The sequence below is a fragment of the Carassius auratus genome, unplaced genomic scaffold (assembly GCF_003368295.1).
Source record: "Carassius auratus strain Wakin unplaced genomic scaffold, ASM336829v1 scaf_tig00214103, whole genome shotgun sequence".
NCBI lineage: Eukaryota > Metazoa > Chordata > Actinopteri > Cypriniformes > Cyprinidae > Carassius > Carassius auratus.
In genome coordinates this window covers 11,985-156,163 of record NW_020527519.1, presented here as the reverse complement: position 1 = coordinate 156,163, position 144,179 = coordinate 11,985, and the positions used below count along the sequence as shown (strand labels likewise).

The window sequence follows — 144,179 nt, the reverse complement described above, 5'->3', positions numbered from 1 at the left end:
GACTTTGTCAAAGGTTTAACAGACTCGGGGAATCGTTGTCCTTTTAGAAATGAGATTGAGGAGGGTGGTCCTGAATCGAGATCGCGATCTTTTAACGATTAATCGTGCCAGCTCTACTCTGAAGTGTTTTATTGTTAATATACTGTTTTCCATTTTTGGCAGTTTAAGTCCTGCAATTTTCAGTTTCTAGCTTGTTCAGTGGCCTCAGTTGTTTTCAGTTGTTTTCAATAAATGTGCTATTTACTATGGAAAGTCACATCACTGATGTAGGCCATATCTTGCTAAGTCAGTGGTTGGGGCCAAATGTCCAGAGAAGCCCCTTAAAAAATCTTACAGTAATGTAAAAATTTAAATGAAAATTAATTATTTAAATGTATTACATAACTATACAGTCAAACAAATTAAATTATTACATAATTTATACATTATTTAATTAAACAAAAATAATTTTTAAAAATACATTTTATAAAGAGATTTATGTTACACTGGTGAGATAGTTTGTGATCCTCAGGTTAAGTTACTGTTTGGCACAGTAAAATGCTCTATATAATTAAATATATGAATGAATGAACGAGAACGGAATTTCATTATCAGTTCCGGGGGTTCTTTTCATCCAATACAGTATTTTGAAGGTTCTTCTTTCTAAGCTAATATGTACATCCAGTACTTCTGCTGTAACAAAAAACAAATAAACTCAATATGATGATGTCAGGTAAAGTTGTATCTTTATTTTCAGTGCTCTCTAAAAAGGACTCTCATAGTATCATGCTGCTGTGTAAAATACTGCCTATACTGATTGCTTTATAAGGCAAAATAAATCAAGCAGTTCGGGTCACGAGTTAAAACACCCTGATCGTGCGTCATTAGCACTCATTTGTAATTTATTACGGTTTTCAGATGTCTGCTCTGTCTCTTTCTGTCTTTTGCTCTCTCTGTCACTCTCCCTCTTGTCTGTTTCTCCCTGCATGTTTGACAATTAGTTAAGTGTTTGCTCTTTACTCATGATGAATAATTGATCTACTGGTGACTTAATGATTCATATGCCATCTGTCACAATGTAACGGTTGCATGTGTGAGTCAGGGGCTGATCAAAGAGCTATGTTTCTGCAGCGGACAGAAAGGGATCATTAACGGCAGGGTCTGGCTAAATGACAGAAGGCAGGAAATACCACAATATATACATAGTAAGGGATGCAGACTGCTAAAATGCATATGATATCATCTGAGAAATCTTGAGAGGATTTACACATATTGACATTTGATTTTGCAAATTGAATTAGCTGTTTTTTTTAAATGGCACAGAGCTCTTACATGGTTATTTAGGTTGGGGTCTGCAATATATTATGTTGAGCATATTTATTTTCTGTTGCTCTAACTAAGGGATTTGAACATTTAACACAGTATTTGCTATGGACATTAAATGGAGATCACTGTAATTTAGGAACAGAGTCATGTTAGTTAGGGTTAGGGTTAGGGTTGCTGTGCGGTATTAAAGCTTCAATCGGGGATAAACCATATATTAACAGCGTATTTAAATTATTAGTCAAAAACAAAAAAAAGCACCATTAATATCCATGCCTTGCACAGGTTTTGCACGATCCTCTTCAGTAATATTCTCTGCATCTCAGTCCGTCTCAAATTAATAAGCAATACTAACAACGTCTTTGTTTACAACCCAACCAGAGCATCGTTTTCTACAAAGTCCATCCTTTGAACAAGTGCAGTCTGCTCTGATTGGCCAGCTGTCCCAGTGCATTGTGGTTGGCCGAACATTGTAAGCACTCATTGGAAATGTTATGCCCTTCCCATAATCCCAAGTTTCATCTTTCAAAATAAATGTAAAGAGAGTTAATAATGTCTTTAGTTTTACCATCAGTTCAAGGACAAAAGGGAAACAGCTTAAAGTTTGAAGGTTTTCAGTTTTTAACTAATTTAAAGTAGTTTTAAAGTTTTGAAGGCAATGCAACCTATCAGAAAAAATAAATAGAGAAATAGATAGATAGATAGATAGATAGATAGATAGATAGATAGATAGATAGATAGATAGATAGATAAGAAATTGTATAATAGCATGTTGATAGCATGATTAGCAAGTGACTAGTATGTCGCTAACATGATTAGCAAGTTACTATCATATCGTTAACGTGTTTCAAGCATTATTAGCATGTCTCTAGCATGTTGGTACCATGACTAGCATGTCATTAGCATGTTTTATGTCAAAGTAGCCTGTCCTGTGTTTTTCTGTGCTTTTTCAGAGAGTTTTCTCATGCAAATGTGTTATTTTGTGTTTGTTTTCATGCACGCATGACAGACTTTACTTTCACTATGCGTTCATTCATATTTCCAAAGAAATATGTTAAATAGTTGTTCAAACATCCAAAAAACTATGTTTATTGGTTGAATATGGAACAGTTTGAACCAATCTGGGCACGGGGGTGGGACCAAGCATCAACAATCATTCCTGCTTGGCTCAGAGAAACAAACTGCATTGGTTTCTTTTGATGGATCAATGTTGTCAAAATGTGATGAAGTAATCATGTGCACTGCAGAGCGTCTGAATATCCAAATGAGAGAAATACAAAACACTGAGAATCTCTGCTTAACGGCACTTTTTAAAGCATTCAGATAGGATTAGTGGTTCAAAAGTTATTAAACATTAAAGAACAACAGACAATTTCTTTATTTGTGAAAAATACTACATTGTCATTTATATATATTTCCAGAGCTTAATCTTTCATGTTAATCATTTGTATGAACTTTGGCTATACATCAGGCTTACATATATCACAGGAAGCCCGTTCTGTGCTATATTTATGGTCTATTGGTCTTTTGTTAGTGCGTAACATGTCATGCTGTTCATTCATTGCCAGGAAATTGTCTTCACACCAGCTTTGTGTTCCTGACCCGCCTACACACAATATTGTTTTCAGTGAAAACTGTCAAGATTTCTCTCTATCCTCTCAACCTTCTCTCAAAGTGAGGAAGGAGCTTTCCTCACATGAAACAGTTTTTTCCTGTTTATATACTAGGGCTGGGCAAGTTAACTTGTTATTATCGCGTTTACACCATAGACTATATAAAAACGTGAATGTAGCATCTATGACGTCACCCATAGGTTTCTGAAGAGTATTTTTGAAGCCAAAAGTAGTCAGAGCCGACCGTCGCCATCTTGGCATGTCACTCCTTGATAATCGAAATATTTTTCTGCTGTAAAGTTGTTTTAGCATTTTAAAATGGGCAGTCTATGGGATTGACTCCCTTTTGACTGTTGATTTTATGTAAGGGTGCTCCGATCATTAATGCGCATCATTAAGAGCCGTTGTTAACTGAGAAGATGTGCCAAAAAACGCTGAAAATGAAGTGGATTTGCGCATCTTCTCTATTAACAACAGTGCTGGTGTAGTAACAGCTGCTCTATGTGAAATCACGCACCTGATGGAATTAACCACTGATTAGAGAACCGGCTTTACTGACGAGATGCGCATTAATGATCGGCCGATCGTGATCGGAGCACCCCTAATTTTATGAAATACAGTTTAAGTCACCTTCTTGTTGGCTTCAAGAGAGAGAGAGCGGGAGTTGCCACTTGGTTAATGCAATTAATTGTTTAGGACACAGTGTTATATACTGATTAACACCGATATTTATTTTATTGTATGTTAACGCAGTTTTTTTGTTATTATGAAAGTCCATTGCTCAATGGCTCTATATAAGTGGCGTGACATACATACAGCCAAGTATGGTGACTAGGGGTGTAACGAGACGCGTATTCGTATTGAACCGTTCGGTACGAGGCTTTCGGTTCGGTACGCGGTACGCATTATGTACCGAACGGTTCGTTGGACTAATTAATTAAATTTGGAAAATAAAAAAGGTGTGTGAAATATAATGTTATGCGTTCAACAAGGTAGCCCAATAACCCCAAACGACGTAACAGGCAACGCCCCTGACACCCCCGAAGAAAAAAAAAAACACACTTATATGTTTATGTTAGGCTACTCAGTCAGGCGCTCGCTCACTCAGTACGCGCTGAAGGCTCGGTACCCCACGGGAGCCCCGCACGTCACCTGTAGGAGAGAAAAAAAATCAATCCGTGGGCGACGGTTTTGCAATCCGTCCCCTCAGTTTATAAACCATCCTCATGAATTAATAAACTGTTCACTCGGTTTAACAAATCGTACCCACGGATTAACAAACCGTGCCCACGAATCCCAATGCGTGCGCTCAGATTGTGTAAACCGTACCCTCGGTTTTTGAATCCGTACCCACGAATTCATAATCCGTGCGCACGCTTTCGCAATCCGTTCCCTCGGATTTGAAAACTGACACGCATTTTACACTTAACAGTGAAACATGCATCTAACTCCGGCAGGGTGGGGTGAGGTGGGTGGAGCTTAGTATAATAAAATCACAAAAATAAGTCTTCATGTTAAGAAAGAATTGTACACAAGCATTTCCAAAACTGTCAAAGGTTATTTAAAAATAAAGCAATTCACAAATTATTTTATGACAAACATTTTTACTGTCTTGTACTCATTTATTTAGCCTACAAATTAAATTATAAAAAATAACTTTATTTTTATTTGTATCATTATTATATATTATTAAACAGTTATGCATAAGAATCTTTTATCCAAAATAACTTACAAAAGAGGAAAAAATTACTCCAGAGTCAGTCACAATGCCAGGTTTATTGCACAATAATATCAAGTGCTATTATAGATTATCAGCAATTGAACAAGATTTTAATGCGCATCTTTCTTATTAAATCTTTGTATTCCACCTCGTACTACACTTGATAGAGAATCACTTAAGGCACTTTGCTGTAAACCTATTCCACATAATAATATTCAATAAAACTGTATGTTAACACGTAGGAGTTTGCTGCATGAATCCGTGAGTACGGTTTACAAATCCGAGGGAACGGATTGCGAAAGCGTGCGCACGGATTATGAATTCATGAGTACGGATTCAAAAACCGAGGGTACGGTTTACAAAATCTGAGTGCACGGATTGGAAATTCGTGGGCACGATTTGTTAAATCGAGTGAACAGTTTATGAATTCGTGAGTACGGTTTATAAACTGAGGGGACGGATTGCAAAACCGTCGCCACGGATTGATTTTTTTTCTCCTACAGGTGACGTCCTGGGCTCCGTATACGGACATCACCGCAGCGAATGGTGCATTTACGTTATAGCCGCGGATATGAGACCTTACTCTGTAGTGGAAAACGCAGGTTTTAAGAACATGCTTAATGTAATTGAGCCCCATTACAATATTCCTTCACGAGCCCATTTCAGCCAGACCGTAATTCCTGCTTTGTTCCCAAAAACATAAGCCCAAATAGAGAACCAACTGAGTAAAAACACACTCAATATAAAGAGTTAATAGAGTTCAATATAAAAAGAGTTACATCTTTGTATTTGTTCATAACTACACAACAATATTACATTTAATTTGTAAAAATTTTTATAAGGAGCTATTTTTGTTTTATACAGTATGCTGCTAAGAAAACACCATAGAAGATGGGTAAAGAATAGCTCCATCATTGTTCAATGTAAAAAAAAAAAAAAAACACATACTTTGTTAGTTTTAATAAATAAAACATTTAAATAAAAATCAAGGAAATTTATCTGCCAATTTTTTCTTTTTGCTGTATCTAAAACGTACCGAACCGTACCGAACCGAACCGTGACATCAGTGTATCGAACCGAACCGAACAGTGAATTTTGTGAACCGTTACACCCCTAATGGTGACCCATACTCAGAATTCGTGCTCTGCATATAACCCATCCAAAGTGCACACACACAGCAGTGGACACACACACACACACTGTGAACACACACCCGGAGCAGTGGGCAGCCATTTATGCTGCGGCACCCGGGGAGCAATTGTTGGTTTGGTGTCTTGCTTAAGGGCACCTTAGTCGTGGTATTGTCTGCCCGGGGGTTAAGATTGCCTAGTGTGAGCATACCCTAATTATTCTCCCTCATCCCGCACACACGAGTCTCTACCCGCTCATCAAGTGTTGTCCAATGCTGCATTGGGTCATGCAGTTCTCTAATAGGAAGATGGCTGTTATAATGTTATGATCGATGCTCTGGACTCTGAGCATAACTTGTTTTTCAAATCCAAACTATAAAATATTTTATATTTTCACTCTGGATCCCTCACATCCAAGTTACCCTATTTTTGAACTTTTGTCATCTGGCCGGCGCTTCAGAGCCGCAAATACCAGGATAGTCAGGCACAAGAACAGTTTCTTCCCCCAGACAGTCTACCTCATGAACAGTTAAATGTTCCCCACTTATACAATAAAAATGTGCAATATCCTTATATTTACTTGTTACCCCTCCATCCTAAGTACATCCCTGCATCTCTGTGTACTGGAAGCTTATGTCACTCAAACAAATTCCTTGTATGCACAAGCATACTTGGCAATAAAGCTCTTTCTGATTCTGATTCTGATTTATTTGTTTAAAGTGTTTGCAAACCTAATATTATTGCACTTTTGTTCATAAAGCAGTACTTTTAAATGAAAAAAATGCACAATACACTACTTTTGAATGCATTATTATATTTTTGCATAACAATGGAATTAAATTAATTGCAATTAAAAAAATGCATCGTTGCCAAACACTAGTATATACATATAAATGCATCTAGGTATTAGGCTTAGAGAGTGTTTTTCTGTAGTGAGTGATGGTTTGTAGATGTTAACGTTATAAACACAAGCTGTTATGAATTATGTAAGCATAATTGAATATGCTAATGTTACACAATTTGTACTGATGGATCCATCTCAATACTTGCAGGGGGCATGATTTTATAAACTTTTTCACAACAGAATTCATGGTGACAGGTAACAATTTTTCACTTAATAGATGCAACATATAATATTGTCGGATGTCTCAGAGTATCACTGTAATCATAATATTTTCCATTGAATTATTATCCATTTTAAGATTTTTTAAAATTGTTTTCTGATTGCACCATTTGTGGCCTTGCCATTTAAAGATTCCCAGAGCTGTAGGAGCAATTTTTCTCTCTTTCTTTCTTTAGCAGTCTTTTAGTCAAGTCTTTCATCTTATTCCTGTGCTGCTATTTTAATTCTTTCTCAGGTCCTAATTGGAATCGCTGACATCCTGCTACCTTGACGCCCCAGATGTGACTAATATGCAGGACAATCTGGGATTAATATTCCACTCTAATAAAGCCCTGCTGAAAATACATTTAAAATATTGAGTGGGAAATATTCTGTGGTTTGTGCTATGCACTTATTAATTTCACTATGGGTGAGCTACAGGAGTCGTTTAAGGCTGTATTGAAGTTTTATTTGATCTCTAATGCATAGCTTAATGCAGGTCTTCATTAATGCTCATGAGCATGGCTATTGGAAGTTGGCAGAAATAAGGGTTCTGCAGAATACTGTGTGTGTGTATATATATATTTGTCAAATAAGATTTTGCACAAAAGAACTGTAAAAATTGGCACCTTCTGTTTTGATCTGTTTTCTGTTTGTTTAAATCAGTATTTTAGATCATGTATTTTCATCCTATTACACACTGAACATGTCTTTAAAATCTGTTGAATTCAAAATGTTGAAACCATTGGAGATAAATTCTCAGTTGCTTCAGCTAAAGCCAAATTCTGTATATAAAGTTGCTCTCATCTGATTCTCTCACTCTGTGTATGTTCCTCTTTTTATGTGTCTTGTGTTCATACACCTTTCTTTGGCAGTCTTTTCATCTCAGTGGGGTGGAAGGGGATGAAGTTTAATTAGGCAACAACAGGAGTGCCAGGTGTATTGCGATATGAGAGAATCCAGAATTAAACTTTGGTTGAGATGTTGAAAAGGACGGTTCATCCCAGGTTACACACATTGCATCCAGTGAGTAGCTGTTAGGAACCGAATGCTGCCAACAAAAGCTTTTCTCTCACACTAATGCTACTCTCATTTCCCTCTGAGTGTTGCATGCAGCATCACAGATTACTTGTTGTTTCCTGTTAGGTGGCACAGCAAATAAGGGACAACATTTGCATTTTATAATGAGCCATGTCCTTGATGGGTTCGCTTTTAGAGAAGAGGGATTCTGTTCATTATAATCAGACCAGCAATAATCATATCATATTATTGCAGGGTCCTACTGGCCAGCTTCTTGGGAGGTTGCTAGTAGGGATGGGTATGATTATTTCAGTTCAAGTTCCTCATCAGCAATGATCAATCATGAAAATGCATTTATTGCATTCAAATATGTTGTTTTTAATATGGTGTCCACATTTACACAAATTGTTTTCCTCAGAGCATGACTTTTTTTTTAAAAGCTTATTATGATGACTACAGACTCATCCAAACCATACTCCTAAAATAGAATATACTGTATACCATACAGTATATGCAAAAATCATACATAGTATAGTAAGTATACATAGAGTTGACATCTCTTTTTTTTTTTTTTTTCCATTGTTATTTTTCATAGATGGCTAATTCTGTAGATAAATAAGTATAGCCACATCCGGTACAGATATGTAAAGACACTTTCATTTTTGGGTGAACTGTCCCTTTAAATCCATCACGAGTGTCACATCTGGTTCCTACTGGCATTTTATTATTGTCACACAAATATGAAAAATCAGGTTTCTCCATATAATAAAGTTGTGTGCTCCTGTCTGATTGTGGCTATTCATGAACAACTGTGTGAAATGAAAGACAGAGATTACTCATTGGTCATGCCTGAGGAATATCACCTGTGATATTCCTGTGAAGGAAGCTGTGAATCAGAAGTGACCCTTATTAGAAAGCGTGCTGGCTGTCATTCACTGAGAGGGATTACTTCATTGAGGACCACACACATTTAGCACCTACAGCATCACTATGCATCATCACTATCGCGTTGATTACCATGTCACTAATGATGGAGATTGCATAGTTTACAAAATATCATAATTAACATATTTGTGAAATATTCATATATCCTGCATAATTTCTGTTGATTTAATTTCTTTGCCTAACCTATGCTTGTATTTATTTTGTCAACAGGATTCTGGCCACAGCAGGAGCCCACATGAATATTTCATTAGACCTGCGCACACTCAGGGCTGTGAGGGTATTACGGCCCCTTAAACTGGTTTCTGGCATTCCTAGTATGTTTACGGTTCTTTGAAGTTCTTAATCAAACATTGTGTTGTTTCATTTCAAATTACAGTATGAGTATTTCACTGCATCCTAATCAGGTGTAAAGTGATAAAACTAGACATAAAATGCAAAAAGCTACATGCAAGGTATTTTCTTTGTTGTCAAGTGTCCAATTATTTTTGTAGCTGCACAAAGAAATCCCACTGGTCCAAAAACCCACTCCATGTATCTGATTTGTCACATCACACTTGTTTAGGACACAGTGTTATAGATTTTCTTTTACATGTGGATGCTGTAGTGTTAAAGTTTTTCCACATGTGAAGGAATTAATAGTACTGTTTAATATTTATGTTTTGATTATTTATGTGCAGTAAGGTTTACTGATATCTATGTATATTCATGTTTTTTTTTTTTAAGGTCTGCAAATAGTTCTTAAATCCATAATGAAGGCGATGGTGCCACTGCTACAGATTGGTCTGCTGCTGTTTTTTGCCATTCTCATGTTTGCGATTATTGGATTAGAGTTCTACAGTGGAAAACTCCACAGAAGATGTGTAGCTTTTTCAAACATTACAGGTAAGGATGATCACACTCTGACAGACACAGGAACAAGAACATGCACAGACCCACACATCCACATATGTACAGATATAGTGTACATCAACATGTTTATTTTGTGAGTGGACTATACACATATGCACGTTATTAAAGATTACATTTAAGATTACTATTGACAAAAACACCATCATTTACATTTGCAAGAGCAGAAAATAAAATTTGGCAATCCCTCATGGGTCCGTACAGACCTGCCAGTCACGGGCTTGGCTCCTCCCATACAAGAAGTAAACACTTCATCCTTTTACTAGCTGCATGATAACAAATAGCAAAACAAGCAAACAAATGACACAAATACACTTATACACTTATAAATTTAACACTTGTACAGTAAGTATGCAATTCATAAAAAAATAAAATCTTTCTTCATCTCATGCAGACTCTGAGAGAGCAGACTCATCTGAGCTTGACTTCCCGTGTGGGGCCAAGCTTTGTCCTGAAAATTATAACTGCACTGGCCCCTGGCAAGGACCCAATGATGGCATCACTCAGTTTGATAACATCTTATTTTCCATACTCACTGTCTTCCAGTGCATCACCATGGAAGGCTGGACAGCTGTACTCTATAATGTGAGTTACTCTCTCAGCTGAACGATATGTAGCAGTTCTGTTCCTGTGTTTGAAATTATGTCACTTCTGTATTGTAATCCTAATACATACAATTTTAATTTTATTGTAGTCCAGTGTTGAATTGTTACTTCATGTTAAAGTTTTCTCAGGAGATCTTGGTTGTAAAGTACACTGATTGAGTTTTTAGTTGGATGAGTATGTCTTTGCTTTTTGTTGATACCATGACTTTGGGAGACGTTGATCTGTTCTGTTCATGCAGGCATCTTACATTTACATTGTTCCCTAATCCTGTTCCTTCTGTTCCTGTTCCTTCTGCACTTATGGTTGGTCCATTTTAGCTGAAATAGTTGCAATTTATGTTGGAAGAACTTCCTCTTTCTGTGTTTTATCCAACTATGATCGTATTCATACACTGGTTTTACATACTCTACAGCATGGAACACTGTGTAGATTTCCCCTGACTTCTGATTTTCTTTCTAGCTGATTCAAGCACAGTAACATCTCCCTTTTCATAACAAGTAACATTTGAAAGGGTTTGTCAAAGTGGTTTTATCTCCAAACAGCTAGATTATTGGAGCTTTTGGTGAAATTAGCATGGATGGTTGACTGCTATCATACTAGTGCCATTTATAGGCTCTGTTCCTCACTGTCATCCAGTAGTGCAGATATCTGAGTTTGGAATTTAATTTTCTTAGTTTTAATATGTAATTTTTGTGGAGGAGGACTTACTCAGGCTTTCATGCATTTAGTTTGAGATAAAATATTTATATAACAAAAAGAATCCTAGAGACAATGTTTGAAGGAATTGGAAGGATTGGAGGTGTTACTGTTTCACCTCTGTTGTTTATTCATGATTGTTGACAGTGAGTCAATGACTACATTGATTGCTTTTACCAAGTGCCAAATAAATGTGCACTGAAAAGACCTGTCAGTCCACTTCTGGGTAGTTACACTGCAACATCCATTAAAACAAGAATTGTAATTTGTATTTATTAAGCTGACTTTAAAATGTTGGTTTCTGGTACTTTAAGGAAAATCTTGAAAAGCCATGGACATTTCTAGAGACTTTTATTTTGTAGTTAGACCCACCTTTAAAATATCTCATCTGGTGAAAATGATCCTTTTTGGGTCTGATTACTTTAAAATTATTTTTAAAAATCATGATCTCATAATTTTGAATGTCTGGAAGAATCCACAGTGTTTTAATCAGTCACATGGAGTCATGCGTTGACGTGAGTCATGCTGCCACAGTTAGAGGTGTTTTTCACACTCATAACTGAGCTGATGCAGCTGCGTCGGGATGCGGGGAACACCCTCTCAGCTCAGCTGGGCAACAATGCCACCTGCCCACACACTGATCACACCCTTTGCACTGCTGAGCAGAGCCCCACTGAATTGTCACCATTGCAAGGGCAGGGTTTATGGTTTTCTGACCATCTGAACCCAGGAATTTAGTAGATTTAGTAGCTCCTCCAAATTAAAATAATAATAAATCATTTTTGTTATTTTAATCAATTCCTGTTTTGTGTTTGCACAGACCAACGATGCCTTAGGCTCTACTTGGAATTGGCTCTACTTCATTCCTCTAATAATAATTGGCTCCTTCTTTGTGTTGAATCTGGTATTAGGAGTCCTGTCAGGGTAAGTATTGTTTTCCACAAATGACTCTTAAAACAAACTGACTCTACATCTAACCTGATGTCTGAGCTGACACAGGGGTAATGAGTTTTATCAGAGGTTAATGTGAAATGTATTAACTTCATCTCTGGAGACAAGAGGTAAGATTAAGTTACTACACATACAGTGGCTTTGTCTGTTTCTCTTTCTACACATCTCTAATTTTTCTGTATTCACAAACTAAAGTTTTTTTATATATATTTTTGAATAAAGTATTTTGTGTTCATCAAGGCTGCATCTATTTAATGAAAAAGACAGTTAAAACCATAATATTGTAAAATATTGTAATAAAAAGCAAGCTAAATGTGCATACTTCTCGTGTCATAAAACGTATACATTTAAATATGACGAAATACAGTACAATAGTAGAGAAATTTGATGACATACCTCTTTGTCATGTACTATAATGCGAGTATTTGTAAGTTAAATTCATTACCTTAACATTCATCAATATATTTTATGTCCAAAACTTTTTTCTTTATCTGTTTCTTCATGGGAATTTTTTTTTTTTTATAAAATGTTAAAGGGGTCATGTGATGATATTTTCAAAGATTATTATTTTATGTACAGGTGCATCTCAATAAATTACAATGTCATGGAAAAGTTAACTTATTTCAGTAATTCAGCTCATATTGTGAATCTTGTGTATTAAATAAATTCAATGCACACAGACTGAAGTAGTTCAAGTCTTTGGTTCTTTTAATTGTGATGATTTTGGCTCACATTTAACAAAAACCCACCAATTCACTATCTCAACAAATTAGAATACTTCCTCAGACCAATTAAAATTTTTTTTAGTGAATTGTTGGCCTTCTGGAAAGTATGTTAATTTACTGTACATGTACTCAATACTTGGTAGGGGCTCCTTTTGCTTTAATTACTTCCTCAATTCGGCGTGGCATGGAGGTGATCAGTTTGTGGCAATGCTGAAGTTGTACGGGATCCCAGGTTTCTTTGACAGTGGCCTTCAGCTGATCTGCATTTTTTGGTCTCTTGTTTCTCATTTTTCTCTTGACAATAGCCCATAGATTCTCTATGAGGTTCAGGTCAGATGAATTTGCTTGCCAGTCAAGTACACCAACACCATGGTCATTTAACCAACTTTTGGTGCTTTTGGCAGTGTGGGCAGGTGCCAAATCCTGCTGGAAAATGAAATCAGCATCTTCAAAAAACTGCTCAGCAGAAGGAAGCATGAAGTTCTCCAAAATGTATTGGTAACCAGGTGCAGTGACTTTGGTTTTCAAAACAATGGACCAACACCAGCAGATGACATTGCACCCCAAATCATCACAGACTGTGGAAACTTAACACTGGACTGGAAGCAAAATGGGTTATGAGCTTCTCCATCCTTCCTCCAGACTCTATGACCTTGGTTTCCAAATGAAACACAAAACTTGCTCTCATCTGAAAAGAGGACTTTGGACCACTGGGCAACAGTCCAGTTCTTCTTCTCCTTTAGCCCAGGTAAGACGCCTCTGATGTTGTCTGTGGTTCATCAAATTCCTTGACACTTCTGTGTGTGGTGGCTCTTGATGCCTTGACCCCAGCCTCAGTCCATTCCTTGTGAAGTTCACTCAAAATCTTGAATCTATTTTGCTTGACAATCCTTATAAGGCTGTGGTTCTCTCTGTTGTTTATAGATCTTTTTCTTCCTCACTTTTCCTTCCACTCAACTTTCTGTTAACATGCTTGGATACAGCACTATGTGAACAGCCAGCTTCTTTGGTAACAAATGTTTGTGGCTTACCCTCCTTGTGAAGAGTGTCAACGATTGTCTTCTGGACAACTGTCAGATCAGCCATGATTGTGTAGCCTAGTGAACCAAACTGAGAGACTATTTTGAAGGCTCAGGAAACCTTTGCAGGTGTTTTGAATTGATTAGCTGATTGGCATGTCATCATATTCTAATTTGTTGAGATTTAATTGATGTGTTTTTGTTAAATGTGAGCCACAATCATCACAATTAAAATAATCAAAGACGTAAACTACATCAGTCTGTGTGCATTGAACTTATTCAATACACAAGTTTCACAATTAGAGTTGAATTACTGAAATAAATTAAGTTTTCCATGACATTCTAATATATTGAGATGCACCTGTATTAGGTGTAGCAGTATACATTAGCATGCTTTATGTTCAAGAAACACATTATTTTCACATACTGTGTAGCTCTTGTAGTCTTTCTAAAGTGTGTTGATTTCTACAAATCCTTTTCCTCCAAAAAGCTCAGTGTGCTCTGATTGACCAGCTGACCCTAGTGCATTGTGACTGACACAACATCACAAGCATGTGTCAGAAATGTAACCATAATCACAAGCTTCAGCTTCCAAAGCAATTATAAAGAAAGTTAATAATGTTGTGAGTTTGTACGACTTGAGCAGAATGTATCAGAGGGGAGCGTGACTCTGCCAACACACAGCTACATAACACACTAAAGAAAAAGGAATACATAAAAAGCATCATATGACCCCTTTAGCAGTGATGATGTAATATGCAGATGCCACAAGTTGGTGTGATTTCAACTTTAAAAAATGATGCAAATTGGGATGCAGCCTCTCTCTCTGCCTTTCATTCCTTCACTCTGCAGGTGAAACATTTTGATAAATTAAGTGTGTCATCACTGTGGCTCTTCTCTGTGTGGGTAATTGTATGCTGTTGGCTCATGTAGGGAGTTTGCTAAAGAGCGAGAGCGGGTAGAGAACCGAAGAGCCTTCATGAAGCTCAGGAGGCAGCAACAGATTGAGAGGGAGCTGAACGGATATCGGGCCTGGATCGACCGTGCAGGTACTCTTACATACTGAGCTGGCAAATGCACCATGCAAAACAAATAAAGTAAATCAAATCTGTCAAAACACTCTGTGCCACAGCATCGCCCCATACTGCAGCAGATGCTCAGAGTCATTAAAAAGAGACACACTTGTTGAAGAAAATGCTTCTATTTTGCTATTTTTTTTTTCATGGCAAATTATATTTGCTATATATCAACAATCCGAATGAAACATAAACTAGAAATAGACATTTCAGAATGCTGTAAATGAAAGCAGTTAAATTCCCAAAACCTAATGATAATGTTCATCAGCATGATTTAAAAATTATCCAGAATGCACTTTGTGCTAGAAGCAGGAAAATCTGAAAATAAAAAGTGGTGCACATGATCAATGTCATTAACTTGCTTGTTTAATGATCTAGAAAAAGTGCAAATCTTAAATATTTATTATTCATTGGTTCTTTTTCCATTCATTTTCCAATATCCTATATAAATAAATTTGATTGCCAGTTTTTCAGCGAATTGTATGTGCACAACTTGCTAAAATTCAAATGTGTTTTTATTTTGCAGAGGAGGTGATGCTTGCAGAGGAGAACAAGAATTCAGGACCTTCTGCTTTGGATGGTGAGATGTTTGACCTGTTGGCTGTTTTTCTCTCATTTCCCACGTAGATTTGTGGGATGCAGTTTTTTAATTATGTGTCAGGGTTAGGGTCATATGATTATTTTGAACACAATAGTAAATACACAGTCTCCCTCTCCCAGATTTCATCATTTATTCAATAGCCTGTTATGGAGTATAAAGTCTGTTCTGTTCCCATAAAACAGCACAGGGTTTGTAAATTCAATAGACTGATGTCACAGTAAACAAAACGCCATGGTTCTCTTGGAGCACATCTGTGAAGTGAAGACCCACCACATGACATCCAAACCCTATACAAGATGACAGGTTTTCCCCAGAATCATTTTATTAAATGTTTATTGACAGCTTCCCAGAGGCTGTGTGAATGGAAAACAGGCCGTTACCATGGTGAACCGTTATTTCGATTTCCCTGCTGTGAACGTCCCATCATCCCATTTAACATGATTGTCTTAAAAAACTGGACCCTATATGGAAAACATTTTTTTAGGGGTTCAGGAGAGACTGAGACCTGTTTTGGTCCTTGTAAATGAGGCTTGACAGCAGTAAGTATCCAGGTTGCACTCTGAAGAAAGGATAGAACATAAAATGTAATTGCAGGCATTCGTATTTACTTTATTGTTGCCATGACAACAGCGAAATCTAACAAGCGGATTTATTTGCAGTTGAATGCATCCCTTAGTGCAAGTTATTAGGCTAGAAGCTTTGATTAAATTGGGGAACTTTCAGTTCTGCTGTCTAGCCTGTTATATTTTAATGATTGAGAAGTAAATTATTACAGCGGAGTGATGGCTGTACATTTGTCATATAATGTCCTAAACTGGCTGCAGTTTTCAGTGACACATAGTTTCTCTGTAGGCATTTAAAGCATAAATTCAGCAGGACTGAATCAAAGCCAGCCTAAAAATGTTCAGTGTTTATGAAAAGTTACCATCATTGATTAAAAAAAAAAAAAAAAAAGTAAATAATTTCCAGGTAATATTTTAATCATTTGCTTTAGGTTCAGTTTTTCTACCTACTCTGGGGCTACAGATGGAAATTAGTCACCCTGACACATTTAGATTTTTTTGTTTTTATTCATTGTTTAATTTAAGTGTTTAATTTAATTTAATGAATTAATAATAATTTAAGAATTATTTTTATTTATTTATAATTGGGAAAATGTAATAGAATAATTTCCCACACGACATGGGCAGGGCTATTCAGCGTGATGTGACCAAAATGCAAATCAAGGGTCTGTCAATGTTTTATAACACTTAAATACTTTCATATAATTTCAGTTATTTGTTTAGTTTGAAAAAAGAGAAAAATAATAAAATAAGATCAATTGATGTTATTTGGTATGTGTTCTCAGTGCTAAAAAGAGCCACCACAATAAAGAGAAGAGGGGTGGATGATGTTCGGAGAACTCCAGAGGAACAGTATGCTGACATATCGTCTGTAGGTGAGTGGTTTCCTCCCACAAGTCTCCTTCATATCCTGTCTAGATGATGCTAAATATTCACCCACATGTCATTATATGCACTTTTTCAGAATATCATTCATATACAACTGAAATAATCTCCTTACTCAATCAAGAACTATACAAAAGTGGATCAAGTTTATAAATATTTTTGTCCATCAGGGATGCCATTGAACAGAGCCAGCATACGCAGTGCTAAAAGAGGACCAACGTCCTATTTTCGTCGGAAAGAGCGCATGCTACGGATCTCCGTTCGCCGTATGGTGAAGACTCACACCTTCTACTGGATCGTTCTGAGTCTGGTGGCCCTCAACACTTTCTGTGTTGCTATCGTACACCACAAGCAGTCTCAGTGGTTGTCTAATCTCCTTTGTAAGACCACAAGCAAAATTTAACTTTTCTCTCTGAGGATATGCTGTCATACATGATCAAGTTTAAAGTGATTCCTTTCTATTGCAGACTATGCAGAGTTCCTGTTTCTGGGCCTGTTTCTTACAGAGATGTTTCTCAAGATGTATGGACTCGGACCAAGACTATATTTCCACTCCTCCTTCAACTGCTTTGATTTTGGTGTAAGTGTCATCCTTCCCATACTCTTCTTTGTAAAAAGATAGCACTACAGTGCAAGTGTCAACGAGGATGAAGGTGATGACTCCAAAAATGAGTTTTCATGAATTTTTTTTATCATGTAAGATAAAAGCAGTGCAAAGAAAAAAGAGCAGATGAAACCGTAAATCTAATTTGATCTTTCTTGAAGTTACGCTTCTCCACTCCGAGCACTATGGACATGTCTCTAATTTCTATGTAAATTTGAGAACCCAGCACTGAATATCAATATGTAGCTTTATTTATGTATAATGCAGTTGTAGTTCTGGACTGTGTCATTATATAATGATTAGTCTATTGGATGATATTTCATTTAATCAGAACATTTGCACCTTGCCCTATCATTTATACATATCCTGTTACATTTTTTTAAATGAGTAAATCTCATGTTTTCTGTTTGAAAACTATAAAACTAGTTCTAACATACAATTAATGATTGATTTAATTTTGTATTAAATATGTGCGTGTGTGTGTGTGTATATATATATATATATAGAGAGAGAGAGAGAGAGAGAGAGAGAGAGCATATGTCTACATATAGATAGATAGTCTCATTTACCATTGTGTGGTGAAGTTTCGTTGTTGAATTTCATTAGGTAAGTATCATTTGTTGTGCTCTATACATCACTAACCAAACAGACAGTGGACCTTTTCTCCTTGTGAAATTTTGCTAATGTGACCATACCTTTAGACAGATTTGTTTACATCATTGACATCATCATTTTGGCATATATCTAAAGAGGAGCAATTCCTGAATTCCATCCAGGTGATAGTGGGGAGCATTTTTGAGGTGCTGTGGGGGTTCTTCAGACCTGGCACATCCTTTGGGATCAGTGTTCTGCGTGCCTTGCGATTGTTGAGAATTTTCAAGATCACAAAGTAAGTGCAGGCTTTCCTGACATAACACCCTCTTGGGTTTGTTTGTTTCTTGCAGAGACAATAATCTATTTATTGACGTCTTTGCTCTGTTCTGGTTGTCCCTATTTTGAACTTAGAGATGCTGTATTTGTGTTTTGTTATTAAGGTACTGGGCATCCCTGAGGAACCTGGTTGTGTCTCTGATGAACTCCATGAAGTCTATTATCAGTTTGCTCTTCCTGCTTTTCCTCTTCATTGTGGTCTTTGCACTTCTGGGCATGCAGCTCTTTGGTGGAAGGTAATAACTTATCAGTCAAGCGCAGACAGCGCCTGTAGACAGTTTTAAATATGGATTTATCACTGAAAATGTTTGAATGCAACACCTGTAGTTATGAGCTGCTCTTTATGTCATTTGCAATAACAATGTTAAATCTTCAGCTTGCTTTAATCCTGACTCAGCAATATCCATATCGAACATGGCATTACATTTCATGCCAAAAATAGTGTTTAGAGTGGAACTATAACTCTATGTGACAGGTGTAGCTAGACAATAGAAAATAGATCAGGTCCAACCGGTTGGAGAAAAGCAAATAATCTATTATTCAGTAACCTGGTCAGATGAATAAAATGGCTTGCAAATATGTGTTTTTTCTTTATAGGTTCATCTTTGAAGACTACACACCCACTAATTTTGACACTTTTCCAGCAGCCATAATGACAGTGTTTCAAGTAAGATTTCACCCAGTTGTAATCTGAGTATAATGCAAGAGTCTGGATGTTTCTTAGTGAAAAATGGCTTAGAAGGAAGGCTAATTAATTAAACCAAGATTTAATTGCATGGATAGAGAGGAATCAAAGCACAGAACAAAAACATACTTTGTCACAAAACATAATCTATCTTCCCTTTATAATAATGAAAATAAAACAAAAAAGTTCCAGCACAGAAAAAAATCCTTTAAGGCCCAAACTAAATTTGTAGATTTTGTTTCTGTGGCAAATGTGTGCACAAAATCATTAAAATTCTTGGGAATGGAATTTGGTAAAATATTTTATTGGTATCTCTTTTAATGGTAGCAGAACATTTTTAATAAACAGACATCCAAGGGGAAGCATCTGTAAAATTATTCTGCTGAAATATGGGAAGCTTTCTGTAAAGGCCTGAAATAAGTTCACTTTGTTTCTAGATTCTCACTGGCGAGGACTGGAATGAAGTCATGTACAATGGAATTCGGTCTCAAGGTGGCGTGAAGTCGGGGATGTGGTCATCTGTCTACTTCATTGTTCTAACTCTGTTTGGAAATTGTATCCTATGTTGAATCTTTCTCTATCCATGACCAGCAATACATAGTGTGTGTGTGTGTGTGTGTGATATTCTTAAGGTCTTCAATCATTCTTAAGTCAACGTGGAATCAAAATTGACCTTATTTTCTTCCTAATACACATTCCTTTTCTTTCTGTGCATGATTTTTCACTACAGTTTTCTCTGTGGTCCTTCAACAAAATGCATCTTGCTTTTTTTATTTGCCTGTCATTGCTAAGCTTATAAGATGATTGCACGTTTACTTGAAACTCTAAGCTGATTGCATAATATTGTATGTTGGATTAAATCTGTCCCCCTTGGTTTTGGTGGTTATTGCTGTATAGCTCATTGTTTTAAACCAAAATCCTTGACAAATGGTCAGATACACTGCTCAACGTCTTCTTGGCTATCGCTGTTGACAATTTGGCCAATGCCCAGGAGCTCACAAAGGTATATCCAGCAAGGTTCTTTTAGCTTTGTATGTTGAAGGATTTGTAAGGCGATTGTATAACGAAAAATGCCTTGCTGTCCCAAAGGATGAAGAGGAGGAGGAAAAGGCGTTTAATCAGAAACATGCCCTGCAGAAAGCCAAGGAAGTTGGGCCCATGTCCTCTTTCATGTCCTCAGAGTAAGTGAACCAAGTACACCCTTGCCTGCTTGTTCGCCCTCTCACAAGAGATGCTAATATACCAACTAACACTACTAACACCAGTTTTATGTCTGAGATATTTTAGTCTGGCTTCAGAGACATCTAAAATGGCATGTCTGCCAAGTATACCTGTAGAACTTTGAAGCTTTAGAACCTGGCCATATTGACCTAGATGCACAAGCTAGTTTGAGTCTAAAGGGGTACTGCTGTATTGATGCCAAAGTATGTAAACAGTTAAAGTCTTGCATTTACAGATCTATCTTTCACTCTGTACCATTTAAATTAAATGCTACACAGTTACAGAAAAATTAAAGAAAAAGTTTTACAACTTTGAGGGTTTTGCTTTCCTAGATAGTTTGCGAAAGGCAGTTACTTGAGACCAGCAAAATTATTTACCCTTGTTGAAGGTTGTACACAATGTTCTTTCGGTTGTTTTTTGGGGGCTCTTTATTCTCAAAACACAATTATTTGCTTCAAAATCAACAGCAAGTTGTCATAGCAACCGGCAAGCCTCCCAGTCTTTGAAGGGATGAGTCTATGATGTTGTCATAGAGATGACTTTGTTCCCGTCAAAAAGAGAATTAAATAGTTAAAATAATGCCTTTACACTGTTCAGCCTGGATTTGTAGTCATATGTTATATCCTTTGCAAGAACATCCCGCTAGCCTAAATCTTAGCGAATCTAATGGCTAAAAAGGGAGGTTTAACCCACTGATAAAAGTTTCTATAACAGGAGTTTATACACACATGCATCTTTCTGTGATTTGGGGAATTTAACACTGCATGGATGTGTGATGTCAGACTCCTGGAGTTGAGCATGTGCAAGTTGGGATGACCAGTCATAGTGTGTCCTCAACATTACAATACAATCACCTTTACATCTCTTGATTGATCATAGACTCTTGAGAAGCAAAATATTCATTTTTTTATTTTCATTGATAGCACAGTACATTTAGTGACTTGAGTTAGTTTTTCTGACTTGAGAGTGGTTATACATCATGAAAGTCCCTGTAAGCATGGATTCACCTCTGCTAAAATGTAATTTAATACTGGAGGTGATATATAAGGTGCTTCCTGAACCCATTAGGTACTGTGACTAAAAGGAGAAAAAGTAGTGTGGAAAAGTGTGAAATTTTCAGTCAAGAAATGTAAAATCAGGGTCCAAAATAACTTTTTGCTACACTTTTTTGCCTCTAGCAAGTGATATGAGAAAGAATTATACATGATACATGTGTATATATATATATATATATATATATATATATATATATATATATATATATATATATATATATATATATCGCAATTAGGGATGTAACAAACTCACTTAACTTAAAATGCGATATGATTCACGATACAGACTTTGCAATACAATTTTCTCACAATATTTTTGAACAAAATTTCAAGCCAAATTATAAATGAAAAGATGTTCTTTCATTATTGCTGCACATTTCTTTGTGAAATGTAAATATTTCAAATCCAAAATCATATAAACAAATCATAAAAGCAAAAGTAATCACTTCATATAAACAAAATAAGGGTTTGCTTGTGCCCTTTACATTTAAAATTAGAGGCAACCACTGCATTTCAATCACAGTCCAAACAAAGATCCTGCATACATGCTGCATGAGCAGTTTTTTTCTAAATAAGATGTATGATTTAAAAATGTGAAATTTGACTTTGTGAAACTATAATGCATAAAAACATACCTTAACAAAACAAAAACAGCTGAAGGGCTGAAAAGAGCGCAAATTAACTTTCTGACAGCAGGTGGCAATTATGGAACAGCAGCATTCTAGCATTTCTTTGGTTACTGCTGTAAACAAAACAGTGTTACGCTTATAAACACTACCTTACTATGCATTATACAGAGGTAAGATGAAAAGAAAATGCCATTTAAACTTTTCTGAAGCTTTCTGAAACTTTTCACAATTCATTTAACATTTGACCAACTTAAAATGTCTCTTATTTTTATAGATTTTCCACCAGCTCATTCCGTGCGTTGTTACATCCCTAAGGGTGATTTATTTATTTAGCTGTTTACCTTGCCTATTAGTGACAGATAGCACAAACAGCATTATTTATAGGATCATGTACAAGATGAGTCAGTGTTCATCTTGTTGTGAATCTGCACCTGTCACGAATATGTTAAGCTACTTTGTGATTTTCTTTTTTATCATATTCATTTGGTGGCTTAATGAGAGAAATATTGTGTTGCCACATGGAGTTCTGGAGAAAGAAAATCATCTCAGCCTTCTAGATAAACTACTAATGGTATGCTTTCCACTGTGATTAAAGTTTTTAGAGGAGACATGAGTATTTTTACAAGATAGTTTATATCTTTCTAATCTTAAGACATTCTTTTACATGTCTTACATCATTCTTACAGTTTATGTTGAATTGCAACATTATACATTATTTATTATAGTTGCTAGACATCGGCAAATTGATTTTTCCTCAAATCCAGCTTTTATTCTCATTTGGTGCTTGGCAAGTGTTATATTTGGACCCTGTGAAAACATTTGTTGTAATATATTATATACTTATATACTTTTTAGGGGGCATGCTCGCAATTTGAAATAACTAATAACCAATGTTTGTGATGAGTGTCACTGTATAGAAAAGAGGCTTTACTGTCATTACTGAATGATGAGAGACTAATATTATACATGTTTGCTGGACAATTACTGAAAACAAAACCAAACAAACAAGATTCTGTATGAGGCAATGGAGGCCATGCCTTTGTCAGAATAAATTGATGTATGATGTGAAAACCACAGGGTCTCTTCTCTACTGCATTTTGGGAGATAATTTGAGAGCTGGTTGGTTGTCAGTGAACTCAGACTGGAAGTTGTGGCCTGTGGCATTTGGATCTTGCATGTTTACTTCATATTAAAAAAGGCTGTTGCAGCATGTCTGAAACTGCTTGACGAGAACTGGGAAATGAATGCATGTCTTCAGTTAGCATGACAACTATGGACGTCATCCCTGGGAAATGCAAATGTATGACCAGTTGACTACTAAAGAAGTAAATCGGGGTGCTTTCTCTTTCTGATATTGTGTGCTTATGCATATGGATCCCATTTATATATGTCTTATATCTGTGCCATGTTTCTTACTGTCTCAGCATTTCAAAATGTTCCAGAATACTGTTGCTTCTTATCTAATATAATTACCATCATGTTGTCATGTGACGCTTTGCTGCCCTGCTACACAGCCCAAAACTTTTTTCTTTTTAATTTGTAAAAAACTTTGTGACTTTAGTTCAGTTGTAACATTGGCTTATAATCAGAAATAGTATAAATACTATTATACTGTTTAATGTTAAACTTAAAAAACAAAAACAAATTGACTTTAGCAGAGCATTGAAATACAACTGAAAAACAGTATTTGCCTCTGCTTTAGTCAATGACCTTTTGGGCTGTGATGCTTGGCTTGTTTTGTCCTTGTTCTTGAAAGCACTAATGTCTTGTTTTTAACCAATCGCTCGTTGATTACACGGACCACACAAGAGTACAAGTACCAGTAAGTAATAGTCTGTTTATTTCCATTTTAACATTCAGCACCCCCTAATTTATCTATCTGGGTGAAGCTTTCTTTTCCACCATCTCTATCAAATGTCTGATTTCACATTTTCAAGTCTGATCTTTGGTTGGAATTTGATTTGTCAGTTTCCTGCAATGAAATTTCCTGCACTCTTTTCTCTCTCCATTCTGAAATCTACTCTATTTCCAGTTTCGCTGTTTAGTGTTTCACTTTGATATTGCAACTCTATCCAGTTGTTTTCCATCTCTGCTGTTGTTAAAAGCTGGACCATGAATTCCAGTCACACAAAAATATAAAGTCATGAAAAAAATTTAATGGACCCTTTCTACCACGTTGCAGAGTATTGTTAACAACAGTCTGTTAAATGTTTTGCCTACAGATACTTCGGTTCTCATATTGAGCTACCCTGCTGACCTGACCAGTGCACCTGGTCACCATGATGTTGTTGTTTTTTTTATGCCGGTGCCCTACATATTTCTTAAATAGTAAAATGTTCTTGGTAAATCAGCTGTCAACTGAATGATCTAAGCCAGTGGTTCTCGACTGGTGGGTCGCAGGATTCCTTGGGTAAACACTAAATGTGGACAAAAATTAGATATTTAGAATAGCAATATAAATAGTCAACATTTAATGGGAAGGAAAAAAATATTTTTGTCATCTGTCCAATCAAAATTTAATCTGCAAATTAATCTGTCACTTGGAAGAAGCTGCACAAGTGTATTCCAGTGTTGACAAGATGTGTTTTGTACAATTAATTATTGGCTGCTAAGAGCATGAGTCCATTGAAACCAAATATTTAAACTCTAAATGTAATGTTAAACTGAAAGCAAATTGCTGATTTTGATGGACCAAAATAGCTCATGGTTGGAATAATAAATGTCAATGTTTAATTTTTGAGATTTGTAAAACTTTCAGAAATAAGAAGAAAAAACAAAACAATAAATGAATAGATTTTTTATTTTTTTTTAAAATCAATTAGAGTAAAAGAGTTCTGAAGCGAAACCAACTGAGAACCACTGGACTAAGTTGGTCTTTTCAGAAGGGTAGAAAGGGTTTTGTTATGCTCAGTGCTAATTTAATATAAACAATTGTTGTGGCATAGCAGCTGAATATTTAGTTTGGCATTCAGTCTTATTGTGTGTCCACTCTCTTTTTCCTTAGGAGGAGGAGGAGGCCCTACCTGTACAGAAAGCGTGCAATTCACCGGAGCCGTGCGGCCTACTCCTTTGAGGATTCAGAGAGTCTGGCTGATACTCGTCCATTCAATGCCTCTAACTCTTTCATGTCCAGGAGAGAGAGGAGGAGGAGATTGACCATGTCAGTTTGGGAGCAGAGGACCAGCCAATTGCGCCGACATAGACAGATGTCCAGCCGCGAGATCCTTTTCAGCAGCCCCAGTGAGGAGCACGATGGACCACCTGGCTGCCATCACCACAAGAAGCCTGGAATATCTCCATCTAACAGCAAGCGCAGAGCCATAGAGGCCACAACAACAACCACCATGCCAGAGGCTACCTTGGAGCCACCTATGCCTATGGACATGCCTGTGGATGAGCAAGCTCTGTCCATTCCTATTCCTGAACCCCCTTTAGCTATTCCAATACCGGAGCCACCAATGCCTGTGGACATATCCGCCCCTGAACCCCCAGTGACGCTGAACCTACCCCTGACAGAGCCGTCTGAATCAAAGACCTCTCCCGAGGGCACTCTAGACATCAATAACCATTGCCCCAGACTGACTGGAAACAGGCGGCAACGGGCAGTCCGTAAGTACAGGCCTCCTGCACAGGGGGACATGCTGACCCCTGATATGGGCCCCAGGACCCGACGCCTACGCCACCGGGAACTTAACACAGATGCAAGGGGTAAAGAGACACCACTAGGAGATGGTGATGTTGACAGTAGAGAACAAAGGCCAGGGAATGATGGAGATGAAAATGATTTAAAGAATGATGGAGAGACCATTCCAGACAGCAGTGTGCTTGAACAGAGGTAGTTTGTTTTATTATTTATTTTGATTTTTTATTTATTGTTTATTTTGAAATCGTATCAGTTTATATACTTTATATACACAACTGTTTTTTTTGTAAAGAAAGTAATACTTTTATTTAGCGAGGGCAAATTAAATTGATCAAACAATATTTATGATATTACAAAAAATATTTTCTTTTAAACTTTCTATTTATCAAAAAATAAAAAAAAAAAAAAAAAAAAACTGTGTATCATTGTTTCAACAAAAATATTAAGCAGCACAACTGATATCAAATTGATAATAATAAGAAATGTTTCTTCAGCATCAAATTAGCATATTATAATAATTTCAGAAGGATAATGTGACAATGAAGACTGGACTAATGGCTGCTGAATATTCAGCTTTGCAATGTAAAACAAATGTGAGCGTCATGTTAAAGGGATAGTTCACCCAAAAATGACAATTTTGTCATTAATTACTCACTTTCATGTCATTCCAAACCCATAAGATCTTCATTCATCTTTGGAACACAAATTAAGATATTTTGAAGAAATCCATGAGATTTCTTAACTTGCATTTATTTTATCTATGTCCTTATGTTTCGGGGCCTTGACCGTGGTAGCTGCTATCTATGCAGGGTCAAAAAGCGCTTGGATTTCATCAATAATATCTTAATATGTGTTCACAAGATGAATGAAGGTCTTTAGGGTTTGGATCATGGTGAGTTATTAATGACAGAATGTTTATTTCTGGGTGAACTATTCCTTCACAGACCTTATTTTACTCCTAAATCACTTGAACTTTGTGAGGAAACTGGCAAATTGGCCTTTCAGGTTGATCTACAAATTGACATGACTGAACAGCTCTTTTCACATAACTTCATGGCGACAGTTTACATTAATTTCACATATAATTATTTATTTTTTTATAGCCAAGTACACAGTATTCTTTGTTAGAAGACTGGAGAGAGAAATTCAGCTATTAACTTCTTCTCTTCCACAGGCAGAACAAACCAGACAATTCTGAATCATCAGAAACCAAACCAGACAATTCCCCCCTCAAAAACCCACCTCAGGACTCAGAGCCTGCAACTCTGCAGCTCACTGACAGCACACTCCAGCAGTCCCCACAGGCAACTCTGAGTTCTGGCGAGAACGATAATAACAACCACGGATGCTTGAATCAGGATAAGTCCTCTCTCAACACCAGCATCGTGATAGAGGTCACCGACACTCAGCCATCCATGGAGCTGACCTCCATTACGGGTTTGAGCATCCCTGCACTTCTGATAACCCTACTGATAAGACCAGCTTGACTGATTGATGTTAGTTAGCGCTGGATTGGTGCTGGTCTAGCTAGAGGAAGACAGCAGAACCAAGCTGTTCATTAGCAATGGCCATTAACATGCTCTTCCTAGTGAAGCTGTTAAGCAAAAGAACATTTAGCTGGTTAAGCTACTTCAAAAATCCTAGTAGTAACACCATGACCAGCAACGCAAGTCTTCTCAGCAGGGAAAGTGCATAAATATAAACTTGTGTTATTTTATTCAGATTTCTTCTTATCAGTACAATACTTCACCTACAGCACACAACACTTTATTAGCACTTTATTATTAGACATAGTCTTATGTAATGTTTCATAAGCTGGTCAACTTTATAAATTAGTTAATCCTTAGATTTGACTCCAATATATTTCTAAAGCTCAAAAAGTACAGTCTCATTTTCTTTTTAAAGATTTTTAGCAAATTAATAATTGATCTTTTATATATTCCAATATATTCATATGTCCAATATAGAAGATCTATAATAGTTAATGTAGTACAATGTTATAATAATATTATAGAAGTATATATATGTATATGTAATAGCTATATTAATAATATTTTGTAACAAGCTCCCAGTTGTCTTCATTTAGTGAGTCATACTGAGTTGAAATAAACATAAATATAACACTAAAATTAAAAATAACAATAAATGTGAGATATTATATTTTTATTATAAATGATCTATAATGTTTTATTTTATAATATTTTATATATATATATATATATATATATATATATATATATATATATATATATATATATATATATATATATATATATATATGTTTATAATATCTGTTTTTATTTGATCTGTTTTTTTGTAAAACAAGCTCCCAGGTGTCTTCATTTACTGAGTTATACTAAGATGAAATAACCATAAAAATCCATAAAAGCTCCCAATTTCTAATATGCACCTGGATTTCACAGGTAATAGTAAAGATGTGGAGTCCTCAAAGACAGAAAAAGAAGAGGAAACCCCAGATGCACCGAAAGCCCCTCCTCCTGTCAGCATGTTCATCTTCAAACCCAACAACCCGTAAGGCTGAATGTTTATAGAACCACAGCTGTATTCTTTATTTTATGAATATTTTCTCATTTCGTCTCTTACTCTTTCTACTGTATTTTACATCTCTTTCACAGGGTCCGCAGGGCCTGCCACTATATTGTCAATCTTCGTTATTTCGAGATGTCAATCCTTCTTGTGATCACCGCCAGCAGTATCGCCTTGGCTGCTGAAGACCCTGTCAACACTAATTCGGACAGGAACAAAGTAAGAATTCCCCTCCACCGCCATGTCAACAGCATTTTCAATAATTCTGTATAAAACAACCATATGTAAATAGTTATGCTGCAGTTCTCAGATGGTTTAAATTAGAATTGCATTTGTGTTTTATTAAGTGCTTCTAAGGAAACTTAAAAGCAATGCTGAGTATCTTTAATTGACTTAATTTACACATTATCCATCATTAAATGACACAAATATTTTTGGATAATTTTCATGTTCTGCAGTATGACAGATTATATTTAAAACTACTTTAGACTGTAATTTCTCTATGCCTTTACAATGCATGCAAGTTTCATGACCTCATATTAAATGGAATATTGGGCTTTTAAAAATTTATTTGTCATCTTAAAAAAAAAATACTGACCTAACCTAACCCTACTGACCTAACACTTTTCATAATGCATGCATAGGAAATGTAATCTAAAATGTTGATAATTGTTTTTTTCCACATCCAGTGTCATTACAATTTCAATTCGTCTGTTACTTTGAATAAATGTTTTTTTTTTCATATAAATTCTTTCATTTTCGACAATATAAATAAATACACAGTAGATAGATGTTTGAGTTTCTTTGGTCCTGATGATATTTTTCCCTGTTGGTCATGGAGTGTTTGGCATAGAAATTAGCTAAACGAAATGTTGCAGGTTTTAAATTTCCCTAGTGACAGCACATGCATCAGCTGTATAAAACCACAGCTAATTACCTAGTAAGACTCTTCCAGTAATCTTGTGTGTATGGATTCGAATTACATAAACTATGTTCTCAATGTTTCAGAAATGCACAAACTTGTATTTAAATCTATACAGTGAGGATAATGTCAGTGCATTGACGTTGGCAGTTGATCCATGATGAAAATAGCAACATTCTGGCTTGTTCAAATTTTAGCAGTCAGTGGCAAACAATACTAACGTCTCATAAGTCTCATGTATTTTCTTGTTTGCTAATGCTGGCATTGTAATCCTTTTTGGATTACTGTCTTTATGTGTAATAGGTGCTACGCTACTTTGACTATGTATTCACTGGCGTCTTTACATTCGAAATGATAATCAAGGTAAGTTCATGGATTGTTCTGGCTTTCATGTGCTGTTTGTTCCTCAGTTAGTGTATGTATATATGCGATATATAACATAAATATGCTTTGTATGTTGCTATCATTTCTTTCTCAGATGATTGATCAAGGTTTGATCTTACATGATGGCTCCTATTTCCGTGACCTGTGGAACATTCTGGACTTCATAGTTGTGGTGGGAGCTCTGGTGGCCTTTGCTCTCACGTGAGTCAAATGAATCTAAACATGAGACAAGTGTAAATTAGCATTCCGTTGGTCAATCTGAAACATGTTGATGAAGCTTTTTAATTCCTTGTCAAATGCATTACTCAAATGTTTTGTTATTCATCTTCAAATTCCATTAATCGAGTGTGACAACTACATGAGTTATGTGAGGAAAAACATTCAAATTCTTGACACATATAGATGTTAGTTGATGCTCTCTTTTCTGTGTTGTAAGTGTAAAGGATTTATTTGTTCATTGTCTGTTTCTCATTTTTTTCTCTGTTGGTCTTCTTGTGGATTGTGGCTCACGGCATCTGGCAGGAATGTGATGGGGTAAACACATTCTCTTGTGATTTTGTGCCAATATAATAGTGTGTGTGTGTTTGTATCTGGACATGAGAATTAGGGCAGTTTTTTATTGTTTAGTTATATATGTTTTCATGTTATTCAGGAGTAACACAGGAAGAGACATTAAAACCATCAAATCACTGCGTGTTCTCAGAGTATTGAGGCCTCTTAAGACTATTAAAAGACTTCCCAAACTTAAGGTATGTGAACATGAAAGGAATACAGAACCATTCGCAAGTCAGGGGTCAAATGACTTGTTTGTTTGTTTATGAATGCATTAAATTGGTAAAATGCATTCATCACTTTCCCTCTTAGAAAGTGTTACATAAGATTATATTTAAAATAAATGCTGTTTTTTAACTTTAAAAATCATGGTTTCCACAAAAGTATTTGCAGCACAACTGTTTTTAACATTGGCAACAAATTAACAAATGATTTCTGAAGGATTATGTGTTTTTACAGTGGTTCGATCAAATAAATTCAGCTTTGGTGAGCATAAGAGGGTTCTTTCAAAATAAAGCTTTTTCAAATAATTTGTCTTTGAGTAGGTACAAATCTTTGTTGAATTGCAAAACATTATTCGATTAAGGAATCAGTTGAATACTTGATTAGTTGAACTGTGTGTATCTTGAAGTTGATTATTTGACAAATGTTGTCAGCAAAGCAGCAGAAGAGCTCAAATAAGAGGGAAAGTGATGAAACTCTCTTGCCATGTGTGAAAAGACTGCATAAGTATTTTCAGTTCCCAGTCCTCACACATGGGAACTCTCTCCAGTCTGACAGAGCTCTCAGTGTGTATGTGTGTTTGTGTATTTTGGGTTTGTGTATGTAAAAACGAGAGACATGGTGGAAGAGGTGGAAAAAGAGCCAGCAATGTGTGGAAAAAGATGCAAAGTGATAAAATGTGATAGACAGATTTAAGAGACAGAAGGACAATGTGATAGACAGATTAAGAGACAGAAGGACAACTGCTTTTCTAAAGCAGGGCAAATTTCATTGGAGACTTAAGGGATGCAAATTTCTCAGCTGGGAATCGATTGCTTTTTTTAACTGCTTTCATTTTGTACTGACCATTACAAGGACACTTTAGTACAAGAGTCAGCGGAAATATTTATAGTATCACCAAAGAATGGTCAAATAGGTCAATTTTACATGGCCAGAGTTTTGTCAGTGCATGTTTTTGTGCATGCATAATTTCAGTTATAAAACTTAAAATAAAATATGAATATTACAAGAAAATGCAAAAATTAAAATGTTGACATGGCATGCTAACTGAAATAGCATGTTTAAGTATTAAAATTACCAAAATAAAAACTGAAATAACAATAAAGCTTAAAAAGAAATAATACAATTGTTATTATCTGTCATTGTTCTTTCTCCCTTTTTGATTTGCAGGCCGTGTTTGACTGTGTGGTCACATCGCTAAAAAATGTCTTCAACATCCTCATCGTCTACAAGCTCTTTATGTTCATATTTGCAGTCATTGCAGTGCAGCTTTTCAAAGGGAAATTTTACTACTGTACCGACAGTTCCAAGGACACAGAAAACGAGTGCAAGTGCGTGCCCATTGCTGCAAAATTAATTCTAAATATAATTCTAAAATTTGTTCTAAAACCTCTCAGACATTATTCAGTGCTCAGAAGACTAGAAAATGTCAATGCTGCTATGATTAGAAGAATGACATTTTAGGAGCACAAAATCTTCCCTGCAAATGATGTGGAAAATGTTTTTTTCTTAATGCTTTATAGGGGTTACTACATTGACTATGACAAAGACAAGAAAAAGGAGAAACGAGAGTGGAAGAGACGTGATTTTCATTATGATAACATCATCTGGGCTCTGTTGACTCTCTTCACTGTATCCACTGGAGAAGGGTGGCCACAGTAAGAGCCAACTTTAGTATACATGTTTTCACACTCTATCATTTTGACAAACTTATTAACACCTTAACAAGATTAACATTCTACTTAACACCTTTCTAGAAGCTGTGTGCTGATATCTGCTAATTCAGAAACTCATCACTTTCTAGAGCAGTGGTTCTCAACCTTTTTACCCTAAAGCCCCTCTCCCCCCACATCAAAACGGCAAACCCCCTTGTCCAACCACCATCCGCACACACAAACAATTTTCTTATTTACTATTCTCTTTTGCAAATATTTACAAAAAAATATCACTGCAGACATTCTTGACGACGTAAAAGTACAAGTTTAGCTCTGCTTAAACTTGCTAGTTTGTGCATCAGTAATAACAGATTCACGTGCGCCTAATGTACGACTCCTGTATGCTACTGTACTTCAATTACAGTCATCACCAGTCAAAACTTTACTAGCATGACGCTGGTTTGTTTTTTCCAACCAAGAGCTGTAATTTGCATATCATATGCTCCTGCAGTGGCATGTTTTGAGCCACCGTTCAGCACTGAAAGAAATGGCTTGGGCTTCTCCGAACCAATCACAGAATACAGGGGAGAGATTTGGTGTTTTGTTAATTGTTTAATTTAACATAATAATTGTAAGATTTAGGAATTATTTGAATATATTTAATTCTCATGGCCCTCTGGAGAATCAATGATGCCCCATATTGGGCTGCGGCCTCCCGGTTGAGAGCCATTATTCTAGAGGTAACTTTCCAGACACAGAGTGTCCAAATATAATAAAGCATAGATAAATGTATATAGTCTGTTTGTAATTAAAGTCTTTGGAATTATAGAGTTTTGCAGCACTCTGTGGATGTGACCGAGGAGGACCGGGGTCCCAGTCAGGGAAACAGAATGGAGATGTCCATCTTTTACGTCATTTATTTTGTGGTGTTTCCCTTCTTCTTCGTCAACATATTTGTGGCCCTCATCATCATCACCTTCCAAGAGCAGGGTGACAAAATGATGGAGGAGTGCAGTCTGGAGAAAAACGAGGTTACTCTTCAACTGTTTTTATGTTTGTGTTGCAAATCCAGCCAAGTTCATGTACAGGTGCATCTCAGTAAAATAGAATGTCATGGAAAAGTTCATTTATTTCAGTAATTCAACTCAAATTGTGAATCTTGTGTATTAAATCAATTCAATGCACAAAGACTGAAGTAGTTTAAGTCTTTGGTTCTTTTAATTGAGATTAGAATTGCATTTGTATTTTATTAATTGCTTCTTAGGAAACTTAATGGTTTCATATTCTACTTTGTAGTATAGCAGCAATCATGAATCAAAGAAGAAATTTCTTAGCAATATATTTTTCCTAGGTGACGAGGATCACTTGCATTATGCCAAACTCAAATGCAGTTACGGGGTTTTTGACCAACAAATTTGTGCAAAATTTGCATTTTGTCCGTCATTAAAATGGCGGCATCACATTACATTTTCATTAACAGTTTTGTTGTAGCTATATGGGTTCTCGTTTTTTCTTGTTGTAAAGTACATTTTACAACAATACAAGATCTTTATTTATCCTTGCAAGACTTTGTTCAGCTGCTGTGGAACTTCAGTTCTTTCAGTCAAGATAGAGGGGGTGGAGTTATGAAGTTTTACTGACAGTTTGAGCGGATTCAACAAGATTTAGACTAAAACAAGACAGACAGACATAAAGGGTGACCAATAGCATTTATTTATTGAAGAAAATAAAAATAAAAAAGCACTCACAAACTTCAGAGTGTACAGACAAAAAGGGCATGCGCTCTACACAGTTTGAGCCCTACCATATTCATCGAATTTTTTGTTCATACTATGGTCACTGGAACCTGAAACCATTTTTTGGCCATCAATAATGTCATATTAGCTTTTTTTCTCAGACATTGTGATCTGAATCTTGCAGAAAATTGTGAGCGATTTTATTTAATCTTTTGGAAGGTTAATTGTAAATGTGTTCCATAAACATTCTTACTTTATATTTCTCTCTTAGAGGGCTTGTATCGACTTTGCCATCAGTGCCAAACCTTTGACTCGCTACATGCCCCAGAACAGACAGACCTTACAGTACCGGCTGTGGCACTTTGTGGTGTCTCCTGTTTTTGAATACACCATACTGACAATGATCGCCCTTAACACCATCGTTCTCATGATGAAGGTAAGGAGGCATTTCTTTATGTTCCTGCACTGTGATCTTTCTTTTACCATAATAAAAAAAATTCCTCCATTTATTTATATATTTATTTGATAAGTAGCCATGCAAAAGAATTAGAAAAATACCCTCCACTTGAGTTATGCTGAAGCTGAAAGGGATTGTTTGCAATAACGGTATATTATCCCTTAAATATGATGACAGAAATGTAAGGATTATTAATCTTTTAAATGTCTTTATGGAAATGAAATGTAAACTTTTAAGCCTGTCAGTATTCCTGGGACAATACCTCTTTCGCTGTGGGTGTATTTGTCCAAATAAATTAGGTTGATTTAGCTGTTTTTCAGTCCCTGCTGGTGAACCCAGGGCTGTGATACTGCTAGAAAACCAGACAGTCATGAGTCACAGCTTATTAAATATTGATCTGAAGCACCAGCTACTATTTAACTTCTCCTCATTAGCTTTAGCCTGACATCTCCTGTGACTAATTTCACCTGGAGTTAGAGGTCGGCCTCCACTAGTCACCATGTCTGCAGTGGTCTGCCTGACACTGAAGCACAGAGAGAGTAATAGAGCACAGATATTTTTAGCTATTGCAGTGAACAGCTTGCTTTCTTTCTATCTGTCTGTCTTATTCATTTAGTTTTTTAGTTTCAGTTTTCAGAGTGCTTTATTGGCATACTAGCATCCTTCCAGGTTTTAATTAGATCGTGAAATATGGGTGTCCACATTAGAATGGCTCCAGACCTGAATATGTGTAAAATGATGCTTACTGTGATGCCTGACATTATTTGTAAGTGACATTAGTAGAAAATATAATCTTATATTGCAAATACGTGAAATATAAGATTTAATTAAATAGAGTTATACTTTCATGTTTTCCATTCTTTTGCACCTTTCAATTTTTAATATATAAATATATTCATAATATATCAAAACTGAAAACAATTCAAGACATTTTTTACGCATTTAGTCATATTTTATGCATACTGACTTTTGCTATTCACTTATTTGCAACAGTGTATTTATTAACACATTTCTTATAATCCACATATCATGTTGTCCTTGTAAATGAAAGCTTGTACATTACAAATCTGTTATCATATGTAATTGTGACGAAGTAATGTTACAAAAACACGTTTGTATGTTGGTACAGAGTTGGCATCATCTGATTGTCCTAACAGGGGTAAAAATCTAAATATGACTGTAAAGACTACAACAACAGCAAAAAATACATAAATAAAAAAGTGATGTAATCATACTTGGGTGTTTGCACTTTTTTACAAAGATAACACCAATAGGAAGTTCAAAATAAGCCTTTTCTCGAATTACACAATGATAGATGAAACTACGTTAAGTGAATTGATTTTACAATTACCATAATAGGCTGTTCATTGTTTTGTTATGCATTGCTAACTAATCCAGTAGACTGTCCCGACGATGATCTCTTTTGCTCCAAGTGTGCTGATAGTATTTTGCGATAAGTTCCAAGAACTATCGAGAGGCTCCATGATCTGCCATTGCCATAAAAACAAAATTGTCCATTGAAATGAATGGAGATGGCACAACTCTCTCTCTCAATGGCCCTGTTTTCTATGTGTGTTGCTGGGGTGTTGCTCATTTGTTGCTTTGGTGCTTTTCTGGTTGCTATGCTTTTTTGGCTGGCAGTTACAAGCCTGTTGCTGCTTGGGTGTTGCTAGACAGTTTCTAAGGCATTTTTGGTGGTTGTTAGGACATAACCAAATAATTACTAAGGTGTTTTGAGTATTTACCAGGATGTGGTTATTAGATAGATAGATAGATAGATAGATAGATAGATAGATAGATAGATAGATAGATAGATAGATAGATAGATAGATAGATAGATAGATAGATAGATAGAAAAAATAAGTTATATAAAACTAATGGAAAAAATAAAACCTTTTTGTTTGTCTCTCTTTTCTGCTTTCTGTCAGCATCATGAACCTATTGACGGCTATGAAAATGTACTAAAATACCTCAACACTGTGTTCACTGTTATTTTCACTGTGGAATGTGTTCTCAAGATCCTGGCATTTGGTATTGTGGTAAGAAATTTCTCCTTTCTTTCTTTCTTTCTTTCTTTCTTTCTTTCTTTCTTTCTTTCTTTCTTTCTTTCTTTCTTTCTGTTTCTCTCTGTTTCTCTCTCTCTCTCTCTCTATCTATCTATCTATCTATCTATCTATCTATCTATCTATCTATCTATCTATCTATATATATATATATATATATATATATATATATATATATATATATATATTGTACACATACAGTAGGTGGCCAACCAAAATTGTTGTTCTGCCGCCGCTGCCGTCGCCGTGTCTGCAAAGTGCATTTGCAGCTTTTGACCACTGAGTAGCGCTTTAACCACAAGTTACCAAACAAGTGCATCAAAGCACATTTTTGCAAATAGGCCTCAGTTTTCACCGATGTGTTACATTTGACGGGTGCAGTCGGGGAAAATGAAAGAAAAACACTGTAGTTAAAATATTATATATATATTATATTAAGAAATGGTGGTTTACTTTGCATAGTAGCATTAAAAGTAGTAACCTATTTTAGTGAGCTAGGCTACATGGATTTATATGCAAAATGTCAATATTCTCACATATTAGGCCTATATTTTAATTTATATTTTAAAAGTCCTTTACTAAAACAACATGCATTTTTGTCACACACTACTTTGTAATACGTTACCACATTCTAAAAAATACAGGTTCTGGTCATATATTTAGAATATTCTCAAAAAGTTGATTTATTTAACTAATTCCATTCAAAAAGTGAAACTTGTATATTATATTCATTCATTGCACACAGATTGATATATTTCAAATGTGTAGTTCTTTTAATTTTGATGATTACTGACAACTAAGGAAAAGCCCAAATTCAGTATCTTAGAAAATAGTTGGGGCTCCTTCGGGACAAATCCAAACATTTCCTTATTAGTGGTCTTGTCCATTTGAAGCTATTAACTATTATTCATTAGGTAAAATAGGCTTTGTAGTTTACGCGTGTTTCAGTATTGATGGAAAAATATATATAATAAGGAAAAATATTACAAAGTGGCCCGCTGCTCGAACTGAATGGCTTGGTGAATGACTGCACTGTTTCCAATGAATATGTGCATGTGAGGCACCAGCAAGATCAAACAACTGAAACAGAAAATACTTCATTTTTGGTCACAAGATTGAAAAATCAAGAATAATAACATAGTTAATAAGAATTATTTCTAAATGCTGGACCGTTCTCATTTGGCTCTGCATATGGAACCTGAAGTATTTTTATTTTATTTTTTTAACCAAGAATGAACCGAAATGAAAACATTTAGGTTTTAATCTGTATATTTGAATATATATATATATATATATATATATATATATATATATATATATATATATATATATATATATATATATATATAAATGTGAAATTACTGTTTAATAACAATAGCATGCATAAGAGCCTTTGTGTAAAGGTCTTTCTGTTAATTTTTGATGCGTAGACTGTAGCCTGACTGTCCCACGTTTTTAAGGATTTTACAATGTTATATTATAATGTTATTGTTGTTTTACTTTGTGCTTTCATCTCCTTTTACAAAACAACATTTTACAATTACATTCATTTCGCAATCTGTCCCTTTGCGCCAGCGGCGGTACACGTAGCGGTATTACCCATTATGGTTGTCCACTTACGGTATATATATATATATATATATATATATATATATATATATATATATATATATATATATATATATATATATATATATATATATATATGAAATGCATTTCTAGCAATCATTATTACTTTTATATCTTTCAGAATTATTTCAGAGACACATGGAATATATTTGACTTCATCACAGTTCTAGGAAGCATCACTGAAATTGTGGTTGACAAAGTCAATGCAACAAAAGTGAGAACTCAATCAGCTTCACAAACAGTATGTGTTCTTTGTGGCCAGTATTTATATGCATGAGCAATTACATCCTTATTCTAATTTCTTTTTAGACAGTATTTATTTGCATGAGCAAGCTTCTTTGTGATTGCTATGTGCTCAGCATTTATTTCAACAAGTTGTGACCTTTGTATCCAGATTGGTTTGTGTCCAGTATTTATTTGCATATTCAATCACCTCTGTGTTCTGATTGGTTTCCAGAGTTTTAATATGGGCTTCCTGAAGTTATTCCGGGCAGCTCGGCTGATTAAACTTCTGCGTCAGGGCTACACCATCCGTATTCTGCTTTGGACTTTTGTCCAATCTTTCAAGGTCAGGCATTTTTACAGTGAGAGGCACATTTTTTTCTATTTGCAGTGAGCATTGTGTGTGAGCTATTTTTATTCACGTAATGTACATAAATTAGGGCTGTCAGTCGATTAAAATATTTAATCACAATTAATCACATGACCATCATGAGTTAAGTAGTGATTAATTGCAACTTAATTGCAGCTTTTTATTTGCTCTAAATGTACCTTAAATTAATACTTTTCACATTTTTAATACTCTAATCAACAAGGGCATGGTTAAATATGGATGCTTTATGCAAATGTATGCTTATTATTAGTGGAACCATAGTCCACATAGAGTATGTAAACTAGACATGTTTCAAAGGTCATGGATGTTTTTTCAAATGACTCGTTCATGTCTATTAGACACATGAAAAAAGAACATAGAAATACCAGGTTCCCATTACTTCTCTTTCTTTTCACAGAGCAATTTACTTAAACAAGCCTGTTTTCATTATTTGCAGGAGAGGGCAGCTCACTTCTTCTGAAAATGCTAAATTTACATTTATTATTTTATTACATTTGTTTCCCTCTCTATGCCCACATATTGTATTTTGATGCAGCTATATTCTCAATAAAACTGTTTTCATTGGTATATTTTACTGTTTCTGTTGTCAGACAATGGAATGAAAATTAAATGAATATTGAATTTTGACTGAAATGCGACCCACTAAGACTACAGCTCTCCCTTCCGAGAAGTAAATCTGCATAAAAATCCGGATTTATAGTCAAATCGTCGTCTGATGAAATCAAATAGGCTATATATAAGATAAAGACAATAGCTGTGCTGTGATTTCAGCTATACTTTCATGTAAAATTAGAGAAGCAACATATTATATGTTTTAAATGAAAGAGTTGAGTTTAGAGTTTGAGTTCAGTGTTTAATATGAGTTTTGTCTTGCAGGCTCTTCCATATGTCTGCCTGCTAATCGCCATGCTGTTTTTCATCTATGCCATCATCGGCATGCAGGTAAAGGTTGTCTTTATCCCCAGACTGTCCATTTTTATATTCTTCTGTCTATCTCTTCCTTTGTTTTTTTCCCACCTTTTTTATTACTTTACCTCGTTAAGCCTGAAATTGTGACAAGACACTTTTTATGTGTTTTTACTTTTTAAGGTATTTGGCAACATCAAGCTAAATCCAAAAAGCCATATCAACGAACATAATAACTTTAAGACATTTTTCGGTGCACTCATGCTTTTGTTTAGGTAAGATCAACTTCTTTTTTTGTTGTAAAAAAATGGGTGCTACATTTTATGGCATGTTAATTATTTTACTAGGAAACTAATACAATGAAGCAGTCCACCCTTTGGGGATGAATAAATGTGACTTAATTTATGATATACGTAAATATGTGTGTGTGTGTGTGTGTGTGTTTAGGAGTGCAACAGGTGAGTCGTGGCAGGAAATCATGTTATCGTGTTTAGGAGAAAAGGAATGTGAAAAAGATGAGTCTCTCAACAACTCAGCAACAAATGAGAAAAAAGATTGTGGTACCGACTTTGCATACTTCTACTTTGTCTCCTTCATCTTCTTCAGTTCTTTTCTGGTGAGACGCAGTACATTTTAATGACACAAACACTCAGTGTTACACACTTGTACACTCAAAACCTATTCACACCCAACTCCAATTTTTTTGCCACATAAAACATGTATGGTGAGATTTTAAACAAGATGAAACTAGTATCATTGATAACATAAATATCCGCCACTGCTGAACACCATGAAGCTCACTCTGAATACCTTTCTGCTTTCTGTGTATTTCGCAGTCACTATTCACATCTCTAACTCTCTTTTAGATGCTAAATCTGTTTGTGGCCGTGATTATGGATAACTTTGAGTACCTGACACGTGACTCGTCCATTCTGGGTCCTCACCACTTGGATGAGTTTGTACGGATCTGGGGAGAGTATGACCGTGCAGCATGGTGAGAGATACAGCTGATCACATGCAACACAGTATATATTTTTATTTTTTTATTTTTTTTCTCATTCTGCAACATATTTATTTGATCATAAGGTATTTATTAATACATACAATTGTTGGTTTACATTTGTATTTTAAATGTATGCCTAATGTCATGTTTGAAAAATGTACAGGGAAATTTGCTTTGTTATTAATGTTTCTGTATCTTTCTTTACTCTAATTTGTAACCCTGCAGGATTATTTAAAGGGGTCATATCATGACGAATTTTCACATTTTCTTTGGTCTTTTAAGATTAAAGAGTTCATTACACTAAGAAAGCAAGCTCTTGATGAATTTGGAGCTCATTTACTGACACTAAACTGCAGAAAATGGTTGTCAGAGAAAATTACAGCTGCAAAATTACAGTAGTCTCATTCTACTATTCAGAGAAAGGGTGTAAAATGGATTAGGTGTATCATGATGGTTTTTGGTACAAAAAACTTCACTAATGTATGGTATGACCCCTTTAAAATGTATTTCATGAAAAATATATGCACTCCTATTACTTTTCTCTTTAAAGTTGTCTAATTTACTGTTAACGGCCAGTATTTCCTTCTCCAGTGGAAAACTACACTATAAGGAGATGTACAAAGTAGTTCGTTCAATATCACCTCCACTGGGCTTTGGAAAGAATTGTCCCTACAGGGTGGCATGCAAGGTTTGGCTCACCCACAAAAAAAACTACCCCTCTGCCTCTCTTTCCTCCTTTGCTTTTATCGTTCGCCACTCCTTCACTAGATAACACCCCTCACCCCTTCTCGTTTCTGTGATCTACTCCAGCGCTACTTCCACCTGGTCAAAGACTGGCAGAGACAAGAGCTCAGTGCACAGAGAGACAGCTCATCCCTTTGGCCCGTGTCCTGCTCCTGAAGTGTGAATAACTGCTGCAGTTAATGACACTGAGAGCCATCCATCAGTGAACTCCATTAGATAATATCTAACACTGCCAATGGATGTCAGAAGGGATTCAGTCTCTCTGTGTCTGAATTGGATTTGGGGCTTTTATTGAACACTATTGCATAAATGTGGGTTTTAGGTTAGAGCAGGGCAGACTCCTCATGTTCGCCATTGCCTCACCTGTTTGTAAATCAAGAGAACATTACGCTCATCCTCTCCCCTGACCTACATTAACTTAACTTTATAAATTAACTTTAATTAATAAAATAATACTGCAATTCATTTTAAAGGGGAAATATTTGCTATTTGGCTTATGAGGGCATATTTTTATTTTATTTTATAAATAACATGAATGTTACTATTTTATATTTTGTATTAGAATTAAATCATTTATATATTTAATCTAACACATTATATAAACAATTATATGTTTGATATTCTATTTAAATATTACATTTAATCACACACACACATACATACATATGTAGTATTTTTATATTTCACTAGCCTATATTTTTATGATGTATCTGTTATATTTAATAAATATTATTTATATACACATACATTTAAAAAAACATATATTTTCTTAACTTTATAAGTCTTAACTTTAAAGTGTTTTATTTTTTATGTTTTAATTTTTTTCACCAGAGCCCTTGTTAATTTCTGACTCTAAGCACAATGCTCCTTGTGGGTTAATTTATTACAATAGCAGTACTTCCTTTTCAGCCAGTCAAATCCTCAGATCCACTTGCTTGACTCATCAGATCTTTGGCTGTTTTAATATTTTCTCTCCTTTAGCCTCTTCTATGCCGGCATTGCATAGAAAGTCCTCCACCTGACCTCACCTCTATGTTTAATTACCTGATGTTTCCCTTTTTGACAGTTTTTCTTTTCTTAAGTATGAAACGCATTAAAATGACCTTCCCTTTCCTGTCTCTTCCTTCTCCCTCTATCTTTTTTGTTGTTTCCTTTTTCCTCTACGCCAATCTTCCTCTCCTCCCTCGTTCCTTGGGAATGCCCAATTCTTCTTCCTCCTCCTCTTCTTCATCACATTGCCCCTGGTGACTGCCCCCTCCTAGTGGCCGTATTCATTACACTGATATGTACGAGATGCTGACCTGCATGTCGCCACCCGCTTGGCCTGGGCAAGAAATGCCCCTCCAAAGTGGCGTATAAGGTAGTCTGCAGTATTACGATTTGAATCAAGTCTGCTTGGTTTCAAGAGGCTCAAGCTTGGGGCTGTAGTTACAGTGTCCTGAAGATATATTTGGACAGTTTAAACTAAAAGAATATGAATTCTGAATATTTGCATTATGTAGAAGCTTACTGAATCAAGTGAGAATGATTTGTTTAATACAAGTTAGATAAAAGTTTGCATTTGGTTTAGTTTTTTAATTCTAATGCAGTGACAACTTAAGGGTTTTAGGACCACTGTGTGGCAAATAATTAAAATACATATAGTTATATAATAATTTGTAGAAGATCAGTGATGTTATTCTTTGTCATTGTCTTTTAATCATCCTACCGTGAAGTCCCTGAACATCCACCAGTGATACTTTATTTGAATATGTCACCTTAACGTCTTCAAAACACTATCATAACCCTCACATTTATTCCAGTGTTAAAGACATATTGCAAAGGGCATATTCATTAAGTGTGATCCTTTTTCTATTTCAATGCATAAATCTCTAATCTGTCGCTATCCAATATATGTGTTTCAACTGTGTGCATGAATATGTGATGTTGTGACGTCTTCTTAATGTTAACTGTAGAAGTTAAAATACAACTAAAACTAGATGACTATTAGATCATTATTTAAAAAACATGCTCACTCCCAAGCTTTGCAATACTTGTGTTTCAAATTGTCTTCTGTCCTTATGGCTACTTCCTTCAGCGGTTGGTTCTGATGAACATGCCAGTGGATGAAGACATGTCCGTCCACTTCACCTCCACTCTTATGGCTCTGATACGCACTGCGCTGGACATTAAAATTGCTCGAGGTTGCACTACAGCTAATTTTCAGTTTTGTAAAGATCAAACATCCTATGATGTCTTTTTTTTTCCACAGTTATATTAGTTAAATGGTCTTTGTGTAACAGGGGGTGAGGACAGGGGTCAGATGGACATAGAGTTGCAGAAGGAAATCAGTGTCATCTGGCCACACCTCTCCCAAAAATCTCTTGATCTGCTTGTACCCATACACAAAGGTGAGAGATCTGAGTGAGATAAATATAGAAATTTTTCTAAAATATTTAACAGCATTTTATTTACATTTTCTGAGTATTATTCACCTCAAACTTGACAGTTTAGCTTGTGGTGCCATTATTGGCCACTAGGGGCGCCCACTAACTCCCCTGAAAGTGAGTGTAATTTGCAGCCAGCATAGAAATCTTAGTTGTCCACAACAAACAAATCTTTCTTCCAGCCAGTGACATGACCATTGGGAAGATTTATGCAGCCATGATGATCATGGACTACTACAAGCAGAACAAAGCTAAGAAGCTCAGGCAACAGCTTGAGGAACAGGTAAAGTGTCTTTTACTTTCTACAGCACTAGAACTTCAGAGCTAAAGACATTTTTTATTCCTATTCAATCAGCGTGCAACATTGACATTGCCAATGCCACATGTATATCTAACTGTATAGAATGCTGTTCATTCTACTGAAGACACATAATTAAATCTCAATTTGAAGTGAAAATTTCCTAAATATAAAAAAGTTTTACAATTTTTAGGGGTACTGGATCACTGTTTCATCTAATGTTTTCTTGCAGAAACATGCACCGATGTTCCAACGCATGGATGCATCTTCACTGCCACAGGACATTCTCTGCAGTGCCAAAGCTCTGCCATTCCTGTCCCACAGTGCAGGATCTGCCCTGTAATTGTACATGTTGTGTGTGTGTGTGTGTCTGTACTTACAGTACATTCGCCCTGTATCTGTCTGAGCCAGTCTTATTTTAGTATCATTGATACACTAATATAGTTTTTAAGATTTTGAATTAGATTTTATATTAGTTAAGTAGTTTTTTTGTTCTGCTTTTGTCATTTTTATTAGTTTTTTATTTTATTTTATATGTTAATATATAGTTCTAGAATTTAAAGTTCTATAATAGTTTAGTTTAATTTAGTTTGTTGTTTTAGTATGTAGTGCTATCTTAAATTCAATTCAAATGAGAAATGTTGCTTTGGCAACTAGCTGAAATATATTTCAGTTAATCTAAATTATAAGTTGTGAAAATGTTTTGTCATGGTTTTAGTTTTAGCTTATAGGGTCAGGGTTAATAATAACCCTGGTCTGCTCCTGTATATACACTGTGTATACACTAAAGAGTGCAGTATTTTAAAACATTATTGACACAATTCTCTATCACAGTTTTTTTTATAAAGATTAAAATGTTATATATAGTTTAACATAATATACAATTTCCTTATGGATTACATGTTATGCTATATAAAAAAAATATATATATTTTTTTTTTGCATCAAATGTTCATATCCCCCTACTTAAAATGAAAATGTAGGCCTGCCCTAGCTTGGGTCAGCTTCAGGTCTTGATGTTTTAAATTAAATTATATCAGGATGTTGCAAACATTTGAAATGAATTGTGATTAAATCGTATTTCTGATCGCCAAAAACAATGTTTGGACCCACAGTTTGCAACCTATTTGTGGTGCAAGCCAATATGAGCATAATTGACAAGTTTCTCTGTTCTTTCCTCAGGAGTAGAGGGGGGTTTGTGGCACTGAGTCCCATCTCCCCTCAAGATCTCTTCATGCAGCCCTTGGCCCAAGACAGCATGGAAGACAGGGATGAATACCAACACCAGTATCACCTTCAGAGTATGGTAGGAGAAACTAAATACACAAAGAAATACATCTCACCTTGACATGTCTTGCATGATGTGTTTTATTCATTATTTTATACATGTGCATGAAATACCTGATAACTCGTTTCTAAAACAACATTCAAATTCACAATCTATTTAAAATTCTCAAACTGTATGTGAATCCAGGCTCATTCTCAGTCAATTTCCTACCAATTTATGAATAATTCAGTTTGGAAAACTGAAACAAATTGTAACAGGGTCTGAATACCTCACAGCCAGACACTGATCAATTTGTAAAAGTTTTAGGTATAGAAAAGTGAAACAACATTTTCAGAGTCTTAATTTTGAGATATGTGATATTTAATCTATCAGAAAGTTATCTGCATGGACATCTCCTCCCTGATTCACAATCCTGCTTGATGCTTCTACTTTTCCTAACTCATTCTCTTTTCACATTTGCAGCTTTATTATCATCCCTTTATTATTTGCCTTCTGGCCTTGTAAAGGGAGAGATTTTAGAGAGCTGTTTTTTCTAAGTTTGGAAGGGTGTATTGATGTGGTTTCTCAAGGTTAGACTGCCAGGTCCAGATAACTTCTAGCACTTATATAACCAGTGAACAGTTATACACAAGCTTAGATGTCTTTCTCTGCTTTTATCTGTACTCTTATTTTCTACCCCTCCTGGTAGCTTTTTCTTTGCCTCTCTGCCATGAACTGTGATATAACTCTAGATGTCTTATGGGATTTTACGTTGGTTTATGTTTGGAACTATTTTGTGAAAGAGTGCTTGTGTGTATGCACAATATGTGTGGCTTCTGCTTTGGAACTTTCTACACCCCCTTTGAGTTGCTTATACATATTGGCTCTCTGTTGTGCTTATGGTGCTTTCCTCTTGCCGCTTTACTTTTCCTCTATGACATTTCTGGATATAAGCTTATCTTTTATTATCTTTAAATAAATACTTGCTGCTAAAAAGGCGTATACGATTAGCCAGGTTATTTTGACTTTAGTACATAACCTTGCATTTTTATTCTATGTCCACGCCTAACAATGACACACTTGGTGCAATGATATTTGAGGCCTGTTCACACCAAGAACGGCAATGATAAACAAGTTCTAAAAATCATTCTAAATTTAGGAGAATAGCAAAGTTCACACCACAACTATAACGATATAGAAAAACAGTACTGTTGGGATCAATTTCAGAACAGTTTTTACAGCTGATGAACAGTAAAACACTGACATACTTCATTTGAATTTAGGGCTTGCATATTAAAATAGCAGAAGACATTGCACAGAAGTTCTACAGAGCAAACTTGAAAACATAAAAAATACCTCATGTATACAGCACTAGTTTCGACAAGATAATAGTCTTGCCTCCTTTGGAGTTGCATTGAAAAAGACTGTGTTGTTTTTATTCCGCTACACTGACTGCATTAGTTAAATTCATTGTTAATGAATTTATTAATATGCTCAAAACTAGGCATGCTGAAGACATCTGCTGGTTAAAGCCGTGTAAGTGCAACAGCAAAAACTGATACTGACGCATACAGAAGTATAAATAAAATTTGTCTACAAACGCACAACTCTTTCATTTTTATCTCATGTAGAATATCGGTTTCTCCTTTGGTGTTTTTGTGAAACGTAAAGCAACAGTAGGTCACTATACATTGTTGTATGTTAATCTTAAAACTGGAGTGTGTACGCTTGAAAAAACAAATGCTGCAGTGATTGCAAATATAGTTATCGTTATAGCTATTGTTATCGCTCTTGGTGTGAGTGGGACTTTAGAGCTGCTTAGTGTTGTGGACTGAATGTCTTTCCCTCCTCCCCGTTTTTTCTCCTTCTAACTGCGTAGGTGCCAGAGCACAAAGAATTTAGCAGTGCGCAGTGCCCCACTAGCATGCAGGCTGATCCTCTGCAAGTGCCGGGGAGAGGCGTCTCTATCCGAGCCTCTTCCATGCCTCGCCTGGCGATAGAGCCACAGGTACTACCTGTGTTCGCATAGCCTAGCCATGACTAGCAACTATGTCTAAATCTGCTCTGTGGTTAGCGTTAGCTTTGCAGTTGATTCCAAAGAGAGAAAGGAAGCGGTGACTAGAAAGGTGTAGTTTGTGATTTGGTGGGAATGTAATGTGTAACCCTGCTGGAAATTCAAACTAAAACCATCTGATTTGGTTTGGTAACATGTTTATATAGCAAAACCTCTGAGAATATTAATATGAAATCATAGTGTTTAAAATATGAATTCTGAATATATATTATATATTTGACTTAGTTTTGATCTTTTATATAAATATAATATATATTATTAGTGTATAAAATCATTTTTAATATTGTAAATGATTTAATTGGGCTAAAATGTTTTAAATGGTGATTAAATGGTGTGCCCAATGTTAACCTGTTTAAAACTGGTGGACCACCTTGTTAAATTTAGTAGGGACCAGCAGTCTACCAGAAACATACCATCTTAACCAGCTTGACCTACCAGTTTTTTTTCCAGCAGGGAATGTAAGGAGGTGGTGATTGTCTTTGTTAGAGCTCAGTTCAGAAACTTTTTTATGTAGAAACTCATTTCATTTACATTGTTTAGTGTAATGTCACTATGTCCGGTTTTAAAGAGACAATGTGTAAACCTTACAGCATAACATGAATTTGTTTCATTTCTGTCTCCGTTTGTGTGTTCTGTTTGTTGATGCATGTGTGCTCTTGGGATTTGTGTGTGTGTTTTGTTTGTTCTCTGTGTGTTTTTGTATTTTGTGCATGTGCTGCAGGTGTCTTCAGAGAGCAAACTGATGAAGCGCTCCTTCTCCACGATCGGTGATCAGTGTGTGAATGGTGACTGGCAGGAAGAGTTCTCGCTAGAGAGGGTGAGCCCAGACCGTCTGGAAAGACCCAGGCAAAGAAGCTTCAGAGGTCAGTTTGCAGTAGGGACGTCAACAGCACTGGTACTTTGGTACAGAGTCAATAATAAACCTTATTCAATCCTGGTCTTGGGGGTCTCTCCCTTATTTAAGGCACCTGATTCAAATCAGCTCATCAGTTGAAAGTTCAATAAATTGAGTGTATCAGATAAGAGGGACATACAAAATGTGCAAACTGCTGGGTCCCCAGGACCAGGATTGATATCGGACATGTGCTTTATGAAGATGCCCAGGCTATGGCCACATTTATGTTTATTTTTGTGTCTGCACTTAATGTGCCTATGCTTGTGCTTGTGCATGTGCAGCTGTCAGGTCAAACCTGCGGGAGCCAGTGGACAAAGAGAGAGGACGGTCTAAAGAGCGAAGACACCTGCTGTCTCCAGATGTGTCTCGTTGCAACTCAGAGGAAAGGAGTCAATCCCAGGAGAGACGCCACTCTCGATCGCCCAGTGAGGGCAGGAAGCACGCGACCCTCAGACAGGTGAGGAGACGAACACATGTGCACACCCTCTGACCTGGCAGAATACTTACTGTTTGCTGGAAAGGAAATGCTAAGGGTTTCTAATCTGAACAAACGGGTATTGTCATAAAATCATGGTGCTAATTTTAAGTTATTGGATTTAAATGGTCAAAATATCCCACTGATTTACAGTATCATTTAAAAGTTTAGGGATGGAAATGAATAATTGTATTCAACAAGGATTAATTAAATTGTTCAAAAGTGACAGTAAAAATATGTTACAATTTTACAGAAGATTTATATTTCAAATAAATGCATAACTTTTGAAGTTTCTATTTTTAAAAGAATCCTGAAAAGCATCATGATTTCCACAAAAAAATATTAAGCAGCACAACTTATTTTCTATTTGTTCCTTGAGCACCATATCAGCTAAATAAAATGATTTTGGATGGGTCATGTGACACTGAAGACTAGAGAAATGGCTGCTGAAAATTCAGCTTCGTCATGAAAGAAATAAATCACATTTTAAAATAAGTTATTTTAAATTGTAATCATATTTTATTGTTAATTGTGATCAAATAAATGTAGTCTTGGTGAGCATAAAAAACTTCTGTCCACAACTTTACAAAATCTTAGAGACACCAAACTTTTGAACAGTAATGTACATAATTACGCCTTTATTTCTTCCCTCCATCATCTCATTACTTTCTCTCTATCTCTCTCACTTTATTTACCCATAAGCATTTACCCCATCTCTTCTTATCCCTATAGGGAAATAGTTCAGGCAGCCCAGTTCCCTCCACTTCTGATTCAGGGACGCCTCGAGGGCGCCGTCAACTCCCACAGACACCTTCTCGGCCTCGGCCCCACATCTCCTACTCTCCATTAGTGTGCCGCGCTAATCCCACACAGGGGGAGGTACAATCACTGGCCCAGCCCACAGAAGAAGGGGAGGAACCAACCGGGACTGGGCCAGGAACTGCCATGGCCCACTCCACCCCTCACCGCTACATCTCGGAGCCATACCTGCCCCTGCAGGAGGACGTTAACAGTCCGGACTCAAGTAGTGTACAGGAGACTCTCACGTTTGAGACTGCCATAGCAACCAGCCTGGGACGCTCAAACACCATCAGCTCCGCTCCACAACTACGTCACACCTGGCAGGTGCCTAACGGACATTTCCGTAAACGACTAGCGCAAGCCACGTCGGGGTCGTCAGGCTGCGAGCTTCTCAGTGACACTGATGAGGATGACCGGTGTTAGATTGATGTTCGGATTGATGCCTCTGAACATTGTGCCTGGATTTAAGGAAAAAAATATGCCTGTGTGTGTTTATTTGTGTGTCTGTGAATGTGGAGTCTGATCAGAGATGTGTAATCATCTCAGAAGAACCATACTAAAGAACTTATTGTGGTGAAAGGACAGCAGCAAACATGTTGAAATGATCAAGCATGAGTACACTGAGGTTGAAGATCAGGTTTTTGCCCTTACACTTTCTCTGAACCCACCCATAGATGAAGTGCTGGCTTTTTCAGATCCATCCAAATGCATCATCAGGATTTGGGTCTTGCCTGAATACACTCAGGTTTCCAAACCTGCCTCAACATATTGAGATGTCCCATCAGCAGAAAATCTGTATACTGCCAATAAGGACAGCATGTTCAGACACAGCGTTTACATGGACCTTTCCTGGCACGGTATGCAGCATTGTACATGTGGATGCCACTTGTTTATGATTTTCAGAGGCTGATGGGCAAATGACAGATGCGTTAGGGGGGCTTTGACATCCTGATTGTTCTGCTACCTGTGTCGGAGGTTTATTAAGGAGGTACACACAACCATACACTCCAATACACACACTCAGAATGTGAGCAGTGATGTTCAGTCTGTCTATGACGAGAGGTAAATACCCCTTTAACTACATATCGTAATAATGACTGACATTCCGTGAAGGTAACAGGGATGTGAAGGGCCTGATAAATAGTGCATGACATTAATGCAAGTGGATCCAGGTGACTTCCTGGGCTTTAACAGTGGAGTCTATATGGAGGACTGTATTGTATGTAAATAATATAAATCCAGTATATGTACTGAGAAGTTTCCAAGCCATGTTTTCTGTAAAGAATCTAAATTGTCTAATTTAAGATGTTATCTTTTGTGACACAATGACCAATCCCTGTCCTTTCTATTTGTAATGCAGTCTATTTGAAGTGGTTCACATATACCATGTTATGTTTGACTTATCTCATTCTTTTCTAGCTGATTATTCTTGGCCCTGTCTGAAGTTTCTCTTGGGGTGAATCTCACAAAGACTGACAGGGTCATTATTTCACCGCAAAGCCAAGAGGAACAATAAACTATTATATTTTGTGGAAAGAAAATTAAGCATCCAATATGCAAGCAGCCATTATGAATTTTTGCATTGCTACGTAGAATTGTTTGCCTGTGCAGTAAATACAATACAAAAGTAAAATGGGTTGCGAACATTATATCAAAATGCAAAAAAAAAAAAAAAATCTGGATACATTGCAATCCTGAGAATTTGGGGGAAATAATGTCCTTAAAATAATGTCACAATGCAAATAATCTTAATGGTACACAAATAGGGATTCTTGCTGCCTATGCAAATTATAATTTCAAAGCAACAACAAAAATGGTAAGATATGACCTGTACATGTTTTACTGTGATTCACCCCTCTAGCTCTATTAAAATAATGGGAAAGCAATTACAGTGAGTGTTCGTTGCCTTCGGGTTCATTTGTAATGTTTATTGTGAATTTCCATTTATAGTTTGGCATAGAAACTGAATGATTCTTGTAGTTTAATTGAAGAGAAGCATCACCTCCTTACGTGCTAGGCCTAGCAGAAAAGCTGCTCTTGCGAATGCATTAGCAAAGTTCAAAATGTAAATTTAGCCTGAATATGGTGAATGGGACTGAAAAGTAGCTGTAGGAAAAGGGTGTAACATATAATATTAGTCTTTTGAGTATCGTAACAGAAATATGGAACCAGTTTTATTGATCACCCAACATGACTCAGACTGGTCTCCTCTCTCAGTTCCACACAAACGACACAAAAAATCAAACAAAACTAAGATAATTAAATAACATTTTTGAATTTATAAAGATCTTTGGTTAGTTTCTGTATATTCCAGCATATTATTATAAGCATTTTAAAATCAGTTGCCCCTCAAGAGAATTTCTGTATCATGTGTTGTGTTGTAATTTGTTTTCTTGACATGTTCCTGAATGTGCATTGAGAGTATTTGGTACTTGTTCTTCATGGCCTGCTGGGGGTCGTTGCCTTGTAAATTATATGAAATTAAAAAAAGATTCCCATTGCAGCAGTCTCTGCTTCCTAAATCTTTTGGTAATGTTCTGTGTGATTTGTTTTACAGTTTATACTTGATGCAATGCCATGTGTGAGCGAGTTGTTAGAGTGGATTCTCTGATCTAGCATACTGTTTTCAGTCAGCTCTGAGGGTGTTGAAGACTATTTCTTGTCTCCTATATGGCTCTATTGGCAGTATTGTGGTTATTTATAAACTCTTATTTCAAACTGTGAGATTCTCTATAGCGCTTCAGAAGCGTGTTGTTGACGAAGATTTACTGCTGCTGTCTATATTTGGCCTGTCCCACTTTCCTGAAAGCCCAACCATCTGTTTTTCTATAAAAAAAAAAGTGAAAATGCCCACGAATGTGCTAAGCATTTAGCAGTAGACTGTAAGGTTCATTTTGGAAGCATTTCAAGAGATGTGTAGGCAGTTAAATTAATGGATGGATGGATGGATGGATGAGTAGACATATAGGTATAGATAGATAGATCCAGAAAAACAAACACATTATTTAAAGGTTAGAAATTTATTTGTCAAGTCAAGTCTGCTTTATTGTCAATTCTTCCACATGTACAGTACATACATACAGAAAATCTAAATTGCGTTACTCTCAGACCCCCGGTGCATACAGATTACATTAACAGTAGAGCCTAAAAATCTAGATCAAATATAAAATGTTGATACAACTATACAATAAGGGAATGTAAAAAAGACATATAATAAAATGTAAAAATAAAGTTAAATAAAGCAGCGCAAGGCACATGGCAGATAGAGTGCAAATCAATGAAGTGAACAACAGTGCAGATAAAAGATTTTTGGAGCAAGAAAAAGCTTATTTAGTCTGATTAAAGTGACAAAGGGCTCAAGAGCAGTTATTTTATTTGACTGATGAGGTTGTGGAATGAAGTCAGTTCCATGCTGAATGAGATAGTGAGCAGACCAATGCTGTGGGGGGGGACCTGGGGATGTGGGATCTGGGAGGGGGGGGGGGGGGGTTTCAAAGTCAAAGTTCAGTGGTGCCTGGGGCAGAAGAGGGGAGAAAAGGAGTTCAGCTCCCTGACAGTCTTCAGTCTGCTGGCCCTTATTTTGATGTCAATCCAGGGTTGTTTTTTTTTTTAAGAGGTAGCAAGTGTTGACAAAGTCATTTAGACAAAGGTAAAAAAAAATGTTCAACCTTAATTTGGGGTCTAAAATGAGCCTGAACAGCGCATAATTGTTAATTTTATTGTTATTGTTGTTATTATTAACGTTTTTGTAATTTTGACATTTACACTATCCCTTCTTAAAATATTTGTAACTCCTAAAAGCATGTACGTTGTGGTGAATGTTCATAGATTTGCCAACCTGACATTTTCTCAAGACCTTTCAATATGACATGAAAAGTGCTGGCCTACTGCAATAGAACATAAAAACAGCTTTGAGTCTAAACTGTTACTGACTTTACTGACCCCCTGCTCGTGGACGAAGAAAGACTCAGATGAAAATATTGCACCAGGGTTTGAGAAGAGTCTATATAGACATACCACACTGACAGTCGAAGCGTTCTTTCTTTCATGCTCATGGATGAGTGACACCAAGAACGCTATATAGAGCTGAACCTGTTCCAGGTGCTGCCAATCTGGCTCTTACATCAGGTCAGCATATGTGAGGGAGCTGAGGCGAGACGGACCATCTGCCGTTGGTCTAAACGAATACATCGGTCAGTCAAACTTTTGTTTGTATACAGGAGCTGTCACATTTTAAAATGGGACAACATCATTGTCAACATGCTTCTTTATATCAAAATAAAAACCTTAAGATACTGGCAATGGAAGCAGGCTGGTTTAATGCTTCACAGTCTCTTTGTGTCATCAGTCTACTCTTTGTATGATATATATTATATATATATTATATACAAGTAATACATTTTAGCCATCTCTTTGATTGCCAATTAAAACTGTATTTGTTTGGAATTGATATTAAAGTTAGACTTTTCCCCTCCAACATTTTCTTTTGCTGAATGTACTTGTCAGGTCTATGGTAAACCTAACATCAGTCTGTGAGCTGAAGTTAGGTGGGGAAAACATCACTCACTGTGTAGTGTGAATACAACAGCAGAACTTCAAGATTCATCTCAGATCTAAAATGGTCATTTTTCACTAAAATGTACTCATGCAGACTGATGAAGTGCCTCTGCTATATTTAGTGAAAGGTAGTGTGTTATTTGTACTAATCAATTGCTCACAGGGGCATTATTTATGTTTTTCTGTATGAATGTGCTTGTGTTTATGTGCATTGGGATATCTGTGGGTGTGTGAGCCCATTCGAGAGAGAGAGAGAGAGAGAGAGAGAGAGTATTTGTGTTCCAGGTTTTCTGATGAGGTTTATCTATGCAGAGGGGTTTGAGCAGTGCAGGTGCAGATCACTTTCATCACCACCTGGATCTGCTGATATGTATGAGACACAAAGACACACACATACTGTATACACACACACTCACCACCAAAATAAAGTACACCCTCGTTTTAGCTCATTGTTCATTATCATCCCAGAAAAGAATCCTGTATTCCTTAATTAATACCAGTAATTCATATGCACCATTGTTATGTGCATATATGTAAAGGGCAGGTAATTATGGTCTTAATTTCATTTCATATTATTATTAATTTTATACGAAATGCTGTATCCCATAATAAAAAAATAACATGTACCATTCTTCTGGGCATGCACATGGAAAGAGTATTTTCCTTTTCTTTTTCGTATTATCTTTTTTTTTTTTTTTTTTTTTTTTTTTTTTTACAACCCACTTAAAATCACATTTGCATTAGTGTTCATTAAAAGGATATCTCCACTGAAAAGCCCTCTCAGTGTTGAGTTAATTTGATGTGACACTTGCACCAGCTATATTAACTAGAATGTGTAATGATATTAACTGAAATTCAGGTCACTGTTTAAACACTCCACTTATCCAACATTTCTGCAGAGGTATAAAAATAGCTTTTAAAACCTCATAATTGTGTTTGCATTTTCAGTGGTGTGGCGTTTGAACTGGACCTCACTGAATGACTGTCTTCTAATAGACCCCTGTACCTCTGGGAGGAGCTGCGTAGCATTGCCTCACACCCTTTACCGTAAGTTAGACACTCCTCTAAACACCTTGTCACATTCCTCACTGGAGCCGTATGTGAACAGAACACACACACACACACACACATGTGCTTAGGAAAATAGAGCTATATTGATGATGAGAGAGCTTTCTAGACCAATGCTTGGTGTGAATATGACTCACGGCCCACAGTAGAGTTTAAATATTTGGTTGTCAGATCTAACAAAACCAACTTAGTAAGTTACTAAGATCAGTATGATCACTAGTTAACAGTATATCCTAATAAAGGACCTAACATCTAATGCTCACCATTGTGGGATTTAATTTATTATTCATTTGCTGTGAAGTACACTTTAACGTAGTGCATCCGAACCAGATTTAGACATCAAGTGGCAACCTAACTTTGTCCCTATGGTGCTTCCATACTTTTGGTTCCTGTGGGAAGTGTCCAAATGGCCCTGATGAAAAAGGGCCATAGTGAGGGTCTCTAGAATTTCCTCTGGGATCTACATTGCTTATGAACTAAGCTGTGTTATAAAGAGAGTGTGTATGGCACAGCCCATCTCTGGCGTTTCTCCAGGTGCCGTTCTGTTTTAGTGGCCTTCGGAGTTCAAAGACTGATATTCCCTTACCTCCTTCTGAAGCGTTCACAGATCGGCTGCCTCTCTGAAGCCATGCAGGACTCCGAAACTCTGCTCAAACTTCTCTGCTGTGTAGTAAGTGTCTCATTTTATTTTTATACACAACAAATGCATCAAAGTAAATTTATTAAGTATTTTTTTGTTTGCAGACCTTTGTTTTTATAGTTTGTATCACTAATTGCTTTATTCTGAGCGTGATTCCTGTATTTAACCAGTTCAAATGAAGCTCTCTGTACTTCTGTCTCAGCAAGCACTGGTGAACAAATCTCCATCTGTGTTTGGATGAGGTTTGAGCTCGGTGTGCATTCTGAGTGATTGATTGCCCCAGGCCAGACCTGAGGCCCTTTGTCATAAACATGATGAGGACAGGAAGAGGCTTTCAGGAACCAGAGCTTAAAACCTAAAATCCATGAGAATGTCACACGCCTGCTTGTCTTCCTTTTTAAAATCTGAATTCAGTTTATGTAGTTATACACAAAAACAGTTTAATTGAAAACGTCAGTGATAGGTCTAAACCTAGGGTACATTTAAAAAATGATTTATTCATAGACCACTTCAAAACTTTGGGGTCTGGAAGATTTATTTATTTGATTTACTTACTTATTTAAATACATGTTTAATGTTACAAAAAATATATATTTAAATAAATACTATTTTTCTGATGCTACTTATAGAAAATTATTAGACTGTAATAATATATCATATATTATTCTTTTTTAATAAATAAAAAAAAATTGCTGTTCAGTTAAGCAAGAGGCTTCTTAAAAAAAAAAAAAAAAAAAAAAATATATATATATATATATATATATATATATATATATATATATATATATATATAGTATATTTTTATATATTTTATATATAGTTTTTTTTCTTTTTTTTAAATGTTCGACAGTTGTGAATATATATCTCAGTAACCCAACATTTTACAGTGCCAAATAAATGGCAATATCATATTCTTTGGTATATAAGTCAACACAACAAGACCACCACATAATTTTTTACTGTTTAAATCGGGGTTATTGGCAACTTACACTGCCATTCAAAAGATTGGGTTCAGTAAGATCAGCAAAAGTTCAGAAATATAATAAATACATCAGAAATATAATCAAATAACCTTTTTAAATGTTATGTTTGTTAATGGATATCATCATGATGTATCCTAAGAATAAAGCAACCATGTAGTTGCATGCACTGCAGTCTTTATAGTTTGTGAGGACCCTGATGTTTCTTGCGTAACTGTTGCCCCTGACAGCCGCCGTTGCCATAATCACAGCCCAAGTTCAATGTCGGCTTGAGCGCTGGCACAAACAGCCAATTCTCTTTGCAATGCAAACTAGCCAGTCCCTGCAACACCGCAGGCTGGATGAAATGAAAGTGAAGTTCAGAGCGCTCTGGAGCCCATGTGAGAAAAGCAAACACAGGCTGTTAAACAGTCAAAGGATTGCCTTCAGCTCAGCAGCCGCTTGAGAGAAACCTTCTAACACTGGCTTTATTAAGGCTTTACTTATGTTATTATGATGCTGAGATCGCTTCAACAGACAATTCCCATATTGCATGTCCCTTTTAAACCTATAAACAATAAATCCCCCTCCTCTGGACCTCAGAATCAATGCTAGCAGCTAATTAAACTTAATAAAATGCCATGAAATAATTCAAACATCATATCAGTATAGGAAAACAGTGGATGTTTGCAGTCTGTCACAAGCTGACAAGATGTTAAGGAGGATGGGAAAATAATACATTATTTTCACATCTGGTCTTTCATAACAATGCCGTGACACATTGTCATGGCAACTGTGGATGTGTCTCACGTACAGTATTTGTTGCTGATAAATCAATGAAAGGTCAGTGACAAATAATGTCTTTAATACTTTATTTTTGGGCTTTATTTTATTTGGAGCTGTTGTTTGTTTTACATGATTTATACAGTTTATTGGCTAGTTTATTTTAGGAACAGTTGGTTTGTAATAATCAGCATCTCTGTTTGAAGTACTATAGAGTATTGATGGTTGACCTCAGCCACTAATAAAAGCTCCTTTATTTCCAATAGTTGCTATTGATTTGGTTGTATATACAGTCAGGTGTAAATACCAGGGAGGTGCATTATTATATGCTCAACAAACACATTTCCCTCTGTATGGATCTTGGGAATTTGTTGTTTTCTAGATGTCTATTATTTGCTTTCATTAGTCGAAAGTCATTATCTGTAGACTAGAGATAGTTTTCATCCTTTACAGGGTATCATGCAGCAAATGATCTTTGTAGTGAGTGACCTGACTGGAGAGGACCTCGGCTGTCCTGATCTCAAATCCCACTGTGTCCAGGAGTCACAGGTAAAAATTCAGCTACACTTCATTTTTGGGAATAATGCCAAACGTGTTTATGCAACCACTACAACTGACCCAGTCTATGAGAATGAGTCACATCAAATCACAACAACTACATCTTGATGAATGAAATCCAAATAGCAGGTACAATTTTGTCTAATTTACGGTTTAAAACTTTTTTTTTTTGTAAGATACACTACTGTGCAAAATTTGGGGGTGGTAGGTTTTTAATGTTTATGAAAGAAGCCTCCTTCAAAAATGCCAGATTTGGGACTAACACAGATGTTGGGTTAAATTTTTCAATTAAATGTTTAAGTTTTTAACTCAAAAGTTGGGTTAGTCCATATTTGACCCAAGGTTGGGTTGAACCAACCCAACATTTTTTTAGAGTGCAGCCTCACCAAGGATGCAGTAATGTACTGTAACATATTACTGCAATTTTTTTTTACATATTTTATAATGCAATTTATTCTTTGTGCTCCTGTTTTTTTGTGAAAACCGTGATGCATTTCAGGATTCTGTGATGAATAGAAAGTTCAAAAGAACAGCATTTATTTGAAATACAAATATTTTATAACATTATAAATGTCTTTACTGTCATCCTTTCTAAACAAAAGCACACTTGTTTTATTATTTTTTAACTTACAGACCACAAAATAAAAAAACAGACTTCTATTAAAATGGATTATTTAAAAAAATGCTTGTAAGACATTAAATGTGCTTCAATTATAGGAATGCTTCTTGTGATTGTCTATAGCTTTTGTTCTATAAAAACTTTCCTTATTTAGTGGTATGATTTTTTTTGGATGTCATGATCAGATAATTGTCATGAAATATACTTGATCTGCAAATCTTTGGATTAAAGAAGATATTAATGGCACATGAATTTATCACTGCTCTATGACTGCTTCATGTTTGGTTGGAAATGTGGCTGTGGACTGTGTTTTTCCATTATGGAGATCTAGAGAGCCATGAATCAGTCAGCGTCAGTGTACTAACTTTACGAGCGGATAAAACTCAGTTTACTTTGCTCACAAAAGTGTCACTCAAGAGACTCTCTGTGTCTGATCACTGCTGTCTGGAAATCTCTTAGATATAAATGAGAGCACATTAAACACGGCTTGATTTTAGAGTTTATGTACATCATCTATATTGTGAACCATTCTATAATGCTATGTATCTGTTCAATCTTATTTCAAGGACGTGGACGAGTCTGTTGCGATGGTGGATCTAGAAGATAAAAATAAAAAAGTGAAGACTGACACAGAAAGAAACATTCGTCCGTGCCAACATATGATGTCATTTCCTTTGTCACCTGTTGATTTAAGCGGGCCAGATTCACAGACACTAGCAAATGGATCTTTGGAAAGACTATCCAAATTAGAGATGGCAACATCGAGGTGCCTTTCTGATTCTACATATGAAATTAAATCTGAATGGACTGAAGCCTCTAGTTTTGACCAAGAGAAGGCAGGTGGAGGTGGGACATACAAGAAGAAAACTTTAATTTCATCTTTCGCCATCCAGCCCACTGACACAACTCAATCATTTATTTTTCCGAAGAACACAAGCATGCTTGAGCCCGAACCTCAGACCGTAAGCATAAGAAATATCGATTCTACAGCAGGTAGATCCGTTTCACAATCTAAAGAGTCTTTCAAGATGAGCACTGACGTCAAATTAGAGGTCAAAGGTCAAACTAATAAGGAGCCCCTGCAGATATTACAGTCATCTGTCATAAATCTGAAGAACAGAACAGAGCTTGCCATTTCAGTCAACTCAAACCCAGTGGAAATGTCTAGACCAGCAAAAAATGTCCATCCGACTGATATTTTAGGTACAGCCAAAGATTCATCACGGACAAAATCTGTTAAGGATTCAATCACAGCGCCAAGTGGTTCACTTCGAAACCTGACCCGTGCAACCATGGAAACCAGCACCGGCAGCGCCTCAGTCAATAAAGTAAAGTCAGCGGAGAAGAATGAAGAAATCAGAGCCACTAGTCGACCCACGACACCGATGCAAACTCAACCCGTGGAAATGACTCAGCAAAAGCCTTTTCATCAACCTGGGAGTCCCAGTGCTGAAAGAGAGGAAGAGAGAGAGCAAGAGAAGATTAAAGATACAGATGAGGCTCCACAGATTAGACAAGAGGATCTCAGATATAGAAGTGAGCAAAAAGTGACTGAAGTATCAGAGACTGATGATTGTTATTCTGGTGATACTGCTGCCTGTTCAGGACGTCCTACCACTGTGCCAAATACAGCAACAGAGACCCACTGTAAGTAAAAAAAAACAGTCATTTTTTGAAGCTGAAGTGTGTATGTTTTAAATTCTGTAATATTTTATCCTTTCCAAAATTTATTTGTATGTAAGGCATTTGCCTAGTATTATAATTTTTATTATAATATATATGTATAATAATATATTTGTTTATCATTTGTGCTGATTTGGTGTGGAGATCATTTCTTACAGGGGAAGGTGAAAACACTTTAATAAATGCTGATGTACAATATGTGGATAATGTCTAATTTGGCTTTTTATTTTATTGTTTTTACTCAGCCAATCAGATGCACAGAAACATAAACAGAGAAGGAGGTCTAGTACACACATCGGGTTTCAGAGGCCTAATGGTAAGAAACGTACTTATCGCTGTAATAATCCATTAATATTACATTATCTTTGCGTTGATGTTTGTCAGTGAAATGAAAGGCTTCACTGTCTATTGAGAGTGCTGTATGGTTTACATAATAATGCTGGTGTTTATGAGTCTCTGCCAGATATACTATTATTCTGACAACTTCACATATCTTTTCCAATTTTAAATGAAAGAGAAATGCAGTGTTTTGTAGAAAGGTGAAGATCATTACAGCCTTAAATATATGAAGGTTTCTATCATACAATATTCTTGAATACAGTATATCAATATAGCTAGATGGTTGTTTTGAAGGAAAATCCTCTTCTCTATTTTCTAATACTGTGATTCTCACTCACATGGTCATCTCAAGCCCATCGCTAGCCTTTATAGGAAATTGAGTTTGCAGAGGCATTATTCAATTAAGTGTGGAGAAGAGGAGAAGGAGGGTCATTTACCTCCAGTGAATGGAGCTTATGAACAAGAACTGACTTATTGTATGACACTGAGAGAGAAATATTATCCTGAGAAGAGGAACAGGATTACAGGAATTATTTAATAATACCAATGCTGGGAGAGAGAATGAATGAACAGGACTGACACTGTGTAGGCCTTCCATTTTTAACCATTTTAGTGTTTTTACTGCACTTCTTGACCATTAAACTGTTAATCTGTTTATTTCATTATGCAGTTGTTATGGAAATTCTTAAATGCTTAAGCAGTGTTATAATCACTTTACTGAGGATAGAAAGGGAGAGAGATGTAGTTGCAGTGAAGCAACATTAGCTGAGCACTTGCGCCTCCCTGTGGTTTCAGTGTGTCTGTACAGAACTGATGTCTACTAGATATTATACTCATATTAGATAGATAGATAGATAGATAGATAGATAGATAGATAGATAGATAGATAGATAGATTGGTTGAATTATATTATATATATTACATTATATTATATTATATTATATTATATTATATTATATTATATTATATTATATTATATTATATTATATTATATTATATTATATTATATTATATTATATTATATTATAATTATAGGGGCATCCCGGCCCACCTGGCTTGCCAGGTCCTCCAGGTGAAAAAGGAGACAAAGTATGTATTAATCATTTATTATCTCGAATCATAAATTAATTTCAAAAATTCGAAAGATTTTTAATAAATCTTGTCTTTTTGTAAAATATTGTTTGCAAAATCTTGTCATGTATATTTTAATGGGTGTTTGGGTGTCACACAGGGGTATGAGGGCGTTATGGGCCGGACGGGCCAGACAGGGTACAGGGGACCGATCGGACCACCTGGCATGCCTGCTATTGTAGTCTGGTACACATCGGAAGAAGAATGGCAAGCATTCAAGGTGCATACCAATATTTTAGCAAAATTTTTGCCAATTTTAGATTTATTTTTTGCTACCATTTATTGTGAAAACATACAACTTAAGTACCTGATTCTATGATGAATAGTTGAAATTCATCTGTTACATACATGCTTACAGTCCTCAAAAACACTTATTATATCTGATTATACTTTTCATTTTGCTTCCAGAAAAATAAATTCTACAAAAAACTAGTGTCGTTGTGGCCGGTGAGTTAATGAGAGCTTTACTGGAGCTGCATCAGTACACTGCAGATTCAAATATTTGCTCCAAAACTTTTTTTTTTTTTAGAGAATGAAGGGATTACCAGGACCTCTGGGACCGTATGGACAGCCTGGACCACCGGTAAGTATAAATATATTTTTGGACATATCATCTGTAATTTCCACAAACTGTCGGTGCCAGTGACAATGGAACCAAATTCCTTATGTGTGTGTGTGTGTGTGTATATATGAACATTCTGTGATATAATTATATTTTTCAGGGCCCTCCTGGAGTTCCAGGCAAACAGGGAAGGAAGGGAGAGCAAGGCAAACTCGTAGGTATCTCTTTCTCCTCTCTTCATCACACAATAATCTCTGGCAACTGAAAGATGCTACATGTAGGTCACCATTACATAGAGAAACATGGTGTGTAGTGTGATCAAACCATGTGGAGACTTGAGATGGGTTAGAAAGAATTTGACAAGCTCAATGGGTCAACAAGCGTGCAGTCAACAAGAGTCACGCTGTTCAGATTCTCAGCTGATTCAAAAGCAAAGACATGCTATGTTTGACTCATGCAGGATTGTTGCTATTTAAATCATAAGAGCAGTTCAATCTTTGGCGTCAAGGGACAAGTGTGATCAAGATGACATTCATCTGAACTCCTGTTGGCTAACTCCTCATTTATAAGCTTTTGTAAATTCAATAATTATTTAACTGGTTTTATAAAACCTTACACATTTCATCTTCTCATAATACAACCTGCCACTGATGACAAATAACAAATCATGTTTCTTGGCTGTAATGTAACTTAAACACACACTAACTTAAAATAAAAGAAAGCTCCCTTTTTTAAGAAAATACAACAACAACAACAACAACAACATCACTCTTAGAGATCATTTGAACTGATTTGTAATCAGTTTCAGTTCAGGTAAAATGTTTTAATTAAAGTTCTGTTTTTTTAATTATTCTTAAAAGTAAAGACCAAGTGAACATAGTTCAGTTGTATTACATTATTAACTTAACCCAGTCAATAAATGTGTTTTTCTTACCTGATGAGTATATTTAGCATCTGTCTTCCTCTAACAGAGTTGGGCTATATGGCAATAATGCTTCACTCTGATTGGTATTAAGAGACCATTCATTTGCAAGTAAAGAACTACTGTGAAAAATGTCTTTGTTAATGCTATAAAGCTTATCTATAAATGTTGATAAGGAGACTGAACCACATGTTGTTCTATCTGTATCATTTGTCATGTTCTAGGGAAGAATAGGACCGGTTGGAATGCCAGGGTCACCTGGGAGACCAGGACCTGAGGGCACAGCTGGGAAGGATGGGGAGACGGGCTCTCCAGGACCACCTGGGGAGGATGTAAGACTTATGGGAATCTCAGTGCTCCATATGCATCTTTTCAAAGTGATTTAAGTTTTAGTAGGGTTAAATATATTGCATATTTTGCCTATAATTGCATACATTCATCTATGTGATCTTTCTGTAGGGCCCAAAAGGTTATGCGGGAGAGAAGGGCAGTAAAGGGGAGCTGGGTGAGTGGGTAAGAATGACCAGGGTTTTTCTGTGGTTAATGAAATAACTAGTCCCTCATGGAACCTGTGCTTACAGAACTCTTAAAAACTGCACAGTTTTCCACAGAACTGGAACTTCTATCATATATTCAGTTCTGCAAATCATTTGACACATTTGACATTTACTAATATTGAATTATATTCTGCAGAAGTCTGCAAATTCCATTCGGGCCTAGCAGTAACATAACATAATCTAAATATCCAAGACCTAAACTGGAGTCCACTACTGCCACACAGCGTTTTTATTTGACATCTCAGCCATAAATCAAAATAAGTGATTGATTTTATCACACTTCGTATTTAATTATGCACATTTAAAGAAATTGTATCTGGTGTGTTCAGGGGGATCTTGGTGAACAGGGGCCTCAGGGAACCAAAGGAAGAAAAGGAGAGAAGGTAAAATGTTGCTCCTGCTCTCCTGACTTTCACTAGATAGTGATGATAATATCAATGACCAGCAAACTCTGTTTCTTTAGGGAAAAAAGGGACAGAAGGGCCTAGCAGGGGTAGTAGGATATATTGTGAGTAACATATTTCTGTATTTCTGTAATTTATTTATGAAGCAGATATTCTGTCTGTCCGTACGTACAGAACAATACCATTCAAACGTTTGAGAATGATATCTCGAACTGATATTGGTATTGAGATTTTTTACTATTTTTGAAGGACATCTCTTATGCTCACCAAGGCTGCATTTATTTGGTGAACTATACAGTAAAACATTCATATTATTACAATTTAACATAAATGTTCTCTATTTTAAAAGATTTAAAAATGTAATTTATTTCTGTAATAGCAACGCTGAATTTTCCATTAGATGAAGCTATTACAAGGTCAAAACAACTCTATGACATTCTTTAACAAACAATATATTTTCCATACAAAGGGGCCACCTGGACCTAGAGGACCACGGGGAATCATGGGGCCACCTGGACCACCCGTATGTGCTAAACTATCATTTCCGTTGTCCATATAAAACATGCAAAAACGATGAGCAATCTGATTGTTTTTGTAATAATCTCTGACACAGGGACAGGCAGGGGGGCCTGGGTTCACTGGATCACCAGGACCACCCGTATGTTACAAAAATGCATTTAATATTTATAATATTTAAAAATATATACTTTTTAATTATTACATATCATCTCTCAATTCTTTGATGTTCAGAACTTGACCTTTGACCTCTCTTTACAGGGTCTTACGGGCCCAAGAGGGTTGAAGGGAGTTCCAGGCGTCAACGGACCCCCTGTAAGAAACACTCTAGTATTTATAAGCTCCAATCCTTCATCATCATCATTCCAGTAATCACAAATGATTAGGAAAACTGACTAGTACATAATACTGATTCTCTTTTATAGGGACAACTTGGTGAGATGGGGCCAAGGGGACCACTTGGCAAACAAGTAAGCCAATCTTTTATTTCCAAAGAGTTTTTTTTAAAACAAAAAAATAAAAAAAGCTCTAGAAAAAATTGATGTGCCATTATATATTACAGGGAGAGGAAGGACCTGATGGTATTATCGGTATTCCTGGTGTTCCTGGACCCCAGGTGCTGTAGACTATGCCTTTTACCTTTCTCATTTACATAATATATTTGTGTGCTCTTGGTCACCATGATTACATGCATAGTATTCAGGATCCATAATCTGTTTAAGATATTATTCTGAAATGAAGTTTCTATCATAGTCTAATATCACTGGATGTTGTAATCCATATTGTAATATTGTACTTATGCTGGAAAATTTGGAATATGTCCCAATTCTTATATTAATCTGCATATGTATTTGCATGTTAATGTAGTCGTTGAGTCTGTTCTCGTCTCTTTCCTCTCTCAAACTGTTATGTCTAACTACACTCATTACCGAACAATCTATTCAGGGAAAACCAGGGGGCGATGGACCACCAGGTCAAAAAGGAGACCCTGTATGTGCATCTCATTTTTCTAAGAACTTTGAAATTCACATTTGAAATCTCATTTTGATTTTCCTCTACATTTACCTGAGGCACATGAGTATTTCTTATTCAAACAGGGAGATGTGGGAATTGAGGGAGACATTGGGAGTCCAGGACCACCGGGTCTAAAAGTAAGCCTGTGGTTCACTCAATAATTATTTTACAGTCTTTTTAGATATCTCTCATATTCTTTTGATACCCCAGTCCGCTTATATTCTAATGCAGCAATATACATAAAGCCACATTCTTGTTTCAGGGCGCCAATGGAAAACCAGGAAACCATGGGCCTTCAGGTGATCCAGTAAGATGATTTCAAACCGCTCCTTGATTTTTTACATGTCTGGTTATTGTAAGACATTTTTGTTTAAACATTATGTTTAAGAACGAGTTTTATTTTGTAGAAGCTGCTGGTGAAGCAATATATTTATTTCAGTGTGTAGTTAGTGAGGCTACACAATTAATTGATAAATAAAATCTAAATTGTGATGTTGGCTCAATTATTAAAACTTAAATGGTTTAAATATACAATCAACACTTTCATTGTGTTGTGAGAGGTGACTTTTATATTGTATTTTAATGCTGTTTTTGTTTTTTTGACATTTATGAGCAGCAGCATGAGATGTTGAGATGATATTAAATATTTTCATGTAACAACTCACATATATATAGTGATTTGGAATATTTCTATGCACTAGAGAAAATAATATAATGGTTTTGGGATAATTATGTTTGTTGTCTTTGGCTGTCTGTAAACTTCAGGGTTTGAAAGCACAGCGTGGGATGAAAGGAGATTCTGGCCAAAAAGGAGATTTAGTGAGTTCACTAAAGCATTTACAAAAGCTCTGGCCAAGTAAACAACACTTTTTATTTAGAGCCAGATGTAATCTGTTCTCAGACTAAAAATAAAAAAAAACCCAGAGAACTAGCCGAAAGAACTAATCAATCCTTTCTTATCTGTGGCTTCTCTTTGTCAGGGTCCTCCGGGGCTGACAGGTAAACAGGGATTCAGAGGCAGAGGAGGGCAGTCGGGTGTACAGGGAGAGACTGGCCCTACTGGACCTGCTGGTTTACCAGGGCCCACGGTGAGTGCCGTGGCTCTTTTAACTGGTTAAAAACTGACTCACTGAAAGCCAGCCGCTTAGTCATTACATTGCTTTTATTTCAGGGCTATGATGGATCTGTTGGAGATCCGGGGAGACAGGGAAGAGATGGACCTAAGGTACAGTACTGTAATTCACTATTTGTCAAAGGAATCTAATATAATGCTATTCCATAAAACCCAGTTACCTTATTTAAATGGCATCTTTAGGGAGAGAGAGGCCACCCTGGTATCCAAGGTGCTTCTGGACCACGAGGAGACAAGGTGATTGATAATTGTTCACAATGTATTTTTGACAAAAGGCATACGTTAGATATCACATAATTTCAATAAGACAACATTATTTGACTTTAAAAGGGTCGGGCAGGCCAAGGGGGATTCACTGGTTTTCCAGGACCTTTGGTAAGTATGATTTCTTAAATAAAGCTGAAAGTCATAACTACAAAGGCAAGGACACCAGTTGATGAAATCAGATCATTTTGAGTAGATTTGTCTGATCATAGCACCCCTAGTGGTCATTTTAGGAAACAAAGTCTATCGATAGATTCAGTGTTTTGTAGCATCATATATATTTGTTTAAGTTGTTGTTGTTGTTATGTTTTTTGTCTTTATGTATATGTGTGTATATATATATATATATATATATATATATATATATATAGAGAGAGAGAGAGAGAGAGAGAGAGAGAGAGAGAGAGAGAGGAGTTTAGTTTTAGTTCAGTAAATTTACAATTACCTTTGACTACTTAAACCCACTGTTACATTTGACCAGTAGGTGGCACTGCAAACTGCAAACAACATGCAAACATTCATTCAATTCTAGGGCCTGTAGACTTGGGAAAATTATAAGAAAACAAAAAAAAATATGAAAACAGATGCCTGTGTACCTTGGACTAAAGAGAAAAGCCATATTTCCAAATGTTTTTATTTTACAGGGGGAGATGGGAAAATCAGGAGAACCAGGACCTGAAGGAGAGCCCGGTATTAAGGTTCCCTTGTACACCAAATCATTACTTTTTTAAATATTCATGCCATGAGAAACTCATGCCATGACTTTCATGATTTAGTAAGGTTTGATCATAATTTCCTTGTTCCTTTCGTCAGGATTATTTCAGTTACAACAGAAAATCTCATTCATGCTTATGGCCTAATTAACCCTATATATCAGGTTACTTAAATTTTTCATTTTTTAATGGGACAGGGAAGAACAGGGGTCCCTGGAGGAACCGGACTTAAAGGTCAAAAGGTAAACAGAGTTCCCTAATGATTAGTCTAATACTATAAGATTGAATGTCACAACAAACTTAGCATAGCATTGCTTAACTACACCATTGACTATGGTGGATTAGCATCCATCTTGGCAAAGTCATGATGTTTATGATCATTTAGGGACTGCAGGGTGTTTCAGGGAGTAGAGGACAGGACGGTATTCACGGTGCAACTGTAAGAGCCACACATACACAATGTTATACAGAATTATATTCTACACTACACTACACTAAAGGTAATTTGTGTTACAGGGATCGATTGGACCACCAGGATCAGATGGAGGTAGAGGACCTCATGGTCCCCGGGTAAGACCTCCTCTTATTGTTTCATGCTATGTTAGACAAACTTTATACTGACATGGACGAACAACTGATTAAATCTGATGTCTGAACAGGGTTTACAGGGAAGACCTGGTGCACCAGGAATCCAAGGTCCCGTTGGAAAAAGTGTGAGTTTTATTTTCCTTTCCTGATTGACAGGATTTCCAAACCCTTCAGTCTCTTAGTTATGTAACTCTCCATCTTGTGGTATATTTAGCTGTTAAAAATGTCATAGTTTGCCAATTCTGACATTACAGTCTAAGAATATGACCTACAGCACAATGCTATTAAATACTTTTTAAAGGGGGAACCAGGGAGCTTGGGACTCACTGGCAAACCTGGAAAGCCTGGAATCAGAGTAAGTACTGATTTCATAAAAATCCGACCGAATTTTATATTACAGGACACCCAGTTCTTTAAATCAGACTTTGTCCGAATTTGGATTTTTTTTTTTCCCCTGTGGTCTTTTATTGCAACTGGCAATGAATTTGATATGGCTAGGTCAGTCTTATTAGTTTTTTTTTTACGATATTGCGTGGTCTGTTTTCCTCAGGGTGTCAAAGGCAGAGAGGGTTCAGAAGGGCTTCACGGCAGTCCTGGAGAGAAGGTTAGTGGTTTATGTAAAATGAACCAGTCACATCATGTGACACACCATATGATGACAAAATGTAATGCAATAAAAAGCTGAAAACATTATTAGCTACATTTAACAGTGATCAGCAGCAGAAGCAAAAGTTTCCTTTCATTTTTTGTGTTCAAATCAAACCTCCTTTCATTCATAAGCCATATGTTCTACTGTATGTTCTCTTCCTGTAATTTATATCTAATCTTTCATTTGATATTAGGGGAAAAGTGGTCCTGAGGGGCCCAAAGGAAAACCTGGTCAGCCAGTAAGTGCTTTATAGGTTGTATATATTTAATTTTTTTCCTCATTCATTAACATTAAACTGTAGGTTTAAAAACTCTATCAATTTGTCGATTTTTCTGTCTAGGGTCCTCGAGGCCTACCAGGAGAGAAGGGCTACAGAGGACCTGCTGTAAAGAATACATTTAACAGACATTTGCAATCATGATGTAATAGCAGGAATATTACTATGTTTTTATCTAGTTAGTAATTTGAAACATTTGTAAATATAATCTTCTAAAGGGCCCACAAGGAAACATAGGCCAGTGGGGTGAGACAGGTCTGCAGGGGCCGGTAGGAAATCAAGGGTCCAGAGGACCGCCGGGGCCACAAGGAGTGGCTGGGTACCCAGTATGTGTTTTTGGGTTATTTGGTTTATTGTTGCGAGGACTGAGGGAAGGTTTCAGCTCTAACCATATATTGTATTCTCTGTCTTTCAGGGTAAAGATGGACCACCTGGACCCCTCGGACCTCCAGGAGATAAAGGTGATAAGGTTGGCTGTTTTTTGTTTAAGTTTTATCTTCATTGTAATTTTGGAAAATGTATTGGTTCTTTCACCGTGGCCTTGTATGAGATCTTTTGTTTATAAATGTATTGGTCAAAGGGACTGAGAGGAGCCAGTGGGCTGAAGGGAGTTGCCGGTATCGACGGTGAGGAGGTAAATTCTTCTTTTATTAATATTAATACATATAATGCAAAGATATCTGTTTTGATTGTCCTAATTAGTTGGTTTGCGAACCATCCACATTTACACTACCTTTTAAAAATTTTGGTCAGTACATTTTCTTTTATTCAGCACAGCTGCATTAAATGTTTAAAAATGTTTTTTTTTTTTTTTTTTACTGTCTGTTAATATTAATAAAAAAGTTTCCATCATGGGTTCCACTTAATTATTAATCGTAACAACTGTTTTTTTTTTTTTTTTTTTTTTTTTTTTTTACATTGTTAAAATTAAGAAACTTTTCTTGAACACCAGATCAGCATATAAGAATGATTTCTGAAGGATCATGTGACACTAATGACTGGAGTAATGGCAGCTGAAAATTCAGCTTTGACATCAAAGGAATAACTGACATTTAAAATATGTTAGAAAACAGTTATTTTTAGTTGTAATAATATTTCACAATATTACAGTTTTTATTGTATTGCTGAGCAAATAAACGCTGCCTTGGTGAGCATAAGAGGCTTCTTTCAAAAACATAAAAAAGCCTAATGACTTCAGATTTTTAGTGGAAAATGAAATGGGTAACCATTTTGTAGGGCTCAGGGGGTGAATCTGGAGCAGTTGGACCAGCAGGAAGCAAAGGCTTGTCTGTAAGTACAAATCATTTGATGCTGTATGTTTGCCATCTCCATTTCATACATGTACATTGTGTTATGGTGTTTTATGTAAATGATACACAGGACAGAACTGTCGGTTGTAGGGTGAGAAGGGTAATGAAGGATCTTTTGGTGATCGTGGCCCAAAGGGAATCCAAGGAGAGAGTGGAAATCAAGGACCAACTGGAGTCAAAGGACAAAAAGGACGAGAAGTAAGAATGCTGATCTGATTTTTGATTATTTCTTAGGTACAAAATACCATAAATTATTAACAAAAAGATGTTTTGTGTTTGTTTGTTTTTGTTTGTCAGGGGTTGAGTGGTGCTCCAGGGCAGAAGGGAGATCCTGGATCCCCTGGTGAAAAAGTGAGTTTTTTTTAATATAAAATTTACACAGGTGTTTGAGTGAAATAGTCAAATGCATTGAAATATTCTTATTGCTGACATGTTTTCTGTGTGTTTTTGTTTTTGCTCAGGGTCAGACAGGTGTGAGAGGTTACTCTGGGTTGATAGGAAAGTATGGTCCTGGAGGGAACATGGGCAAATCTGGTGAAAAAGGCGACAAAGGTCTACGTGGACTTCTTGTGGGTACCACTTCCTCTTTTATAGCTAATGGAGCCTATGAAAAAATATATTTATTTTGTTATTTCAATGCTCTATTGGTATTATAGGGCGCTGCAGGAACAATTGGGCCACCAGGTCCTAATGGTGCTATTGGGTTACCGGTAAGTTAGGTTTAATATATTTGATTTATTGTATATTTTTGGATATACATTTGGCATTAATTTATTCCATTCAAATTTAGGGTTTGCCAGGAAAAAACGGATTTGTTGGACAAAGTGGAAAATTTGGACCAATAGTATGTTTTCATTAATATTATTTTTTTTTTTACTGATAAGACTTGACTTTACACCATCTTATGAGTAAGTGCATCTGTTGTTTTTGCCCCCTGCAGGGAGAACCTGGAGTTAAAGGGAATCCAGGCAGCCCTGGGAAGATTGGATCAATGGTAGGTTTTTAACTTTGAAGATGCATGCATTATTTAGAAAATGTTGCCTGGTTGCCTTACTGACCTGAATTTGTTGAATCTTACATGTTGTTTACAGGGCGTTTCAGGCCCAAGTGGGAAGAAAGGAGAGCCTGGAACAAGAGGCAGAATGGTGAGATAACACTTTACAACCAGATTGGTTTCCGATTCTAAAGAACAAAATATGAAGCATTTGCTATAAAAAAAAAGGACAAAGGTATTTCACACTGACATACATTATGCTCAAATGGGTAGTGTTAACATATCAAAATGATCTTTGCTCCTGTCTAGGGGCCAATGGGTCAGCTGGGAGCTGTGGGTCCTCGCGGACTAAAGGGAAAACTAGGATCTTCAGGGCCTTCAGGGGAAAAAGGAGTCAAGGGTCAACCAGGGCCAAAAGTGAGTGGCTTAATTTTTTGCAGACGTATCATTAAATCTGGCCATTTATTGTCTTAACCAGTTGTTTTTGTGATTCTTTCACACAGGGGATGAGCGGTACTCCTGGAAGGAGAGGAAGTAAAGGTGTTGTAGGAAAGCCAGTGGGTTCATGCATTTTCAGGCTTTTATTGTCTTGATAATCTGCAACTTAAAATAAAATAAAAAGTTCATACATGGATATGATGCATTATTGTCTAGGGACCTCAAGGACCAAAAGGGAAACATGGTAATCCTGGTCTACCTGGAAAGCCAGCAAGTATCCCTAATACAAATGTCTAAACCTTCTGCCTATTTTATTTTATGATTGTGCCAAACATGATTGACTTTTACACTAACACTATTTTAGGGACGTAGTGGTACAGATGGATTGTTGGGAGTTATTGGCACTGAAGGCGACCCAGTGAGTAGCTTCCTTTTATTCACATTTTACAGTAGTGCTTACAAATGCAAACTCAATGCTAGTCTTACATGTTGCCTTGTGTTGTTTGGTCTTTTATGTCATTTCCTGTTTCCTGTGTGCTTCGTAGTCAGTTTGTAGTTTGGTTGTTTGTCGGTTCCTCCTTGATTAGTTTCCTCAGGTGTGTCTTGTTATCTTGATAAGCTTGTTACCCCTTGCTTATATATACCCCTGTGTTTCCTCTGTTCATTGTCTGGTGTTGGTCTCCATGGATGAATCGTGTATTTGTTGTCAGTTCTGTTTTCCTTTCCCACATTTGGTTTGATCTTGCTTGGATTTATTATTGTTTGCACCGGGATCTAGTGGTGGGCAGAGCGGGGCTTCATGAAACACTGAAATAGTCGAAGCAAATGTACCAAGGATTCGAAACAATTCGACACCCATCTCTTTTCAAGTATTACACTGAAACAGCATTGACAGCGAATCAGTTAAGCGAACTGACTACTTATAACATATATGTTATGCTTGTGATTTAACCATGTGGGCTGGGTTAGTGGTAAGTGTGCATGACTGGCATGTTATCAGAACCTGTGACTTAAGGTTTGAAATGAAATTCAGGTCTCAAAATGCTTGTGAAACAAAATGTTTGTGATGCTTTGATTCACCTTAGTCTCATCAGATGGGTGTTTCGAATCACACCTCAGAGCAGTCTTTCGAAACATCTGCGCTTCAGGATTTCGACACCATGTCGAAAAATTGGTTTTGCATCAGCCATCCATACCTGGACCCTGCTTTCCCTCATTCTGAAGCAGCCACACTACAGTTGGGTTGTTATTGTGCAGTTGTTGGGGTGTTCTGAATATTTGCTCTATAGTTATGAGGGTGATCTGGGCCCTAAATGATGTTCTTGTTAACAAGGTTCGGGAGGAGCGCGTCAGATACTTAACCTAATCAACACAGGTGTACCACAATCTAGTAATCAATCCCACAGTATAAATATCGCTGACTTACCTCTATCCATTGATGGTTAATCAGCATCCCTCCTCCACCCCATCTCCTCACTTCGAGTTCACTTTATAATTAGACGGGGAAGGGGGGGTACTCTAGGTTCGGGCCATTCCCGAGCTCGGAGCCCTTCCCCGGACAGCACGCCAAATACGCATACCATACCTTAGCTAATTATATGTAAGCGTGAACTCGTGAATTGCTTAATGGTAAATATTGTATGAACATGAGCATTTACTACCTTACTGTACAACTTGCAGGGTGACATTGGTTTCCGAGGACCTCTGGGGAAACCAGGTTCTCCAGGTAGTGCTGTAAGTAAGTTTTCTTTTTTTACACACTATTTGAATCATTTATTAAATAATATTGGTTTTATATTATGGTCATGACGTTTGGCATGGTTTCAAAAACAAATTCAAAGGGTGCCCCAGGAACACCGGGTTTGCAAGGGAGTCAAGGAGTACATGGGCCAAAGGTAATTTCCTCTCTGTCTCTTTAATAGTTGGTTCCTACTAGAGTCAATTTACCAGCCTTTTCATCACAGGGCGGTGTAGGACCGAAAGGGAAACCAGGACCCACTGGGCTGATAGGACCAAAGGTAATCAAATCAAAGTCATTGTTCTGCCTTCCACAATCCATAAGGATTTTAATTTTATAAAGGTTTTTTTTACTTAGGGGATTCCGGGACTTCAAGGTGAAAAGGGAGATGTTGGACAAAAGGGACCAAAGGTATCACTGTATCCACTGACTATAGACAACTGTTTTAGCTTCTGACATAATAAATAATGTTAACCCTGGTAAGAATAATGGTAAAAAACAGAGGCCTAAACTGAGCAAAAATATGCAATTCGTTGCAGTAGCTGATATTTCTGTGGCCAAAACGTTAGATGTAGGCTATTTGGAATTATACTAAAAGAATAATCTGTTAATCAGATGACAGAAAGCATGTAGTAGATTGTGTACAGCAGGTTTTTCAGCAAAGTTGTGATCATATTGGTCACTTCAAGGCCTTGCTCATTGCTCAATGTAATATACAGGGCCATGTTGGTATAAGAGGATTGCAAGGGCCCATCGGACCACCAGGAGGAAAGGTAAGTTCAAATGAAACATAGAAAGCACATCAAAAACAACCAGTTGCTTTTTTTTACTGTAGTTAGGAATGTTCCTTCATCTTGCAGGGAAAGCAAGGTGTTCCAGGGTACAAGGGACAGCCTGGGCAGAAAGGCATACAGGTGAATAACTGCCTGCTGTATTTTTGTGAACATATTTACTGTGAACTTTTGATTCTTTATTCATATTTTAAATATGTTATTTGTTGCAGGGGGAAGCTGGTGCTCGTGGGCCTCCTGGTGGCAAAGGACTCCCTGGTTCACCTGTATGTCTCTTTGTAAACACATTGACCAGCTTTATCTGCTTTAGAACAATAGAATAGATGACACAGTTTCTTGTTTTGCTCGACAGGGTCCAACTGGAAGGAAGGTACAGTATGTACTAAAATTGTAGGTGTGATTGTAATAAATATAGTCCTGCTTATCTTTGCCCTGTACCTGAACCAAGTAGGTACAATCAAACTGACCTGCAGTGCCTTGGCATGCAATATTTTAACAGCAGTATACAGTAAGGTGACACAGAAACATTGAAAATATGGAATTTGAAATATGATTTTGACCTCAAGTATATTAAGCTTAATAGAGTTAAATGTGGTTTCTTAAGTATTGCTTATATCAACAGGGTATGAAAGGAGTTCAGGGAATATCAGGACAGAAAGGTGTGAAAGGTCAGAGAGGACTTCCTGTAAGTGGAATAGTTTTAATTTCACACTTTAACTTTACTGTCATACTTATATTATGCCTTTTTAAGAGATTGTGTCTTAATCTTATATTCTGGCTCACTCTTGCCATCTCACAAGGGAAAACCAGGTGTTCCTGTCCAGCAGATAGCAGGGCGTCATACTCCACCTCATGCTCCAAGAAGGGGTTTACAAAATGTTGGTACAAACTCAAGCAGTCAGCCTTGGTTTGTTGAGCACTGAAACACTTTTTATTGTCAAATATAGAGGGAAATGTGGGGTTGGGTAGCAGGCCTAAGATTAAGTTTTTAATTTACTGATCGACTGTCTTCGCATATTCTTTTCAGAAAGTAAGGTTATTATCCAGAAATTCTCGATTTGATAACCCTGAAGAAGTGATTGAGGAAAATAGCAGCTGGCAAGGCACAAAAGATAGCAGCTGGCAAGGCACAAAAGACAGCCCAGCAACCACCTGCAGAGAACTCCATCTCATCCAGCCTCACCTCCGAGATGGTGAGCAGACTCCAGACTCATGTGGCTCTTGTTTTTAAAAAATTAAATCATAGACTGGACATTTAATTTATTGTTATCCTGTTTATAGGGCACTACTATATTGATCCAAACCACGGATGTCCATTTGATGCTCTCCATGTGTTCTGTAATTTTACTGCTGGTGGTCTAACTTGTGTGTCTCCTGTCCGGTCTAAAGTAAGAAGGATTTTCACAGTCAGTTTTCAATTTGGTGATTCTAAGATCTTTAAACTAATGTTTTTCTTAACTTTCTTAACAAAAGTGGGATTTAAAAATGTAAATATATTATTTATTGGCCGTTGTTATTATCATACTTCAAAAAGGGATTTTCAGTGTAATGCCACATAAGAACCACTTTTGGTTTCCCAAAGAACCCTTCAGTAAACCAATCTTAAAAGAACCATTTTTTTTCTTTAAAGTGAAGAACAATCTAAAGAACCTTTATATATATATATCTATATATATATATATATATATATATATATATATATATATATAGAAATAAATTTCTGTGGAATGGAAAGCTTATGTTTAAGATTCTTCATGGAACCATATGGCAATAAAATATATATATATATTTTTTTAAGATATGTGCCAGTATGACAGATTAAAATGTACAGTTGTTTTGTGTTGATATACTGTTATATTGAATATAATACTAGTGTTTATATTTGCGGTGGTTTTATCAGATCTCAGGGATGTGGCCATCAGGGGACGGATCTAAAAAGTGGTTTAGCGAGCTTCAAAGAGGCTTCAAGGTAAATAACTGAACTTGCTGAATTTCATAAACTGATGTCATTTCTTGTTCATTTACTTAGATGGTGGGTGTTTTGTTTCTATGGAAACTGCTGTGAATATCATAATTTTTATTAAGAATAGCAGGTATTTTAATAAATGTAATTTTCTGATTATTGCTCTCCACAGTTTGAGTACAGAGATCTCGATGTTGTCCAACTGCGATTCCTACGGTTACACAGTACCTCTGCCACACAAAGCATCAGCCTGACATGCTCTAAAAAACACGGGCCCACTGCTAAACACCAGGATACCACCAAGAGAGTGTTACGCTTATGGGGAGACTCCAATGAAGAAATCCATCCATCCCACGTCCTCATATTACAACATGGTTGTGAGGTTAGAAGCAATCTTAGGGCATGTAATTATAGGAAACTTCAAAACAGGTTTTCTAAACAAGAAGTTTACAAAAAATGGCACACGTCTAAAATATGCAATGTAAAGTAAAATTATTCCATAACAGGAGGTCATCAGGTATTTTCCCTGCCTTATCTTTGCAGGTAACAGCACAGGTGAGGGTTCTCGGGAATTCTGAGTTTCACGGAGGAGACATACAACTCCTTCCCATAAGAGATGTTCTTTTGCAGGGTGGAGGAGAAATCGTCCTTGGACATTTGTGCTTTTTATAGCATCTTTCCAAAAACAGATTCCATTCACAGAGCACCTGGAAGGAGTGCATTGTTCCCATGGGACATGCCCTACAATTAGGCTTTGAATATTGTATAATAATTTAAGGTAGATTATGATTAGTGAATTTGTTCTCCGGGTTTATATTATTTAGATTTCTGATACACTGCAAGTACTGTGTGTGAGAGCATGTGAATTTATTTAGACTTGTGTGTCAGTGTGTTGTGAGTATTTATGTAATGATTTATTTATGGAAGTTTGTAAGAATTTATGGAGGAAAAAATCATTTATTAAACCTTACACATATCTTCTTCTTTTTTTATTAAATTGATATACAAATTGTAGAAATATAGAAATTTAATTATAGAAATAAAATTAAATTCACAGTATTTTTGCCATCATCCTGAATGATGCAATAAACATCCCCTGTATAAGTAAATTTTTAATATATTTTTTTTACTGTATTTAAAACTAGGCATCATTTCACATACATTAGTGAATTTGAATGTGTTTCATAAATAATTTGGGGCATCAATGAGTGACTAGATTAGGATCTAACCATATAATGTCTTCGTTCTCCATAAGCTGTTAATAAAACACATACAACTAAATTATAAGCACATCATTTGACATTTGTATTCGGGGTGAAAAATGACCTGGGCATATATTCTTGAAGTGTTTTGAGATGTATTTATTCCACACATTACATCTTTGAGAGGAGAGAGATAACACAGTCATTACATCAACCAGGCAGGGTTACATTTACGTTAGCCGCTCGTCCAATCAGATGCCGTTTCGAAGCAGACATCCCCCTCCGTTGTTTCAGTTGATTCAGGCATGATGCTGAGCTGATTTCTTTCAATCAAACGGCGTTGCCAGCGTCAACATTCACTGAGTTTGTCTACAGAATGCGGAATTGAGGAGATTACTACACACGTGTGTACTGAGGAAGAAGCACAAGTAAGTGATATAAACGATGTTTTTTGTCTTTCTTAAACGAAGCCTCTGAAACAGACAATATTTTGTTCGGAAACATTTCCTGGTAACGTTACGTTATATTAATAAAGCGTATAAAGTTTCGTTCGTACATGTAGTGTCTATATAAATACAGACGAATAGTTAAACCCCCTAAAAAATGACAGCCCAGGATCAACAGAGCTAATTTAGTGTAACGTTATTGTAGAACTCCGTTTTAGCGTTAAAGGTTGAGTTATTTGCATTTGTGTGGTAAGCCATTTTAACGTTTATTCTATTAATTAACTAGGGTCTTTTTTCCTGGTAGTACATTTACTCATACAGTTATTATACAATAATAAGCCAATAGCTAAGTCATTAAAGGGATAGTTCACCCAAAAATGAAAATTATGTCATTAATGACTCACCCTCATGTCGTTCCAAATCCGTAACAAATCCGTTCATCTTCGGAACACAGTTTAAGATATTTTAGATTTAGTCCGATAGCTTTCTGTCCTTCCATTGAAAATGTGTGTACAATATACTGTCCCTGTTTAGGAAGGTAATAAAACATCTTCAAAGTAGTCCATGTGACATCAGAGGGTCAGTTAGAATTTGTTGAAGCATCGAAAATACATTTTGGTCCAAAAATAACAAAAACTACGACTTTATTCAGCATTGTCTTCTCTTCTGGGTCTTTTGTGAGCGAGTTCAGGTGTAGTGATATCCGGTTCACGAATGAATAATTCGGTTTAACTGGTTCTTCTTGGACCAATTCACCGAATCGAACTGAATTGTTTGAAACAGTTCGCGTCTCCAGTCAGCATTAATCCACCAATAACTTAAGCTGTTAACTTTTTTTAATGTGGCTTACACTCCCTCTTGAGTTAAAATAAACCAATATCCCGGAGTAATGCATGCTCAAACAGTACACTGACTGAACTGCTGTGAAGAGAGAACTGAAGATGAACACCGAGCCGGGCCAGATAACGAACAAAAGATTAACTCGTTCTCGAGTCAAGAACTGGTTGCATCGGTTTTTGGATCACCAGTAGTGATGGCAAGTTTGGTTCTTTTCTGCAAACCGGTTCTTCCGGACAGTTCGATTCAATAAACCGGTTGAAGAAAACGGTTCACCGGTTCTTTTGCGCTCAACGTAATGACGTCACTGGCGATGATTGTCCTTGATTCAAGCCTTCGGTTTACCCACGCTTATAACATTAGCACAGAATCAGTTTAGAATCAATCACCAAAAGAACCAGTTCAGTTCAGACACGCTGTATGTCAGTCTGCTTCACACTGAATCACACATGCACAGTATCATCAGCTCCTCGGTTCTCGAATCGGATGCGGCCGACAGAACTGGTTCTTGACTTGAGAACGAGTCAATCATTTGTTCGTTATCTGGCTTGGCTCGGTGTTCATCTTCAGTTCTCTCTTCACAGCAGTTCGGTCAGTGTACTGTTTGAGTACATGAATTACTCTGGGATATTGGTTTTGTTTGAACTCTGAGCGAGTGTTAAAATGTATTTTCGATGCTTCAAAAAATTCTAACTGACCCTCTGATGTCACATGGACTACTTTGATGATGTTTTTATTACCCTTCTGGACATGGACAGTATACCGTACACATGTTTTCAATGGAGGGACAGAAAGCTCTCGGACTAAATCAAAAATATCTTAAACTGTGTCCCGAAGATGAACAGGTCTTACAGGTTTGGAACGACGTATGGGTGAGTCATTATTGACATAATTTTCATTTTTGGGTGAACTATCCCTTTAAATATTGACTAGTATTCGTTAAGTTTGTTAGTTTCATTACTTTTCCCATTGCTACTAACTGTCCTAATAGTGACAAGTAGCCTTCTGTATTCCTTTGCACATTTTTGTTTATTGATTTTTATGGAATCTGTGGTTCAGATTTCATTTGCCCACTTGTTCTGACTATAGTACTTTAAGGAAGTTATTCTGATACCAGTTACAATTTCACAAGGATAATAAGGATCTTGCTTATTTCATGGTCACTAACTTATAAAAATCTTTTTTTTTCTTTGTCACTTTCAATGACTGGCCAGAGTGACTACTTTTAAAATTCAATTAAAATCTTACTTAGTAAGTTTAAAATTACCTAATTGGTGCAATCAAGATTAGCATTCTTAGAATTATGTAATTTAAATCAGGTTTGTTCTTGGTGTTGGGTTTCCAGCAGCAGGATGGTGAATGAGGGTGCTGGCGCCCCACGCAGTCGCAGGGGGTCTCATAAGGTGGTTCCTTCATCAGACCAGGACGGAACAGGAGAGGTGCCCTGCCCCAGTAATGGTGAGACTGGATCACTAAACAAAAAAAAGACCTGATCCTTCAAGTGCAGAGTATTCTTTTTTTCTTTTTTTTTTTTGCTTCTGATTGCCCAGTCTGTTTAAGAGTTTGCAGTAAACAAATAATATAATAACAGATTTTTATGTGGTAGAAAATAGGTATATTATAAAATAAATGTTAATTTTCCTTAAAGTAAAAGGTTTTTAATTTGCAATAATAGCCTTGCTTGTATTGAGGTTTAAACTGAGCTGTATAATCACATATGCATTAAAGAAGAATGAGGAAACAATGGCCGTGGCCCGTGACACATTCATGTTACGTTAGTGAAACCATTAAGGTTAATTCTGGGATGAACAGACAGCCATGTGATTTGCTGTGTGACCTGATTGAGAAATTGCTATGTCCTGCCCAGTACTGTTATCAATGATGCAGTCATTCCCATTAACTCTGACATGATGACACTGAAATATTAGGGTAGTGTTTTATTGTGCAGCCTCACTGTCAGATAGATTCAGGTTAATGCTTCACAGTGTAGCATTTGAGTTTGTGTTAGTGGTTTTTTAAATATCATATATAATTTAAGGGTTTTCAGTGGGATATAATGTAGTGCTTTTTGTCAAATGTCATCAAATTCTACGCTTACTATTAAATCATTGCCTCTTAATATAATCTCAAATAGATTGAAATGAAGACATTTTGTTCATTTCTGACTTTATTTACAGCATTTTAAAACTTTAACTGCATTTTTTACTTTTAATGAATTGTAATAAGTCTAGTTGGCTTTGACATACTGTATGTATCTATCTATCCTATTGTCAAGTCTCTCTTTCCTAAATGAAAGTGACTCTTTTTTAGTCTTCAAAAATATAGCGATGAAATATTTGTATTTATACTGAATAGTAAATATTGTATCGTAATTTGCTTAAAACCTGTGGCCTACAGGCTAATGAAATAATTATTTTTTTTATTTTATTTTATTGTAAACTTGTGGTGACTTTTTTTTGTCTTTTTTCAGTGCGTTTTAGAGCAATTTTTGTGATGTGAATGTTCTTATTTCTGTAAATGTACAGTAGTGTTGTATGAATCACCGTCTCTTCTGTTTGCACTCTATCAGATCGAGGTATTCTGTTTGCATTATGTTAGATTAGTTAGAAATGAGTGGCATGGTAACCAGGATACGTGTCCAGAATGACCTGCTCCATCTGTGTATAGTTGATGTGAGCAATCATGAGAGAATTGTACTGATGTTTCATTTCAGGAACAGTGGAAATGAAGCACATTATCAGCTGAGGTAGGATGGCTCAGAAACTTTCAGTACTTTTTTCTTGCATTAAAGGAAAACAAATTTCAAAACAATGAATGCAACCGTGTTAAATATTGTATGTGTGCAAATCTTGTTTATCACTGTAGTGTAATGGTGTATCTGTATTATCACATATTATGTCACAGATTAACATATCCTAAACGTTCAAGCATGACCTTTGGTTTGACTAAATCCTTTCAATGGTGTAAATGCAATGCTTATTTTTGTGATACATATTAGTGCAGGGCAACTATTAATCGCATACAAAATATATTATGTTTTTGTGTACATAATATATTTTTGTACTGTGTATATTTACTATATATAAAAATACACAGTCACACACAATATGTTGTTTATATATTTATATTACTACTGCTATATGAACAAAAGTGTAATAATATTTGGTTTGCAAACACTTTAAACAAATAAGGTGCTTTTTACAGCAGTGTTCCTTTAGCATAGTAGCAGTTCAAATGTTTATTGTAGCCTCATAGAGACTTGTGTGTGCGAGATGCTGGAGAATAATTAGTGTGTGCTCTCACTAGGGGTTCTTTACTGTGCCGAAGCACTTTTGACCCACACCGCGGTTCAGTTATATATAGATCAGTGTGTGTGAGTGCTAACCACGCCAGAGTGCAGATCTTCTGATACGTGTTGCGTGATTGCGTGAATATTTCTGAGTGGCCAAAGCAATAGATCGGTAAATCAGTATGATGTGAGAGGGATGTATGTTACAACATCCCATACGGCTCAAAATAATAAACCACAAAGTTAACAAAACGATTCACTCCACTGTGCTGAGCTAGAGCGCCTCTTTGCTGTCTTCACGTGATATCGGAAACTTCATATTTCCAATTTATAAAGTCAAGATTACAAGCTTGTTGCATTATTTTCTGTTAAAAATAACCATTTACAGTGGTTTGTGGAATAATTTGATCGGGAGCATCCGCTCCTGTGACCCATGATTTGTCTGTATGTGTTTTCAGTGCCAGTGAACAATGTGTCTTTCACAATAATAAAAATCTGCCTTAACGCAAGATATAATTGTTGGCGTTAATCAATTAATGCGTCAACGCAATAATAATGCGTTAACTTGCCCAGCCCTAATTTATATATAATATAAATTATATGCATATAAATATATACATGTAAATATTTCTTAAATAGTGTAAATATACACAACACACACACATATATGTTATATAAACAAAAACTTTTTTTGGATGCAATTAATTACGATTAAATATTGCCCAGCACTCCTATATTATATATATTTCATCTGATCTTGACACATTGTGTCTACAGATTCTTTGTGAGAATATATATATATATATATATATATATATATATATATATATATATATATATATATATATATATATATATATATATATATATATATATATATATATATATATATATATTATGATTTGCTGGTCACATGACAATCGATTTAAAAAAAACATTTTTTTTTATATTAATTATTTATTTATCAAGTGTATTCAAATAATCATGTGAACTGTGTAATTATTACTGAATAATTTAATAAATTCGGACTAAAAATATATTTTTTAATAGATTCAGACTGAAAGGTATTTTTTGGATATGACTATTCTGACTTTGGTTTTAAGGGTCAAACATTGTTTGTGATTTAGATTGTTTTGCGCTGCTTGATGTAAGTGCTTGTAAAGGTTACAGGAAGTGCAGACAGAATAGGGAAGGATGTGGTTGTCAGACAGGGGCAGTGAGGTTTGAGAAAATATATAGTCCTTGTTTGTAACACATATCTTCTATATAGAGTTTATTTCCCTAAAAAAGACATTTTATCAAACGATTGGAACTTTAGAATTGATTTGAATTACAGACCTCCGATGTAATGCGTCAGTTCAGTTTCAGTTCATTCTGTGACTGAATTTAGTATTCATAAAGTTTCTTTGAGATAGAAGACTCATTTGTCACCATTAAGAGCAGCTGCATTTAAAAAGACATGACCGCTTGAGTTATCACATGACATTAGACCTGATTCTCTGGCGCAATTACTCTTATTTTGTGGATATGATTTGTAGAGCTTCATAAGACCTTCTGTTCTTGTTTGTAAGACCCTCCTTAGAAGAGGCTAGCTGTTCTGTGTATTCACTGTTTGCTATTTGTTTTCAGCATTTGAAGGCAGACCTGACACTCAAGTCAATGAATTCATGGACAGTCTGATAGAGGAGTCTGCCAGTCTGGGTTCGTCCCATGTGAGCACAGTCTTTCCTCTCTCAGAAAAGGAGAAAAGCAAACTCAGGTACTGAAAGCATGCCCAAACCGGATTACAAATGAGTGCCACAGCTGTCTATTACACTTCATTCTCTTCTTTTTTACGGTCATTCAGATCTGCTTCACTTCATTTGTGATTTTTTTTTCATTGTCTGATCTTATCATATGACTAGCATGTCAATCTATCAGCATACTGCTTTAATCTCACATTCTTTTTGCCTTTTCTTTTTTTATTCTGTTGTCTAAACCTTTTTATCTTCGTCTCTGCTCCTGTAGGCATACACAGCATTCCCAAGGCCAAAGCAAGCAGTTCGTGATCCGTCGATCACTGTTAGAGTACTGTAAGTCATGGATAATTTTTGCTGGTATGTGTAAATATATTTGTTTTGTTTCTGTCTGTGGTCAGATTAGCTGACCTTAATAAACCTTAGTGTTTAATTAGGAAGACAAGAAACATATGGTTGTACTGCTTATGAATATTTGTAAAATAAAAGTGCTTATTACATGATTTTTATGCAGTGATCTGTTTGAGGTGAGCCACATTCGCACCATCTATCACATGTTCATCGCCGTCCTCATCCTCTTCATCTTCAGCACGTTTGTCGTGGATTTCATCGATGAGGGCAGGTTAGAACATTCAGTGTTCATAAACACTTTTGGAATCTGTTTTGCTTCAGTTTTTGAAACTGCAACCTTGTTTTAAATGTTGAAGTTTTGACCTTGTCAACCTTGTGGTTTCATAAATGCATAATAGTTTTGTTTTCGCCAAAATATGAGGAGATATATTTTATCTCCGCATGCACAATGTTTGCAAGGTCGCCTAAATGAATGAAAAGGAGCCCTGAAACTATTCCATGCAAACTACTTCTGTATCGTATTAAAAATACATTTCTGATATGTCTGAATTTTGAATAGAATAACTCTTTATGTTATTTAAATAGGATTTTCTCCACAAAGAAAGAAAACTAAACGAAAAACATCTTTGCATGTAACCGGTTTAGTTAGTGTATTCTAGCTGGTGTAAGGATAAAGTTATGAAATTTGTGATTATGTGAACAAAAAGAATAAACAAATCAGTGATTTTACCAGACTGAAATATAATGTGTTGAGAATTGAGAAAGTAATATGCTCTTAACTCATAAGTGTTTTCTCATTAGTTTATCGTGTACCTTCAGTGTGACTTGGAGTAAAATAAGACAACAAAGAGACATTTACAAAATTATGTAAGCTGCAAAAACCTTTATTCCTTTGCTCTCTGTAGATTGGTGCTGGAGTTTGATCTGTTGGTGTACGCCTTTGGCCAGTTCCCCCTAGTGGTTGTCACGTGGATGTGGATGTTCCTGTCCACTCTTGTGGTTCCGTATGTGTTGCTCAGTGTCTGGGCCAGTGTTTACCCCTCGTCAAACCATCGGGCCTTATGGACAGCACATATGTGGTGCTGAAGAATGGCCTTCCCCCTGCATCATGCTTCATACTTATTCTAGAACAGGTACTCCGTAACCATTTTATTTATGGTTGATTATTGGATGCTCTGTTTTCTTCTTTAATGTGTTCATTTAAATTCCAGGTGCTCGGCTGTTTATTTTATGCATATTACATATTTGTGCGGCTGTGTATCCCTCAGTTCCGCAGTATCAGTGTGCAGCTCTTTGACCTGAGGGGCATGGTGTTGTGTGTCTTCAACTCTATACTGCCAGGTAGAATGTCGACAGGACAGCTACTTTTTAATTTAGCTCATCTTTAGATACCTTAATAATGATAAGATGTCTAAACACGGAAGAAGACAAAGATTTAATAAAAAAAGTGCACAAATAAATGCAGTTTGTGTAATGGTGTTGTCTTCTATCCATAGGAGTGCTGGTGCTTTTCTTGGCATTTTTTTCCTTTCTGCATTGCTCGCTTAATGCATTTGCTGAAATGCTACGCTTTGGAGACAGAATGTTTTATAAGGTAACATACGGCAAAAAATGTGCCCTGTATATAATTTTACAAATACAGACCCTTCGATTAGATCAGATCAGATTTGTTTTATTGAAAAAAAAAAAAAAAAGATATATGCTAAATTACATGTCCATTATACAAATGTTCATTGAATAATGTGCTTTTTCTCTAGGACTGGTGGAACTCCACTTTATTTGCCAACTATTACCGCACATGGAATGTTGTAGTACATGACTGGCTTTATTACTATGTCTACAGGGACTTCCTGTGGGTAAGTCATCAGTCGAAAATTAGCACAGAATATAAGAAGAATGATTATAGTTATTCTTTATTTATTGACTGATTAATTCAATCACTTTGAGTGCACTCTTTACAAAAATCATCCAGGAATCAGTAAAATTCATTGGTGTAAACAGTATTTCAGATTGGATCTTGACGATGGCTCTGAGTTATGCTGTATTTCAATAAACAGTCTGTGTTTGGTTTGTTTGCCTGGAAACTGGAATTTGTGTGAAACTGTGTCCAAATGTGCATCAAGCTAAACCAAGTGTGATCATCCATATCTACAGATGACACAGAAGCGTGCAGCGGCCATGTTGGTTGTTTTTACTGTGTCTGCTGTGGTGCACGAGTACGTTCTGGCCATCTGCTTTGGCTTTTTCTATCCTGTCATGTTCTGCCTCTTCATGTGCGTTGGAAGTAAGAATCTCATTTATTACAACTATCTGTCCCTGCTAAAAAAAATAAACCCCGTATAGTCTTAGCTGGCTAAAGCTGGTTTTACAGTTGACCAGTCTGGTGTTTAGCTGGTCAGCAGCTGGTCTACCAAAAACCATTCAAACATACCAACTTAACCAACTTGGGCAGGCTGGGATGCCGCAACCACCTAGACTTTGGTTAAGATGAGTCTGTTTTATATGATACAACAGAGCCTGAATACGAAAGTCTCTAATGCACTCATGTTTCTCTTAGTGGTGTTTAACTTCGTTCTTAACGACCGGAGAAAAGGGCCGATCTGGAACGTGATCATGTGGACTGCGCTGTTCTTGGGTCAGGGCGTTCTCATCTGCCTGTACTGTCAGGAGTGCCCTATTCAAGAGGTAAACAAAGTGCTTGTTCTTGGTAGGGTTCATCTAGATTCTGAATTTATTCATATATTCATGGTTTCTTTTTGTTTCCTCAGCCTTCTTTCCTAGACTTGTTGAAGCCTCGATCCTGGACGTGTGCTCCACAGACTAACACTGCTGTAGATGCTCACTAAAGCCACACCACCATCCTCCAGATGAATCAGACTTTTTTTTTTGTAGCATTCTATAGGTATTGCACTCTGAGCAAATGAAGTGAAACGTGACAAGCTTACTCTATAATCATGAAGACAATGTTTTATGAAGAGGCCTTAGATATTTAATATATATTATAGCATCCATAATGGAATGTAGAATGTCTATAATGTGCATTATTAATATTTCTTTGTTTCCTTTCAAATTCCTAGTTAGCATTTGACAATCTATTTTAAGTTATGTCTGATCTGGGTAAAGAGATTCTGTTTTTAGAAGCCTCTGTGATGTTGTTGAGATCAGATTATACAGTAAATGTGTTTTGTTTACTGCTACTTCTTAGCGTTGGATATTGTGGTTTTACTCCAGTACTGGAGAGGCCATGGAAGATTATACATGTGGTACATTTGAACAAGGTTGCCTGGACTACACAAAACTGTAGAATGTTTACAAGCAGGGTTGCTATTCTAAAACCCCAGTGGATTTAAATTATGTGCCATATTTTACTACCACTGATAGTCTGGACTTTGGAAATTTGGACCTCATGTTTTTTTTTTGTTTTTTTTTTCCTAGAGCTAAATTAATTAGATACTAATTTAAAAACCATGCTTTAGGACTTATTTATTACAAAACAGGGTATCATATTTTTGGAAGTGTTAAGGTTTTGCAGCTGGCTGCACTCGTGATCATTATTATTACTAATGGTTTCCAAGCACAATTCCTTTGCTGGTTATAAATTATTATGAATATGAACAGTGATATGCAGGGGATTTATAAAAAAAAATAGTAATAATAAAGTGTAGGACATTTTGAATGGCATTTGTTAGTGCAATAAAGAGTTTTGAGTGAATAATCTCTCCAACCCCACAATTTGTTTGAGTGAGATTGTATTTACAGAAGTGTAAAAACACTTCTGCAATAACTGTGATGACCAGCAGGTGGTGATGGAGAGTTGCGTGTTAGGACTATATACCTGCACACAGCATTTTAAGAGTTTTCTTTATGGCAAATGCCATGTAAATGTTCCATTGTAATTTCTAAAATAGCTGATGACTGTAATTTTCATCACAAAAAAAAGTTATTAATATTTTGGAATAATATAAACTGATGGCATATTTTTTAATTTCTTCTGAAATGTTCAGTGCATAGCCTGTACCAACATGCTCTGGAATGGACAAATAAACAATTTGTCTTTAATTGACAGTTTAACAGGCTACAGTGGTTTGCTTGTATGCACACATAATATATCATGCTAATATGTTTCATGTGAATTGACCACGTAAAATCAAACCTTAAAGAGTGAATTAAAATATTAGCCAATTTCTTTACAGATGAAATCATGTTGCAGAAATGAAAGATTATCATTTTAATATTAAAACTATTAGTATATTTTGCCATTGCTCTTGGTAGAGCTAAAAATGAATTAAATTAGGCGCGAAACATCGATTATTGCTAAGATTATTAATTAATATTTTAATAGATTTTTTATTTTATATTGTCCACTTTCTAGTTGGGAGCTGTATTCATTTGATTTTTATTAGTTATTTTTTAATTTGTTTCCCTTTCTTTTTTATTGTTGTTGTTATTTTAGTTCATTAAGTTAAACTAAACAAAGGTTAGAAATGTTGCTTTGGCAACTAACTGAAATAAAATGAGTCTAAATAAAACACACACACACACACACACACACACATATATAGGCTATATATATATTTGTGTATATATGTTTCAAGAATCGGCTTAAAACATATCTCTTCCATCTTTATTTGACCCTCTAACTATATCACTTAATATTCTAATTGTATTCTTAAAAAATCTAACCACCTTTCTAATCTTTTTGTATTCTATTTTTCCTCTAACTAGCTTGCTCTATTTTTTTTTTATTCTATCTGTTTTCTTTTTATTTATTATATTATTTAAAATCCCATGCTAGGTGTACTGTGTTAACCTAACTGAGACTTGTTATAGCACTTATATATTATTACTCTTTTTGTTGTTTTTGATTGCTTCCACTGTCTTCATCTGTAAGTCGCTTTGGATAAAAGCGACTGCTAAATTAATAAATGTAAATGTAAATAAATATAAATATATGTGTGCATTTTAATTTATATCAGTTTGTTTAAAATAAATGTTTTTTCGGTGGTTTTAGTTGACTATAATAATCCTGCTATCAAAACATATTATTGAATATGATATTGATCTAAGTGAGGTTGCGTTATATTCTTTATTTTGCTTTAATAAACATTTCAATAACACATTTTTGTATTTATTATTGTACTGTTCACATTACCCGGTTATCGACCTTATTCAGCTATTATTCACCATACATTATGAATGAACAATTCTCTTAATTGTGCTTATGTTAATACTGATGTATTAAAAAGAGAGGGTCTTTGGCATCACCGCGATGATGTGTGCTGCGCTCTCCGTCATTGGCTCGTGCAGCGCACGCCACTGATTCTGCGGTAAAGATGGCGGCGGCGGAGGGGGCACGCAGCGGCTGGAGCAGAACGGAACGACCCCAGACGGGTCCGCTTTAAGAGAAACAGCGCTGGGGGCAGGAGGATCGTACATTCCCGTTTAACAGAACCGCTTATCCGGTGCCGTTTGGTAGAATTTAACGATCAGACTGTACGTTGTTTGCTGTTAGGTGGTGGGTGGGTTCTCTCGATCTCCCTCATACACACACACATTACGTTACACAGACGGCTAAGCTAAGCTAACGGAGCTCGGTCCGGTCCGGTATAGGAGGAAGAGAAAGGGTGACCAAGAAGGGGAAGACTATCATCCCGAACTGAACAGGCCGTCGTCCCGCGGGTCGTTCTTTGGGGGATGTGAGCTGTCCAAACGGACGGTGGGTCTTTCTACGGATCTGTGTTATTTTCCCACCCAGAACTCTCGCAGGATGGGACAACAGGTAGGCCGCGTGGGAGAAGGGGCTTCCGCTGGGATCCAGACCCCACCTCAGGGGCAACAGCAGCAGGGCAGATCGAACCGGGCCAGCAACTCCGGGAGGAGACCCCGAGACGGCGGCGGCGGCGGGAGCAACATCACCGGGACTCCACCGGGCAGAACTGCCGCCGCTGCCGCTGCAGCGAACATCACGCTGGATCCAGGAATCAATGTTTTCACCCTGCATTCAGGTATGAGCCCATTCAGGTCTTCATTGCGCATGTTTATTGATTTGAGTCAGTGCCAACTTGCTTATCATTCTCGGTGAAGTGTGGAGCTGCTCTCCGGTTTAGAAATACTCCATGACTCTCGGGCTGTGTTGTAAAATCTAGTTTGCTGCCTATCTAGACAATGCTATTTTTGACATCACGAATGAGTTCAAACACGTATTTAATCCCTAAACCTGCTCTCTAGGGAGACAGTTTACTATGTTTTCTGACACAATCACCGAAATGTGCTGAATATAAGAGCTCAGGTCAGCCGGTTTGTATTGCTATTTCTTATAAACAACACTTTTATGTCTTAGTGACTTGGTAGAAAACAAGACTGAAACCTCGTCTTAAACATTGAGGTGGATGAAACAAATTTCCTTTGATGGAACATATTAAACTTGTTTCATCCAAACAACACCCACCCATTTTTCTAGCTCTGGTAATATCAGTTTGTGAATTAAGCATTGGTTTTGTAAATGGTCATTCATGGTCCAGTGTCTGGTCACCTTCCATTGGGACCATCTCTTTGTACACTATAAAGTGTATTGCTGTATAAAAGTGTATTGCTGTAATGTTTATGTTTGAACCCTGTCGATCCATTTAATAACAACTTTGAAATTAGTGTATTGGGAAACTCTTGGTTGGTTAAAAGCATTGTCAGAATGACAAATTAGTATGATTTCACTTAAAAGTATTCAAAATATACTTCAGAGTTGTATCAGCAGGATTGACAATGTTTACATCTTCTCTTTAAGGTCTTCTTGTTAAAGCTATAGCAATATACCTGTGGACATGTATTTTTAAATAAACAAATATATATATATATATATATATATTTATTTATTTATTTAATATATTAATATGATTTGAATATGAGCAAATTCCTCTTGACCACCTTAACCCCTAGTGTAAATGTATATAGTTAAAAATGCTGTGTAACTGCATTTATGCCACCTCTAAGCAGCTTTAAACCGTATGTGTAAAGAAAGACTCATAACTGCCACTTCAGAAGTGTTTCTGTGCCACCTTTGCAGTGTAAATTTGCCATTTGATGTAGATGATTGTGCTTGTTTAAAGGCGGTAGCTAACTGATTTGAGAAGGGGAAGTTCAGACAATACCTTCCTAACTGTAGAAATGCTATCTGATGGCTGTTATTTGATAGGGACTGGCATTTATTGTCTCTTCTGAAGCACTCGCTGGTGGGAAAAGCTGCTGGGGAAGCCAGCGTTTTCTCAGATTTCGCTTGTGAGTGAGTTCACTGACTCATTTGTTTCAGGCAGTAACACAAAACACATATTTGATGGTAATACTGTTTGTCTGGCTATAATGTGTCACGCAGATTTATCTTTTCATAAATCTCATATTCCAGGTGTTGTTGGGATTATTGTGACTGTGGCTGGGATTACATTAGCCGTCGTGGATGGTTTAGATGAACAGTGTTGTCTGTTGTCCATTCCCCAGGAGTTGTGTTAAGTCTCTATAAAGCATTGTGCCCAGTGTTGGTCTCTTCTCCACGGGGGGGTTGATCAACGCCAAAGAGGAGCTTGTCACATCTTGACAGCGAAACCCTTCGGCTGGAAACACTGACTTGTGAGGGCTGCAGATGAGTTATTTTTACTCTCATTGCTTATAGCCAGACGTATAGCTGTGGCTGAACGTCATCTGAATAATCAGGATAATAATTGTAGGGTTACAGGCCTGACTAACTGCCATGATCATCTTCATCAGACACATCTTCTATATCTGACGCTGAAGTCTGTTAGAGAGAGACTAGGACATCTTTTAATGTCTGTCTAGTGGAAAGATCTGATCTTGAGTCATTTTCCTCAGACAAGCAAACCAGATTGTTTGGGATAAACACAGATTTTTCTCCCTGTGGCACAGTTAGTTGGAGTGACCGGCTTAAAGATTCAGAGATTTTTAGAAGATTTAAAGGATGATGCCAAAATATCCTGCTGTTGGTCACATTTAGTTGTTAATCTGTGAAATGGCTTTAATAGGGTGTCAGAGCTACGTCTGTGAGGTTAAAGAGATAATTCACCTTAACAAAAGTTTTGTTGTTTACTCATATAATAAAGTCTGTTAAGGATTTGATAACATTACTTAAAGAGGGGGTGAAATGCTCGTTTTCACTCAATATCCTGTTAATCTTGAGTACCTATAGAGTAGTACTGCATCCTTCATAACTCCAAAAAGTATTTAGTTTTATTATATTCATAAGAGAAAGATAGTCTGTACCGATTTTTCCCGGAAAAACACGAGCGCCTGGAGGCGTGATGTGTGGGCGGAGCTAAAGAATCACGAGCGCCAGTTGCTTTGAGAGCGTTTGGAAGCTGTGACAGCTGTGAAGGCTGAAACTGAACAAGAGCAGCAGCAGCAAGGACTCGCTCCGAGTGGGGCTCGAACCCGGGTCTCCGATGGGAGGCGGACACACTAACAAGGAGGCAGAGATATTTTAAGCAGTTTTACTCACCGCCTGTGGTTCCAACACACAATCGTGACCCTTTTTCGTTGGGATTGCAACATCCTTAAGAAATAAACGATACGCAAATCCGTCGTCAAACTGGGCTTTGTTTGTAAAACAAGCATTTTCGAAATGCAGGGAACAAACACAAACACTTGCACAACTCCGTTGATGCTCTGTAAAAATAAACTCCATCCACTGGTCCCTTAATGCTGTTTTTCTTTGGTAATCTGTGCAGGGTTGTTTTGCCCTGTCAACCAAAAACACACTTCTTTTGTGACATTCCGCGACGTTCTCGCTCTGATCAGTGAAGTCTGTTGTGCTCTCAGTGCTCTGCTATACGGGAGCGCCCGCTCTTCCGGCAGACGCGCCCTCAGGACCCATATAAGGAAATTCCGCTCCATCTAACGTCACACAGAGCCATACTCGATAAAAACTTTCCGAAACTTGTGACAAACCGGAAGGAGTATTTTTGGAACAGAAATACTCCTTCAAACGTACAACTGAATTTTTGAAACTTTGTCCATGTTTAGCATGGGAATCCAACTCTTTAACAGTGTAAAAAAACTCAGTATGCATGAAATAGCATTTCACCCCCCCTTTAAGTACATAAGTTAACATGACCTAACAACAAACAATACTTACAATTTTAAGCTTCCTTTTAACATTTACTAATAATTTTTTTTCTCTTTAACCCTCTGGGGACGGATTAGGCGGTACCGCCCAAAATGGCATACTTTTACAAATGTGTAGTTATCTCAAAAACTATTAATGCTAGATAGATGCGGGTTTTTTTGCCGTCTTCCTCAGATTCCGCTGAAAACAGCGGTGTCCAGTTTGTATATTAAACACTTCCCTTATTGCGCAATACCACTGCGTAAACAGGCCAATGAAAAAGATTGTGCTAGGCAGATTCAACACGCAACAGCCAATGGAAAAATTGCCGCTGGGAGGAGTCTTTTTCTAACCCAATCAGAGGAAGGTTATGTCTTCTAGCGATTCAGAGGACTCTGTAGCTCTGCTGTAGCCTTGTAAAAGCTGGCTGGACTAAAGTAAAAGACATGTAATCAATAAGCGTTCAGAGAATCTGCATCAGGGTGGAGAAAGCAGAACGCGATCGGAGTGTTACAGAGAGCGATCGGAGTATTAGCGAGCACAAAGAGCTAAATTCGAGCGATCGGAGAATCAGCATCACGTGGAGATAGCAGAAAGTGTGTTAGCGAGCACAAAGAGATCAATTCGAGAGAGATACAGCATTATTACACAATTGTTTTATCAAAATGGCAAGCAGTAAAAGATTTACGGCAGAACAAGCTCTGGAACAATTACTGGAAAGGCCTGGAGAGGCCTTGCTTTGCTCACTGGCATGCCTAGGACTGTTTTTAAAAAAAGTTAATTATTTAATTGTTCTTTACACATTTGATTAAACAATAACACATTTCTGTCAAGCAAAGAGTTTGAAAAAATATATTTTCTTTGTTCAAAAACTGTTCTATATTGTGTGTTTTTCAGTAATAAATGACAAAAATCTAATTTTCGTTTTTGAAATGCTCTAGTTTATTGTAAAATTTTTCACTCATACTTCCTTTATATAAACATATTGCATGCATGCTTATGGTAGCTTAGGGTCTTCTGAATCCATAGATACCAAACACAGGGTGTTTCATCTCCTTTACATATGATTTATAAGCCCAAATATAAAAATAGAGAAAACAGACCAAAAAGGGCTTAGTCCCAAAAATAAAAAAACCGCCTAGGACTGTTTGTAAATAAAGTTAATTATTTAATTGATCTTTACACATTTGATTGAACATTAACCCATTTATGTCAAGCAAAGAGTTTGAAAAATATATTTTTGGGTCAAAAACTTTTAACTATTGTTGTGTGAGGTAGGATTTTCAGTAATAAATGACAAAAATCTCATTTTCGTCTTTGAAATTCTCTAGTTTATTGTACAATTTTTCACTCATACTTCCTTTATAGACATATTGCATGCATGCTTATGGTAGCTTAGGGTCTTCTGAATCCATTGATACCAAATACATGGTGGTCCATCCTCATTACATATGGTTTATAAGCCGAAATGTAAAAATAGAGAAAACGGACCAAAAAGGGCTTAGTCCCCTAAGGGTTAATGCAAAAGTTGGACGTTGGACTGTAAGATAACAAGAACCAACCATTTAACAACTGTGGTTTTATTAACTGCCATTAACAAAGATTAATATGCTATGAAAACACACAGCTTATTTTCAGTTCTTGTTGGCTAATTCATGTTTTAAAACATTATTGCAATGTGTTAGCCTACAATTTTTTCTAGGAACACAATTTCTAGGTCTATGTCATATACAGTAAGATGTGATCTTTTCTGATAATTTGCATTAAAAAAAAAATAAATAAAAAAAAGATCAGCATCAGCTGATATGTTTTTCTGTTTGGCCAACAAGTGTCAGAAATGGTACTTTATTTCTTGTAGCTCTTTATTTGTGAAAAATACTATGATACAATTACAGAATCAGTTACAGATACAGTTTTTTTTAAGTTTCTTTTTTTTATAGTGATTTATTTTCAAATGGTTTATTTCTAATATAGTAAATATAATGTAAAATACTAAATATTTAACTATCTTAAAAGGAAATGTGTGATGTGTGGAAAAAAAATCCACAAAAAAAAAAAAACCTGCATATGACATTTTTTTTTGGAATTCGTGGAAGTAAATATGACAAATTTTAGTTTCAGTTGAAATGTTGAAATTGCTGAGGGTTGCAGAACTGCACTGTAGTCCTCCCATTAACATGGTGTTATTACAACATCAACAGGAAGCTTCCTCACTCTTTGATTCTGAAATCTGCAGTGCGCTCATCACTTAGAGTCTGATGACTATGCAGAGGCATTGGGGGAGGTGTACTGCTCGATTTCTCAAATCGTTTCGGTCCAATAGGGCATCCAGAACATCGACAGATGACTCATTTCGAGCTCTGAGCAAAATTCCGTCAGATCCAGGAGAATAGAATATGCATCTCTTTTCTAACTAGTGGAATTCCATCGGAAGCGACTGTGACGAATTGTTCTTAAGTTACCTGTGTGGTCAGACGGAGGGCTAAATGAATAAATGAGTGGTCCTCCTGTCTGCGTCTCCCATCCCCTGCGGACAGCCAGTGAGTCAGCCTGCTGCCGTTACGAGGTCACAGGGCCAATTCCACGTTCTTTTTATTTATTTATCAACTCTGTCCTGTACCAGCAGGCTTTTATTATTTCAGTAGGGTGGTGCAAAGTGCTGCTCTGAACCTAATGTAGTCCAAAGTACCCAAAACCATTGATTTTTCGAACCGTGTGGACCTTCAGCTGGCACATTTTTAAAAGGCAAAATGTATAGACAATTTGTCTAAAGCTTTTCCATCATTGTATATCTATGCATTTCCAAGCCACAGCAACACAGACTCATTTAACACAATGTTGATATTTTGCAGTGGCTTCAAATGAGACTCATTCAATGAGAATTCAGTCCAGACTGACTGATAACGAAATATGAGAGAACAGTGTGGATGGATTTTGAGTGAGGTTGTGGCTTTTGGGCTGTATGGACATCATCATTTTGTTTCTGGTATGCAGGCATAGTGCTGCTGTAATTGAGTTGTAATTGCGTTACATGAATCTCTTTTTTTATCTTTTATCTTTGAATGCACAGCACTATGACACGTGTGAAATTCCCAGGGTGTAAGATGATAGGAATTATGGACTAAATTAGATTAAACAATCCATTTTTTGATATGTGAGAGAGACTGAAGCAAAACAGCTGAGGAGAAGTTCTATAAAGTAGTCTCAGACTTCTTTCTGACTCATTGTGAAGACTCTCTTGGCCCACGGTTCGATTTGGTTGTTGTTGCACCACTAGAGGTCATTAGAACACTTTACTTGGTACTAGGCTCAAAAAAAGAGCATCAATGTTCATTTCATAGTTTTTTTTAAACATGTCTAGTTAAAATTGCAGTCGTCAGTTGTGATTTGGATACTCATCTGGGTGTAAAAGTGGGTGCCTGTGCTCTCCTAGCCAACCTCTAATCCTTCTTCATTTTAACAGCCTTATCCGGTTCCATCCTCTCCTTGCGTCCTTATTAAGGTCTGGATTAGATGACACACTGGAGTAATTCTTGTATGTTGAGGCAGTGATTGGGATAAGGCAGTCTTAAATTCAGAGTCAGTGCTGATCAGTGGTTTTCAGTGTTTTTCTCTCTTGGCAAGTCGTAGTTGGTTAGCCACTCTTTTTGGGGTTAATTTAATGTGTGATGATGCTAGTGAATCACTGAAGCAGTGCTTTGAACTGATTCATGGAAATTAAATCAATTAAATGCATTTTTTTCTGCAATTCACCGTGGAGTAAATTACATTTTGTATTTTTTTTTAAATCCAGGCACTGAAAACTTTTCCACAGCGAGAGAAAATTATTATTTTTTTTAAATATATTTTAAAATATTTATTTACTTAATTTTCTCCCAAAAGACTATTGTGTCTTCATGTTTGCCTTTAGATGGTCTTTGTCTTCTCCTTTAGTACAAATAAAAAATATATATTAAAAAAATTCTGACCCAATAAAAACCCTGTTTGGCCTTTCATTCTTGGTCACATACACATCAAAGTAGTTCTAACGAATCCCAGTTGACTCCCATCAGTAAAGCCTGTCTGAGCGCTACGATATGTCTTGGAACGCAGAGTGAGTAATCCCACAATTCAGTAGTGAAATCCAAAGGGACAGAGAGGAGATTAGGGTTAAATCCAGGAGACCGGCATTAGAGCGAGACGTGTCCTAGCATATGCTTAGTTCAAGTGTCATCGCCATTCCCTTTCCCAGCCGTTCTGCATTTTTATGTTGTGATTGTTGTTTTTGTTTATTTATTTTTTGTGCGTCATGTTCACTCTACGGGAAGTTTCGGAAACAGAGTGTTCCGTTTTCGCTAATAACATAGATTCACCGTGTTATATCACGATTTTATCACACCCTCGAGCTGTAGTACAGCCCATTTGGTATTGATAATGGACGTTTGAATCAAACATGTTATGATCTGTGGAGTACGGCATAATTAAATCCACTGGCAGGTTTGTTAACACCCAACAACCATGGTGGTATTTAAATGGACAACGCCTCCTTGGTGGTATTGAAGTCCTGATGCGTGTTCAGACAGGATCTTCACAGCTTGTCAACACTTTCTGATTGCAAGACCACTTGGCTGATTCAATCCATCCATTTCATTTACTCTCCATAAACTGTAATGGGTTTAGCCCACCAAGCTCATTAAACACTGAAGGCTTAAACTGTCTTATCTATGAGACAGAGTTAATGCGGTCACCCTTACCTGGTGACATGGTTGGCTTAACCACCAAGGTTTAATTTCCTTTGAGAATGTGTATTTTAAAGCTTTCATCTTTAAAAATGTACTTCTCACATCCTATATGAAATGCAGGCCTCTAGGTGTTGCTTGGTTAAACAGGCTCTTTTTAGACCTGCACAAAGAGGTGTTATGTTTGTGTACACAGAGATTTTTTTATAGAACACTAATAATAATAATGGTTAGACATAACACTATCAAAAATGTGGGTCTGGTATTTTTATTTTATTTTTTATAAACTCTTATGCTCACCAAGGATGCATTTATTTGAATAAATATTATTATTATTTTTATTATTATTTGTGAAATATTGTTACAAATTAAAATAAGTATTTCCTACTTTAATTCATTTGTGCTGCTTAATTTTTTGTACAAACTGCGATACTGTTTTTCCGCCCAGGATTCTTTGATAAATAAAGAATTCAAAAGAACAGCACTTATTTTAAATTGAAATGTACTGTCACTTTTAATCAGTTTAATGCATCCTTGCTAAATAAAAGCATGAATTTCTTAAAACACAAATTTATTTCTGTCCCCAAATGGAATGGATCTGCATAAATGACAAGCAATGTAATCGCATTCCATCAGTGCCTATATGGAATGAGCAAATTGGCTGTTAAAAACCAGAGGATGAGGCTGCTGTGAAAATTTCATCAGATATGGAGGATATGAGCATTCTGACGCATTCTGTGCTACACACTCTGTTGTGGCAACCAGATCAACAAACTTTGCATTAGATTTGTGTAAGCTGAGGTGGATTTTATTTAGAGGGAGCAGCCGCAGGTCTGGATGCTATCGGCACAAAAAATTACTCCAAGCAAAGACTGAGAGATCTAGGACAAGGATGGAAAGAGATTAAGGATTGTCTAATTAAGTGTGTAAATATGTAAATCTGTGTAAAATATTTTCATTGATGTCACATCTTGTGGTTACATTGTGGTGTTATCTAAAACCTCATGCACTTCTAACACTTTCGTGGTTGTCGCTGTTAATGTTGACTACAGAGAAAAGAGGATGCGAAAGTATGCAAATTCACATTGCACGAGTGAAAAGAACATAATTTCATTCTGAAGAGGCTTGTAAGTTTAAAGTAAGTGTCTTGAGGTGGCGTTGTGTTGCATAAGCTTGTTATAAGTACCTTCATGCTGTAGGGTGTGTGTGATTTCTATGCTTGTACATGCTTGTAGACAATTTGCATAAGATCCGTACCATCGTAAAGAGCATTGTATGTTCCTCAAGATTTTTGTTTCAAAAGAGTAAGAGTATGTTTAAAATGGGCTTGTCAGGTCAATAAAGACAATGCTGACACCTGACCACAGGGTGAAAATATTGATCAGGTGTCAAAACAGTGTTCTTTCAGGAAACCTCCTTTAGGTCATTTTGTTTGCGCTGACTTGTCAAGCTTGGTGTTCTAGTCTTCTGATCCAGCATAAAAGAAAAGAGGTTGACCGGGAGAAGCATTAAGCAGTCCCACAGTGCTTTGCAGGTACTGTGTGAAGAGCCCCATTGGCACCTCCAGTGGACAGGTAAATTACAGTAGCCAGTAGGGGTGTCCATGGTTAACCGGTTAACCGATTAACCGTTAAAAATTGTGTAACCGAGTGAAACATTTTGCTCGGTTAAGTGACGTCAATGGCGTGCATTGAATTTAGTTGTAATACATTTTTGCACCACCAGAGACCGCCAGAGCGCTCCCAGACATTTGTAATGTCCACAAGAAGAAGTCATTTTTCTAATATGAAGCGGGCTAATACGAGTGACGGGGCAAAATGCAAGTATTGCAATACAGTGCTTAGATATACTTCAAGTACAACCTCGTTGTTGTAATCTCAACAGCCAACACCCTGGCATCATTAGGCCGGTCAGGACACACTGGATGCGTGGCGAAAGCATCTCAGCTGCGTGGCGTGTCTGTTTTTACTTCGGTTCCCATGTTAACGGGTTAGAGCTTGCCGACTGCCTGCGTGAGACGCGTGGCTCAGGCGCGGCTCTACGCGTGCATGCTAGAAATAGAACCGACGCCTTGTTGGAAGCGTTTCCAGGCAAAGTATAATAGGAAAATATGTTTATATGTCATTTTGTACAAAAATACATATTAATTCATGACATTTTGATATTTGAAAGTCTATAGGTTGACATAAATTCAGATATAAATGTAATTTAAATAAATAAATAAATAATTATCGATTTTCAAATATTGTACGTGTCAAACATAGTCATAGTCATAGCCTTAGCGAGGCGGCCGCGGAGTCTGCTTGTTACCTTTTGCCTTATACATTTTAGGCTTTTTCTCAAATTCAGATTGTGTTAATGGGCGGCATTATTAGGCAGTTTTAATAGGACAATTTGACCGGAGAGATTAAATTTTGTCGGACATTCCTTTTTTTTTTTCGGCCAATGTCCGGAAATTACTATGGTTATGGTTACTATGGCACACTATGGTTAACCGAGTATTAACCGCTAAGGGCCTCGGTTAACGGTTAATGAAAAACTTGAGAACGTGCAGCCCTAGTAGCCAGGGTTCTAACTGCTTTGTAAGACGTCAAATGTAGGCCTGAGTGAATGGAACTGGGCAATTTCCCATAATCCCAAGTGCTTTGTTATTCAGACCAGCCTGCCAGATTGATGGCCATAGAAATAGAGACCAATTGAAGGTTCACTCAGCACAGGTTTTATCAGAGATGTGGTTGAGATTTTCTAAAAACTACAGTAACTGTTCAAAATTTTGGAGTTTTGGAAAGGAAAACTTCTATTCAACATGGATGCATTAAACTAATCAAGTGACCGTAATGTAAATGTAATATTGCAAAATATTGAAAATAAATACAGATCTTTTGAACTTTCTATTGATCAAAGAATTCTTAAAAAAATTATTATAGCATTATATATCAACTAGGATAATTCGATAACGATAATTATTGCGATATATTTATCCCAGATGAAATGATTTATAAAGAGTTCAATAAATGTTTGATACAATGTTTATGGGCCAAAAACGGAACGGAACAGCGCGACTCCTTTGAATCGCGCCACACGGATCGTTATCCACTTGGATCCAGGGTTTCCGCGGGGCCATAAAAAGTAAAAAATGTAACAATAAGAATTTAAGGCCATAAAAAGTCATAAAAACGTCCGGATTTTCCATACAAGGTCATAAAAAACATTTAGCCACGTCTTAAATTGATATGCTAGTCCATTCATTTGTTCTTCCATCAAAATGCGCTCGCAGCGGCAATGGCATTCATTTTTCACCTGTTGTAGTTCTGTATGAGGAATCTGGGTGGAATCACACTGGTATCACAGCGCTCCAGAACTACAAGGTCCATGTGGCAGCATACAGACTTGTCAGAAAGACTTTCAGAGAAACCCGCGCGAACTCAGAACATACTGTATCATACTGAGTCACTGCTTATCTTAATTGAAATAATCCTGGCTATCACAATGGGAAAATGTACCTTTAACGATCTATGGCTCGAAGATGGTGCGTTTAGTAGCTGGCTCAAGCCCTTCGTTTACATTCGTATCAAGCATCCAAACACAAGACACGTAAAGGTTGAACTGAGTAGCTGGTTACTCGCGTGCTATGTTCGGTGCGGAGAGAGAGAGAGCCGCGAATCATGGACAGTCCCTCCTGCACATGAACGAACAAATACTAATCGCAGTTTTAAACAAACAAAAGGATGTGAAAGAGCCCAAATCAGTACTCGCGGTGTTTTGGTGTTCAGGGCTCACGCAGAGAAAGGCGTCTCATTACGCTTGAACACAGAATTTGCTTCTTTTTGTTCTTGTGCCGACAAATACTTACAAAATATGTCACAATACCCTTTTGAAAATATGCTCGAAAAAAAAGTTATTTCTTTAGTGAAAGTAAACAGTTGAGGAAAAAGATGCGTTCATCGTCTCTTAAAGTGGCCGCGCCTAATTTATCCACTAGCTGCTGTAATGTTAATCCAAGAAAATGAAAGAAAAATCATTCACTGCTCTTGACTGCATTACTTTGTAGTTTTAACAAGAATTTATGCACAGTCAAACCAAAAATTATCCAGAATCCAGATATAATTTTTGATATACATATTTTACTAGTAGGTACAGGACACTGATACATTTTTGTAAGTGAGTATAAGCCAACTGTGACGTATTATTCCCAAAGAATCTTCATACAGTGAACTACTAGTGAAATAGATAGGATATAAATGTTACTATCGATAGATAAATGTTCTATCTATCTATCTATATATAAAATTGGGAACAAAAATTATTCAGCACCTTATAAAGCGACATGCATTGCTCATGTGTTTTTTTTTTCTGAATAGCTAATGCAACCTTTTCACACCGCTATGGAGGAATTATTGAGTCAGATTATAAACTAAAAGTCTTAAACCAAAACTAAAAATCTAAATTTGAAACTTAAAGTCCAAGTGGAAAATTTATTTGGTATTTAGGATTGGGCATTTGGTATTTAGGATTGTGCATTTGGTATTTAGGATAGGGCATTTTGTATTTAGGATTGGGCATTTGGTAATTTAGCCATTTAGGATTGGGCATTTGGGGATTTAGGATTGGGAATTTGGTATTTAGCATTGGGCATTTAATCATTTAGCCATTTAGGATTGAGGATTGGGCATTTGGGGATTTAAGATTGGGCATTTGAAGATTGAGGATTGGGCATTTGAGGATTGAGGATTGTATGCAAATTAGGAGGCTGGGTTTGAAATGGCTGGTGTGCAGAGGCACCTTATGAACAGCAGAGGGAGCTCCCAGTGCTAAGGAGCACACTGTAATGAAAGTAATGTAATTGTAATGTAATTCTGTTTCTGTAATGAAACCGAGCGAGGGAGCGGCTTGAGCGAGGACTGTGTGATAACTTCAACTTAATGACAGCTTTGTAACATTTGTGGCCTCAAACACAAAGTTACCAGTGAAAGGAGGACTAATTTCTTTTCTCTCACAATCTTTATAAAATATATATAGGCTATATAGCAAAAAAAAAAAAAAAAACAGAAACAAGACCATCTAGTGGCAATGTGAAAGGAGTGTATCTACTAATGTCAGAGGGGTTAACTGCAGTTTAAAAAACAAAACAGCATGTCCCAACATAATAATACCCTCCTAAAGCATGTTAGCAATATCAGCTTATATAACTAGTAGCTAATGTTAGCATCTTACCTGCTGCACTGTCTGCTGCTTTCTTGTCATCAGACCGATAGCCCTCCTTTCACTGGTAACTTTGTGTTTGAGGCCACAAATGTTACAAAGCTGTCATTAAGTTGAAGTTATCACACAGTCCTCGCTCAAGCCGCTCACTCGCTCGGTTTCATTACAGAAACAGAATTACATTACAATTACATTACTTTCATTACAGTGTGCTCCTTAGCACTGGGAGCTCCCTCTGCTGTTCATAAGGTGCCTCTGCGCACCAGCCATTTCAAACCCAGCCTCCGGTATTTGGGCCACGCCTCCTAATTTGAATACACTCCTCAATCCTCAAATGCCCAATCCTAAATCTTCAATTGCCTAATCCTAAATCCCCAAATGCCCAATCCTCAATCCTAAATGGCTAAATGATTAAATGCCCAATCCTAAATACCAAATTCCCAATCATAAATGCCCAATCCTAAATCCTAAATAGCTAAATGACCAAACGCCCAACCCTAAATAGAAAATGCCCAACCCTAAATACAAAATGCCCTATCCTAAATACGAAATGCCCAATCCAAAATACCAAATTAATTTTCGATTTGGAATTTAAGTTTCAAATTTAGATTTTTAGTTTTGGTTTAAGACTTTTAGTTTTAGACTTTTAGTTTATAATCTGACCAAATAATCCCTCCATACACCACAGTCTGAACAAAATGAAGCATTGCTTGGTAATTGGTCAACAAAGTATTGATAGTTGTGTAAATATTGTCATAATAACTAATCTGTAGTTTTGGTTTATTGTAATCCATTACATACATTTCTATCAAAGTTATGACATTATGAAGATGAATTTGTTCTGACAGAGTTTAACTCTAAATTTTTGTCATATTTTATAACAATTTTAGAAGCAATAGCAAGTAAACTGTAATAGTGTGAGAAATGTTGTCTGAATAAATTTTGGTTTGATTGTATATTTAATTTTTACATTGAAGACTATTCAGTGTTATTTTACATTTAATTATTCGGTTTCTGTACCTGGACACCTACAAACTTGAAAAAAACGTAAACATTGTGTAAATAGCAAAAATGAAGAAACATACAATTAAACAATTTCAAACAGGGCCCACTGGTACAAACTTCAGCGGAGCCCCGCAAACCACAGCTACGCCCCTGCCTGTGGGTGTTGAATACTGTGACCAAACACCAATAACACTTGTTATTTTGGAAAGTAATTTCATAAAATAATTGTTAATTTACAATGTTACTTTACAACGTTACAATTGTTAAGTGTTCCTGTGTGCTTGATATTCAAGAAAAAGAAGGCGAAGGCTTCAGTTTCTTAATCTTAAGAAATAATAGAATAACTCTTTAAATAATAAAACTTGTTACTTTCAATGAAAGTCAATAATAAAAAAAGACTTTTGAAAGGAATTTAAATGACTGAAGTTATTTATCGTAATTTGTGTAGGTCATAAATTCAAATCCTAATAGTCATAAAAAGGTCTTAAAAAGTCTTAAATTTGACTGATTAAACCCTGCAGAAACCCTGTGGATCAAAGTTCAAACTGACGCGATTAATCACTTTAATCCAGCTTGCAATCAGTGTTGTACATGGAAGCAGCTCTGGGTTGATGAAGGATGAGGTCGAATTTGCGCATGCACCACTTATTGACACACGTGGAAACGCAGCAGAGAGATCAAAACAAAAAACAACGGTCACTAATTAAAAGTACATAACAAGGATTTGTAAAGAAGAATGTCAGAGAATTTCGATATAAGCCAAGAGGAGACACATACGCAAAGCTGAATTCACACTTCATCAGGACGGAGCTGATTTCATGTACAACTGTTACTGCAAGCTACATTGAAGGGATTATTCCATTTTGAATATGGATATTTCTCTTACAAAAATGCACCGATTTGCTGCACGGGTTCTTTGTACACCCACCAGAACCAGTATATTATTGTGATAATTTTTTTGGCCATATCGCTCAACCTTAATACCAACCAACACTCATTTCAACAACAATAATAATAATAATGAATATTTCTTGAGCATCAAATCAGCATATTAGAATGGTTTCTGAAGGTTACTGTGACACTAAAGACTGGAGTAATGGCTGTTGAAAATTTAGCTGTGCCATCTAAAATAAATTAAATTTTACATATACAATATTGATGATTTTTATTGTATTTTGCATAATAGACTTATGTTTTTTAAAACATTTAAAAAAATCTTACCAACCCCAAAATTTTGAACAGTAGTGTTTTTGAAACAACAAACTCATGTCCTCACATGTAGGTGAATAAGATTTTGTTGAAGTAACCGAGGATGTAATGATGTAATACTACTGTCTGTCATACATTTAATTGGAAATTTCAGCAAACTCTACAACTCTTTATGAAAAATTGGCAGAACTATTGTAAATGTATACGCAAACATTGTTTGTGATCACTTTTTGACTTTTTTTGTTTCACATTTGAAGGTAGTCAAATGCAAATAACTTGATGCTTTTAAATATTGTCAATAGTGTTTTATAAAATACATGAATGAATGAAAAGTTTAGTTTTTTGTAGTTATGAAATATTTGTATTTGTATATATTTGATATGTTTATTTAATATATTATAATATGAGCTATTAAAAGTCTGTGCAAACACTAAATGGAACCTCATCATTTTGCAATAGAATTTCATTCTTTTCCAGATATTTCCAGATATTTCTTCCTCAAAGGAACTAAAAAAACGATTTATTGGCTCTTAAGAATTGGAATTGGAATTGGAATTGTTACATTCACTACTATTACTATCCCTGTTATTGACATTCAGTTAATTGCATGTGGTAATTTCACAAGATCTCTCTTTGTATTGTAGTTTGTCTTCATCAGATTGTCTGTTGGCCTGTAATACAGATCTAGTCTTTTCAAATGGAGAGCCATTAACTGAAAAAGAGGAAGAGACTGAGTGAGAGGGGAGACAACTGTGCAATTGTTGTTTCTGAGTATTTATGTTGGATCCTCATTATTGAGAATGAACAGGATCTGTCTCTCTGTTTATGTGGGCCCATTGTTTGAGGAATCATTGTTTGGTGGTTCCTCTGTGCACGTATAGTGTAATTATTCTGGGGGTATTTATGGCCAGATAGATTTGTTTTGTGCTGGATCTAAAAATAGGGCTCATCCTGCACCACATGGCTTCTGCTGTGATGTGATGTGCTGAGCGCTTTCAGATAAACACGTGAGCATGTGCTGTCATTCCCTAGTGCAACACTTTAACAGCACTCTGGGGTGTAATGGATGTTCTTGCCTCACACCTCTGAAGTGTGGTATGTTCAGTATTGAAATACTTTCTACTAGAGGTCGACTGATGTATCGGTTTTTCCAATTAATCGGCACCAATGGTTGATTGGTGGAACTATAGGTTAGGGGTGATCCAATCTTTATAAAGCCTTTTTTTATCATTTAGAATTATTTATGGTCATGATACAATCAACATTTTTAGACATATATTCAGGGCCTGAATTTAATTTTGGAAAATTAATTCCTTTCTTAGGTGACTCTTGTAAGAAGATTTTTTTAATTTAAATTATTATTTTTTATTTTCATTTCAGGGGTGGAGGGGACCATTTTATCAAAAATATATATTTATCTTACCTAAATGTTTGATCATGCACTGTCATGTAATTGTTGCACAATAGCTTACACAGCGCAAGCATTATTTTGTGAGCTGTATGTGAGTTTCACATACTCTGTTTGCGGTAGTCCATGCGTGTTGTCTCTTTACGCTAGGTAGTCGGTGAAAATCACCGGCCCCCTCCCCTCTCCACACCGCTTTACTAAAGATATGCTCCTCCATCTGATACTCTAGATCGCTATCGGCTCCAATACTGCCATTTTCTGCAGATCGGGTATTGATCAGACGAGGGCTGTGTATTGCCAAAATTCTGGCGATACGATACGGGAGTCGTGAAATATTGGGATATTTCTTATTTTTATGAATAGGATATATTTTTAGGAAAGCTGTCATTAAAGAACACAATTCAATTCAAGTTTATTTGTATTGCACTTTTTTACAATACAAATCGTTACAAAGCAACTTTGTAGAAAATAAAAGGATCCTTTAGTAAAATTTTATAATACATGTATAATAAAGTGTGTGTGTGTGTGTGTGTGTGTGTGTGTGTATATATATATATATATATATATATATATATATATATATATATATATATATATATATAAACCTGCTTTAAAGGTTCACACTCCGTTTAAATTTGTGACAAAAAATGGTAGCATTGCATCCCTAGTCTGCAGTATTATCGTGGATGGTATGATATGGCACACCCCTAACAGTGGGCCCTAGCCGATTCATTAAAAAATGTCAAGAATCAGCCGGCCAATCAATCGGTCGACCTCTAATTTATAAATTTTAGTGACAATGCCTCAGTAGTGCAAGTGACAATTCCTGTGTCGACTGTGCAGCATGCAGCTCGCTTATAGTGCAGACTAAATGCGATTTGAAGACATTTGCATTTTGAAAGAGAGCGCTGTGCTCTACTTCCTTCTATCCCAGTTATTCTAGTAGTTCACCATGAAATGTAAAGTTTGTCCCTTCTTAGATTGATACAAATGTGAGTGTTTGCCCAACAACAGCGCTATTATGTCAACTAACTGCATGAGTTTGGAATGGGACTATCTGGCAGAAAGTGAGAGTTTGGTGATTACTGTTCAAAAACAGTCCGTTTTGCATTATTATTTTTGTTGACTCAGAAATGAGTACATTAGTTTGTTTCATGAAAATAACTGTCCGTCTATCCAAACTCAGGCAATGAACGCAGGCAGTTAGCACCCTAACGGGATACCTGGCACCATTTGTCTACCTGCCGACTTGCATGTGCTCGACTCTGCTTATCGCTCTGTCTTCTGGTATGAAAAGTTTTTCAGTCCAGAGAAAACTCCTGCAGTATAAGGGATAGTGGTTATCCTTGAGCAGAGCCATCTCCTGTATGCTGCTGTTGCACATGAGAATGTTGGTCATAATTTCCTGCATGACAGATGTACTTGTCTCATTCCAGTGTAATCTAAGGGGGCTGTCCTGTACCTTTGGAATTACAGAGCTGGTGACGGGCGGTTGAAATGTCTAGTTTATTGGATTTCAGGGAGGAGTTGAGACTGTTGACCCATCGCTATACCTTGCCCCCTCTTGTTTAGTCCTCCTTACTCAGACAAACTTTACAAAATATCCTGTTAATAGTGTGATTTTTGTGTGAAGCCTGGAATTGTTAAAAATTACAGTTATCTATTTTTCATATTTTACATTTTTTAAATTATGATTCCTAAAATCGCTTTTAGTATTTTAAATAACCAATTGAAATTTCTATTGTTTTATTTATAGGTAATTTATTTAGGAAAGATGCTATATAGTTTGAATATTGGGCCTATTTTATTGTTAACCTGGACTTGGTGCTGAAACTAAATGTGCAGTTTAAAGTTATATTGATCTTGAAGGAATAGCTGTTTAATGGCCTTTCAGATCAGGATGTTCTGTTCATAATAGAGATGCAATTGCAATTTTCTTGGCCAATTCCGATTACTGATTATGATTTTTGTAAGTGTGACCTGCCAATACCGATTTTTGTCGATTGCAATTTATTTCCCAAGAATTATTACTGACTGCATATACAAACAAAAATCTATACTTTTTTCAATGCAAAAAATATTTATATAATTAAAAAATATTAAACATTACAATTGCCCCCATCTGGACCAAGTTTCCCTGATTTTTTAACTGAAAAGGAGATGCTGTATATAACAAAACATATGTAATTTCCCACAGTTTCTTAAAGTTTTTTTTTTTTACTAATGCCGCGTTTCCACCGAAATTACCCGGAACATTTGTACCAGGAACTTTTTTTCCCAGGAACTTTTTCCCCCCAGACCTGTTGCTTTCTGTGTTTCCACCGCGGTGTAAAGTACCGGGAAGATTAGGCAAATAGACTGGTGACTAGGGGTGTGACGGTTAGTATATAACCGTGAGACCGACGGTTATAGTTGAACACCGTCATTAGAACTCTATAACCGCCAAAACCGTGTCATTAAAATATTTTTTACAAACATTTTTTATCAAAAATTATTTTCATTTTTTAGATAAGATCATAAGATGCGCAATATATCGGGAGACATGGTTTTTACCACTTAATGAAGTTTTGTAAATCGTCAGACATGATATTTACCACTTCATAAAATTTTGCTTTGTAGAAAACCTTTCTTAAAAACGAATTTCGTTTTGTACAAATTTTATCTTAATTTTAATAAATGTTTCATCAACCAATTGCATGTATTTTAATAAATAAAAAGCAAGTAAAGCAGACAATGATAACCGTGACATGGAAGCACCAGCGCGCCGCTTGCACTGCACTGTGAACTAGAGCACATCTCATCGTAAATGAAACTCAGCGTAGGCCTATGCCTCATACTTTAGCATTAAATATCTTTGCTGCATCCTTTCTAGAACAGACAATGGCTTTTTTTTTGCGGCTCGCATCAGCAAAGCATTGCATCGCCATAGACTGCAAAACAAGCAGTGGATGGCGGGCGGGTGCGGCTTTGAAATTTGCTCTATGATTTCCATGAAGCAAAAAACGAGGACGGAATCTCGAAATCCAGTCATGAAAATGAAACTTGCATTTTAATATGGACAGTCATGGAATTTGCCAAAGTTAGCATAAAATAATCAAATCAAATCTCCATATGGACCAGTATCTGTAAATGTTAAGCCGCAAAAGTTGTTTAAAATATAAATCCGTGTTCTGCGCGTCTCTGTGTGAATTAATGAATGGCAGAGACGTGCAGGTTTGTTTACTACATAGACTGAAGCGCATGACGCTAGCATTAATTTCAGCATCTGAGCTTCAGAGTTCTCTCTCCTTCAAGCGATCTGAACTTTTCAGCTCATCTCAATGGACACACAGCGCACCTGTATTTGACACTCTGTAAACTCTTTGTGAATGCGCACGACTCACCGTCACTTTACTGATAGACAGGGCCGTCGCCAGAACAAACCAAATGGGGGGGCATTTAATTTTCATAGGGGGGCACACTTTTTTTAATGATCTGAGACGGACCATAACATAAACCCATATTAGGCTATAACTAAAATAGACCACAATAGTCTTGTTTTGTTCAATTATTCAAATAAAATACTTCACCGTTTGATCTCAACGTATCTGTTTATTGTCTTTTAACATTTCCAAAACCGCCAAACATTTATTCTGAGATCACATGCAACACGCAGCTCAGCTGCGCAAAGGAATTGTGTATAAACAATACAATACTGTATGCTTAACTAAATGAATTGCATGATTTATATATACATATACTTACACACAAACTGCATATTGTAATTTGAATGAATAAAACTACTAACACAAAAATAACATATTGAAAGGTCTGCTGCTGGAGACTTGCCATTGGTTGTTGTATTTGAATAATTAATGAGGTAGGTCTTTGCAAGGTTTGGGTGCTGTTTTGGGATGTTTTAACAGTCATTTATGAATATAATTATATTTAAAATTATGTTCTGTGTAATAATGCGTTTAATAATGAATCGTCTGAATCATTTCTGAAGGTAATGTGTTATGCATTTCTAGTGTTACCGTTGTAGTGATTACTGTTCATGTGAGCCAAGTTCTGCTGAAACAACGTTATTAGTGCAACTGCAACAATCTAAATCAATATCAAACGTCTAACTGCGCGTTCGCACCAGCGGCGTCGAGAGCGTCAAAAATCGCTCTTGCCGCTCTGCTCACGACACTGCAGAAAGATGCGTGAGTGCTCTGACGTTGACCGACTGCTTAATTTGTATTAAAAGTGGCCGCAAAGCAAACAGACTTGTTGATCTTAATATTTAGACTAACCACAAGGAGGTTAACGTTATAAATTAATCTCATTAAATGTTGTTGTGGACGAAATATTAAGATCCTTTACTTAAAATGAACGATCTCAGACACCTTGGTCCATGTATCACTTTTAATTATTTTTTTATGTCCCTGTACTCAAACAGGGACACATCATAGATTACTGCAAACGCGAAACAGCAATAATCAACCTGTCTTCTATTTTGCTTGGGAACTAATGTGATCGGAGCTGCGTCCTCTGGAATTCTCTCAAGCGGTTGACTTCTACGTTCCGATTGGTTGCTGCCCAACCGCGTCATAGCCCATTACCATAAAGTTGCCTTGATTTCAACTCTGCTCGACGCTCTCAAAGGCCAAGTCGCGCCGCGCCGCTCCTCGCACGCTGGTTTACATTGAAAATGAATGACTTCCGGCCACTTTGACGCTCTCGACGCCGGCGGTGTGAATGCACAGTAATGCAAGTTTGGTTAATTGTTCTGTGCGTTACGTTTAGGGGGGCACAAAAAGTCATTTGGGGGGGCACTGCCCCCCGATGCCCCCCCTTGACGACGGGCCTGCTGATAGATAGCGCTGTTTCTCACACATGCAAAGAGAGAGAGAGCGAGAGTCTTACCACGCTTAAACAACACGCTATATGTAAACTATTCTTTGTTGTCTTCTCCTGTCAAAGTAATGGATTAAATTTAGAAATATTCATATTCATTTTCGAACAAGCAGAAGACATACCAGTTTCTCCGGTAGTGGGCGGAGCTAATGGGCAAATGGCAATGGCTTTTTTTTTGCGGCTCGCATCAGCAAAGCATTGCATCGCCATAGACCCCAAAACAATCAGCGGATGGCGGGCGGGTGCGGCTTTGAAATTTGCTCAAAAAACGTTGGCGCGAATGAGTTTTGTGACAGATCTCCTTAATAAACGGAGGTCTGAAATCTCTGCCCCTTTACCGATCAGAGCGCGCGCTGACACGGAGTTAACCCGCTATCTCCCCCCCCCCCCCCCCCCCCCCCTGAACCGTCACATTTGACTCACGTCATAACCGTCATCACCAATTCTGAAACCGGCACACCCCTACTGGTGACGTAGGTCTGCACGCGTTTCCCCGTTCAAAGTACGCTGATTTTGGACGTGCATCCTCGGTAGTGCGGCTTTGTAGTCAGTCACTTAATTTTAACTTCTTGTTTATCGAACTACTACTGTATAAAATCAGTGTCACATTACAGTGTCACATTGCACATTGCATTGTGTTGATATTCGCGGAAACATCTTTGTCGTGCAATGTTGCTTACCAAAATCATATATTATAGCATAAATTATTAACTGCCGCAGTATGGAAGTTTCTGTGTGAGCTTTTGTGATCATTAGCTTTGATTTCTGCATGAGTTTCTTTCACACACACTCACTCAGGCTGTGCGAGCCTCATCTGGCACGACATTATTATATTATCAGTCGCTGTAAGTGTGATGTCATAACAGACCAGGGCCGGGTTTCCCGATAACGATGTATCTTAGCTCTTAAGAGCGTTTTCTACGTGCAAACTTACGAACGCTCGCAGCAATTCCACGAGCGTTTCCCAAAAATGCACTTAACATGAACGCGCGAGAACGCGCTCTACGTGCTACTTAGGAGTCGCTGTCCATTCGCGAAGTGCTAAAATGTAACCTTATATGGAATCGTATTCTGAACGTTTAACCTAATAATTGTCATCTGTTTTGGATTACCAATCAATACAATCAAGTCTATATAAAGCACCTACATACAGGCGGAGACACTGACAAAATGGCTGAAAAAAAAGAAAAAAAAAAAAGATACCTTTCAAAAGGATGAAATTAATGTCCTCTTAGAGGAGATAGAGAAAAACAAAGATGTGTTTTTTTTTTCATCTTGTTTTCCCCTTTTTATTTATTTCATTTATAAATTCATGTAAACAATAAACGAGTACAATAAAGTGTACAATAAAGTACAATCAAAATATTATTATATTACTGGCGTTGCAGTGTGTTAAATCTAGATAAAAGTGTAATCTGCCGGTTGTCCTGCAGGTGTCCTCATAAATCTGTCTTCTTACAATGCACTTGGGGATGTACGATTACTCCAGAGCACTCGTAGATCTACGAAGATTTTCAAGTGCTACTTAAGCTACGATGCTTTTGGGAAACAGACCGTAATATTAAGATCAATCGTACGATCGTTTTTACGATCAACTTAGGCTTACGATGCTTTTGGGAAACGCAGCCCAGCTCGAAATCGTTAGGTAGACTGGCTGGTCACCGGCCCGAGCCGATCATGTGGAAAATCCACTAATTCCGGTCCCTGGCTGGTTGATCGGTGCATCTCTAGTTCATAAGCCATGTTAGATGAGAACATCCCCAGAGTACAGAGGTGCTGGTGCAGCTGCCATAAGCCTGGCCTAAGCCCAGCACAACAGCTGCGCTAGATTCCCATCAGGACAAGGCCGTGCAGGTCAGTCCGTTCAGTATGGCCATTCACACCGCACACACAGTTCTTCCTCAGCTGTCTCACAGCGAAGCTCCTGCATACAAAGACACATACAGAAAGCACACACAGGGCAAACACATGCGGCCACGCGACGTGCCCAGCGCTGCTCAACTGCTACATCAGTCAAAAGTATTGCGCGAGTGAGGAATGTTTGTGAATGAACTGGAACAGAGCTTTACATTGTAATCTATTGATCTATCTGTTTGTCCTTCTATTAGTCTGTCATTCTGTCTTTTATCTCACATCTCCCATTCTCATTCGTTCTGCGACTAAATAAATTAACTTCTTGTCAAGAGAAAAAGTGACCGAAGCAGCAGTTGTGAGTGGGGTGGCCAACACTAGCCCCGCCCCTGAGTTATTTGCACTAAAATAATTAATCGCCTATATATATATACAAACATCTTCAACCCTAATCAAATACAAATGAAATGAAATGAAATGAAAAAGCTATTCAAGGTCAAAGGTACTTACTCATTCTTACTAGAAAGCTACAGGCAGGTGAGTTTTTATCAAGGTTGGAGCAAAACTGCAGGACTGTGGCTCTCACGGACAGACGCTGGCCACCCCTGGCCTACACCATCTTCACTACGCAGCTCCCTGATTACATGGCTGGTTTGACCAATGCATGATAGCTATTCATCAAGGAGCTGGTCAAAGATCTTGTAATGCCACATATGAAGAGGTATTTGGAGGGCACACCTAACATTCATAACCATATTAAAGAAGCAACGGGAAGATGTGGGATAAAAAACAAATTACACCACCCAGCCACAGGTACATCATGCAGGATGAAAATTAAAGTGGAAGAGGTGCAGGATCTGCCCAGCTGCCAAATACAGACAAGTGAGCAGCTAGTGTTCCCAGTGCCAGGCCTGTTTGCAAGGAGCACATACCTGTAGTTGTCATTTGTGGGGCATGCAAGCATGAGGATGGCAATTTGAGAGTGCTGTACCTGTGTCATTTTGTTTTGTGTAGTTTTATTTTCATCTATTTGGTCACATTCACTACAATTCACTAAAGTTGCACTACAGACAGTTTATTGGTTATCAGTGATGTGTGCATGTTAAATGTTAAATGTGCTGGTCTAAATAACTGCTAAAATTATTTTCATAGAATATCGTGTTTTATCAAGCTTGTGTAGATGGGTCATTTTTGACCCATGTGTGTAAACTTGATGTTGTAATTAAATAAAAAAAGCAAGGGAAAAAATAAAATTACAATTTGTGGTCATTGTAAAAAGATATTTTGAATATTCATGGATAATGGAATTTATAGATCAGGGAATACTTTTTTTTTTTAAATTTTTTTTTTACAGTGTCCGCTGGTTGAAGCGTCCCCAATAACGTGATATTTGGCTCCTGGAATTGAAATTTTACCAGATGAACCCAGCTGAAAAACATGTATTTTACCCCCTGGAATGTGATTTTTACTGGTCAACCCCCCTCAAAATGTGATTGGGCTAGTTTTGAATAGCAGTTGGGTGGGTTTGTTGTGAAAACCTGGCAACCCTGATGCCAGTGATTATACTCAGGCGAGTACCCACTAGTGAGAGAGATGATCAGTTCCACTTCGCTTGATCAGAGGTGTCTACACCGATCTAGCACACCACATTAAATAGTGCTAAAATAGTATTTATTACTTGATTTTCCTAATAAAATGGGCAGAATTTGAAAGACTTTGTTTCATATCAAAAGTAACAACAAAAGACTGTCTATCTGTCAGTCAATATCTGTCATTTAATAAGTTTGTCAGTCTGTCAATATATATCTTGTATGTCTGTTATTACATCTGTCTGTGTCTCTCATTAGGTCTCTCATCTTTCTGTCTAGCCTACGTAGTCTAGAATTGAGACTTGAATCTATTTTTCTTTTATTATGTTCATAGAATCCTGTCATCTAGTCTGTTGAGGTCTTGTGTGCTTATGTCTTTGATTATTGTTGAGTGGTTTTGGGTGTAACTGAATAACTGAGTGTCCCATCTTAATACATTTTACATGTTGCTCTGAAACTAGGGTACATTTAATGTGGTACAGGCATTTTGCACTAGAGTTTCCACACCTCTATGCTTTCCCAGCCTCTCCCAAGAGGATGTTGGGTAGGCAGCACACATGGTGTAGAAATGGAACCATCTGCTCGTTCCAACCCCCTTCTAAAACCAACGGGCCCCCCACACGCCTCCCCTCACAGGACATCCAATAAAACCACCCTCAGAACTCCACTCTTCCCATATCTCACACAAACACATGTGGATATTTCTTACTCAGGGCAGTTGGCATGGAGGCCCACAATCAAGTCGCACTGGCATTCCGGCTGCGGCGCTGGAAACTCTGAGCGCTGAGCTGCACCAGAGACTCTGAAATGATTCAGCCAAGAGTAGCGTTGCCGATTTTCAACTGAGTGTTGTAGAGTGAATTAAACACTGGAGTGGTTTCCTATTAGCCCTTATACTGGAACTGGGATCATGTACTGGGAGCTGTGGATCAGTCATCTGACTAGGACTGGGAAGCACTGCATGCTGGTCCGGAATAAAGGTAGGGCTGTACAGTATGTATCTGTTTGTGTGGCAAACAGGCATTGACTGTCTCAGCTGCGTGTTCTCGCAGGTTAATTAAGTTGTGCAAGACCAGTCTTTGTTTTGTCTTTTATTCATAGTGATTGTTTCCGGTTTCATTTATAGGGGCATTTTTAAGACTTGTTGAACCATCGATTACATTTTGCCCTAATATTATTTTTAAGGGTTATTTATTTAGTTAAGTCTAATTTGCTATGCTGTTATTTCTGTGGATAATTAATGTGCATGTGTCAACAACACTAGGAGTTTTGTGGGTTCTTTTAGGGATGTTCAAAACAACATATTTATCACAAAAACTAGTTGGTGGGTTGCTCAAACTACTGATTTACTAATCCATCTTAACTGGAAGCTTTGGTTTTACTTGAGCTGACTGAATGAGTTTCTTAGTTGGCGTTTACATAAGACAGATTATTTTATTTAACAACAGATGGTATAAAATGCAGATGTGTGTTTTAAATTTAGACTATTGGTTATTGCTGATATTTTTGTTACTGTTGTACACTAATAATTCAGTAACACTGTTACTGTAATCTGTAAATTATTATTATATTTGGTCGGTATGATAATGCTTTCGAATATTATGTTGTTATATGCACTACCATTCAAAAGTTTGATGTTGGTAAGATTTCTAATGTTTCTAAAGTAAGTCTCTTATGCGCATCAAGGCTGCTTTTTTTTTTATTTTTAATTTTTTTTTACCAAAAATACAGTAAAATTTATATTGTGAAATTTTATTACAATATAGAGTAGCTGTTTTTTTTGCAAAGAAAGTTTAAAAGAAAAGCATTTACATGAAATTGAAATAGAACTTACCATATTTTCCGGACTATAAGTCAAACGTTTTTTCATAGTATGGCTGGTCCTGCGACTTCTAGTCAGGTGTGACTTATCAAAATTAATTTGACATGAACCGAGAGAAATGAACCAATAGAAAACCTTACCGTCTCCAGCCGCGAAAGGGCGCTCTCGCGGCTGGAGACGTTAATGTTTTCTCTTGGTTCTAAATAAATGCGACTTATAGTCCAGTGCGACTTATATATGTTTTTTTCCTCATCATGACGTATTTTTATACTGATGCGACTTATACTCAGGTGCGACTTATTGTCCGAAAAATATGGTAGTTTAACCATTAGTGATTTTGATTTATGTATTTTAACTTTAGAGCATCTAGTTGTTTTTTGAATAACTAGTCACCCATTGGGACCCATCTTTTGCAGATATTTTGTATTGTGATGGACTTTTTGTTGCTGTCGTTGATATTTTGATTCATGTTGAATAATTTAACTTAATTTAGCTATTTGTTAAGTTACCTTGGGACGTGAATGTGTTCAATTCCATGGTAGTACTATTTGATTCAGACCCTCTACTATGGTAACGCCACAGTTTTGTAAAGGTAAACCTATTGTAGCCTGATCTTAGTGGCAGAATTTGTTTCATAGGGATCAGTAAAGGGAGTTTCTGATGCCTTTTCATTTCTACCTCGTCCGACGGTTTGTCCTACCACACTTTTCCCTGAGGAAAGGGGCAGCTGCCCAGACATGCTTGGTGGGTGTGTTTGTGGCTGGTTGACAGCTGTAGAGGAAGACCAGCAGACGCAGGCATGCTCAAGGCGTGGGGACTCTCCCACACCATTTTTCCAACCTCAAAGCTATTTCATGCTCCTCCTCTCCTTAAGATGTTCCTTAAGAATCAAACCCTCTCAGACAGAAGCAGAACCATCAACACATTAGGTCTGTGTTTTAGTACAAGTGAGATCAGAGACTAATCTAGAACTGCTAGATTATGCCTTTGAAGACCCTGCCGTCCAGCAGCAGTTTTGAAGAAGAAAGGGTCAGGCTGACCAACCATTCCAGCCCACAGGATGTGGACCACTATTGCTTCGCAGGTAGACATCGCTATAACGGCGCCCTGAATGGCAGTGATTTTTGTGTTGTTGTTGTTTTTTGTGTGTGGAGGATTTCAGGTTGAGGGTATTGATATTTGTTTGTGTTGTTTCAATGTAGAAGCTATTTCTTGGTCAAATGGTTTGCTCTTGGGGGGTTTCTGGTGGTCATTTACTTTTTATAAATTAAGAATTTTTGTTAGAAATTTAGGAATAACGTTGTAATTTATAGTAAAATCCATTTTCTACTTTTATTAGTATTTAGAAAATATTTAATACATTTCAGTCTGCTGCATTTGAAATAACTTTTTGGTTTTTATTATTTATGTAGTATAATATTTTAAAATAATAATAATTGTTATTAATATTATTATTTGTGTATATGTTAAAAATATACATACATTTTCTCCAATAATTCTTTGAGGATTGTAAAATATTTCAATAATTACTGACTGTATTATTGACAAAATTAATATTGTTATTTTATTAATTGAATTAATTGAATGTCCATTCATGATTAATGTCCCTAACATATAGTACAGTTTTGTTTTATTTTTTTTATTTTTTTTATGTCTTTATTGAAGTTTTGTGTAGCCTTCATAATATTGTTAACACATATTACTTGCAAAAAAAATGTTAAGTGAGGTATGACATAAGGAGCAAAGTGATTTCATTTTAAATCACCCTCCTTGTTTTCATTTTGTGTCAAATGGTTGCAGTTGCTTCACTTCTCTTCTCCCTCCCCACCTTGACGTTAACATGTTCGTCAACTCCTGAAACCCCTCCCCTCATACACTGACTCATTTTGCCCTTCCCAGAAGCCTCGTCTCGTTGGAGATGCCATATGCTCCATCAACAACTGCTTATGTTTTCTGTTACTCATAAAGCCTGTTGTTTGTCCCTCTTTCTTCCTCACAGAGGCCCTGCACAGGCCGTTTGGACTGGACTCGACGTCGCTGACGGAGGCGGTGCGCTGGAGCTCGAAGGAGAATCTGCTGGGGGCTGCAGAGAGTGACCCCAACCTCTTTGTAGCGCTTTATGACTTTGTTGCCAGTGGTGACAACACACTGAGCATCACGAAAGGTATGATAATCGAAAGGAGAGGAGTGGTTGCGCAACATGCGGTGCTCAGTTTCACTGAAAACGTTCACCGTTTGATCTCCACCTCTGAACACGGATGACAAACCTCATTGCATTGATAGTGTAAACTCAAGTGAAACCCAAGACCAATTTTAATACCTGGAAAAAAAACAAAGCTGAAGAATGTCTTCACAACTGTTATGGATAACTTCCTCTTTCTGTATAACAAAGCCATGGTGGTGGCATCTTTCCTTTTCCTTCCATCACTCTCCTTCCTCTTTGCTATACTTCAGAACAACTTGTTCCTCTTCCCAGCAGCAGTTTGTAGGATCAAAGAACCAAGCTAAAAATGAAAGCGGATGCTTAACTTTTGAGTTTTATTCAACTGAAGAGCATAAACACATGGGCACCAACCTTAGCCATATGCGCTAACGCCCACAGCTCTTTCCATAGACTTAGGGAACGAGTCAGGCGGTTCTGTGCTCAGATGCTCCACGCTGAAACAGCTAACGCTAATGCCCACTTTGAAGTGTAATCCCTTCAGCTGGGTGAAAAGCAGGTGGGTAAACACAGACTAGCCCACGAGAAGAGTTCAGAGAGAGGGAGTTAGCAGTCTGCTCTTTTTCTCTGAAGTAATCGCTAATGGCCGGTAATGTAATGCACCAATGCACCAGCCTCTTCTTGTCTTCTCGCATGGGCCTTGTTGCCGCGCCAGTGTCGATTTAGGATTGGAAAAAGCACTTGGTGTCTGAAAGCTAGCAGGCCTAAAATGTGTTTCCTTGGCAGGAGGAGAGCACCCTCTGCTGGACCTATGATTGATCAACGGAATTAAACCAAACGTATCATTCAAAATACCAATCAAAAGTTTGGGGGCAGTAAGATTTTTTTTAAAGCATTTTATTCTTTTTTTTATTATTTTCAGGAAGGATGCATTAAAATGATCCGACGTAACAGTGAAAGACTTTTATAATGGCACAAAAGCTTTTTATTTAAAATAAATTATTTTGGAATTTCAGCTTTCTCAACATCATAAAAATAAATTACCTTTTTAAAATATATTAAAAAAGAAAGTTCTTTTATTTTTCTTGTCAAATTAATGCAAACCTTGGTGAGCACAAGATACTTTTTTCAAAAACATTGAAAAAATCTTACCAACCACAACTTTTCAACAGTAACGTACATGAATAGAAATACATTTACATGCATTTTTATATATATATATATATAGAAATACATTTACATGCATTTTATATATATAAGTTTGATCAAAATAATACACAAACGTGCCAAAAAGTGGCCTTATTTGTTATTTTGGTAATTGGTTACATCATTGTTTTTACTGTGCACAGTGTACACCTAGATTTAACACTATAGAGGGTTTGGAGCGTTCTTTTTTTTCCCAACAGCTTGATGGAGCACAGCTTAATTGAAGAGAACACAAGGCTCGTGGGATGTTCTCAATATTGCTTTTTGGAGGCATATCTTGTAAAAAAATTTTTTTTTACATAATTCTATTTTTAACTGTCATGGAGCATGGTGCAGCTGCCAGAGAAGTCCGTCTGACATGCATATTTGCAGAAATAAAAAAACACCACATTACATTGAATAGTTGATATATTTGATTGTTATGATTGTCACTTTTCTTCTTCCACTCTCAGGTGCTTTCAGTATTTGTTCAGATCGCAGAACTCTTATGGAAGACTCTAGGTTCGTCTTTTATAAGATGAAAACACTACCTAATGGACAAGCCCAAACAGATCTTATTTCTGAATTATTACTGTAGTTACCTACGTAAACATGCACTTTGCCTTATTTTGAAAGACCTGATGTGCTTTTATAGTTGAACGATGGGCTTGTTGTGGCTTGTATTTCTAATCTCTCATTCCATTCCATTCAAGGGAGAAGCATTGGTATGAATAACAAGGGATTACATTGTTGAATCATAAGGAAAACATTATGCATAAAAATGTGAGAAGATCTGAATACCGAGTGATCGCAGAACAATGTTCTGTTCTTTTTTGCATTTCAGGAGAGAAGCTGCGAGTGTTGGGGTACAACCAGAATGGCGAGTGGAGTGAAGTCCGGTCGAAGAATGGCCAGGGTTGGGTGCCCAGTAACTACATCACCCCCGTGAACAGTCTGGAGAAGCACAGCTGGTATCATGGACCCGTGTCCCGCAGTGCCGCTGAGTACCTGCTCAGCAGCCTGATCAACGGCAGCTTCCTAGTGAGAGAGAGTGAGAGCAGCCCTGGCCAGCTCTCCATCTCCCTTCGCTATGAGGGACGGGTCTATCATTACCGGATCAACACCGCCTCTGATGGAAAGGTTGGGCTCCTTTCACTCTGCTTTACAAAAGTCAAGCTCCTTTTCCTTTGATTTTAAACTTGGTCTCCTTCTCTTCTGCCTCAGGTCTATGTAACAGCTGAAAGTCGTTTCAGCACATTAGCTGAGCTGGTTCATCATCATTCCACAGTGGCAGATGGTCTGGTAACCACATTACACTATCCTGCTCCAAAATGCAACAAGCCAACCGTCTACGGCGTCTCCCCCATCCACGACAAGTGGGAGATGGAGCGCACCGACATCACCATGAAGCACAAGTTAGGCGGAGGCCAATACGGAGAGGTGTACGTCGGAGTTTGGAAAAAGTACAACCTCACTGTAGCCGTAAAAACACTAAAGGTTCGTGTTTTTGTGCCTATGCTCCCATTTCAATATTTCCCCCCTATTTCACTGGTTTTTATCGCATTGAACTGTTTATGGGTTATTGTGTGCCACCAAGTGGCTTGTCATTTTATTGCACCCATGGATTTCTGTTTTTGTAGTTGTTTGGCTAGTTCTGTTATGTGTTAATATTTTATATTGGATTATTTTGTTTCAAAGGAGGACACCATGGAGGTTGAAGAGTTTCTGAAGGAAGCTGCAGTCATGAAGGAGGTGAAACATCCCAATTTGGTACAATTGCTAGGTGAGTGTACTGCAATTTTTTTTTTTTTTTTATAGTTGACATATTGCCTGAAAAATTAGTCAGCAACTCCAGATTTGAAGCTATATGTGACCTTGGACCAGAAAAGCGGTCATAAGTAGCATGGGTATATATGTAGCAATAGCCAACAACACATTATGAGGGGTCAAAATTGTAGATTTTTCTTTTTTGCCAAAAATCATTAGGATATTAAGTAAAGGTCATGTTCCATGAAGATATTTAATAAATTTCCTACCGTAGATGTATCAAAACTTAATTTTTGATTAACAATATGCAATGCTAAGAACTTCTTTTGGACAATTTTAAAGACGATTTTCTCAATATTTAGATTTCGATCAGATTGCAGATTCTTAAATAGTTGTATCTCGGCCAAATTTTGTCCTATCCTTACAAACTATACATCAACGAAAAGCTGTTTATTTATTCAGCTTTCAGATGATGAATGAATCTTAGTAATAAAAAAGATCCTTATGACTGGTTTTGTGGTCCAGGATCACAATATATGCTTTAACTGGTTTCGGTTCAGTTGACCCAATAAGAGATGTCCTTGTCTAGACAGTTTAGAAAAAAATCTCAAGGAACTTCACGACTATGTTAATCAACCATTAATGAGTATGCATTACCCATTTTGCTCAAATAAGAAATAACAATTGTTTGTTTTAACCAAAATCTGTTTCTAGATTTGTCCCAAATTGGTCATTTGCTTTGATTCCGCTTTTCTAGGTGTGTGTACATTGGAGCCTCCATTCTATATAGTGACCGAGTACATGCCACACGGGAACCTGCTGGACTATCTGCGTGAGTGTGACCGGGAGCAGGTCAATGCTGTGGTTTTGCTGTACATGGCCACTCAGATCTCCTCTGCCATGGAGTATCTGGAGAAGAAGAACTTCATCCACAGGTGAGCGTTGCGCTTCAACTGTCAGTAGATTTCAGGAGTTCTCGATGGTTATATGATCTTATATCCCATTGAGAGATCTCACTCCATCTTCTCAATCTCTTTCTCAGGGACTTGGCAGCTCGTAATTGTTTGGTTGGAGAGAATCATGTGGTCAAGGTGGCTGATTTTGGACTGAGCCGGCTGATGACAGGCGACACCTACACCGCTCATGCTGGGGCCAAATTCCCCATCAAATGGACCGCGCCAGAGAGTCTGGCCTATAACACCTTCTCCATCAAATCAGATGTGTGGGGTCAGTTACTAATTTCATTTTGTTATAAGAATTGTGTTGAAAGTCCTGCTACTCCATTAAGCGCTATTTGTTACAGACAAAAATGGTTGATTTGTTTATAAATAAGTGACTTGCTTATTTTTCCCAATTTTCCAGCATTTGGAGTTTTGCTCTGGGAGATTGCGACGTATGGCATGTCTCCATACCCAGGAATCGACCTGTCTCAGGTGTACGATCTGCTGGAGAAGGGCTACCGCATGGAGCAGCCCGAGGGCTGTCCTCCTAAAGTCTATGAGCTCATGAGAGCCTGTGAGTACCAGCAGCGACTTTAAAAACACTTCATAGCTTTTACTTAATAACTTTAAAAAGTATTATCTCATTAGTGTATATTCAAATAATGTCAAGTCATATTCTAGTGTATATTCAAATAATGTCATACATATTCTATATTAGCAGTATGCAGTGTTGAGAAATATTAATATTATTTATATCTTGATATTTTTAAAATGTAATTTATTCCCTTTGAAGGTCAAGCTGAATTTTCAATAGCCATTACTTCATACTTCAGTGTCACATGATTCTTTAAGAAATCATTGTAATTTGCTGCTTATAATTTTGAGGAAAAACATTTTTTCAGGACTTAATTTTTTTTTATAGAACAGCATTTGTTTGAAATGGTAATCTGTGGTAACATTCATTTTGTAACTTTTACTATCACTTGTGAGCAATTTAACGTGTCATTGCTTCTTTTCAAAAGACTTACATGACCCTAAACTTTTTAAGCATAGAGTAAAGCCATGGTTTGTTTGTGTGTTGGTAGGCTGGCAGTGGAGTCCACTAGATAGACCCTCGTTTGCTGAGATTCACCAGGCCTTTGAGACCATGTTCCATGACTCGAGCATCTCAGAAGGTATTATTGCATCATCTGTTTTGAGAGACAGAGGAAGCTGTAAACCAAGCTGACTTTTTATACAGATCTTATATACTCAATGTTAAATTAAAGCACAACACATAGTCTTAAACTGGCTTTAAAGAAAGAATAAATAACAGGTGCAGCTTGTATTGAATTAAATATAGAAGTGCATTTATGACAATTTACCTTTGAAAATTGACTAAAATAAAGTTGAAGATATGACTCGCAGTATTTAGATGTAAAACATAGTATTAATCTGTCTACTTACTCCTCTCCAGAGGTCGCCGAAGAGCTGTGTAAAACCGCATCTGGTGGGCAAGGTGGGCTCGCTCACACCTTTGGCCACGATATGCCACTGTTGCCCTCAAAGTCTCGTGGGCAGAAGAAACACTCTGAGAACAAAGAGAATATGGAGGAGGCAGGACCTCACGGCCCTGCAGGTATACAGGCTCAACTCCGGCTCAATCGGCTCAGACAGAAGCTCAAGAGAATGGGAGTGGTGTTCATTACTGATTAACAGAGCTACATAGTATATAACCCTACCAATATATCTTCACTAATATAGCCTAATTTAGAACATTCTGTGTATTATATCATACATACATACATACATACACACACACACACACACACTCACACTCACACACACTCACTCACTCACTCACTCACTCACTCACTCACTCACAGATATTTCTTTTACAGATTTATTGCAAAATAATTGTACCTGTTCTTTATTACATAAGAAGATTTGCAGTTTCCTCAAACGGTTTTCCTCAGTTTCCTAAACAGTCAATCGGTTGACTTGCTTCTCACAGCTGATGCCTGTACTATCAACACAGGAAATAAAATCCAATTCACTATTGTCTATTTAGAAACCGTTTTCAACATGATACCAGTGATACTACAAGTTCTATAGCCATAAAATATTGACTAGTTACTTTACACTCAACCTGTGTGTGCGTGTGCGTGTGCGTGTGCGTGTGCGTGTGTGTGTGCGTGTGTGTGTGCGTGTTTGTGAAAAACCCTTTAACCCAATTTTGCTTTTATGCTTGCGATCAGATTATTTTAAGCTGCTAAACTCCGGGAAAGTTTTCAATCCAGTGATCCAGTAAACTAATGCATTCAGACAATCCATCCAAAACATCCATCGCATGTACAGACTGAACTGATTGTCAGCACATCCCACCACTGTATGGCCAGATATGACACAAATTATATTTTCTCAACTGGATAACCAGTCTTGCTAGTAAAGTTTTGATGTATGAAGACTGCAATCAAGGTAAAGACGATTGCGGTGGCTTACAGGAGTCGTACAGTAAGCATGTGTGAGTCCGTTATAATAATACATGTATGAGTGCTCTTGACACATTGATTGCCCATTGTATTTATGCACAGGCACAGACATTTTCGTACATTGATGTTGTTTCCACATATTCATGATAATGTTTTGATTCGTCTGTGTTTAGTTATACTGAATGGATCTGTGTACTGTAGTAGATATATGCGGTCAGCAGGCGGTTGGTTAAGGTTTTTTTTTTTTTTGCATCTCCGTGTGGTCCTGTTCGTTATTGCAACATTTTAAAATGTAAAAATAGCTCTTTGCTGTTGCACTGTATACATACTATAAAATTCAGATTTCCTTTTCTTTCATATGTGCTTTCATGGGGTCCTTATATCACTTGGTTTTTTGGTGTCCTTTTGTGGAAAGACATCTCAATTTATCTTGAAAAAAAGCTTGCAGAAAATACAGATTTTTGAGTGTCACCCTTCAATCTTTTGGTTTACTTTGCTGGATATAGCAAATTATGACAAAATAAACATTTGATAAATGATAAGATAAATCGTCTATGCCTAATTTCATGAAGTGTGCGATTAAGCTTGATTAATCACAGAAAAAGGGTGTGATTAAATTAGATTATAAATTTTAATTGATTGACAGTCCTATATATATATATATATTTCTTTCTTTTGTTCTCATGTTTGGGTTTATTGTTTGAAATGTATTGTGATCCCATTTGTGTACGTGTGTATGTGTATGTATGTGTCGCATTTGTCCTGTCACTAAACCCCAAGTATCCACACAAGCACTGCACGTGTATCTATATTTTGATTAAAATTTGTTTAAGCATTTTTCATGTATTGTGCAATATTGTTTTTAAACTTAAAACTATTTATATGCTATTTATTAAAATTACATAAAGTTTCCATAAAATGAACTTTTAAGGTGGAATTGTTTATAATTACTTTTTGTCATGTTATTAAACCTTTCAAGCATGCAAAAAGTTTATTTTTAATGTTTTATACATTTCTTGTTTTGTATTCCTGTATCTTTATTGTCCTGCCATTGATTGTCCTGGCAACCTTACTTTTCCGCACATATCAAGTGATACTCTCTACATACAGCAAATATCTAGACTTAATGTTTGCCACAGGACCTGTTAAAAAGAAAAAAATATATCTTATCTTATATCTATATATCTTGGCCCACTCATAAAAATTGCCCCATCAATTAAAGAGATGTCATGTACTTTCATTTTTAAATAATGACATCAAGCAGTAGCAGTAACTCATAAAGGCACTACACAGTGTCTTGTATAAAAGCATATACCAGGCTATTTCTTATGAATTACAGTCAGGGTTAGCAGAAATGTTCTCTAATATCATCCAACATTCTTCACTTACACCAGGCTCACCATGTTATACTTCTATGTGTTTATCTTTTGTGACCTTTGCTTGAGACCCTATTGTTAACAATGCAATAAATTAAATATTCATTTTATAGTCAAGCAATCACAGTCTCGCACAATATGCTATTTGTGCACTGAGTTATGCAGTAAGCAAGTGTTCCAGTTTTAGTTTGCATGTCTGCTGTTACCACTTATTTTCTGTTCTTTGACTTTTGGTTCTGTTGTCCTATTGTGTTCAGGTCTTGCAGCATCCCTTTTTTTGGGTGATGGACGCTCCAGCAGCTCTCCTGCCCTACCACGTAAACAGAGGGATAAGTCTCCCTCTAACCTGCTGGAGGACTCCCTGGACACTACCTTCACCCGAGACCGCAAGGCTGGCTTCTTCAGTTCCTTCATGAAGAAGAAGTCCATGTCTTCCTCTTCTACTTCATCCTCACCTCAGCAGCAACAGAATCTCCCTATGCCTCCCAAGAGGAGCAGCTCTTTCCGGGAGATGGAGACCCAGCCCCATAAAAAGTATGAGCCCACGGCTGGGTTTGCAGGCCCTCCTCCTCCATTGCCCCAAACTGATGGGTTGAATTTTTCTCCATCTCATGCAGAGGGGAACCACGTGCAATCCCGCTGTTGTGGGGCCACGTTTGGACAGAAACCCTCAAGTTCAAACTCTGGAGCAACTTCTGGTCAAGTGGGAAGCAGTAGTAGTTGGGGAAGCCTTGCAGGCTTCTTTACCCCTCGCCTTATCAAAAAGACCCTGGGATTGCGGACTGGTAAACCTTCTGGAATAGACGAAGGAAGTGGAACCAAGCCATTCCCTCGTTCCAATTCAACTTCCTCTATGTCTGCCGGGTTGCCCGACTTAGAGCGGATGGCGCTGACATTACCAAGAAACCGAAGCAAACCCCCATTAGAACGTACAACTTCCACCACCTCACAGCCAGAGAATGGGGCAGCACGACCTTCAGATGCAATCCTGAGGAAGCTTGACGAAGGTACGGCTCAGATACGAGATCGTCCCAAAGCCAAACTCTTGCCACGAGGGGTCGCAGGTGGAGTTAGGGCACCGGGTGTAGGGGGAGAGGCAAATTCAGACTCCAACACACGAGGAAAAGATGGGCAAGATGACAGGCAAGGCTGGTCATCTCCATCGAAAACCTCCACTCTTGTTTCAGTCAATCTGCACAACCACAAAGTTCCAGTGCTGATCTCCCCAACCCTAAAGCACAGCTCAGCTGATGTACACCTAGTCGGTGTGGACTCTCAGGGCAACCGCTTTAAACTGCTGTCCGACAGTGGCGATCGTGACCGACCGCGACTGGTGAAGCCCAAATGTGCACCTCCTCCACCACCCATGCTCCGCTCCCTCCAACACTCCTACAGTGCCGATTCAGCTGACGAGGTTGTCAGTGGAAACATTGAGGTCAATGGAGATGCCGTCAAAAGGTCAGGAAGAGAAGCCAGAGGAGCACGTCCATCTATACCACCACCACAAGTGCCTCCAGCCCCCATAGTCCCCTCTATCAACAACAACACCCAAACTAAGATGACCAACGGTGCTTCCAGTGGCGGGCCTGGCCCTACTTCCGCCAAACCCACCCTTAGACGGACTCGGCAGCAGACAGAACGAATCCCACTGGAGAAGATCAGCAAGGAGGCTCTTTTGGAATGTGCCGAATGTTTGAGTAGTGCTCTTCAAGGCAACACCGAGCTTTCATCAAACAGCCAGGTCCTGGATGTGGGACACCAACTTTTGGACTACTGCTCGGGGTATGTCGATTGCATCCCCCAGACACGTAATAAATTTGCCTTTCGTGAGGCAGTGGGGAAACTGGAGTTAAGTCTACAGGAGCTGCGCGCTTCCTCTACAGGTGGGGGAGTGGGATCTGGGACCAGCCCTGCTCTTGACAACTTGCACACGTGCATTAGAGAGATCAGTGATGTTGTGCAAAGGTAGCCACTGTGTCCACCTCCAAAACTCCTCCTCCTGTACTCCTTGAGACTTAAGGTATCATAATCAATTTAGTTTTATTTAAGTATTGGGGGACAGAGAGTATTCTCTAAGAAGTACCTCAGAAATTTACTACAAACACTCTCTAACTTTTTATTGTTTACAGGTGACTTTCTCCTTGAAATTGCCAGGTGGGAACAGAGTTCTTTGTATATAAGCTTTTTGTCACTACCAAAATACACGGTTTTGTTTTTGACAAATTAATATTTACAGTTTTTTCTCGGTATGACTGAATCAATTTTCACAAATATACAGGGGTTTGCACAGGTTAATGTGAACCAACTACAAATTAACTGGTCCACTTATCATGCATTTTACGGATTTCCATTTGCTTTTTCGATATTTAATTTGCATTAGTTCCATGGTAACTGGATATTGCATCAGAATGTCAATGCAAACATACAAATCCCAAACAGTTATGGTATAAATTGAACTTAAACAATATTGCTCGTTCTGAAACTGCAGTAGTAATGAATTTGAATTGCAAACACTGCTCTTTGTCTGATATTACACACTAAAACTGCTTCTGACAACATCCCATACTGTCTTTTTTTATTATTATTTGACCACACTTGTTAAACAATACAGCATTTGATGACCATTCATAATTTCTGTAATAAGTCTTTATTTTGACATGGTCCATGCATTATTTTTGCTAGCAGTGATTGGCTGTGGCATAGTTGAAATGGTGTTGGGTCTGTCACCACATGGATCATATTCGGCCTTTAATATCTGTGGCCTTTAGATAATGCCCCCATCACACAGATGGCACAAATCTACAGTCTGACTCTAGAGTTCTCAACACTTCAGAATTCTAAATATGTTTCTAGATGTTATTGATTTGCTATGGGGCAATTATGTGATGTGTGGAAAGTTTCAATTTATTTTATGACCGTCATGGTGCCAACACAGAAGCAGCAACACTAGATAAACAAGTATTTCCAAGTCTTTTAACACAAACTGCATTTTTCTTAGCACATTGATTTGTGACTTTATTTTGATTTCACTTTAGAATGTCGCCATTTGTAAACTTGAATTTTAAATTATTCTTTATTAAAAGCACAGGCGTTTTTATGATATTGTAGATATTGCATATTATTTTATACCCACAAACAGGTATGGAAGGTAACGCTCACTTGTGTCCTTGTGGTGAGATTTTGGTGCGAGGGTCTCCATCTGTGCATCTACATTATGAATGTATTAATTTGTTAAAACCGGAATGTTTTTTTGTTGTTGTTTGTTTGTTTAAACAGTTCAAACTTTATAAAAAAAAAAAGAACCATTATTAAAAGAAACATTTTCTTCAGGACATAAACAGTTGTTTTCTGTTTCTGCATTCATGAAATGATAGATTTCTATTAGAATTTGCATAAATGAGATTTTTGTGGGTACCCTGCGATGCATAATTAAAATGTAATGAATATGATTTGTACCGATTACACTGGAGCACATTTTTAAAGCATAAATGTTAATTGCCTTGCCTTAATTCACTATTCTAGGGTATATAGTATGGAGATTTTGGAAGGAGAAATTGTTTTTGCCATGCATCTCAATGACATTTAAATTCCACTGCAACAGAAAATCATACGTTTTTTGTTCAAAACCATTTTTGTATTCTAAATCATTGCATAATTTGCCTACACTAACTTGGCTTGTTTTATCATTATAATTTTTTTTTTTTTTTTTCAGTGTTTTCTGATATTACATGGTGCCTTTTGTGAGAGATGTTTTGTTTTGTGCACTGCAAGGTCATGTTAAAGATCTGTTTATGTAAATATGTTTTGCGCAAAAATATTCATTATCCATTATTAGGTGGCAAATGGGATTTTTCAAGCCTTTATTATCATTCAAGCTGCCCTGTTCAGACATCTGGGTATGTGAGGTGTCCGACTTGAATAGGAAAAGTGCAATGATCTGTCCTTTACAAAGAAAAAGACAGTGCTTGAAGTCTGGTCTCCTTTTACTGAAAGAGCTCATGAATTTGTTTTGCTTTGTCAGGAATACCTTTCTTGAAATCACGTTAACACAGATGCGTTTCATGCGTGATTTAGCAGTTTGTTCTTTCAAACACATGCAGGTCATTTATTCCATTTATTATTATGTCTAAAAAGTTTTCATTACCAAACAACTGTGGGGGAAAAAAGAGTTAGTGACTGTTTTTGTTAGTTTTACATAATTGTCAGGGAGTGTTTTGCCTTTTAAACCTTTTAGTAAACAGCAACGTGTTTTTTTTTTAATTTCCACTTTTCACCGCAATTTGTATTTTTTTTTTCTTTTGTCAAAATCAGTACATTTTATTTTAGTAAACCTCCTCTGAAAGTTTGTTCATTGAATAAAGTTTTATTGTATCATGTATAGAGAAAGAATTCGGAGAGAACAATCTTGTCCTATAGTTTATGCTTTATGAGCCTCGGTTACCCAAGTTTTTTTCCTTTTTCATTTTTGTTGGTCTCTTTTATTTATTTTTGGTTTATTTATTGATTTTCTTTTTATGTTGAATCCTGGAACTCGCTTTTTTTTTTCTTTTTGGTGGGGGGGAGGGGGTGGCGGGGGCTGTCTTTTTGTAAGGTCAGATTTTAAGTGCTGAAGAAATTTATATACCAAAGGCCACCTCTCTAGTCCTTCAAGTGCAATGAAAATAAAACACTTAATTTTGAATATGTGAATTTAACAGGGATTAAAAAGGCAGAGGTTGACAGATTAACAGTATTTTCTTTGTTTTGTAAAAAGTATATTTTGTGTGATTCTAATTTAAAGCTCACTTTTAATATTATATTACTGTGAAGTCCTTCCTCATTGTTACACTTGATGTAAATAATGAATAAAGAAACTGTTGAAACATTGGTTTGAGAGTTTATTTTCTAGTTTTATCATTATTTAATATTTTAATTATTTGTTTTAAGGCATGCTGTGGTGTAATACGTAATACTTTATCAAATAATGAACATTAATTGAAATCTTTGTAAAACCGGGCCAAACCTATATTTTCATTTAATTTACCTTGAAATTGGAAAAAAAAAATTTTTTTTTAATTAAATCTGTGTAGACTACAATGTATTTAAAAACGCAGCTAAAAATAGCAAATACTTATTGAAATTACTAAAACAAAAAAATGTAAATATAGATATAAAAACAATATATGGTATACTACAGTATATATGATACTAATATATATCTATATTTTTAAATCTATAGTGGTATATTCACACACACACGCACACATATATACATAGATAGATAGATAGATAGATAGATAGATAGATAGATAGATAGATAGATAAAATGTAATCAATATTGCAATATGATTATGATTTTTAGTCTACAGATTACATTATTTCGTATTACATATATATAAAACTCTATTGTAATGTCAAGAATCTAAATGGCAAAATATTTAATCTCTCCACTTACACGCTTTGGTGAATAGGGGGCGCTAATGGACAAACGCATACCTCCATTTCCCCGCGGCAGAGGTGCATTTTGTGTCGGAAATGGGAAAAGCCTGAGCCGTGAGGTTGTCGCTGCTGGCTTCATTGGAGTAGTGAGTTACACGACGACAGAGAGAGGGAAGAACAAGCAGCCCTGGAGTTTTAAGCGGCGGAGACATCAGTTTTTCGGAGTTTTTTCGCTATGAGCTGGGGAACGGATCTTTGGGTAGGCGCACTTTTCCATTCCTTGCTCCTTGTGGCCTTTTGTTCACTAACAAACAACTCGGTTTTTGACATGACTTCAGGAAAGGTGTCCTAGTCATGCTGCTTGTGTATTGTCGGTATGTCCTGCTGGTTTACAAAAACACCTTTACCGCCAGAAACGATGTCAGAGTTTGATACATTATAACGTTTAGCTTTTAGAATGTAGCAAGTTTCATATGGCTCACGCGTGACGTTTCGTTTGATCCTAGTGACATTCCAAATCAAACCCAGGCTAAAGGTTTCACACCCAGTTTCGATGACTAAGAAGTGGAGAGAGGATCACCATTTATTAGCTCGTTTTCTTAGCATACAATCGATATAATATCGTATATATGGATTATTAATTTAAGACAAACCACAGATTCTCCCTGCTGCATCCAGAGTCTTTTTCTATCGTTGCTTATTGGTGACAGAGACAATGTAGAAGATGATGTGCTGTAAAAGAGTAACCTGAGATGAAATCTTCTAATGTTTGGGTCTTATGTTTCTTTATCTACTGGTTCCATTTGGAAACGCTTCTGCAGTTTGATCCCACATCTTTTATTGTCTGGGCTTCGAGTCTGCCATGTCTCATTGACAAAAACTCGCATTTTAAATAATGAAAACTCCTTCGTTTCGACATAAGCTGAAGTATTGAGAGACAATGAAGCCCGTCGAATGTGTGTGGGTCTGTTACAGGGGTGTTGCCCTTCAGATTGGGCTACTGGACAAAAAGCAGAGGATGTGTGAGGTATTGCTAGAAATATCCCATGCATCATTCTGTGTTTTTGAGGTCTATGGGTTTAATCTAGATGGTTATTTTTGCTTTAACTTTAATTGCTATGCATGGAATTACAAGTTTTGTGATTGGTCATGCAGATACATAACTGTAGTTACTTTTTTCGTGAGTTTATGTTTCTGGTTTCTTAGGACAATGTAACTTGACTCATAATGAATTTGCAATTAACAGATTTTAAAAGGTTTTCCTAAAGATTGGATAAAGCTTGTTTTATCGTTGTTCATCATTTGAATAGTCTGAGGGTTCCTGTTGGTAACATAGTAGCTGGGTTGAACTGGTTCAAGCTGGTCATTAGCTGACCGACCAGTAACCATCTTCCAAAAACTAACTTAAACTCTTGTGACCAGCTGGTACCTGGTTTGTTGTTTTCTTCCAGAAACATTGTCTCATAATTAAGAGATTGATACATAACAGAAAAAGACTTTCCAGCACTTTTCAATTTAACCGCAATGGAGCAAATTGTACTGTCAACTAACTGAACTTAGACTGAACAAATTCCAACTTTTACATTCAATACTGTATGTTTGGCTTGAATTGGCTTTCTTAATTTCCTGTACTGTAAATCCCTTATGCTGTGAAATATGGCATATCCTCCACAGTGTCAGTGGTCTTTTGTAGATTGTATTTATCTGTAATCCTGTGGCAAATCCTTTTGTACATGGAACATGCTGAGTAATCATGTTTGTCTGCTTGTCTCATGGTGAATGTCTTTTTAGCCATAAAATGTGGAAATATTTTCCATCCGTAGCCTTGGCTCTGATGAATGAAATGCCATTCTATCCTTTAAATGTCCTCTACACTTTTCATCATGGTTATCCTCAAATGCACTCTGCCTTAGATCCATTTGTGCTCTATTAAGTGTCATGTAAAATCAATTCATGTAATGTAGGATGTTTAATGTCGCTCATTATCTGTCAAGTGGTATATCAGTGGTATAACGTCTCGGGTGTGATTTGTTCACACCTTTCACAATTACCCAATTGTAACACAGAACAAGAAAACACCTTAAGCACAAGACCTATTGTTAGTTCTTAATGTCCTAGAGGATATTAATGGGACGTTTTTTTTTGCGCAGATCTGTTATTAGTGCAAAGTAGACTTTAATCAAATCAAGAACAAAGAGCTTGATTGAAACTTAATCACACAGTGCTCAGCTGAGTACGTTTAATACTGTTATTATTACAGTGGTTTCCTTGCGTTTGTTGCATCTTCTAATGTCATTTATTTGTTTTAAGTCTGTAGGATGGTCTCAGAGGAGCCAGCCCAGAGCTTTAATGTTTTGTATACACCTGTAAGGAGTGTGTGGATTGAACTGTCAGTGTGTGCTGTTAAAAGAATTGCTTACAGGGCTTGGATGTGGTGATTCAGTCTTTTGTAGAGCAGACTGGTCAGACCTGTTAGTGCATGTAAGGCTTGGAAAGTAATTGTTTAGTCCATGCACTTCGTGTGTTGTAGTGTTTTGGGTTTGGAAATGAATTGAATTGGGCAATGTCAGCCAGCAATGAGTAGATGAAGAACTCCAGGATGCCTGTAGCCTCATCATTTTAATATATTTTAATATGTAATTTTTTTCATTACGCCAGTCTTTGGTGTCATGTGATTGTAATATGACCATGATTTCTTCTTTTATGATACTTTGATGAATAAAAGCTCTAAAAATAGCATTTATTTGAAATATATATATATTTTTGTAACATTATAAATGTCTTTTATACTTTCTTTGATACATTAGATACATCCATGCTGAAGAAAACAGAATAAAAAAAAATGTTCTAACCCCAAACTTTTGAACAGTAGTCTAATGCTATATTGATAACTATATAAGGTTTTCTCATGAAGATACATATGCATGATGCATTTGAGATTTTGAAAGGGTCAGATTTTTTTTAAATAAATGTAAAATATTTCTGTAGGAAAGAAAACCTTGTCTATGAAGCATATACATATTAGATTGTGAATGTAAATTAACTTATATATTTTTTTAGTTATCAAAGGAGGCATTTAGTTCATGTAATATAAGGACTTAAATTATGTAAGAATCTCTGGATAGAATTTGCGCTTTCTCCTTGATCTAAGATCATACACACAAAGTCATGTCAAGATTTGACTGAGAATCTTGTTATACATCAGATTAAAAAGCAACTTCTGTCTTCAGCCCCTGCAGTGACCCAAGACAAAAGGCAGCTGTATGAAGCTCCTGTCAAGATGGTTCAGTTAAAGGTTATCTGTAGGACTTGAAGGCTGCTTTCTGTTTTAGACTGTTCAGGCTTTTGACAACTTGATTTTGTGTTTTTACAAATAGCACTGAAATCAGGCAATTGTACACTCAAAACAGGCTTACTCAAATAAGCTTGTGTATTGTTTTATCTAATTGTGTATTGTTTTATCTATCTATAAAATAACCCCCAAATGAAAAAAAATGCCAGTATTTACTCACCCCCATATCCATTCCAAACCTGCTGTTGCTCTGTTTAATATTTATGCAGCTTTTTCCATGACCGTTTGTAAGTGACCATGGCTGTACTGAACATTTTATTTTTTAATCAATATAGTATAACCAATATAAATGTTATTGGAGAGTTGTTTACTGAGGTTTTTCTTCAGTGATACAATTGAAAGCTTCTCAGTTGAGGTGTGCAGATTGCTGGAGCTGGTAATCTTGGATACCTGGAGTTGAGTCAGGTGAGACTCTGCCAGATCATTATGACCGAGTGCAAAGACTGCTGTCGCTGTTCATTTGCCAGAGGATCTATCTATAAACATATGCTCTGAACATAATCGTGGGAAAGAGTAGGTCAGGAAACAATTTGCTTAAACCTTTGACCCCAACGTTTAGTATATCATTCTAGAGTTTATTGGCATGTGTGAGTAATGCTTACATATTACATGTGTCTATGGTGAGAGAACCAGTTTGTGCTTTCGTTGTCACTGACTTATTTTGAACAGATTGAATGTTGATCATGAATGGTTTGCTTTCAGTTTTTCTGCCTTTTGTAGTGTGGTTATTATTCTGTTTTGTGTCCTGTGTCATGTTTGATAATTAAGGAGTTTTATGCAGTTTTACTTTCTATTGCTTCTGCCGTAATCAGAACAAACCTCACAAACCGTCATTTCACAGTATCTTTCTTAAACACAAGCTTTCAATATTCGCACACAAATGGATCTTTGTAGAATGTGAAGCCCGCTCTTGGCTCTCTCTTCGGCCCCTGGTGCTCTCTGAAAGACCAACAGCTGGGTGCGAATGTCTGTCCATATCATACAAAGATTAATTTAGTTTTGAGATCAATGTTATCATAACCAAGGGTGCGCGGCTTATTTTTCTGCTGGAATCGACTAATTGGAACATCAAACTCTGGGCCACAACCATTTGTTTTTCACACAGACACTATTTATAGAGCACGACACACACAAACAAGTTTTGTGTTCCTTGGCCCCGGAACCAGAGTTTGAAAAACCGGCAGAACATCCTGTGATCTGCTCTACCAAACCCTTCATGATGGCGGTCCAAAAATAACTGTACTCTGAAGCTCTCCTTTGTCCTTTACTATAGATTTGGTGGCCTCATCTGAAGCAATTAGCCCAGGTTGAAAAACTACATTGAATACAACCCACTAGGCTCCACTGTTTTGGGTAAACAGGGCCACTTTTGGTCCCATATTCTGAATAATTGAGCCCAAAACATGAAGCATGAATTTTATAAGATTACATGGATATAAGGATAATTTTGGCCTAGGAATTGTCAGCAGTCCCTTGACACATGATGTCTGAGCCATTAATATTAAATTTACATAAGTGGGGAATTCTCTTCTGGTTTGTTTTTAAATCCTCTTACTCACTTCCTTTAGAGGAATAAATTCTGTCATTTTAGTCACCCTTAAGTTGTTCGAAACCTGTATGCTGTCTTATGTTCCATGGAACACAGTGTTCTTTTTTTGAAGAATCCTCACTTCTGCAAATGTAGAATTCTTATTCTTTTTAGCGCAGTTTTATGCTGTACATTTCCCCCTGAGGGTCTCTAGATTCTCGATTTGAAAACCTGTATGTTGCATTAGATTAAACAAGCATTAAACACTCTCATCCTTTACTGCTACGTGCAGCTAATGAACTTCTCTTGCCTTTATCCACTGTTTTCAAAGGATTTTGACAATTCTAGGAGCTTCTTGGGGAAAGGTGTCATATAGTCAGCTCAAATCCATTACATTATAGCTCTGTTATGTAACCTGAAGAATGAAGAGGCACTTAAAAACCACCTCACAGGATGCCACTTTTGCACATACTTTTTAAATAATTAATAAACTCAAGACCTCAACATTTGGAATTCATTGTTTGCAGCTCTTAAATGGAAAATGAATTCAGCTTTTGCACAGTAAAGCTTGATGAGAATTGGCTTGAAACTGTGCATTGAGGGTAACTGAGTTCATTGTTCACAGACAGCTTCTTTCACATTTACAGGGCCCCTCAGTCCCCTGACAAATCACACAGGCCTGTTTACAGAAAGAGAGAGAGAAAACACAGGGAACCAGACTGGTCGTTTTGTCGTCTCCCACCTTTTGTTGGATGACATGCGTTGCATTTTTTATGGCCTGTGAAAATGATTCTGGAGCCGTGAGACTGTTGCTTAGAATGGTAAGAATGCACTGGAAATGTACATTTATTCACTTAGATTGGTAAGGTAGGGAGTCGGGTAAGTTTTACAGTTTTTTTTTTTTCACACGGGGACGGCATGGTGTATCAAAACAGCTTGAGATTGTTTCTTGTTTCTATTGGGTGAATTGTGGATTTGCATAGGAGAGAAGTGGTTTCCAGGGTAATCCAAATGAAATGTATCCATCTCCTAGCATGGTAAACGAAGTCGGCTCTGTGCTAAAATGCACATCTCAAGTGTCTTTTGTTTTTAATCTAGTTATGCAAGTCAGGTAGCAACTCATTAATCTGTGAGCCTTAACCTGACTGAAAATCTTGGCTCGATGTGTTAAACTTGGATTAAACTCACACACTGTTAAACTGTCTGGACAAACGTGGCGTGATGGAAGTGCATGCTGTCTTGAAGTTAATCATGAAAACGCGGTGTATGAGCAACTCTGATACTTAAAGCCTTGCCCTTATAGATTGTTCAAGGTGAACAAGAGGGCTTGCTGAGAGCTTTAGGAAAACACGTATGTTAAATATCAAATCTCACATCATATATGCTTAATAGATTTAAGCTCCATGCTATTCATGGTTAAATAGCATTCTGTCATCCTATCATTTATGATATATGAAAAAATCCAAATGAAGCGAAATTAAAGAACATCCTGTATTATTTTGGAGACTTTGTTCCAGCCTGGTGAGCTGCCCATATAGGCAGCATTTTAAAGCCTCTTAAGCACAATCACATTCTTTTGGCACATTGATTACAGGAATAATTACTTTAATATCGAAAGGTAAGGGAAGTCAAAGTGGAATATAATCTAAAATGTCTGTGGTATTTATTTAATGCTTAGAAGTCAGTCAAGTATTGTTAGCTTACGCCAATCTCTGAAGGAATTCACACGAGCAGCATGATTTTTGTGATGCAGTGTTAATTCTGACTGGCATTTTTGATTTAGTTTTTAGTCTTTTAGTCTTTATCTTTAGACGAAAATGCTTAATAGTTTAAGGTCACATTTTAGTCATTTGAATCTTTCATACTTTTAGTCTAGCTTTAGCTGACGAAAAGACATTCATTTTTGTAAATTTTTAGTAATGCTGCAGTTAACAACGTATTTCGGTATCTAGTTTATATGCAGTCTTAAAAGAAAAATATTATCATGAATTCTTCTCTCTTCAGACCAAATAAATTAAATTAATTAAACGCATGGATTTGCTACAGGGGGCCTTTATTTACCCCCCGGAGCCGTGTGAAGGACATTTTATCACAGATACGTGCACTTTGTTTCACGTTATGTTTGTTGGTGTAATCTGGGTTATTTTCATACAGGAAAAGAGAGTGGCATTTGGGGGATGGGGGTCTTAATTTTTAGGCTTGCTTCAAACATGGATTCTAATGATTTCCAAAAGATATCCCCCTGTAACAGCACAGCCCTTCACTGTAACTGAAAATTTAACCCCGCTGTTTTTGCATTTACTCGCATCAAGTTCTATTGAAATACTACAGCTGCTCTACGCGTGTAATCTAATTGCCTTTTACTTCTGGAATGTATTTTTTTGATAACCTTAAACTAACAATGTGATCTATTTTTGTACAGGTTTTAATTAGGCAATATCACATTCATAATCACATTTGATTTCAAACGCGATTACGCCTAGCTTGTCAGTGAACTACGGCTCTGTGTAGTGAATGCCGATCAATCTGAAAGCAGGTGATGATGATTTACTACTTATCACGGGATCGGCTTACCTGGCGAGATGCGCATGACAATCGAATGTGATTAATTGCACACACATATATTATGTAAACAAAAACTTTTTTTAGATGCGATTAATCGCGATTCATCGTTTGACAGCACTTAAATGTAAAAAAGGGAACTGCGAGTTTGTCGTCATTTTTTCAGAATTGTGAGATAAAAAAGTTTCAATTACCTTTTTTCTATTTTTAATTCAGTGGTGGAAATGGGCATCCATGAGTTTTTCAGAGAATTGCAGAATAAATATTTATAATTAACCATTATAAAAAATTATTATCAGCTTTTAATTTCAGCCAGAGGTTTCTATATTATATTAATTTAACCAACATTTAAGTCATATGCATGCTCAATTTTACACAGTTTATGAATTGTTGTTTGATGTTTGAACTGTCTCATTAGAATCAAGGTTGTTGTGGTGTTAATCATTCCTGGAGTGCTCTTGCTTTGCTTGCAGCATTCTAGTGCTAAAGCAACCTGCAACTATAACTGTCCAACACAGAACTGTGTAGGACACAGGAATGCATGACTTGCTGAAACATGACTACAGAAAAACATATCCTTTTGAAAACTTCTCTGCAATGCAAGTACAGTTAATTGGACAGGTGCTAACAAGCGAATAGAGAAATGCTGTCCTCCTCTTTTGTCCCTTAAATCCAGTATATAGAGCTAACAAGGGGCAAAGCCAAGTCCTGTTTCAGACATCATTGGAGCCTAGGTGGTTTAACATTTTTTTTTTTTTTCATGACAAATCCAAACCTCCATGTGAAGCCCCTCAAAGTCTGGTGCATCCATTCTGCTGGTGTAAACCTGGGGATTGCAGTCAGACTGTGTGGTGTTGGTGGTGTTAGGTGGCCTGCTATATCCTGTTCCTCTACAGGAGAATTTACTTATTCAGGCATATTCAGGAAAACCAGCCTATTCAAATAATGTTGCCTTATGCCTTATGAGTTTACTTATGGTTGAGGTTAAAATTATTGCTGGTGGTGCGAGTTAGTTGGTTTGGATTGGCTGCTAAGTATTGTTAAAGATGATGCAGGTAATTTTCACTACTTAAACAGATACATTCCTGCTTAATATCCAGGAGGGGCTATAAGTAAACTATTTGTACGTTGACTTCCCAGAGGGGTGTAAACACTTGTGATGCTTTTAAAACATTGTTCTGTTTGTTTGAACCATCTGACATTTACATTCATTTGGCAGACTCTTGTATCCAAAGTGACTTACATTGTATTCAAGGTATTTGAAAAGTTCACGCATTCCCTGTTAATCAAGCCGTGACCTTGATGTTGCTATCGCCATGCTCTGGTTTTTGAGCTTCTGCCATAACACGTGGCGTGAGTATCAAACCTTTTATCTGAGCAATGAAAGATTGGGGGGAGCAGGATATGTTGGTCTTGGTGTTTAGGAAACCTTTATGGTGCTTCTAGCATCACAGAAACGTCACAATTCATCTTTAAATAGAGATAAAGCGATGGTGGTATGGTGCGTCTGATGACACACCCCTACTCCAAACACACTTCTTCAAATACAGTGATGACGTGCATTCAGTTCCAAACTACATGCAAACTTTGGAACTATGAAAAAACCTGAAGTTTTGTCATTATACAGAATGTGTTGAAAACCTGTCTGAGGAATTCTATATTTCATAAGTTATCAAAACAATAACTATTTATACTACTCTCATGCTATTGGTTGAGCCCACGTTACTGTTTGGGATGCTCAGAAAAAGCTTTTAAACGTGAGATGAGCCTACATTCTCTTACCTTTTTGAAATAAATTTTTTTTTTATTTCGCAAGGTTGCATTAAAGTATGCAGCTTTTGATAATAATAATAATAACAATAAGAAAAGCTTCTTGTGCTCCAAACAGCATATTAGAAAGATTTCTGAAGGTTCTGAAAGGCTCCTAAAAATTCATTTTTGCTGTAACACAAATAAATGAAATGTTTTTTAAATGTACTAAAATGTTTTGTTAAAATAGCACATTATATTAAATAATATTTCACATTACTGTTATCAAAACTGGTTAAATTACATTTTTAATGTATTTTTTTGGTGGTATTGCACAATAGATCATGTTATCTCAGCGGGCTTGTAACCTTTAGCTGAGAAACAGACATTGTCCATGTTTTTTCTATCAATCTATTTATCTGTAGAGACATGGTTGTGCAGTTGTTCATTGCTCAGAGGGTAGTGTTTATCGAGACAGAAAATGAAGTGTCCCTCGGTGCAAAGGATAATCAGTGTCAGAGCATGCTGTAATGGTTTTAAAAGTGTGTGTCAGCCTTAAGTCACAAGGCAGTGGACCAACTCCCTTTTTAGACACACACACACACACACACACACACACACACGTCTCTTTCAGACTGGCATGCCTTTTAAAGTCCTTTAATCTTGAATGCCAGACCTTAACGAAGTTTCTCCTCGGGGCACAAAGGGATGTGACCATGTTAGAAGGCATGTAAGTGGTTTTGGGTACATTTTAGCAAGTCTTAAGAGGCAGCGAGATGAAAGAAACTGACTGTGATGTGAGGCGCTGACAGCTACGGGAAGAGTGTGAATCTAAAGTGTAAAGAAATATGAGATCTGACAGGCATATGAGTTGTAGACTGTGTTTCCTGCAGGACTTTCGTCTTCATTTCCACCACCACAGCTTGATGACGTCCTCATGTTCTGCATTCCATGTCAGGTGCTTACAGACACGTCTGGCTCAAATTATGGCTCGGACAAACTTGCACTACATGAAGTTTTATTGGGACTGATTCATGACAATTTCCTTTGAGAATGGACCAAAAAAAAAACATGTGGTTCTGAAACACTTCTGACACAGAAAGTGCAAATTATACTGCCTTTTGTGAAGTCCCTTTGACTCATTACTGAAAAATATAAGTGAATGTCTTAATAAACTATAGCTGTTTTATCTACTGCTTGGTGGCTATGATAAGATTAAATGTCCCTTGAACATATTGATTACAACATATATGAATGCTGTAGTCATTCTCAAATATGTTTGTGAGAAAGTGATGTAATGCTTCTCCATAACTGTTCTGATGAAGAAACAAACCCCTCTACATCTTGTCACCTACACTCTTAAAAATAAAGGTGCTTAAAAAGTTCTTCACCGTGATGCCATAGAAGAAACATTTTTGGTTCCATGAAGAACCATTCAATCAAAGGTTCTTTAAAAAAACATGTCTGTCTTATCTTTTTATAATCTGAAGAACCTTCTTTCGCCACAAAGAACCTTTTGTGAAACCAATAATGACAGAAAAGGTTCTTCTATGGCATCACTGTGAAGGACCTTTATTTTTAAGAGTGTATAAAGTTAATTTAATTTAAAGCAAATGATCGTATCTGGGTGAACTATTTCTTTAAAAGCTATGGCTACAATGTTAATACACTGTGTCAAGTGCATTATCATAGTCTCTGTGTTTAGTGTTCTCCTGCAAGTAGCCGAGTATAGCACCAGGCAAGTTTCCAATACTTGAAAGGGTTTTTGAACGAACTGCAGAATTAATCTACATTAAGGAGAGCTTCTAAATCCTGATATCACTGAAACCCATAGCATGGCAATCGTGCCTTTCACCTCATTTTTCGTATCATGTTCGTATTCGCATGTGAGTTCTTTGTATATCATAAAGACCAGAAAAGATGGATAACTTAAATTTTGATGTAGTGAATACCACTCAAAGCTAAATAATGACTTTACTTTTGGTCGGGGGGAGTAGGGTGAACTATTGCTTTACCTATGTGTAGGACACATGTTCTTCTCAGACAGGTTCTTCTTTAGAAAACTGAGCCTTGTTTGGTTTGGTGTTTTTGCTGTCTTTTTTTTTTTTTTTTTTTGTAGGGGGTGGGTACTGAATACAAAGTAATAATTGGTACACAGATCTCCTGTTGTTGTTACCCAGCTCCCTCCTGTACCCTGCATGTGTTGTTGAGGCTTTTGTTTGTTATGTAACCAAAACTGCCCAGTGCTGAGAACCTAATCACAGATCAGTCTTGAAAATCTCTGATCCTAGATTTGTCTTAGACTGTATTAAACTAAGAGTTTGTTTAAATTTTTTAGATTTCTCAGGGCACAATTTACAGGATCCAGAATTGTGCCTGTTTTTTCTGATAATACAAGTAACTGTACATTGCAGTGTTGTTATCAAGGGTGCTTAAGAACACATGAATAATTCTGTGTAACACATATAAATTGTTTTAGTTTTTAGAACGCACATTAGCTATTTTTCCATCAGTGAGTTATTGGCTGCAAATGTTCTGATTCTTTATATTGTT

General features: G+C 36.8%; 3 protein-coding genes and 1 pseudogene across 7 annotated transcripts; all 4 read left to right on the top strand.

The window, feature by feature from the left end:
- Positions 1-9,025: 9,025 nt before the first annotated feature.
- LOC113091165 (probable voltage-dependent R-type calcium channel subunit alpha-1E) lies at positions 9,026-51,787 on the top strand. Of its 3 annotated transcripts, none has more exons than XM_026256609.1 (44): positions 9,026-9,146; positions 9,556-9,714; positions 10,133-10,323; positions 11,861-11,964; positions 14,669-14,784; positions 15,338-15,391; positions 16,761-16,850; positions 17,031-17,240; positions 17,328-17,440; positions 18,241-18,353; positions 18,499-18,630; positions 18,992-19,061; positions 19,517-19,634; positions 20,015-20,082; positions 20,169-20,260; positions 24,989-25,819; positions 26,802-27,064; positions 28,051-28,159; positions 28,264-28,393; positions 29,400-29,459; positions 29,575-29,681; positions 30,003-30,014; positions 30,133-30,229; positions 31,425-31,585; positions 31,778-31,912; positions 32,739-32,940; positions 33,917-34,081; positions 36,031-36,141; positions 37,916-38,008; positions 38,252-38,362; positions 39,284-39,349; positions 39,497-39,588; positions 39,761-39,929; positions 40,180-40,307; positions 40,908-41,004; positions 43,138-43,243; positions 43,343-43,450; positions 43,669-43,769; positions 44,017-44,123; positions 44,966-45,089; positions 46,930-47,058; positions 47,846-47,987; positions 48,301-48,476; positions 49,227-51,787. In XM_026256609.1, the coding sequence occupies exons 1-44, from the start codon at positions 9,068-9,070 to the stop codon at positions 49,716-49,718; spliced, it is 6,333 nt and encodes a 2,110-aa protein (XP_026112394.1). In that variant the 5' UTR covers positions 9,026-9,067; the 3' UTR covers positions 49,719-51,787. The 3 variants fall into 3 exon arrangements, with proteins under 3 accessions (XP_026112394.1, XP_026112393.1, XP_026112395.1); XM_026256608.1 differs by having other exon boundaries at positions 37,916-38,035; XM_026256610.1 differs by lacking the exon at positions 30,003-30,014.
- Positions 51,788-59,659: 7,872 nt separating this feature from the next.
- Positions 59,660-77,346, top strand: LOC113091166 (collagen alpha-1(I) chain-like). Its single transcript, XM_026256611.1, has 63 exons — positions 59,660-60,126; positions 60,408-60,478; positions 61,537-61,590; positions 61,733-61,852; positions 62,041-62,079; positions 62,162-62,215; positions 62,355-62,408; positions 63,341-63,448; positions 63,576-63,629; positions 64,003-64,056; positions 64,137-64,181; positions 64,547-64,600; positions 64,691-64,735; positions 64,855-64,908; positions 65,019-65,063; positions 65,156-65,209; positions 65,539-65,583; positions 65,691-65,744; positions 65,870-65,914; positions 66,373-66,426; positions 66,588-66,695; positions 66,779-66,832; positions 66,923-66,976; positions 67,070-67,114; positions 67,648-67,701; positions 67,914-67,958; positions 68,102-68,155; positions 68,233-68,286; positions 68,376-68,429; positions 68,606-68,659; positions 68,855-68,908; positions 69,147-69,191; positions 69,294-69,338; positions 69,449-69,556; positions 69,646-69,699; positions 69,811-69,864; positions 70,467-70,520; positions 70,631-70,738; positions 70,838-70,891; positions 71,002-71,109; positions 71,197-71,250; positions 71,331-71,384; positions 71,481-71,534; positions 71,632-71,685; positions 71,844-71,951; positions 72,038-72,091; positions 72,189-72,242; positions 72,337-72,390; positions 73,653-73,706; positions 73,814-73,867; positions 73,937-73,990; positions 74,068-74,121; positions 74,430-74,483; positions 74,571-74,624; positions 74,714-74,767; positions 74,854-74,871; positions 75,124-75,186; positions 75,302-75,379; positions 75,529-75,694; positions 75,783-75,889; positions 76,402-76,470; positions 76,637-76,846; positions 77,008-77,346. Exons 1-63 carry the CDS (start codon positions 59,772-59,774, stop codon positions 77,134-77,136), a joined length of 4,422 nt encoding a protein of 1,473 aa, XP_026112396.1. The 5' UTR covers positions 59,660-59,771; the 3' UTR covers positions 77,137-77,346.
- Positions 77,347-78,008: 662 nt separating this feature from the next.
- LOC113091167 (sterol O-acyltransferase 1-like) lies at positions 78,009-88,037 on the top strand (annotated as a pseudogene).
- A 1,385-nt stretch (positions 88,038-89,422) lies between these two features.
- On the top strand, positions 89,423-131,884 carry LOC113091168 (tyrosine-protein kinase ABL2-like). Of its 3 annotated transcripts, none has more exons than XM_026256613.1 (11): positions 89,423-90,330; positions 119,116-119,280; positions 121,307-121,602; positions 121,687-121,959; positions 122,161-122,245; positions 122,987-123,164; positions 123,272-123,456; positions 123,592-123,744; positions 124,256-124,345; positions 124,627-124,788; positions 127,275-131,884. In XM_026256613.1, the coding sequence occupies exons 1-11, from the start codon at positions 90,093-90,095 to the stop codon at positions 128,984-128,986; spliced, it is 3,537 nt and encodes a 1,178-aa protein (XP_026112398.1). In that variant the 5' UTR covers positions 89,423-90,092; the 3' UTR covers positions 128,987-131,884. The 3 variants fall into 3 exon arrangements, with proteins under 3 accessions (XP_026112398.1, XP_026112400.1, XP_026112399.1); XM_026256615.1 differs by lacking the exon at positions 89,423-90,330 and adding an exon at positions 116,003-116,274; XM_026256614.1 differs by lacking the exon at positions 89,423-90,330 and adding an exon at positions 117,917-118,200.
- Positions 131,885-144,179: the final 12,295 nt, after the last annotated feature.

Excerpts from the sequence above, each read along its gene's own strand:
- LOC113091168 (XM_026256613.1), top strand. The coding sequence starts at position 90,093 with ATGGGACAACAGGTAGGCCGCGTGGGAGAAGGGGCTTCCGCTGGGATC. Across the intron at positions 121,960-122,160 it reads TAGCCGTAAAAACACTAAAG|GAGGACACCATGGAGGTTGA; the intron begins GTTCGTGTTTTT and ends TTTGTTTCAAAG. Across the intron at positions 122,246-122,986 it reads CAATTTGGTACAATTGCTAG|GTGTGTGTACATTGGAGCCT; the intron begins GTGAGTGTACTG and ends CCGCTTTTCTAG.
- LOC113091165 (XM_026256608.1), top strand. The coding sequence starts at position 9,068 with ATGAATATTTCATTAGACCTGCGCACACTCAGGGCTGTGAGGGTATTA. Across the intron at positions 15,392-16,760 it reads AGGACCTTCTGCTTTGGATG|TGCTAAAAAGAGCCACCACA; the intron begins GTGAGATGTTTG and ends ATGTGTTCTCAG. Across the intron at positions 28,160-28,263 it reads ATCTTCAAACCCAACAACCC|GGTCCGCAGGGCCTGCCACT; the intron begins GTAAGGCTGAAT and ends TCTCTTTCACAG.
- LOC113091166 (XM_026256611.1), top strand. The coding sequence starts at position 59,772 with ATGGAAACCAGCACCGGCAGCGCCTCAGTCAATAAAGTAAAGTCAGCG. Across the intron at positions 64,909-65,018 it reads CAGGCGTCAACGGACCCCCT|GGACAACTTGGTGAGATGGG; the intron begins GTAAGAAACACT and ends TCTCTTTTATAG. Across the intron at positions 69,339-69,448 it reads AGGGCTACAGAGGACCTGCT|GGCCCACAAGGAAACATAGG; the intron begins GTAAAGAATACA and ends AATCTTCTAAAG.